This window comes from Agelaius tricolor, unplaced genomic scaffold, assembly GCF_023055355.1.
Source record: "Agelaius tricolor isolate 1412-34295 unplaced genomic scaffold, bAgeTri1.0.p SCAF_37, whole genome shotgun sequence".
Lineage (NCBI taxonomy): Eukaryota > Metazoa > Chordata > Aves > Passeriformes > Icteridae > Agelaius > Agelaius tricolor.
Window position 1 is genome coordinate 782,935 of NW_027269297.1, and position 143,737 is coordinate 926,671.

Below are 143,737 nucleotides of genomic sequence, written 5' to 3' on the forward strand. Positions count from 1 at the left end.
CCAAGAGCCCTCCTCCCCTGAGCTTGGCCACTCCTTCTATCTCTCCCAAACACCTGGTTGTTATTGTCTGTGGGAGAAAACTCCCTGAGAGGAAGAAACAAAAGGAAGAATCCTAAACCCCAACAGAAAGAGAGGGGTTAACTCTGCACAGACATAGCCCTGGGAAGAGGACAGAAGGTAAGTAGGATGCACATCAAAAGCAGTTGTTCTCTGCTTTCTGTGAGCCATAAGGGCTCCTTGGGAAGCAGAGACAAAACTGAATTGCTGCTTATAGACCAGAGGTGAAAAAACATCCCTGGCTGCTCTAGACCAGCAGCAAAGGCACTTCCTGCTGCCTTATGGCCACTGCTATCTTCCAATCTGTCCTCAGCCAGGCACAGAGCACCATGCCATCCACTCTCCTTGGCATGGCATCAGGACACAACTAAGTCCAGGCTTTGGAGGTCTGGAAGGTTCCCATTTCATGGAGAAAAGAAGAAATTATTGGTGCTTAGAGGAGAACAGAGACTTCTATCACCCATCCATTCCCTGGAAACCTCAGCCCCAAAACTCCCCCCACCCCAGGAGCACCTCTGTGACTCCCCCCACCTTAAGCATTCAGGTCCCAGCTCCCTGCCAGAGGAGCCAAAGGACTTTGTGAGCCTGCTGCTAAGGAGATCATTAAAGGAAACACATGAACCTTTCCAGTCAGAAGGATGAGGTGGGGTTTTAATTAAGGTAATTATACTCAGCTGGATGGGCTATTTGCAGAGGCATTTAAAATCTCTAGGAGGGTTTAAAGGTAGCAGTACTGATGGAGCACAGGAAAATCTACTGCTTGTGTGGCCCCCTGGACTGGGGCTGCCAGCAGTGCTGGTGTCCTGCTTGAGAAACCTGAGGCTGCACTCGAGAGTGAGGTGATGCTTTGCCAGTGGCAAAGTCAAGGATGCCCATTCTAGAGAGGACACGGCTCTCTCAGGTCAGGGGAGGGAGTTCTCAGAGCATCAGCATTTTTTCCTCTCAAAAGAGGACAAAAACTCATAACTTCAGAAATGCGAGGGCGGTAATTTGTGGGGAGTGGCTGGTATCTTTGTCAGGTCAGTTGGCATTTGGTGTTTGAAATTGAGTGATTTGGGTTGGGGATTTTTTCCCCTTAAACTCTTTCAGTGCAGTGATTTACAATTTCTATATGAAAAGTCATTACAACTTGAAATTGGGAACTTGGCACTTGGATAGTGTCACAATTCTGACGATTCAAAACTTGTAGAAGAAGGGTCAGAGCTGACCCTGACCCTGTAAGAAGCTGGGATTTTGACAAACCAATGCTTTCCTGCACAGCCTTCCATGTGAATTTTCTAAACAGCCCTGATTGCATCCACTTAATTCTATTTTTCACTCTTTCTGGCTAAAAGTCACACCTGTCACCCCTTGCCAGGAGCCTGTGCTGCTCTTCCTTTGTAGCAGCTTTGGGGAGCTCTGGGGGTCCCCAATGCTCATTCATTTCATTGTTTCCTCCTCCTCAGTGAGACAGAGCAGATCAATGTGACTTCCACTTCACCCCTTCCCATTGGGTGCTGCCTCTCATTTTGTTCTCCTTTTAATACCATCTTTATTGCCAGGCTGTTCTAATGTTGCTGTTTATTTATGGCTATTACTGAGATGATGCTTTAATTGTCGGATCAGCGCCTCCAGTCCATCAGGCAAAGGAGCAGCTCTTTACAAACATCATTTTTTTTTCTTTAGCTCTGCCACATGCACACACCACACACACACACAATTAGGAACAACAATGGTGCTATTCCAAATGAACCCCTGTGCAGCTCTTTGTGATTTTACCCTGTCTCAGAAAGGACAGCCTTTGAGTCTGTTTACTGTTCTTTCTGCACTGAGCATTTTGCTTTGTAGATCTGGAAAAAGGAAATTCAATTAGAGGAGTATTCAGGATGGTTTTTATATATATTTTCTACCAATTAGCATTTCATTAAGGCAGTTAAATTGCATTTGCCAGAGACAGACACAACCCATTGCAGAGCATTATTTTAAGATCCCATTTCTTTTTTTTTTTTTTCCATCTTGCAGGCTGAAAATGAAATCAGGGAATGATTGATTAATTATTAATTCATTACTGGTGATTGGGTTGAAGCTGGTCAGAAGGGGAAAGTGCTAAGACACAATCTTGGTTTATGTCTTCAGATAACTTTATAGGAGTTGCCTGTGGTGGATAGATGTCCTGGGGCCAAGTGGAGGTGCTGGGGTGCCTTGGATGCTTGGTACCATCTGTTTGTGAGGACTGTAAAGATTATCCATATCCAACCCCCCCTGCCATGGGCAGGGAGAAACCTTTCACCAACAGCCTGGTCTAGTGGGAGGGGGGTCAGAATTAGGTGGTCCTTAGGTCCTTTTCAACCCAGTCCATTCTATGATTCTCTGATTTCCCCATCCTGACCTCCCTGCAGGGTGGAGGAGGTTGATAGGGAATAGTGATCTCTCATCAGTATCACTCCAAAAATCTTTTTGGGCAAGGACCATCCTACTCCTGGGTTAATTCCCCTGCTCACTGTGATGCAGCTGACCAGGGGGTTGAGCAATCGCTGCTGATGACAGAGGGCACAAGCCCAGGTATGGCAGAGGCTGCTGGCTCTTCCCAGCTGTCCAGGCTGCACCTTTGCCTGCCCCAGCAGGTTAAGCTCAGCTTTCCTTGTCATTCCTGCCTGCTCCAAAGGCTCCTCTCCATCACTGCCCCTGTTTGCAGGGTGGCTTTGTCTCTTCATTGCTCTCAAGGTCACCATTGATCAGACTGTGTGCACTTTACATCTGCAGCCTTGGACGGGCAGGGGGAGGAATTGATTGCAGTCAATTCAGCTGCAGATTGAACTGTATTGACTTGTCCCCTATTCATGCAGACGAGGAGCTTTGCTACCTTTTAATTACCACACCAGCCCTGCCCTGCATCAATGGGATGGCTGGGGGTGTGAATGGGAGTGTGGGGAGATTGTATGGCCTTGAGACAATCTTTGTGGGGTGGGTGTAGGGGTTTTTTCCTGTCAGGACCACAGGAGGACTAGCTGAGGGAATCCCAGGGACAGTGTCATCCTTCTCTGTCCACATTGGCTCTTCTGGAGGAGTCTGGCACTGGAGGTGATTTATTTTCCAGGGTGGGAGCCAAGCATTGCCAAGAGAGGGGCACTGCTGAGGCAACAACAGCCACAGGTGAGGTGAGGGTGCTGCTGGTGCTGCTGCTTTGAACAAGGCACACTTGGCCAGGCAGGCAGATGCTCAGCTGGCAGAGGCCACACTGGGAGAAACATTTTACCTTCCCTGTACCTGAGTACAAAGAGGGCCTGCCACAAGCTCCCATTAATCTCTGGATGAGCCCCTCTCCTGTTTAGCCAAGTGCTTTGCCCAAATCCTGAGTCCTCTGTGGAGAGGAAGAGCTGTTTTTATGATCCTTGCTCATATCCAGGGATCAGAGCAGGCTGGGGTGTGTTCAGCTGGCCCCTGTGGCAAACAAGCTGGCCGTGATTGATCTCCATGGAGCAGCCCAGGCTGGATTCTGCTCTGCCCGTGGGCTCCAGGCTCTGCCTGCACCAGCTCAGGAACTCCCTGCTATCACACAAAGTGCACTTGGCATTTCTCAAAGGTGTGGGATTGGCATCTTTAGGAGACTGAAATCCTCTGTTCCTCTACTGAATTGATGCCAGTAGTACCAGCACTGGGAGTGAGGGAAGAGAAGCGATTCCAGCAGGGCTGGTGAATAACAGCTTTCTTAGCAAATTGAAAAGTAAAAAAAAAATTAAAAAAGGCAACCAGAACAACAAAATGACTTCTATTTAGGGTCAGGGAAAGTATTGCACTTATTTTTTTACCATTGGAACTATTTTGAGTAAGACAACAAGATCAAAGGAAATGTCAAAAGAATAATTTTCAAACAACAGCTAAAATGAACATTTTAAAGACAATTGGGGGAGAAAAGGGATTTTGTTAATTTTTTTTTTTTACTTCCTGCTTCCCTTTTCTACTGTTTCTACAAAGAGATCAGAAATTCTTTGCAGTGTTCTGATGTGACCAAGTAGTTCATTTACCCTCCTCCCTCAGACTGATGTCCAACACACTTTTTCTGTCTCCAGGATTAAGGCCTAGACATGGCTTTTGTTGTAAGGATGCTGACCTCAGGCTGGGTTTGTGCAACTCCTACCCAGTCATGGGAAACTGCACTAAGACAAGCAATTAATTTTTACATGAACTATGAAAACACCATCAGCTGGTGATCAACACAGGCCATGGCTTCCCTCTGAACCCAGACTGACAAATCTCTAGGACCCTTTCCTGGCCTTCACCGTGAAATGTGGGGTTTTGGGGGTTTTTTTGACTGACTGGGTGGGGAATGGTGAACATTTTGACTTTGTAAGCTCAGATGAAATAGGGAAAGGGGCTCCTCCTTTTCAATTACCTGACAAGAATAATAATACTTTATTTTAACCTTGCAGCAGGCAAAGGTGCTTAGATGAGATATTGAATGTGCATGTGTGTGACTGTGGTTTTAGTCCCTGCTTTCCAAATGGTGTTTATATGGTGTTTACATGTTTTGCCTTAACAAAAATCCCAAATCCTCTGGACAAAACATAAATGTGCTCAGCCTTGCAGCTTCCATGCTGCAGGGATGGGTTTGTCATTGTTTGCAGACCAAGGACATCTCTTGGCTATTGCAATCCAAATTTCAAGCTAACAGAGACACCAGCTCTCAATCATAAAGCCCTTCCTCCTGCCCTTGCATAGACCCTTCCTCTCCTCTTTGCAGCATCCCAAAGGCAAGAAGTGAATTCCAGCAGTTTACAGCTCCCAGGGAGGGAATGTGCTGTGCTAATCTCCCCCACTTTCTCGCTGTTAAAATAAATTCTTCCCATGTTAGTAAGACTCCCCCGAGGCCTCGGCAGAACAGGTGCTCACTTGACCCAAGTGTCACCTGCACCTCATATATCACATCAGCCCCAGGGGTGGAAAATGCAGCCAAGGCTCCCTCCCCACGGCCCAGGGGAGGTCTGGCTCAGCACAAGCACAGATGGAGCCCTGGGTGTGTGCTGGGAGCTGCAGGGAGTGCTCCTCTCCCAGGAGATGGGATTTGCTCATTGTGCCACTTGGCCAGCCTGGGTGTGCCTGCCTCCAGGGATGGATGGAGCATGGATGATCCTGGGGGTGCCCCAAGGGATTGCACACAGCTCCTGGGAGCGCCCCAAGGGATTGCACACAGCTCCTGGGGGCACCCCAAGGGATTGCACACTGCTCCTGGGGGCACCCCAAGGGATTGCACACAGCTCCTGGGGTGCCCCAAGGGATTGCACCCAGCTCCTGGGGTGCCCCAAGGGATTGCACACTGCTCCTGGGGGCACCCCAAGGGATTGCACACAGCTCCTGGGGTGCCCCCAAGGGATTGCACACAGCTCCTGGCTGTCCAGAGGGATGTTTGAGGTGCAGCCTGGGTGTGCCTGCCTCCAGGGATGGATGGAGCATGGATGATCCTGGGAGCGCCCCAAGGGATTGCACACAGCTCCTGGGGGCACCCCAAGGGATTGCACACAGCTCCTGGGGGTGCCCCAAGGGATTGCACACAGCTCCTGGGGGCACCCCAAGGGATTGCACACAGCTCCTGGGGGTGCCCCAAGGGATTGCACACAGCTCCTGGGGCCCCCCAAGGGATTGCACACAGCTCCTGGCTGTCCAGAGGGATGTTTGAGGTGAGGCATCTGTGCCAAATGTCCTCCTACTGGCTGGCTGTGCGCTGATTTTTGGAGAGGACCTCTGGATTCTTATGGCATTAGGCTGCATAACTGCTGCTGCTGGTCTTGGCCATGGAGATGAGCAGCTTCCTCTGGCTTTGGTGAATCAGTGTTTTCTTGTGCAGCTCTCTCAGAAGTGGAGGGAAGTCAAAAATTGAACACTTCTGTCCCAAAAAATGTCCCAGGCCAGGTTGGTCGGGGCCTGGAGTCACCTGGGATAGTGGAAGGTCCTCCTGCCCATGGAAGGGGTGGAATGAGATGAATTTTCAGCTCCCTTCCAACCCAAACCTTTCTGTGATTTTAGGTTTGAAAAATTTTCTTCAGGGAGTGTGTTCCTTCCTGCAAAAAACTCCCTCTGTCTTGTCCCACAGGAGCCACAAGGTGTAAAAGCAGCCTGAATGATGATGCATCTGAAGAAAAGCAACTCAGTGAGGGAAAGGCAGGACCAAGATGTGACTCTGGAGGTGTAAGGGGGAATATTATGATAAAAACTACGGGAACATCCTCTGTCCATGTGGTCCTGGCTGCCCACCACTGGCTGCTGGAGCTGGGCTTAAAGAAAAGCAAATCCTGCCTCTTCCACAGAAGTTCTTGGGGACAGAGATGCCATAAAAAGAAGTTAGGGGAGGTTGTCTCAGTATTAATCAACAGGAGAGGGTAGAAGTGAGAGAGATGTAATTTGATCTGAATAGACACACATTGCATTTTTCCTATTTTTCCCTGCAGTGTTCCCAAAGTCTCCAGCCAGGTTATGCAATGATGGCTGAAAGCTTCGTTGACATTCCAGGCTTGCTCACTACAACCCAAACTCCAGGAGCACATGTACTCTCATTTTTGTCAATACCTAATTATGTGTGCTAATTATTTGGCAGGTTATTAATTATTTTGCTAATTATTCAGACTCTGCATGTGACTGGTCATTCCAAATGATGTACAACATGGGTTGATTTCACACTTCATGCCAGGTTTATCCCAAAGTCAAAAGGGTTTATTTATATTTTTATTCATGATCAGAGCTACAATTGTGCAACACTTGTTCAAGGATCCTGGGAACTTCAGCTGGAATTTCTAAGGAGCCAGCTCTCATTGTGCTCCCTTCCAGGCTATGTGAGGCTGAATGCTCCTGTTTTGCTGAATGTAATGTTGCATGAAAACTTGCATTCACTTTTAATGAGCCCCTAATTGCAAGTGTTTGTGAGCCATCATCTAATATGGAAACAGCTTCAACAGGACCTTATGGTCTAAGTGACCAATCCTGCCTGGTATTGATCAGCTCATGAGCATTCCCGAGCATCTGTGAGGATGGGAGTCTGGATTGCCATACTTGGGGATTTGCACAGCAAAGATGCTTCAGAAAATTAAAATCTATTCATGGAATACTCTGGCAGCAGCAAAAAGAGTTTATATATGGCTTATAAATTCTTCACCAAGCTCTGAGAATAACTGAGTGCTTGCAGGAAAAAGGGTTGGGGATGCTCACATAGGAACGTGAGTGAAGAGGAATTGCTGCATTTATTTGGGGTGAAATGGTGAACATAAGAAGCAGATAAGAAATACACAGGTGCTTTTGAAAGGCTTCAGGATGGTTTTTCTGTGTGGCTGTTGGCAATTTACTTCTCTGCCTCACTTCCCATGTCTTGGCTGATGTGGATACTCAATTCAAGGATGGAAAAAGAGAAGGACAGAAAAGGGAAGTAGCTTTGTATCTACACCTGAGACACAGGAGAAGGGAGGACAGCCAGCTCCAGAGTATGGCTTAAAAAGTTATGGAAAAATGATTTTTCATTATTATTTCACTCCTATCACTAAGCCACAGGAAATACAACCTCCTCTGTTGTGGAGCTAAAAATCTTTGTGTATTTTTTTTTTTTACCTTGGAGCAGCCTTGCAAACTTTTCCTGAGGGCCACCTGTCAGGCAGAGCCTGACTCTCTGCAGCCACTGGAGGCAGGCTCGGTATTGATATTATTTATTTCTCCCATTGCTGTAACCAATTAAACAAAAGCTTACTCAGTCCATAAAGAGCAACAGCCTGGGGAGAGTGGGAGGGAGAGGCATTCCAAACAGGCATTTTATCTCTGACACACACTCCTGGGCAGGGGATTGAAGGTCAATGCATACACATCATCCTGGGCTGATTGCAGTGCTGACAGCCGCTCACTTGGTTTTATGAAATTATCAATTGATCTGTGATTGCAGAATCCAATCGAGGCTTGGGAAATCCGGGCAGGTGGAGGAGCCAGTTGGGCTGGTTTGCTCTCCTGCCTCTGCTTCTGTGGGAGGGGCTCTCCAGGAACCCTGGGACAGGGTTTTTGCTATCAGCTGCCTTGTTTGCAGGTCACCCTGGCCTTTTGTGGTGGGTTTTTATTTTTGCTCACTCACTGCTGGGGTACCTGTTGCCAAGTCCCTGATTTCTGGGACTCGGGCTGGGCCCTCTCAAGGGGCTCCCCTGTCCAGGGAGACCCTCCTGGAGTGGTTTGGTGTCAGGAAAGAGAGATGCGCTGGATTTTTTTGGTCTTCAGGTTCTTGTTTATTGTTATCTTATCTAGAGTTTTGCACACTGTGCACACCAGGCTCAGCACGCTGGAAAAGCACAGCAAAAATGGCCAACAATCTCTTGTTCCAAGGTCTTTTAAAGCTTAACTAGCCAATTCAGAGCTGACACCTGGATTATTTCCCTTTTTAACCCAATAACTGATCCCACAGAGCCTGCAATGGGGACTTTTCCACCCAATTACAAAATGCCACCCAAACCCATGAAGAAGGAGGAAGAAGCATGAAGGAGAAACCCAGGAGGGCACCCTGTGCCTTCCATCTTGCTTCCATCCACAACACACTAAAAATCCCAAAATCTAAATTTCTCACCTGAGTGCTATACCTACACTACTCTCTACAATCTACTTCACACTTTAGTAGATTCTGGTCTATTCTGGAGTTTAGGAAACTTTCTCCATGGATAAAGGTCAAAGTCAGTGCTCCCATGGGGGTCAGGGCACCCCAGAGCAGACAGGGAAATATTTGCAGTGCCCTGGGTTTGCACAAGTCACTTCTGAAATGACAGAAAGTTGTGACCATATTCACGTGATGGAGACGCTCACTGGAGTTTGGCTGAAAGGTTTGGATACCACGAAAGAAGCGTCTGGTGACATTCTGAAGTAATTAATTAAAGATCACTGGATATTGGTAATTCCTATCCCCAAGAAAACAGAGTTTTCTGGAGCCTGGCAAAGGAGTCAGAGAGGAGGAGGGAACATCAGCAAGGGGAAATCTTAAGAATTTGTATTAGCTGAAAAAGGATGAAAAGTGTGAGGTTTATCACAAGTCATCCTTACAAAATATGGAAAGAAGGATTTCATCAGTGATGTGCACGGATATAATTTTAAGTGAGTTATTATAAATCTGATAATATCAATTGCTTTCAGAAAAAGACCCATATCCAGGTGCCATATTATAATTTGGGCCATTCATCTTCCAGCTACCTACTTTAGGAATCAAGTTTTTATGGCAGGAGAAAAAATAGAAAATATCTTTTGCGACCATTCCAAATAATGATCAGAAAATAGGAGTCAAAATATCCTTTTCTAAGTTAATTTTGTATTTTACACAAAATACCTTGCTCAGAATCTAGAGAAAAAAAGCTGCAATTTTTTAGTGTTTTAACTTAGAACTAAACAACATGTGTGGTATGAATTAATGGATTTTTTTTCCCTGGAGCTTCCTCTTCTCAAGGCTGTACAGACCTGCTCTATCACCATCCTCTTTTTAGCAGGATATAGTATTTTCTAGCCATCCATACTATTTTCTAATCTAAATGCACAGAATTTTCCTTTCACCTCCTTTGCTCTACCACTGAAAGTGCAGCAGTCAGGAGTTGGAATCAGCATTGACCAGCCATTAACTAAAAGAATAATGGCAAATATGTTATTGCTACACATTCCTGCATGCCTCAGCCCTCCAAAGCTGGGGAGCTTGACAGGACCCAGTACTCCAGGTGGGGAGATATTGATATTTTTTCCTGCTCTGAATAACCTTCAGAAGGCAGAAAGAATATCCATTAAAGCATTCTCCACTTTTATGTAGCAACCAATGGAATTACTCCATCAGGAAAAAAAAATTACCATTAACTGCAGTAGAAGAGAAATTCAGAATTCTTGCAAAGATCAGGGCTCTGTTGTACCAGAAAATGTTCAGACACATAAGTAAAGACATATTTGGTCTGAGGAGCTTCATGTCTGAAAGGCAAGAAGAGCTTCTAGAATCTAGAATGTCCTAAAATGAAGAGTCTGTTCTTAAAAGCAACATAGTAACAATAATGACTGAAGAGTACAAGACTTTTACAGTCAACAACAAAGGAATTTGGAGCAGTGGAGTGTGCTGTGCTAAATAAGATGTAGATTTATTTTTTTTTTTCCTGCTGGTGTAAGGAGCTATGAATGGACTATTTCTCTCTCTCTTTTTTTTTTTTCCTTTATTTTTTTCTCTCCAAATGAAGGAAGCAAGAAAACAGCTGAATTGTTTAAATCCCACCTCTTCATTTCCAGGACCATGGATCTAGTCAGAAGGCAGCAGAGATGGGAGAGGTTATCCCTGATCTAGCTGAGGTGGCTCCAGCAAGCATTTCCTTTCCATGCACCTTTTAAAATGCTTTAGTGTTTGATAAAACAAAGTCAAACTGCAAGGGAACAAAATGATTTTCATAAACATCGCTGTGGGCACAGGGGCCTTTTGGATAATAGAACTTTTATCTCTGTTTTTGAATCTTCAGGCTGCCCTAAATGCACACAATAACAGTAAGTCATTCCCAGCATGCACATTCTCCCAGAATTACTGTATTAAACAACTGTGTTAAACAGGTGGGGAGGGAAGGTATATCTCCTTTTATTAGCCCTGCACAGAGGAGCTGGCTGGGAGGAGCTGGCCTTGCTGTCAGGGATGGAGAAGGTCCGAGCCCGTGGAGGTCAGCTCGGACACTCATCATTCACACCTGAAGGAACTGTGCTGTGCTCACATAAAAATGCAGCTGCAGGGATGGGAATAAGTGGAGATTCTTGGGGAGATATGGTCAGGGAAAGGGTTTTTTATTTTAAGGGTAGAGATTTATGCTAACAGGCTGCAAGAAAAACTGGGGAGTCGTGGGGATGAGGTTTCACTCTTGCTTAGAAATGCTAAAAGAAATCTTCCATCAGCAGTCTCTGCACAACCTGTGCTGTTGATAACTAAGGTCAGGCTTTGGCTAAAGCTGAGATGGGTTTTTATCATCCCAGGTGAGTCACAGAGCTGGAGAGCACTGGTGAGGATGGGCTGGGACAATCGTCCTCAGAGCCTCTCCTTGTCTGGGCTCAAGCTCCTCCTGTGAGAGGTGCAGGGGAAGGGGCTGGGCTGCAGATCTGGGTGTGCTCCAGGGGTAGAACGTGGACATTCCCTGATGGCAGCCCCTGCTGGGGAGTGTGCAGAGGGCTGGGGCAGAACCACCCTGCAGTGCCAGCCCTGCAGCAAAGAGCCCACAGGGTCACACAGGGACCCAGCTGGAGTCCCAGCCTCTGAATCCTGCGCATCCCAAGGGGCCAGACTGAAAATTTCTGTGTCTTTGTTTTCAGCCTAAGTAGAATCCTGTGATTGAGAAGTGTTATTGAAACAAAAGCCTTTTCCATGTAAAGTTTGGGGGCAAAATATTGATATTTTTAAACAAAATCCCATTCCATTAGGGAGTATACATCCATCTCTGTCCTGTAGAGATGAGTCTGTGTTTAGAAATGCTGCTGAGAAGGAACATCACTTGCTGGAAATATTTCCTGCCACATTGAGAACTCTTTAGTAAAACTTTGGTGGAAAATAATTTTTAATTCTTCCTTTTCCCTTGCAATGTAAAACTTCTGCTAGCAGACCCTAAAAAAAAGAAAAAAAAACCCAAACAAAAAAACAACAACAACAAAAAATCACTGGCAGAGCTGAGGTGAAGCAAATTGAACAAGCAGTTATCTCCAGGGTCTCTTCCAGACTCCCTTTATACAGAAAGCAATGATAGCTAATTCTTCACTTATTTCTGGTGATATGAAGTCAGGGGTTGGAGGTACTATGGACTGAAAGCTTCCATTAGAAGAAGGTTGATCCAAGGGTTAGGAAACAGGGGTGATATTTTGAAAGCAACAGTTAAATTTGCTGTCTGGACACATCTTTTCTATGTTACTTTACAGATAAGTGCCCTCAGTCAGTCAGGTTCTCATCTATAAAAATGATAAGAATATTTCCACCTTATCCTAAATGTGTTAGGAAGTAAATCTAGAAGATTGAGGCTTTCTGTCTGTGTGAGCACATACATCCACCTGCAGTTCCTCCTCCCTTTCACAGAGACTTCATGACTTCATTCCTACAGCAGATTCCCTGATTGCTGGAGGAAAAAGTGCTGGCTTTTCCCTGAACCTCCTTTTTAATTTGCTGTGCAGAATCATCTTCTAAAGATGACAGAAAATTCTGCCACCAGCCATCAAGTTCATGGTGCTCTCTGTGGCTGAGACTCTCTCTGCCTGGGTGAATCTGACTGGGAATGAGATCAAAAGAGGAGTTTGTCTGTCCGTGTTGTCTGGATCACGTGGTGCACGGTGTAACAGTGTGTGTCACACATCCTTTGACTTTATTTATTAGTTATGGTTGTATATAATAGTAATATGCTACATTTAATACATAATTTGATTAAAATGTGAGCATTATCTGTGGACTATTAATTATCAATTATAATTATTATGTGAATCTGAACAATAATGTCTTTTGGCCTAAACATAGGTGCTTTCTTCTTTTATTGTAGAACAAGCTGATATTTATTTCTGCATGGAGAACACAAAGCCTGAGATTGCAGAACTGGGCTGGGAAAGCTAAAATCTATTCCAGTGATCCGTGGGGCAATTCTGATTAATGCTCTGACAGGTTTTGCTTGAGTTTCCCTACCTGCTGAAGTAATTCAGATACAGCATCTCATAAGAGTGCAGCTAAATTTATGTTTAATTGCCTCCAGAACAGAGGTGTTTGGAGGTGCACAAAGAAAACTGTGCATCTCTGCACATTCTGAGAGCCTGGAAGAGGCTGTAATAGGATACTTTGCCCAGTCAGAGGATTTGAAACCCTTTCACCTTCAGCATCAGGGTCAGAACAGCCCCACGTCCTACCTGGTGCCCTTGGACAAGGCTTGGGAACACCTCACCCTGTCACCCAAGGGACCCTCAGGGTGCTGTGGAGATATCAGCAGGCTCAGGCCATGCTTGGAGTTATCTTTTGCACAATGTACCCCTTATCATTTTGGTGGTGAATGCACCAATCAGGAATTTTGTCTGTGATTAGAAACCCACTTGAAATCAATGGGAGTCTTCCAGCGAGCAGAATTTGAGTGCAGGAGTTTGTGAGACTGCTCAGACCTCTCTGGATGAAAGGCACAGCTCTGAAATGCAATTCAAAAAAAAAAAAGTTCATTCTTCCACACATTCCTATTTACAGGAATATACGTGCCTCCACCTCCTTCAGCACACTGAAAGGAATCTGCTGCAAGAATAAAGCTTATCAAAGCCTGAGCACATCACAATCAGCCTTCTGTGTAGATGCAAAACCTTACTGAGCAGCAGCAACATGAATTAAACCCAACAGAGGAAGACAGAGACTCATTAAAAGGCCTTATAAATCAGTTATCAGACATTTAAACTTGTTAGAATAAACCTGTTAAAGAAATCCTCAGCAAAGCTAATTAGGTCAGTGTTGCAGTGGCACAATGGCTCCCTTCTTCCACACAAGACTTAATGGCAGCATAAGCCTGTTAAAGGCATACACTAAATATACAATAAGCCAGCTATTTATAGGATACCTCACTCACTTCATCCTCTAAACCTGACCTACCTACAAATTGCCCCTGGTGAGAGAGCTCTCTTGGGCTCCAAATGCCTATTGAAAAGCCAGGACCATGTGCCTTGTTGTTTGTGAAAGAGACATCCATGGATGTGCCCCTTTTTCCCAAAAAAAAAGGGACTGATGATGGCTGTGGAAGAGTGACATGATTGAGGGGTTTTTGTTTTCCTTTCTCTCTCTGTTGTACTCAAGGCACAGATTAACCAACAGAACCTATTCTCAGAGCTTTAATGACAATATTGATCAAGTATTGGTGAGGCAGCAAGGAAAGAAAGAGAATAAAAATAATTACTTTGCCCCTATAGAGTGGTTTTTGTCAACACATGTAGAGATGGATGATTTGGAGATTAAAGACATTTAACTGAGGTCTGGGGCTGTGTTTTCTCCAAGTTCTGCCTCTGGTTTTGTGTCGAACAGGTTCTTTCTACACCCCTCTCATGACCAACAGCGTCAGTTCTGCTTCCTTTTGTCTTCACCTGTTGCCATACTGAGGTTTGTGAGGCAAACCTTCGAACTTTCCCTCAGGATGATCCACAGAGCCCAGAGAGGCTTTGGCAGAGGGAGTTAAGAATTCCCCTGGAGGTTGAGTCCTGCTGGTGTGGATAACTGCAGGCCATGGTGCTCCCAGTTGTAACATTGCCCATAAATACCTCAATATTTGGCTGCATTTGTGCCTTTATGTCATGTAGGCAAAAAACTGGGTGGGCAACTGCAGTTAGCTCAGTCTGGTTTCCAGGTGGAAGTTACACAAACACAAATAATCCTGGCAAGAGTAGTAGATCTGTAATTTATCTCTTGTATTACACAGATGCGAGAAGTGAGGAGGAGTAATGTGATTCCCTTGGGAATATGTGTCTATCAGCAGCAGCAGAGCTAAAAATAGATCCCAGGTGTCCAGGTTGGTCCTGAACATTTTATACAACAGATCACTCCCTCCAGAGGTGAGCTGGGTGATTTTCCTCAGGAAACATTGGAGGAGTTAAATGCTGACTGGCTGGGAGGGAATTGGTCTATAACAAACAGGGAAAGAAATGTTTATTCCTGGAGAAGGTGTCACAAGCATAAGAAGAGCTTGAAAATAAGAATTGAGCACGACAAAAAGAAACACTTGACAGCCACAGCCCTTTCAGCTGCCTTGAGTGTGCAGAATTCGTTGCTGGCAGAGACTGAGCTCAGGGTATGGATCTACTGGGACACAGGGGAGGACAATGCTCTGAGGGGACATCTGGGCTGGTTCAGAGCTGCCACTGGCAAATCCATACCCAGAGGGGAAAACAGAGGGGGAAAGAACCTCTAGGATTCCCCAGACCTGAATTTCTGCCTGATGTTTAACCCACAGAGAATGGAGTGGTTGGTATGGAAATCTGAAACCTGCTGGTACCAGGGCATGTCTGGGAAGGGAAGGGAAGGGAAGGGAAGGGAAGGGAAGGGAAGGGAAGGGAAGGGAAGGGAAGGGAAGGGAAGGGAAGGGAAGGGAAGGGAAGGGAAGGGAAGGGAAGGGAAGGGAAGGGAAGGGAAGGGAAGGGAAGGGAAGGGAAGGGAAAGGAAGATAGAGGAAGGGAAGGGAAGATAGAGGAAGGGAAGAAGGATTGAGGCAAAGTTCCTTGTGAGGAATATCCCCATTTCCATGGAAAGGCAGCAGCTGGGTTCAGGACTGCTCAGGGAGAGGTGTGCACACACAGAGTATGTGTAGCAGTCTTTGCTTTGGGAAGCATCCAAATAAAATAAACGAACTGGAGTTTTTATGCTCACTCTTTAGCATGCTGCTTGGGGAACAGTGCCATAAAAGCTGCATCTAAACAGCTGTGTTGCACACAAAGATCTTGGTCCTAGGCACCTGGATAGGGCACTCACAGCACGGCTCCTTCTTGGTTTACCTGACCATGTTTCTGTAAATAGATTCCTGAATATTTTGATTTGTCCTTTCCTGCTCTGGCCACTAACCAGACTAGCCTGAGGGGCTGCGTTTATGCAGAGTTTTTTTGTGAAGCACTTTCAACACAGTTCCTGAAAATCGATGGCATCACTTTGTCTTAACCAGATAAAAAGTCCCTATTGTAGGTGAGAAATAATATTGCTCAAGGCATGTGGTTACTGTGAGGTAACAACAGCTCCACTTCTCAGGGTGCTGGAATGCACCAGCCATCAACCTGGTGACTCACTGCATACCTGAGGCAAAATGCACTTATCTCAGAGCAGCAGCATGCTCTCAGACATGGCATTCCTCACTGATTCAGATTTTCTCCCAAATAAATCACAAATAATACTCAGTGGTGAAAAAACAGAAAGTTACTTTTTATTCCACCCCCTATATTCAATGTTTGCTAGGTGTATTGCTCCAAAGATAATAGTGATAGTCCATTCTGACCTGGACTTGTGTTGTTGAAAAAAGTGCATTTAGGTTGCATGAATCTGTTGGAACATGCTGGACTCCCTGTCCTGGAGATTTGGACCTTAGGCTACAGAATTTCCCTGCTGTGTTGTGTGGCAGAGAGCCAGGTGACTTGGCTGTTATTTACAATCCAGGGAGAAAAAGACAAAGCCACCCCTTCCAGAGGCTGAAAACAACAATCCAGGGAGAAAAAGACAAAGCCACCCCTTCCAGGGGCTGAAAACAACGTCCCAGAGAGTTACAATGGATCAGACCAATTGGACAGTCATGAGTGGGATGAGGGTTTGTGGCATGACTTGGATTTCTCCTGGGGGTGGTACCATTATTCCATGCTCACATCCAATGCAGGGCCTTCCCTGCTGGATGGGGAAATCCAGAACAGAAGCATTGACCCTCTCACTCTCATCAGAATTAGCTGGGACTCTGGGTGACAGTGGCTCTTCTGCACCTCTTTTAATCAAGCTAAACCCTCTTTGTCTCTTGCCTGCCTCATAATAAGCACACCTCTTGCTTTGCCAACTCCTTAGCTGTGAATTTTATGGGTGAGATATGAAACAGTTACAAGAACACAGACATTTTGGAGTGAGGAATAAGAGGAAAAAAAAGAAACCCATTGAACATTCTAGTCCCTGCATTTGACTGCACATGGGTTTCATCTGCCAACTTTTATTTATTTTTTTTTTTTTTGAGTGGTCTGAAGTGCTGAGTGATTGCAGATAGAGGCAGAGTGAGGCTTGAAGCCTTCTGTGCAGCTCATGATGGGCTGGGAGTTACAAGTAGTTCCCTTTTGAAAGTCGTTGTCCAAGTTCAGAAGGAAACTAAACTGCAGGTGATGAATACTGATGACTTGTGCTTGGTCCCACACAATGGCAACAATGGGGAATATGAAAGACTGCTAATAAAGAATATGGATTTGTGCCTAAATGGGAAAATCAGCAGATATAAGCTCTAAAGGAAAGTATTCAAATCCTCTGGCTTCATCCTTCTAAAATTTAGGAATTCATCTAAGCACTGATTTGGTTCCCTTTAGAGTCAACAGAGAGAGACAATTTCAGAAGGAAATTCAAGCCATGTCAAAGATACTGTCTAAGATAACAGGAAGATTACACCTGGAGAGTTAAAATTACCACTTTCTGTTAACTGCAGAGAATGTTTAGATGAATACCTGAGACCAAATGTCGGGCCTGTTATAATTCCCCATGAATCCAATGGATCAAATCATTAATTTTTGTGATCTACTCTTGGCCAGGAACTGTCATATCAATGACAGTGGGGAAAGAGTCTTTGGAGCTGGGAAACAACCAATTCCCACTGCTCCTTCTGCCCACTCTATTTTCCTAGATTTGACCTCAGAGTGGTCGCTGCCTTATTTTAAATTTCAATGAAAGACAAATCATTATTACTTCTTTCTCACATGACATCTGCTAAGAAGCAGACCAGCAGGAAAAAATACAAAAAAAGCTAATTAGAAAGCTGAATCTCATGAAACTGAAAATGTGATTCTGAAACCCCAGAAGGTCATGGTGCTCAGAACAAGTGTCCTGAAAGGTGGGTGCCCAGGACAGCTGGAGTTCAATTCTGAAGTTATGGCATTTCTGCCTTTGTTAGTTTGAACCTGGAAAGGGATTTTTCTAAATGGATAAATCTGGAATATGTTAATTTAGGAACAATGCAAAGATGGAGAACCTATTTGGAAAGATGAGTGAGTTCTGAACTTTTAAGGTATCTAAGAACTGCACCAAGAAGGTTTGTTCAGTTTAATGCAAGGGAACTAGAAACTCCTATTAGAAAAACAAGCAAACAAACAAACAAACATTTCCCAACTGCTTCTTCCCACTCTGTTGGGACCTGCCAGCATTTTGTCTTGGCTGGGATTTTCATCATTTCTCCAGCCACTGCAAAGGGCTCAACTTAAACCTTTAATTCTGCATTTGGGGGTGATGGAAACAGGCTCTGCATGGTCCTTGCCTCTTGGCCTCACCCTTGAGCCCACTCACAGCCTTCTTCTGCCATCCATTAGAGCAGCCTGGTGGAGCCCTTTGTGTCACCCATCCTGCTTGGGGAACACTGGGACACCCCTCCAGCTGTTCAGGGATGCCAGCAGCAGATGGATCTGGTTGGTGCACAGGATTTCTCTGCAGCCAGCACAAAGCACAGTCTGGGTAAGATCACTGCTTGCTGTGATATTGTTTGCAGAGGAAAAAGAGGAAATATATTTCACAAGAGACTGGGAGAGCACCAGAATATCAATACAATGCTCACAAAGCAAGTTTAATCCATTTTTAGCCTGTAATAAACAATGAAGTCTGTGAAACCTTGACAAGAATACATTGTGCATCCTCAAGGAGGACAACACAACAGGATATGTGAGGGAGAAAAGTTTGCCTGTAGCATGAGAAGAACACAGAGTGGAGTCTGAATATCTTCAGCAGCTCATGGGACTCTGGAGTGAGCTTTGCTGTAGAATCACAAACAGAGATGAAGAATTCACTGTGTGCAGCTGGCACATACAGCTCCTTTTGCAAGAAATAATAATGGCACTTTGTGCTGGCCTGTTTGGGGTAGAGTGAATGTCCCCCGTAGCAGCTCAAAGGATCCTGTTGTAGATCTGTGACCAGAACATTTGCTGTTAACACACTGATGATTTCAATAATGAACATCTTGCTCAGCAATGAAAAGGGGGAAAAGAGGATTTTGGTTAGATTAGTCATCTTTTGTTTGAGATCTAGCTGGGTATTTGTCTACCTGTGGGACATGATGAGTGCTTGCCTTTGTCTCACTTCTTTGTTTTCTTTTAATCATCTTCTACTGCTTGAATTTTGAAACATTTTCTCTTGATCACCAAGTTTTCTTGTTTTTATTTGCCCTTTCCTCTTCCCCCAGGCCCCTGGATATGGGCTGGAGGGCAGTGAGGGGATGACTGTGCTGTGTTGAGCCGACCACTGGGGTTAACCCACACCCACAGCATACCTGGAACTCACCAAGAAAACCTCTTTGTCCATCATTGTGGCAGCTGTTGAGTGATCAACATGGACACTTCTCTGCTTTCTGGGTCTCTCAGTTCCATGTGATTTATTCAACTTCTAATAAAGAGTCAAAATTACTGTTTCCCAAATTACTGTTTCCCCATCCTCGTCACTACCATAATTTTTTGCTTGCCCAGTGCATGCAAATTGGAGACTCTCTCTTTTAACTCTATGTGTTGTGAAGTTCTGTTCTTCTGATAGACTGGTTTCCATTTTCATAATGGGAACAATATTATAGTTTGAAGAACTCCAAATATTGCTTTTAAAATATCTGAGGAAAGAAGGGTGGAAAAAAGTGAGGATTGGATGTGCTAAAATTGTTAAAAGCTCAAAAAAAAAAAAATCCTTACTGGAAGAAGAAATAGAAATCCTTGTTCAATGGAGCTTTGCTGATTTGGGGTGAAGATCAAGGCTTTGTTCATTGTAGGGAGAAGGTGAGTTGAAATACTCAAGACTAAAAAGAAGAGACCACTGAAAAGAGAAAGCTACCGAAGTGAAATAATTTTGTTTTTAAAAATGGCATCCAGAAACCTTATCTTTGACACATAAGAACAGACACATAGCCAAATATGCTGTAACCTGCTTAGGTTTCCAAAGCAGCAAATTAAACCAGTGGACTATGCAGTGAGTGTCCATTCAGATGAGCAAAGCTCATTGAACACAACAATACTGTAAGAGAACATGTTGAATACTCAATGCACCAAATAATCCTCTTTTGATACAGAGACAGTCACAGCTTTGGGAACGAGGCAGCAGCAGTGTATGTGTGACTGGAGGGGGGCAGACAGGGAAAAGCATAAGCAAAATTACTTTTTTTACATTGTTTCATGTTTTCCTCTACTTCTATTTTTATTATATTGATAGAAAATCTTATTTCCAGGCAGGACATCTGCCCCAGGAATTGGCTGACATGGACTTTGTGGATGGAAGTGTTACTTCCTAGAGAGTTTTTATCACAGAATTACCGAATCATGGAATACCCTGCATTGGAAGGGACCCCCCAGGATCATCCAGTGCAGCTCCTGGCCCTGCACAGTCACCCCATCCATCCCACCCTCTCATTGTGAGCGTTGTCCAAGAACTCCTTCAGCTCTGGCAGCCTCCTCGGGGCTGTGCCCATTCCCTGGGGAGCCCGGGCAGTGCCCAGCACCCTCTGGGACAAGAACCTTTCCCTGATATCCAACCTGACCCTCCCCTGACACAGCCCTTGGGTGTTGAAATGTTCCCTAGGTCTGTGAGGCCTTTGGGTGCCTGAAGAGTATCATGCCATTTGTTTTCTCTCTCTCCCTCTTCACAGGAGTATGAAATGTCATTCTGGGCGGTGCCAAACCCTGCTAGACCAAATCACAGAAGCCTTCTCAGGTGTAGTGAGGAAAGACACCCAGAACTATTGCCTTGGTTGAGTTGGCAAATCCCATGTGGCTGCACTGCAGGTTCATGGAGCCTTTGCTTTTATTTCAAACAGCCTCATGTAGGACACAAGGCTTCTCCTTCCACTTCTGGTAATGCCAAGAGCATCAATGAAAGAATACACTGATGATATCCCCACGTGCCATTTCTTTAAACAAAGGCTTTGGCCTTGTTTGTATGTTCTGTGTAAGACCTAATGCCTGAATTTTCCCTGCTGTGGAGTTTCCTCTGTGGCCTTGCACCAGGGGAATCTGTGGGAATCATTTCAGTCTTTTATTTGAGTCGGTGTGACAGAATCCAAGGTGGCTCACCAGGAAGTGTGCTCTGTGGCTGAGCAGTCCCTTGGAAAAAGGCATAACTCAGGGGATTTGGGCACCCTGCCATTGGCATAAGCTGAGCTTCAGCCCAGTCAGAGCAGCTTGGAGTTAACAAAACAGCTTCTAATTCTGCTTAGGAAAGACTTGCTGAAGATTTGGCTTAAGACAATGTTCTGTAGCCACAAGGGATGGGTGAGAGAAGGACAGAGTGTCCTTGCAGGCCAGAGAAGGGCTTGTCCTTGGAGGAAGGAGGGCATCTCCCATTGCCCTCCTTGGCCCACACACCCTGCATGAGGTGGGTGTTTTTTTCCCACTATCAGCATCACCCAGCCCAGCCCAGCCCAGCCCAGCTCAGCCAAGCCTAACCCAGCCCAGCCCAGCCCAGCCCCACCACTGCCTAGGGGTAGTGTCTGGAAACCTCGGGGTCCCTGTCTGGAAGCCTCACATCACAGTTTTGTTAAGCTCTGCCCCTACACTGGGCTGCCTTTGCTGGTCTGCTGAGGTTTATCTGGGTGGGTCAAGCCCCTGAATCAGCCCCATCTCCATTCCCCATCCCAAGCCAATTCCAAATCCAGTGGAGGGACTTTCACCTGGGGGACACAGCCAGGCCAGGAGTGCAACCGGCTGCATCCATAGTTTGGCCCAGTTCTGGTCCTCTCAGCTCAGCCTGGCTCAGCTCGGCTCAGCTTGGCTCAGCTCAGCTGCTCTCAGCTCGGCTCAGCTTGGCTCAGCTCAGCTCAGCTCAGCTTGGCTCAGCTCGGCTCAGCTCAACTCGTCCCAGCTCAGCTCAGCCTGGCTCGGTTCATCCCGGCTCCGCTCTCCCAGCACGGCCCGGCTCAGCTCGGCTCGGCCTGGCTCTGCCCAGCTCATCTCGGCTGGGCTCATCTCGACCCAGCTCAGCTCGGCCCGGCTCGGCCCCGCTCTCCCGGCACGGCCGGCGCTGTCCGCGGTGCTGAACCGCGCCCGCCCGGCGGGGCTGGGGAGCGGCTCGGCCCCGGCCCCGCTCCCCACGGAGAGCCGGGATCCCCGCAGCGAGGCCGGGAGCATCCTGCTCATCCTGCCCATCCTGCCCATCCTGCCCGTCCTGCCCGTCCTGCCCGTCCTGCCCATCCTGCTCATCCTGCCCATCCTGCCCATCCTGCCCATCCTGCCCGTCCTGCTCATCCTGCCCATCCTGCCCATCCTGCTCATCCTGCTCTCCCACCAGCCGGGAGCTCTCCGGGTCCGGGAGGAGAAAACTGAAGGCGTGGGGGTAGAAAAAAATAGAATTAAAATTAAATAGATGGGGTCTATTTAAATGGGGTCTGCAACCGGCCCCGCTGCTCCCTCCTCCCCAAACCCCCTCGGCGGACAAGTTTCGACCCCTCCCGCATCCCCATCCCGCGGCCCTTCCCGGTCTCACCCTCCCTTCCCACGGCCCAGGCTCCGTCTGGCCGGAGCTTTAGTCCCTCCTTTTTGCCCCCGGCCCCTCCCCTTCTCTAATTATGTACAAAACACTTCTTAGAATAAAATGGCCAGGCTGGGGCTCCGCCTTGCTTTCCTCTTCCCCATTCATCCTCTCTAGCCCGCTCCAAGCCCCTCCCCCGGTGGCAAGCCCAGCCTCTCGCTTCCCTCCTGGAGCTCTTTTCATTTTTATTTCTAACCCCCTCTCCATTCTCCCTGCTGCCTCTGCTCTTTCCCCCGATGGCTACGAACTGAGCAGCAGAAGAGAGGGGGGGCACAGGAAGGGGGGAAAAAAAAGCAAGAAAAAGGAAAAGGAAGAAGGGGAGAAGCGGAATTTTATTTTTTTTTCCTTGCCTCTGCCCTTAATGCCCGCGATCTGGATCAAGGAAGGGGATTTTCTGTCTGAGCATGAAAAGGACTGCTAGAGCCCCAGGATTTTCACGCCTGCAGTCTCAGCCCCGCACCCAGTATGCGAGCTGGACAGAGAAGCTCTCCCACAAGTTCCTACCGAGCCGAATAAAAGCCACGGGCGAGCCGATCTCCGCCACAGAGGGACATTAGCATCAGGTAAGGCGAGCGCTGCTGCGCTGCGGCTGCGGCTCTGCCCGTGCCCGGGGCCGGCTCCCCCGTCCTGCCGCGCGTTGTGTAACGCGGCCCCTCCGCTCCCCCTGCCCGCACCCCCGCCCTGCCTGCCCGGGGGGATGGATGGCCGAGTCCCGCAGCTCCGTTCTGCACGCGTGGTGCCGAGATTCGCGCACTGCGAGCGCTGGTTTTTACTGGGGCAGCCCCCCCCGGAGCATGGCCGGCGATTGGGGTTCAGCCCCGGCGCGGCTGGGCTGGCGGTGGGGGCGGGAGGCAGCCAGGATCCATCTGTATTCCGGAGTATCGATACATCCCGGAGCAGGGGGGGACCGTCCCCAAGGAGATGGTGTCATCTCCACTTAATCCGCTGCTCCGCTTTCGCAAGTGACAAGCAAATCGCGGAGGAAAAGGAAAGTCTGTCGCCTCGAATCCCACACTGGGCTGATTGCCTCTACTTCCAGCGGGGATGGGAGGCAGCGGCAGAGCCGGGGGAGGGAAGGGGTGGCGGGGAGCTGCACCCCGCGGTGCTGGAGATGGGTTTTCCCCACATTCATTCCCCCGTTCCGCGCTGCTTGCGAGGCTGGTGTGGAGCGTAACTTTGCCTTTTTCCAGTCCTTGTGGAATGGCGGGACGGAGGGCATCTCCATGCCATTGCATCACCCCCGGGGTCCAGCACAGGCTGGGTCTAAAGCCCCAGAGACCATCTGGAGAGAGGAGGGGGGTTATAGGTGTGCGTGTTTTGGCTTTGGAGAGTTCCCCCGTGCTGGTACCTGACAGTGGGGAAGGGGAGGAGGTGTCACTTCTTGGATGCAGTCTCCTCTTCATGGAGGGAACCCAGCAGCAGATGAAATGCTGGCAGAATTGGTGTTTGAATTTAGCCGTGTGATTGACATCTGCACTAGGCAGGACAGAAGGGTCCTTCATGCTTTACTCTGGCTGCTCATCTGGCTGCATAATAATAATAATGTGTTCATAGCAGTAAATCTGCTTTCCCAGGAGTTGTAGAGAAGTATTTGGGAAGACAGCGAGAGGAGGAGGGAGCGAGTAAAGAGGAGATGTGGCTTTGGTGTAAGGAACATGAAAGGCTTTTGAAAAAAGATTCCTTATAAAGGAAAAATATCGATCAGCTCTGCTTGCGAGTAGCAGCCAGCCAGCCCTGGACTCTCTCCCTCCCACACACCCCAGACAAGCCACCGTGCTCTCCCTGGAGCATGTACAAGCCAAGCACAGCCAGCACATGCTGTGGAGCTCGCAGCCCACCCCAGGCTCAGACACAGCCCCTCAGGCTCGCTCTGTAAACCCCTCTCCAAGCTCTGCAGCCCCGCAGCTCCCGCACGCTCAGCCACGCAGGTGGGATCCACACACACTGAACGGGCAGAAATAGCTGCACTGATATTCTTATTATGTAAATCAAACCTTCAGAAGTTCACATGAGCACACACATGCTGTCGTCTTTGCAGGGCTCGCAGTAGGGGGTTTGCTCCTCCAGTGTAGCTTTCTTCTCTTGTAGTTGGCTCCAAGCATTGATTTGGGGTTTGTCTGACTCCAAAGCCCTTTGCAACTCAGCAGAAAACCCTCTACATTTGGTGTGTCTACGCTTGTTTTATGGCTCTTTGCAGATTCCCAGGACTCGGGAATGATTTCACTACTGGAAAGGCAGACGAGCAGCAGACAGGGAAGCAGGGAAATGGCTGGGGGAGCGGTGGCATTTCCATACTCATCATGCCTTCCCTGATCAAGAGCTGGAGTCTGGGAGTATGGGAAGAGCTCTGCTGGAGTTACATAGCTTTAAAATGTGTGTGAGTGTGTGTGAGCAGAACCACACACACATCGATGGCTAAAACACACAATGCAAGGCTCCACTCCAGTCTTACCCCGGTTCAGAGAAAAACCCTCCCATACTCAAGGGACAGATACTCCCTTTGCATGCCCCTTTGATCAGAAATGAGAGTGGGCACAGGGGGATGATGTCACTGGTGTTAGAGGTGCTTAACATCCCCCTCTGACCTTCCTCCTCTTCCCCTCTTTCCATAGGGCCTAGTGAGGACACAAGCCTCTAAGAGTAGGAATATAATGAGGCTGACTAAAGTCAGTGTTAAAACTTTGGAGAGGAGGAACATACGGTGAATTGGCTAGTTTTAGGTAAAATGTGTCCCAAAAGAAATGGCATGGGATTTGTCCCTATTCCCTCCTAACCACCACTGTTTACTACATTGGGAGTATGTGTAAGGCGGATGCTAAACACTCCGTGGGAATGGGTCTGCCAGCAGACAATAGTCATTGTTGTCTGTGTGACAGAAATACTTCAAAGCCAAATCCTCCCATCTTTGAGCAGGCAGGAGCCCCTTCACCTTCTCCAGGTGCATTGCTCAGGAGAGCATGGCAGGAACTGACTCCAGAACCAGGGATCCGCACTCAGCTCCCAGGAATGGATGGGGGTTTCTAGACTTTACCCAGGACTTGGTATTTACAGCAGAGATGTTGAGAAAGCAGGAAAAATTTGACTGGGGAGGGCTGGAAAAAAATAACTGGAGAACATAAATGAGGGTGAAGAACCCCCGAGCACTGCGAGACACGGTGCTGGGAGGTGGGAAATCAGGGAGGGATCCCCCAAAAAAGGGAACACACCCCGTGCCCTGCTCAGCCCTGCTCAGCCCTGCTCAGCCCCCTTCAGCCCCTCTCAGCCCGGCTCAACCTGGTTCAGCCCTGCTAGCCCAGCTCAGCCCTGTTTAGCCCCGCTCAGCCCCGCTCAGCGCTGTGTGGCCTCGTTCAGCCCAGCTCAGCCCTGTTCAGCTCCGCTAGCCCAGCTCAGCCTTGTTTAGCCCTGCGCAGCCCCGCTCAGCCCGGCTCAGCCCAGCTCAGCCCTGGTCAGCCCGGCTCAGCCCCGTTCAGCCCCGCTCAGCCCGGTTCAGCCCGGTTCAGCCCCGCTCAGCCCCGTTCAGCCCCGTTCAGCCCCGTTCAGCCCGGTTCAGCCCCGTTCAGCCCCGCTCAGCCCCGCTCAGCCCGGTTCAGCCCGGCTCAGCCCGGCTGCGCCAGCGCGGCGGGCGGGCGGTGCCGCCGGGCCCCAGGAGGGGGCGCTGTGGCTCCACGCAGCTCCGGGCGCGGAGCGGAGCGGGGCTCGCCCGCACCCCTGCCCGCATCAGCATCCAGCCCTGCCCGCATCATCCCTGCCCGCATCAGCATCCAGCCCTGCCCGCATCATCCCTGCCCGCATCACCGTCCATCCCTACCCGCATCACCGTCCATCCCTGCCCGCATCACCCCTGCCCGCATCACCACCCAGCCCTGCCCGCATTCTCCGGCAGCATCCCCTGCCCGTACCCCCGCCCGCACCCCTGCCTCCATTCCCCGGCAGCATCCCCTGCCCGTACCCCTGTCCGAATCCCTGCCCGCATTCTTCAGCATATAGTCATCCTCGTCCGCATCCCTTCCCGCATCCCTTCCCGCATCTCTGCCTGCGTCCCTGCCCTGAGCCCTGCCTGCATCCCTTCCCGCATCCTCGCCCGCATCCCCCGCCCCTATCCCCGGCCGCGGATGAGGCGGAGGGGCCGGGGCTGGGCGCTCGGTGCCGGCGGGGCTCTGCTCCTGGAGCCCCGGTGCGGCTGGACGGGTGCGGGCCGCTCCTCCCGCTCCGGAGCTGCCGGGCGAGCGCAGCCTGCGGGGAGCCGGCCCGGTGCGAGCAGGGATCGTTCACCCGGTGATGAAATGCAGCTACTTCTGGGACAGAGCCCAGCAGCTTTTCCGTGCCAGCAAATACTACAGGGGAAGTGAAAAATCACTTCATGCATTGGAAGTGCAGAGATGAACTTAGTGAGGCAGAATATAAATTACCCAGACCGAGGAAGCTTGTGCCCGGTTGTTTGATTTACACCATCCTGCTTGCAAAAGTATCATGAGATTTTTAACAACTAAAGACCTTGGCCCATTTCCTTCCAGGCCACATAGAGCAGCTTTTCAGCAAGGGAGAATATCCACACACACACACACACAGATCTGGCCTCTAAACAGATCCATGGACTGGGACTGGTCCTGCTGCTCTCCCTCTCCCATGGAAGATGGCTGCCAGAGCAGGATGAGGTAGGGAATGGTGCTGAGCTGAGTCAGGGCAAAATAAACATCTCCTCCCGGCAATGTGTGTGCTCCAGAGTGTTCCTGGATGCCAGGGAAGGTTCTCCCCTGCCTGCTGTGCCTCTGCATGGCCATGTCCAGCTGATGTGCTGGGCCTGGAGCACGTCTGGCCAGGGCTGCAGCGGGCTGGTGGCTGCAGGTGGTGTGGGAAAGGGAAATGTTATCAAGGAGAGAGAGCTGGGGAAGCAAAGTGGATACATCTACCAGGTACTTTTGTCTGGAGAGAGGATGGGCAGAGCAGGACCAGACAAATGAGGTGACATTCCCAGGGTTTGGAGTAGGCACAGGACAGCTGTTGCTGGCTTGATGAGCTAAGCTGTGCAGTGCCAGGGAAGGAAAAGTCCTGACTAGTGGGAGGGAGGAATGGGAGAAAAAGCAGAAATCAGAGGAGCAGCTGATTTAGAGTGAGCTGAAGGCTATGGAAGGATTTAAGTTTATTTCAGGAATGCTGGATCACATCCCAAGTGGAGGTGGCATAAACTGGGTATATGAACATGTCATTTTGGAAAGAAAACAAGAGTCAGGCCCAGGATTCCCCTGAGCCTGGGCTGGGGAGTTTAACACAACATTTACAGCCTCCTGCTTGGGGAGTTATTTTCCTGCAGCCTTGAGGCAGGACTTGCAAGCAGCTTCACAGGAGAAAGATGCTTATTTGTTTTTGCTATTTGTTCTTCTCAAGTCATGTGTTCTCCATCCATTTTATTGTTGCCTGCACGGTGCAGCTGGCAGAGCTCAGCTCTGCACAGAGCTGCTGCTGTGGCTGAGTGGCACCCACGGTGGCACCTGTGGTGGTGGCATTTTTCTGGGTGTTGACATTGCATTCCCCAGTGCTTGAACTATCACACATGTGATTTCTGGCTCCTGTTCCAGAAAAACAACCAGTTGCTCTGCTGATGGATCACCTCTTCCAGTGGCAATAGGAATAGCAGTAAGTCACAGAGGAGTGAATAATCTAGAGAGGGTCACCTGCAGAGGAGCATGGAGTGAATTGTCTTTGCCAGACACATGCTGTTGTTCACTGATGGAAATGCTGGGCAGAGGTAGAAACTGATGTGCCAGAAGCACCAGACCAGCTTTGCAGCCCTAGAACAATTCTCTGTGTGTGTGTGTGTGTGTGTGTATGTTAGCAGTGGGCACTATTTGGTGGAGTATTTCCTTTACAGAGACATCTTCCCTCCCAGACAGTCATGAATTACAGCAAAGTCAGCTCACAGCTGACACACCAAGCTTGCAAACCAAGCTATGGGAGGTTCTCACACAGAAGAGAAGCTCCAGAAAACCAATGAAACCCCAACAATTTGCTCCAGCACTTTTTGTTGGATATCAAAAGGGAATATAGGAGTAGAGGGAGCTCTCCCTCCCATCTGGTCTCCCAATTTCCAGTAGAGTAGCTCTGGATCCTGTAGTCTTTTCATGCCTGGGATCTGTCTCATTGCTGATAGGAAGTACATCCTTTACCCTGGTATTTAGAGAAGATACATCCTGAAGCCTTATGACAGGTCTTCTTACAGCCTGGACTTTAATATCTTTGCATATTACAGCTGGAATATGTTGTACAGCAGGTTCCTGTGAAAAGCTCGCAGCCTCTTGCTGTAAATCACTGCAGCCTGTTGAAGCCAGGGCTGTTAACTGGCTCTGTGGTGAGTTAGGATCTCTTTCTTAGGCTTTGATTTAGAGTGTGATTTAGAACCTGGCCTGTGCTCTGGACTCCACTGTGTCCATCATGGTTTTGGATGCAGTTTTGGCCAGAAGTCCTGAGTCGGCAGGACCGGTCCCCTTTAGCCATTTCTTTACCCTGCCCTGGCTGTGTGTGTGGCTGTCAGATACATTGCTAACACTGGAGACCCCTGTGGTAATTTATCCTCACAGCTGTAGATGCTGACTTGCTAAGCAGGGTGGAAGACAGGGAGGGTGAGCTTTAAAACCATCCCCTCATGCAGGCAGCACATTCCAGGTGACGCTGCGGGAGCAGAAAAAATAACTAAAAGGAATTTGTGGAAAATCACAAAGCAGAATGAACAGAAATGAGCTGTGACCCCAGGGAGGAGGCTGGGGATTCAGAGCAGGCAGGAGGAGCAGGATGAGCAGGTGGGAATCCTTAGCTGGACTTCTGGGCTCGGTGGAGCAGACACCAGCAGGGCAGGATGCGGGTGCTGGAGCAGCCGGGCTGCTCTTGGCGCGTGGCTGCTCTTCAGGCAGGTGCAGATGGTGAGCGGGTGAGCAGAGCCCTCTGACATATGCTGGGGTACATATGTGGCTCTGGGTCCCTCCTGGCTCAGACCACCTCCCTGCCTGGACCAGGAATGTTATTCCAGCCACTTCCCACACTGCCCTGTGCTGAGCGAGGTTTGCAGCCCGAATCAAAGGCGTGTTTTGAGGGAGCAGCGCGAGCTTAGGAGGTACAAGCTGAGACCAAAGAATGCCTAAGGAATGCTGAGAAAGTCAAAGGGAAGAGCTAACAAAGCACAGTGTTTGTGCTAAGATTGTGAACAGAGAGAAGAAAGCAGCAACAAGGATCCCTGTAACATAGCCTTAAGACGAGCAGCTATTTCTAGAATTGCTTATTGTCATGTCATCCAAATTCGGAGTCACTTCTGCAAAACAACTCCAGGCTTTACTGTTTTATGCTGGAGAATGCTGATAATGTGTTCATCTGCCATTTCCACTCTCCTGAAAGAGAACTGTAAAGTATTTGAAAATGATGGACCATGTTTTAGGTCAGTGAATAGATAAATCTGGTCAACCAGGGAAAAGAGACCAATTAGGATTTTCCTGCAATATTTACCTAAAGTAATCAAAGAGCAGAAACTTGAGTTTAGAAATATTTAGATAAAACTAAACTAGTCTTTTTGTGCAATTAGAGATACATGTGCATCAACCCTTTTTGCTTTTTGGCGGAAGAGTTAAGGTGAAAAGATGGATTGGAGCTGGAAGTGTTGCTTGGGGAATTTGCTGGAGGATGAGGGATGAAGGAGGGATCTATTTTGCTGATGAAGCTGGCTTGGGCCTTGTTAAGACTGGAAAAAATTGAGAAGTGTTCTAACCACAACAGTAGGACACTAAAGGGATCAGAAAGACACGGATGAGTGCTGTCACTCCTGGGATAACCTTTCAGCTGTGTGGGGACACACAAAGTCAGTGGTTGTCTGAGGACTGTCATCTGCAGTGCCAGATGGAATATCCTGTGTCTGACTATTTCTTTATTGATTCCTTTCATGCTTGGTGTTTTAATAACATTCTGCAGTAATGAAGTAAGTCACAAGTCATCTATGAAAATATTTTTTTTGGGGGGGTTTAGATCTAGTACCACATAATTTCCTTGGGTGTCTCCCAGCTTTCTATGGGAAAGAGAAGGGGTGAATAACCATATCTCAATTTTCTCCCCTCTTTGTGACTGGATAGATGTCAAAATCACCCCTCTTGTCCCAAAGGCTGTGCTGCTGCAGGATGTGTCACTGAGTGCTCAGATATTGCTCAAAGTTTATCAAACACAGACTTTTTTCACACCTGGGCTCAATTGTCGCCAACCGAGAGCAATCAGAACCACAAAGAGCCCGATCCTGCAATTGGAATCGCACAGATAAATTTTTAATTACAGCCCCATGGACATAATGAAACTGATTTCCAAGACCAAAGCCTAAGCAACAACAACAAATCCATGCACATGCCGAGTGCAGAGTGAATCATGTTTATGGTTCATCAGTATGCAGCTTCTTTGTTCCAAAATGCTGGTCAGGAAGGCAGAAGAAATATTCCCCGGGATATTATAAAGACTAACATATCATCAGAGGGAGAATCAATGGAGATTGATGGCAAATTAGATGGACACTTGAGACATTAAAAGGAAGGATGGAAAATAGAAGTGATATTATAATTGAACCATATTAATACATTTTAAATTGCTTTACAAATATTAACAAGTTAAATAAGGGAAGGCTGGAAATTATAGTTCATCTAGTCTGGGAAATCTGGGAGTGAGGAGGGACATTCAGGTTCCAGTACAAAGGTAAATGAAGGTTAAAATGAAACGTGATCAGAAGTATTTTAACACTTTGATGATAGAAGAACAAGGGGACCACATCAAAATTAAAGGGCACAACTTTTAAAGGAAATTAAAAGGAAATAGTCCTTTCTTCAGTGTATAGTGTAGGCACACAATTCCCTGCTGCAGGATGTGGCTGAGATGAAAGTCCGGATGGATTTGAAGTGTAAAAGGCTACATAACTTTGTAGCAATTAATAGCATTTGCAGCCCTGCAATCTGGGACAATGGTAATCAGGTCTCAGGCTTCAAAGCAAAGGATGACCATCTTCTGGGGTCAGGAAGGACATTTTCTCTCTGCATAAAAAGAACATAATATGGTTGGCCAGGTAATGTGACTGCCCATGGTCGATCCCGCTGGAAGCTAAGTCAGCAAGAGATTAGCAAATTGCTTCTGTGGGTGCTGGATTAAGGTATTATAAAAAGGTTTTCATCAATGCCAGACAGAATATCAATCCAGCAATCTCTTCTTCTGTGTCAACTCCCACAAAAGTAATTTCAGTGATTAGAATAGATATTGAAGTGGGACATGAAGCGGGTGGTTCCAGGCAGCAGCAGTGACCCTGAGCTGCACAGCTCAGTGTCCTCTATCAGCACCAGCATCTGCAGGATGGCACAGAGCTGGGATGAGCCTGGAGTCTCCCAGCCCCAGGTCCTGTAGGGATACAAGCTCCCTGTGCCCAAGGGCCTGCTGCCTGCACAGAGGAGGAGAAACAGGGAATGCTGTCACCTCTGCTCAGCACCAGAGGAAATGCGGCACAAGGCTTGGAGAACTATTCAAATCCTGTCAGTAGAAGCATTTCAGTTTGCAATCTTGCCTTGACAGATTTTGAAAGTAGTTGGTGGCAAAAGGTAGCAGAACGTTATAGAAAACAGGACCTGAAATACTGCCATGGGATATGGGGAACATTTGGAAAATCAGCCTCCAAGGTGTTTGTAAGATGTCACCTTAAAAATCTGCCCAAGCTGATGCAGGGAGGCTGTGACAGAGACAAGTGGGTGCATGAAATCCTGAGACTTAACCAAAGCAGCTTGGTAGGAGTGACAGGGTGGGCAGAGATCAGCTATGGAGCTGTGTCCTCTCCCCATATTTTCCCCACAGTCCCCTCCTCCTGAGGGTCCCAGGGTGACTCTCCCTGTCTGCCTCGTGTTGGGCACAGTCCTGCCTGCTGCCCAGGGTCATCCACCATCACTGTGCTGCTGGGATTGAGGAGGAATGTGCCTTTCTCCATAACTTTCCTCTCCTATCAGCCTTTCTGCTCCTGTTGCTGGAGACAGAGGTTGGGTGAAGAGAATCAAGGCTGTTGAAGTTCAGCTTCAGCAGGTGGCACTTGCTGAGGGCCACTTCTGCCCTGGCCATGAGCACCTCTGTGTGGACAGAGATGCTCTCCCGTGGTCAGGTAATAAAGCAGTGCTCCCTTCAGAAGGATGGGCAGCTGATGGCTGTGAGGAAAGCACATCAATAGGTGGGGTAATGTTCTGACAGGTGTGTGAGTGGGAGGAGGGAGAGGGGAGCTGGTGCTGGGAACACAAAGTTCGCTGCTGGGGCAGGTGTGAACGAGTCCTTTGTTTCCTGGATGGTAAAAAAGAGACAGATGTGAGTGGCAGGTGCAAATCTGCCGGTGAGGTGTTGTGGAAGTGTGATGATTACTGTGCTCATGGCCTGGGCTGGGAAGGATGGATGAAGGAGTTTTTGTTCTGCAAAATTCACCAGAAAGATGCATGCAAAAAAAAAAATATGGCTGTAAGGTAGGACTGCAATTTACCTGCATTATTGGAAGATTGATTTCTGATGAAACGAGCAGAGAAAGGAGGGGAATAAAATTTTATGGATAGCAAGAATGGGGATCAGAGGTCTAAAATGGCAGCTGTTAGTATTCTTGAAGGATTGGTTCAAATGAGACTGCAGAAACCAGTGCAAGCTTCTGATTTCCAACCATCTGCATTTAGGAAAGAGAGAGAGACCAGCAGGCTGGCCTCAGTGCAATTCTGCTGGATTTCCCCTGAGAATCAGAATTGTCCCTGCATTCCAAGTACCTGAAAGCCTTAAAACACTGCCAAGGCTGAAAGGTGAGGCGAGGGTCGGAAGCGAGAAGGGCTGACAGGAATAAGTAGATTGTAGTCTAGGCTGGATAATTCAGGGATCTGTAATAAAACTGCCCAGTGACAGATAGTGAATAAAAGACTACAGGTATATTATGGTTTACAGAGCACAGGACAGATGTGTCTCTAAGGAGGATGAGATAAGGAGAGGAAGGCGGCAGAGGCTGCTTTGGGATGCAGCAGCACTGTGTGAATAAAGCAGCGCTGTCGTGAGATAGTTCAATCATGGTGCTGTCACTGACATCTTATATATGACCTTGGGCAGGTCACTTAGGCTGGGAGCTTTGCAGAAGAGCTTTTTCAATGTGTTTCCATGCACAGGAGCTGAATCCCTTCGGTGGTGCAGCTCTGAGCCTCCAGCTCACGCAGTGGATGGGAACTGCCCAGGGAACTTGGATCCAAGTTTGGCATGAGGAAGAATCTGGAATTTTTAAAGAATTCAGCAACCCCTGTCCTCAGGAAATATAATCCCCCAAAGACTGGTGGTCATCTATGCTGACTCTTTACATTTCCAATGCTGGGTAAAAGCAGTGCTGGTTTTTGCCTCTCTCTCCCCTCCACTCCAATAAAATGGCTCCTTCTTCAGAAATCTGGCCTGAGTTAATCTTTCTTCTCATGGCCTAAGATCACTGGCAGAGCTGGCCTTTTACTGGAATAGATAAGGGAAGAACATGCTAATTGTATTTATTTGCCTCCCTTGCACACAGAAATGAGTATTTTACATCCACAAACCATAAAATGAAGTTTGCAAGTGCACACACAAAGAGACATGTGCATTGTGCTTTAAGAATGCTGAATCAAGGCTGCTGTTTCATATTAATCTTTTTCCCAACTTCAGCATTTGCAGTAAATAGCAATTAATGATAAAGCTGCCTGCATTAAATAGAAGAGCAAAAGAGGCTGATAGGTCCTTCCTACCAGTGGATCCTCCTGCAGTGCTTCTCATTACTTCAAGTTTGAAGGCAGATTTTGTCCATGGCTGCACTTTTTTTTTTCCTCACTGCTGCTCCTCTGAGGCAGCCTTTCTGTAAAGCCTTGACACCAGGGAAGTGCAGTCCCCAAACCCTCGTGTGTCACATCACAGGGACACACATTTGATGTTGGGGCACGACCCTCCCTTGGGTGCTGGGGCAGGGGTGGGTGGAAGGGCTGGGGACAAACTCTGCTGCCCTTGCACAGCTCTGGCCTCCAGACCTCCATCAGCAATGACACACTCTGGATTTTATTTTTAGGTGTAAGTTTAAAATTCCAGGTGTAGCAGACATCTTTTATGGAAAATCCTTTCCTTAGGGTTTTTCCTCCTGAGAAGCTGAGAGGCCTCAGGAACAAAATGTACCCAATGGTTATCTGCTGCTGTGGAATGCAACAGGTGCATCTGGGATTGGGCTCATGTGGTTGTTTCTAATCAATGGCCAATCACAGCCCAGCTGGCTCGGACAGAGAGTCAAGCCACAAACCTTTGTTATCATTCTTTCTTATTCTAATTCTTAGCCAGCCTTCTGATGAAATCCTTTCTTCTATTCTTTTAGTATAGTTTTAATATAATATATATCATAAAATAATAAATCAAACCTTCTGAAACATGGAGTCAGATCCTCATCTCTTCCCTCATCCTCAGACCCCTGTGAACACAGTCACATCCAGGCACTTGGAGGGATATGAGGGCTGATTCCCAGCTCAATAATGCAGTATTTTTGTGTTCAGACACTCAGGGTGCATTTCCATGCCCCACATGCAGAGGGCTGAAGCATGCAGCATGTGCTGGGACAGTGCTGCAGGACTGTGAAGATGGCAATAACCCACCGGAAGGTTTGTGCTTGCTCATATTGTCCAAAACTGATGTTAACAAAGCAAAATGTACCCAGAACTGGGTTACTTCTGAAGGGAAGCTTGTTTCCAACTCCTGGAGAAACTCCAAGAGCAAAATAAAACAGGGAGCTGAGATCTTTGGCAATGTGGAAACATCCAGAGATATTTAGATGCTCGGTTCCTACACACACACCTTTTCTTTAAATCCTCTGCCTGCAGGGAGCTGAGCAGGTGCTGCTTCCCTGAGTAGCTCCAGGGCCAGGACTGCTGTGAGCAGGGTCCTGTGCTGGAGAAAGCAGACACAGAATGGGTGCAGGCACTGCCTGAGGAGGAGCAGGGTCCCTGGAACAGGCTGTGCCTGTGTCTCATTCTGAGTGCTCTTCAGGGGTTTCAGTCAGGGATGGCTGATGCAGGGAGCTCTGATGCTTTTTTTTTTTTTTTTTTTGGCTTAATATCACAGGCACTTGGACATCACATATTCCAGTTTTCTGTAGGGACTTTGTGCCTGTTTGGTTCTGTGGTGATTTAAAAAAAAAAAAAAAAGGGAAATCAGGAGAAGAATTCCGAGAAATAGAGGGTGAAAAGGGATGGTGTCACTGTCTTAAAATCTTAAAATAAACCAGCAGCATGTGGCAATTTCTAATGGAAAAAGTAAATTCACTCTCAGATTATTTCCTGGGAACTTTTCACTCATTTTTGACACAGGGCTTTGCTCATCTATTTTGCTGTAAATCTAATTATTTCATTTTAAGTTCTCTGTTGAATGCAGGTTTAGACTAGAAGACAGCAAAGGACTCTGAAAGTCACCAGCTTAAGGAACTCAGAGAAACTCAGCCTTGCTGAGATCCCTCATGTTGTTATGAAGATCTGACAGACAGTTATTGGAATTCCTGGTAGGAATAGGTGAATAATGATTTCTCTTTTTTTTTTTTTTTATCAGTTTAGCTCTGGAAGAAAAAATGAAGGGAAAAATTACTTTTAGGTATTTAAATGTAATTAGTGTAGCAGGGGAAGAATGAAAAAGATTTTATATTTGAGACTAAAAGGAAAAGGGAGTAGAAAATAATTTCAAAACTTGAATTTTGTATAAATGAATAACCTTTTTTTTCATAACCATATTATTTCACTTTTGGTCGGTTTTGTGGTTTTTTTTTTAACATCTCCTTCTGGATCCACTTTATAGACATCTCATCATGAAGCATTTACATTAAGAAATAATGCAGTCATGTACTTTGATTATTTTAATTTTTTCCCATCCCACTTTTTGACAGTAGCTATCTAATGAATTCAATCTGAATTAATAAACATTGGCAGACAATCCCCAAGCACTTTTCCGAGCCTAATTTTAGGATGTGTTAAAAACAATGTCTCGCATCCTTTAGTGCCTATGATTGCAGTTTCCTTTTTGCTGCACACAGTTAAAGACAATTCCTACCTCAAGTAGCAGATACTCAAAGGGTCCAGAGTGATGGGAGATAAAAGGAGAAAATAAAAAGATCTGTCTGAAGTCAAAGTAAATCAGGAGCGGAGCTATATAGAGATGAGGATGGTCTTGACTTCATTCCCTGCTTTCTCACCAGCCTGGGGATTAATTATAAATCTCTTTCTCACCCATTAGGTTTGTCTCATACTCCTTCTACTCCTGCACTTTCTCATTCACACCTTCAAGTCTTTGCTACTCTTCCTTTAATCCAACTTTCCCGACTCTCCAATTTTTGCAGGCTTTCCTCTCTTCTCCCCTGCTCCTCCTGGAGAGGATTGCTAACGAAGTGGCAAGTGTTAATAACATGTCTTGGCTGTGCCTGCTGTGATGGAGAAAGGAGGAGCAAGGTGGGTGAAGGAAAGCTGCACAGAAGGAGGAACAGGATGATCTGAGCTGATTCCAGGCTCTGGATGAGGTGCAGGAGGGCAGAGACACCTCCTTGCAATGGGAGCAGAGTGTGAGCTGAGTGTCCCAGGAGAACATCAACACATCTGCAAGGTGGGACTTGTCTCCTCAGGGATGCAGGGGCCAAAGCAAGGATTTCCATGGCTGGGGGATGTGCAAGGGAACCAGCAGAGCCCTGCCCTGTGCTGTGACAGGAGCTCAGAGCAGGGCACCCTGCACTTCATTTGCGTGGCTGGGTTTGTGCACAGGGACTTGTGGCACTGCAGGACATCAGCTGTGGATGTGCACACCCAGGGAGACAGGGCTGATGGTGCTGGCTGTGCTCCCTGTGCTGGCAGGGCTCCCACAGCCATCTGCTCTGGGCACAGGGTCCCACCTGAGCCTGGGCTGTCACCACAGCCCTGCCAGCTTCCTGCAGGATCCCCCGTTTGTCACTGCAGCCTCTGGGCAGAACCTGTGGGTTTAGGGGACTGAAGTGTTTAAGGGGGACATAGGAGAGCCCCTGTTTTGGGCTGGCAGCTGCAGCTCCCTGAGGAGCACAGGCTAAGCCCACAGCAGCTGGTGGGGACAAACTCTGTTCCTGTGGGGACAAAGATGTTGTCTTGTCTACAGGAGGAGGGACAAAACAAAAGTATAAATTAGAGGGAAGTTTCCTTGAGCTGCTCTGGTCTGAGAATGTTATACCAGGAATAAAATGTCCAAGAATAGCTGTCTGTCATTGTGAACAGTCACATAAGCCATGATAGATAATTTCAGCCTGTGTCTTCATGAGCACAGCAGACTCTAAATACTCTTCTTTCTTTGGAAACTCCTTCCCAACACCTTTGATTTCACAGGGGTAAGCCAGCTGTATTTCTGTTCTGCATTTAATTTAACACTCATACAAAATTATGTATCTAGCCAACTATTTATTATCTAATTTGATGTCTGTAGTTGAGGAAAGACTATTTATCCTTTCCCACAGCAGTGTCTCTTCCTCTGGCAGCTCTGACTAGCTGCTAGGTGCCCTGGGGAATGTCAAGGCAGAATTAATTAATCATGACCAGCCATGGAGGTGCTTTTCAGATTTGGATTTGGCCAGCTGATTGCACAGGGTCTTTCTGGGAGTCAGGCTGTTGAAGACACAAATGTGATGCTCGCTCTGGATTGCTTTCAAAGTCACTTTGGGAAGCATGCAGGATCCGTCCAGGGTGAGGAGATCCAGCAGGAGAATGTGTGCAGGCTGGTGGAGGGGACTGCTCGCTCCCTTTGGCAGGACACCATGCCAGGGAAGCTTTAAAGTGCCACTCAGCATGCCCTGTCCTTCCCCCAGCCCACAGAGGCGTGAATCTCTCAGCATTCCCGTGGAAGGCCTGCAGGCATTCATTCTGAATGTCTCCCTTGGAGCAGGAGGAGCTGTGATGGCACCTGGCCCTTGCCAAACTGGAAGTCACCCCTGGGCCTGCCCACGAGTGATGGCAACGCCGGCCAACTGCACAGGCTGTGCTGAAGCTGCCCTGTTTGTTTTACAAATAGCTCTCAGTTCTTCCAGGCCTTCTTGCCTCCCTTTGTAGAGCCTGGTTGAGCATGTGCTGCTCTTCCTGGTCAGTGATCTCCTCCTGGCACTGAGGAAAGGTCAAGTGTCCATGCCAGTTCTGTTGGATCTGTCAGCAGCCCTCGGGCGCTGCGGGCTCGCTGTGATTTGCAGAGTCTGGCACGGATGGGCAATATCTCCCTGCAGGAGCATTCCTCCTTTCCAAAGACACTCCACAGTGCAACTTGGGCTAATGAAGCCTCTCCCTCAAGGACTCTTCCAGGGGGTAACTCCATGCTCAGTTGTGCTTTTGCTGTCAGAGGGATGGGGCTCTGATGCTACAGATGTGCTGGTGACAAGAAGGGGTAAGGTCAGCTTTCAAGTGAATTACCCACAGTTTTCAAAATTGATCATCCTCAAACCTCCTTTCCTGCTTTCGACTTGTTCCATTGTTGCCTAACACAGAGACAAATTGAGGCACTTTTCTCCTTCCCCACCCCAGAGATGAGGCCAGGAGCACAGAAACGTCAGCTGGGATGGGATGGAGCCATTTGTGGGGCGTGGAGGTGGAAACATCAGCTTTTAATGGAAGTCTCAGACTCCAGCAGTGCTCACTATTAGCCAAGAGCTGTAATCCATAGTGACAGGCCAGCTGGAGCACAAGGACACTTCCAGGCAGATCTGCATTCAGAGGTGCACTCCCAGCAGCTGCATGGGGGAATTCAGATTTCCAGCCACGGAGCTTGGCACACCAGGCATGTCCCACTCAGAGGAAAAGCAGACTGAAAAGCCCCTCTTCCACTGTAAATGAATCTCCAAATGAATCTCCACAAGTTGGGGATGCTTCTTTTTATTCCCACTGAAATAAAAGGAATGGATGGAGTTGCCTTGTTTCAGGCTCAGCTCCTCACCCTCCCTTTTGCCTCTTGCTTTGCTCTTCTTTTCAACCCACTTTTCCCACCACCTGCACAGACATTCACAGAGTGATTCCCCTCTGCTACGTGCAGGGGAGCAGAAATGTGGTTTCAAATTAAAAAAAAAAAAAATCAGGTAGACTTCCAAGAAGGAGGTGGAATACATCTTTTAAAAGTACGTAAGTGGTTTGGAAGACAGAGGTCCCAGGAGGTCAATGGTATTCAGACTTTTAAATCCCTGATGCTCAGGAAAACATTGCATACAAATTCCACTCTGGGAAAATCTGCATTTTCTTCTTCTTCTATTTTTATTTTTTTCTTTAACAAGTAGAGGAGTTGGTTTTCTGGTGTACAGAAGGGAGAGAAGCTGTACTTTGCTGTCATTGAGCTGACAGAGCTGCTTGGAAAATGGACAATTTCCTTGGGAAATTCTTGCCTTTTGACATGTGGTGGCTTTTTATAAACTTCAGTGTGAAGGAGAACCATGATCCCACAAAGCTCTTATGACCTAAAATTTAAAAGCAATAATAATTTGAGATCATTGATATTTTCTGTTCCTTTGTGCTGAAGCACTTAGATACTGTGGGAAATATTTGGCATTGTATGATAATCCATAAAATAAACAGCTTTATGCATTGTATAATCTACTCTAAACATATATCAATACAATACACAATATGTAGAAATGTCAAAACAAATTAATTGAAACAATACAAAAATAATGTGTTTATTTCCTCAAAATTAAACATTTCAATATGACTGAAATGAAGAGAGAAAATCAAACTGATTTGTTTTGACACTTTAAACGTGAAAAAAGTTTGTCAAAATTGACGTTCCCATGCAACATTTCGATTTTGAGGGAACTGCGTTTTCCTGCGAAAAACTGTTCTGTCAAAATTTTTTGACCAGCTCCACTTAGAGTCTATCCAAACAGACAAGCAGCACAGCCAAGACTCTCAAACGCTCCAGGTGGTCAGGAGATGGATTAGGCACAGAGCAGAACAGTCTCAGAGAAGGAAATAAATAAAGCTCACAGCTAGAGGTGGCCTCAAGTGTGGGTAGCAAAGGGCTGTAATGTTGGAGATGCTCAGACCTGGATGGTGCTGAACTTTAATCCCAGAAAGGACTGAATTGCTCCAGTTTTTAATTTTTTTTTTAGCATATCTGTGTTGCAGAGCTGGTGCACTGATGGGAGAGGGTGCTTGTGATGCCAGTGCAGATCCTCAAGATCCTCTGGGACTTTCTAGTTCTTGGCTTTGGTTGGAGCCTAGCTGGTACCAGCCTTCTGTGCTTGACAGATTAATACTGGCAAGGATGAGATGGCTTTATTTTCCACACATCCTTCTGTCCCAGTGGAAATCCCAGGCTCAGGGCTTGGGGAATAGGTGGGAATGCAGTGCTGCAGGAAGATTGGCTCTGGGATTCAGGGCTGCTGAGAGCAGCTTTGGGTAGGAGTTCTCCCACCTTCGTGATACACAGCTTTTAAATCTTCTCATTATATAAATGCAGTTCCAGGTTAATGTGAGTTTCTAATTTAATACGCTGTTCCAAATTAAGAGTTAATATGGTATTTGATTATCTTTTTGCAATGAGATCCAACCCAAGGCTCATTGACTTCAATAGACTTTGCAGGAGGACCTGCAATGGCAGAGCCTGAGCTCCAGATTTCTGACTTCTGCTGCAGGAGCTGCCCATGAAATGCTGTTATTTGGGGCTAACACTCATTCTAGCTCACTTTCCTAGCCTGAATTGATGTGCAGTGCATCTAAGTTCTCCTCTGTGGGGTGGCTGGGCTGCATGAGGGACTGACCCTGGGCGTTTCCAGCCTCAGAGCAGTGCCCTGCATACCCTGACCAGTGATTTGTGGAACTCACCCCTAAGTCACCCCCGGGGAGTTGCAGGGACATGGAGCCCCCATCAGGGACCTGCTGTGCTCACCCTGGCCCTACCTGCAGCTCTGTTCCCCCACAGCAGCCTGAGCCATCCCTGGGAGGTGCCACCCTGCTTCCAGAGTGCCCAGGCAGGGCTGAGACCACAAAGGAACAGAAAATATCAATGATCTCAAATTATTATTGCTTTTAAATTTTAGGTCATAAGAGCTTTGTGGGATCATGGTTCTCCTTCACACTGAAGTTTATAAGTTTATAAAAAGCCACCACATGTCAAAACGGAAGAATTTCCCAAGGAAATTGTGGCTGCAGGAACCAGGGGGACTAAATGCACACTGAGTTTTATGGCAAATTCCTCATCCACTCGTGGGGATAAGGAAGGTGGAGCTGCCCAAGGCTGGAATTTGCGAGTGGCAACTCAGAGTCCCTTTCCTCTCCCCTCTTCAGCAGCTCCTCTTGGCTCCATCCAGCTGAGTGGTGGTGAAATGTGGTGCCCAGAGGAAGCTCCAGTGGTGCCTTTCATCCTGGCAGGCAGGCTGGCATTATCCAAGCAGCAGGAGCTGCAGCAGGAGAAGGAATGGCCTGTGGATTTTAACCCCTTCTGCTCCTCCACCCTTAGAACACAATAACCCAGCCAAAGGCTAAGCTCCTTTTAGAGGGATGAGACAAATGGGAAGATAAACCATTTGCAAGGATTAGGTAACCTCAGCTTCTTCTACTGAGAGAAGCAGTGGTGATTTGCATTTCCCAAGGCCTATGGAGTGGGATCACACCATGTGAGCTTAGGTGACAAAGTCTTTTCCCAGGAATGAACTTCAGAACAGAAATATTGCACAGAGAGTCAGGTGTGGGATATGAGTTGACTTTCTTGAACTGAATTTTATATTATTGCTCTCCAGAGGAGTTTTGGCACCACTTTTTTTTTCCTTCAGCCTTTCAGCTCACAGGCCCCAGTTGCTGCAATGGAATATGTTAGAAAGACTGGCACCAGGATGGAGCAGTTCTGAAAGCAAAAACCAGGATTTCTGGACTCTGGCACAGGCCTCATGAAACTGAGAATTCAGATCACTCTTTCCTGAGTTTCCAGTAAAAAATGCAGGGAATAGTATGATTTTTGTCCTGTTTATTGTGTCTGGTTTGCAGGTGTTTCTTTTTCCAAATTGTGAGAAAAGTATTAAATGAATTTGGATATTTCCTCTTGTGCATAAATTACGAAATCTATTTCGGCTCAGTCAAAACACACAGCTTAAGAAAACACTTGATTTTGATTTTGAATGTATGTTACTCAACATGTAATGAAAAACAAAACACAATCTTGAACCAATCCCTTCCAAACGGAACACTCAACACATTCTGTTCCAAAGAAAAGCTGACTTTATCAAAACGCCTTTTTTTTTCCCCCCTTAAATCAACAAATTTCTACAAAGTGTTTTGCCTCTGATGAATTGGCATTTTCCTGACATGAAATGAGCAATCCAAAATAATTCTAAGCAGCTCTGTGGCAAGTCCCAGCTAATTCTGGAATAGTAGCATGAAGGTGCGTAGGAAGGGTACTGCAAGGAGATGTAAGAGATTTGGGTTGAATTCCTCAAGCAGTTATAAAATGATCTGGGACAAGCCATTAATCTACCCCATGTCTCAATGCCCATCCTGCTGAATGGGAAAAAGCAGCATTTCTCCATCTCCTAAAGCTGCTGCAAGGACAAAAATCTATTAATGCTTGTAAGATTACTGGACTTTGATATGAGGTGTAAAAATACTGAGGAAGACAGAAGATAGAGCTGCATTTTTGTGTAACTTAAAAAGAAATTATGGGGAAGTGGACTAACTAGGACAATACTTTAATAATAGTAGGAATAATTTCAAGTTCAGGGCAGTGCTTAATAGAAATCACTGCTCAACACCCGCCATATTTTTTTTTTTTTAATAAGCAGCTCAGAAAAGTGCAATTTATCATTACTATTATCATCTATATTCATTCTATCTCTGCCACTTCACAAATGAGAGGAGTTCCTCACAAACATCTACAAAAGCGAGCTCATTATCCAGTCTCCCTATTTTTAACTCTCATTTGTGACAATAGCTATCAAACCCTTGCCAACAGTTGGGCTGCTGGTGTGCTGACACCGCTGCTCCGCGGCCCGCTGAGCGGGATTAGCTCACTGTTCCCTTGCCTTCCCCCATCTGTCCCCGGCCATCTGCTGTCCTTGCTCTCCTAAATGGATTCTGAGCTTTTTGGGGCATGCACCAAAGCCTTGCTGCTTGCTGTCTGTGCAGCACCCACTGTTCCAGACTTGGATTCAGCAGGATTGGCTTCAGAGTCGCAGGGTTTTGAGTGGGAAGGGATCCACAGGGATCTCATCCAGCCCAGCCCCTGTCCCTGCCCAGACACCCCAACAACCCCACCCTGGGCATCCCTGGCAGTGCTGGCCAAAGGCTCCTGGAGCTCTGGCAGCCTCAGGACCATGCCCATTCCCTGGGGAGCCTTTCCCTGATCCCCAGCCTGAGCTGCCCTGGCCCAGCCCCAGCTGTTCCCTCCAATCCCATCACTGGTCACAGAGACATCAGTGCCTCCCCTTCCACCTCCCCTTGTGAGGAACCTGAATCCCTCCAATCCCATCCCTGGTCACAGAGAGATCAGTGCCTCCCCTTCCACCTCCCCTTGTGAGGAGCCTGAATCCCTCCAATCCCAACCCTGGTCACAGACACATCTGTGCCTCCTCTTCCACCTCCCCTTGTGAGGAACCTGAATGCCACAACTTCTCCTGAGTCCCCTCTTCTCCAGTCTGGAGAAACCTCAGCAGCTCCTCCTATGGCTTCTCCTCTAGATCCTTCACCATCTTCACAACCCTGTGACACTTCACCATAAACCTTTTCCTGTGCACCTGTGTGCATGAGCAGAAGTTCATTTCAATTCTTTTCCCAACCTGTGGAAGGATCTCCTTTCCACACAGAGCCCTGACCCCAGTGCCTGTGGAGCCTGGAATTCAGAGCAGTGACTGTGGCACCTTGGCCAGCAGATTTATGGTCACGACTTTTGGGGTTTGACTCCCTCTGTCCAGCACCACCTGATTTTGTGACTTGGTGGAGTCAGCTGCTACTCTTGCTTGGTTTGAAGGCACCTCTCATCCTCCTCATCATCACACCAGGAGTCTACAATTAGCTGAAGTGTGGGGACAAACAAGCTGAGAGCAGGTACAGAGCTGTTATTACCACTACAATCTTTGCCTCCTTACAGGCAAGGAGTAATAGGAGTTTCTGCACAAAACCTGCTCCCTTTAGGCTGCTGGCTGAACTGCATTAATAAAAGAGGGTTTGTGGGGTGGTTTTGGTTCACAGAATATTCTGACAAGTTGTAAGCAAAGTGTTGATAAACTGAAAAGAAGAAAAATCTTTTCTCCTACAAGTCATTTGGGGTAAAAAGTGATATTTTTATCACTGTTCCCTCTGAAGGGCGTGGAAAGACAAATCAAAAGGAGAAGAAAGCTCCAGTAATTTCAAACTGAGATTTGGAAACCCCCTTGGAGCTCTCACAACCCAAACACTGACATCTCCCAATCATTATTTTTTTCAGCATGAGCAATTTGGCAAAAGTGAAGTGAATTTGTGGACTCAGTTGGTATTTTTGGAGAAGTATTTCTCATCGTCTCTCCTTGCCTTTCCTCACCCGAAAATATTTCGGCTGATGAATATCCCGCAGGTCTAACCACTCATGCATATTTAAAACTGGAGTGGTGAAAGAATAATGCAAATTTAGACACTGATCAGAGCAGAATTATTGAGATTTGGGGATGGATTAGCCGATCACTGCCTGAAATAGTGAAATCCCACTTCCCTGGAAAAACAGCTTTACAACCATTTGGGATTTTACAGTGTTGTATGCCACAGTCACCCAGAGAGTCAGAGCCACTGCTGAGCTGCAGCTCCAGCCCTGACTCAGTCAGGTATCAGTGTCTGCAGTCTGAGCTATAAAGACATCTAGGTCAGAAGTGCCCAAATTCTGTTTTTCCAGAGCTCAGGTTTATCCACAGCAGTTCATATGACTTAAACTCTGACAGATTGGCTTCCCTTTCCATCCCCATTGCCTGAATTCCTCTGGCCCTGACAGAGGAGAGGTGTCCCCAGCTGGGCTGGGTTGCTGGGCAGGGTTTCCAAAGGACAGGCAGGGCTGCTCCTGGTGTTGTCTTTCCAATATTTTCACGGGCCATCTCTCAGTTAGGGGCAGGACAGAAATGTTACTGCTCCACAAGTTAAATCCTAAAGGTGTGGGGCAGCAATCAGCTGTCCAGGAATCTGAGTGCACAAACTCAAAGCAGGCATGGCTGAATAAAAGCTAGAGTAGCACATCCTGTACTTAAAATTAAGGGTACACTTAATCTGTTCTCTGAAATGAGGTCAGACATTCGTCACTTCCCAGGGTTGAGCTCTAAACTAACATAAGCTGTTTCATCTCTCCCCTGACACTTCAGTCTCTTACTAATTTATCAGCATCCTAAAGCCGTGTGTGAAGTTGCTGAAGAGCAGAACTGTTTCAGATACAAATAGCAATTGTTAGCCTCTTCCCTCTGGTAAATGGCAGCAGGCAGAAACCTCTCTCAACCTGCCAAGAACCAAATGTGGGACACAAGGAAGAATTATTGGTGCATGAAGCTTAAAGAGATAGGGGACTTATTCCTGTACTGCAAATAATGTGTTCAGTAATTTCTCTTTCCTGAGTCTGCATTTCTGATGGAAATAGTTCACAACAACGAGCATGGGAAAACAGAAGGGATGTGTGTGAGATCAATTTGGATCTAATAGAAGAGATAAATGAAAGGTACAGGGGTTAGGGGAAAGGTAGAAAATCCCAGGAGGCAGAGGAGTGTTCACAGCAAGCATGGAGAGTCAGAGCACCTGCATCCTGTCTGCCTGTTTGTAGCAGGGATCTGGGGCTGCACAGCCTCCCTTGGATGGAACAGACCTTGCAGTATAATTTTGTGCAAAATCTATCACTCTGAGCTCTCCCACTGTATAAAAATTACCTTTTAAGTGGCTAAGTAGACATCCAGCTCTATTCTTTTCTTCTTATTTCAAGAAACAATGGGAGTAACAGCACTTGCCTGCCTTACTAGAGTGCTGAGAGCTTTAATTAATGTCTCTAATTCAATTTGAACTCCTTGGATAAAAGGCACTGCCTTGTGACAGCGAAGGTATTGCTGAAAATAGAATATAATTAACACACAGATATCAATCACAAAGAAATTAAGTGTACATTCAAATACAACTTGCACTTTACAGAAAATACTTGCCTATTTTTCCTCCACGAATCCTGTAGACTCATAAGATAAGGAACATTTAATGTCCCAGGCTGAATTGGTATTAGAAAAAGGGCACCTTAAGCCACCTAACAAACTCCAAGGGGCTTTAAGAGGGATCTCCATGTGCACTGGGGGAAGAGCTTCCATGCTGGATGGGGCTGGAAAATGACTGCACCATGACTCAGAGTCAGCACATCCACCATTCCCTGCTCCCACTGCTTGTTTGCTGTGAACTGGAGCCATGTCCTGGCTCACCCACGGATCATGTTTATTAACAGATGTGATGATTGCATGATGGTGTTTGTTGACACGAGCCAGAAGGACCCAGCTCCCTCCCTGCTGTGCTGTGCTTCTCTTTCCTGTGGGGATGGGCTGCAGAGCTGGGTTTTGTTAACTGCTGCTCTTTGCTGAAATGGTTGGCATTCTCTGTAGGGCAGAAATACCTTGGGAGCCATGTGGGCAGTGGGTTTGTGTTTTGGGAGGTGCTACAGCCCAATTCTGGCCTCCCCAGCAAGTTCTTGGTCTAAAGAGTCGCACAAACCCCATTGTGACTCCGTGCTGACAATTGGAAAGTGAGGCCAAGAGCCCCCATCTAAGGGCACTGCCCAAGGTCATAGGGGGAGTTTGGGGCAGAGTTGAGCCAGACACTGGATTCTTGGATCAAAACCCAGTGTCTGGCTCCCCCAAGCTCACTCTTTAGTCCACAGGTTGCTTCTGTGCCAGATTTAGCTGTTAGTTAGCCTGGGGTCTCCCACCCTGCTTCTTCCCTGGCTCCTTTTGCCAAACCCACAGAACATATTTCACATCAGTGGAGCCCCATAAAGACACCTGAAAAATTCATTTCAGATTCAAGCTTGTTAGGAGGTAGATTGAGTGCACCTCACAATATTGTCTTAGACACAAGATAGTCCCACTTTAGTAAGCTTTATAGCTTCCATGGGGACCAGCCCTGTGGAGTGGATTAATCTTTAATGTGAAACAACATCTCTACAGCAGCTACAGGGGGGAAAAAGATACTACTGAAAAATTAAAGCTGATGGTGTGATAGTTGTGTGGACCCAGTTGTGCTCCACCATCCTCCATTGCCTCAGGCACCACTCCCTGCCCTCAGAACTGATCCAGGCAGCTTCCAGGCTGGAGATGTGATCATTTCTCCAGTGGTCTCAAGGCATGTTCTGCCCATATCTTACCTGCTGGATAAGAACATCACAGCCCCAATCATCCTGGCTGCAGCTGTGCCCCAAAGGAAAGGAAGAGAGGATGAAGAGTTGTGTGTGGAGAATTAGGGACTATCTCCTCTCTTTCACAAGCTGATATTTCCCCAGTGTATGATATTCACATGCAGGAGGACACACTGGGATTTCTCTGAGGCCCATTTTCGTTTGGCTCTTCTCATATTTCATTTCTCACTTGCACTGTGCTGGAAGCTGGAGGGGGGCTGTCCCCCACTTGGGTACATAAGAGCTCCCTTCCTCTCTCTGCAGCAGAAATCCAATAGACAGTGAAATATTTAAGGGAAAACTGATCCAGGCTGGCAGACGAGGGAAATAGCTTTGGGTGAGTTTAATGAGCAGACGACCAAGGAAGCTGGGACAGCATGTACAGAGCAGCTGATTGTTGTCTGCACACCCAGCTCATGACAAACACGCTGAATTTGAGTTGATGGGACAAGAACAGCCAGGCAGGGAAGGAGCCTGGGTGGAGAAGCAGTAAAAATGCACTTCTGGACTGGAATTTGGAGGTGCTGAGGGTGGGATGGAGCTGGGAGCATTCTCCAGAAATCACCTTGGGCTCAGGAGTGGAAGCAGGGGTGTTCTAGGGCCCTCTTGGGTTGTGTTCTGCTGCCCTCAGGGTGGGGCTAGAAACTCCCCTGGTTTGTAAGGAAAAGTAGAACCATTCTGTGTGTGATGTGAGGGATTAAGCACTGAAAACCTCCCTGTTCAGGGATGAAATAGTAGTCAGTGGTGAAGGCTGATGTTCAAAACATGTCTCCAGAAAAGGAACAGGAACTGCAGGTACCACCATGTTTAATAACAGTAATATCCCATCTGCAATTAGAAATAAGTTTATTTGGGACCAACAGAAAAATCAAACATTGGCTGACTTTCCCATACTTAATTTTTCCCCCCCCATTTCTTCCTGTAATGCAACAGCTGAGTGTCATCTTTATGACTTACACACCTCAGATCTGTGGAGTGCTGCCGAGCCTGCTGCAGCTCCTCGAGCACGTGCGGTGCCCATGTGCAGGCTCCCACTCTCTGGCACACACAGAGGGCTCCTGAGCTGCCCAGCACACCCAGGGCTCCAGCCCACCTGCACAGCAGCTCACACACTCATTGCCACGGGATGCAGCCCTGCCATGCTCCAGGGACAGCTCCTGGAGCTGAGGGATGGCCAGGCTGGCCACCAGCACCTCTGCCCTGTGCTCTGCTGCTCCCAGCAGCCAGGGCTCACACACAGTGCTGGGAGTGAGGGTGGCACCTCTAGCACACCCCTCCTACACTCTCAGCAAAATCTCTTCTTTCTGGGAGTTACAGACTTTTAGAGGACTCAGGCTCAAACCCAGAAAGTTTTCTGGAGATGTACAAAGAAGCCTGACATGAACTCTCACTGTGGCAAAGCACTGAGTAACCTCATTTCTCCTTTTTAAAAAGTATCTGCAGTCTCTCTGCACTGCATTTTACAGAAACAGGTGGGTATCACCTGTCCTGAGCACAGCTTGTGCTCCCAGATTTGGGGAGCAGCTTTAAGATCACTGCCAGCTCTCAGTGCTGGCACTCCCTCCACAAAACCCAGAAGGCAGGAGCAGAACCAGCTGTGAACATGGAGAGGACTTTTTCCAAGCAGCTCCCAGGGGCGAGGAGCACAGCCCAAGAGGCTGAGCTGCTGCTGTGGAAGCAGGAGGGGACCATCCTGGGTGGGAGGTGACAGCTGAGCAGGCTCCTCACCTGCCACCTGGGGCATGGTGCCAGCAGTGCCAGGGGGTGACCGTGCTCACTGGGGTTTTGGTTGAGGGAAGAGATGAGGATCTGACTCCATGTTTCAGAAGGCTGAGTTATTATTTTATGATATATATTATATTAAAACTATACTAAAAGAATAGAAGAAAGGATTTCTTCAGAAGGCTGGCTAAGAACAGAATGGAAAGGAATGATAACAAAGGCTCTGTCTCAGACTCTCTGTCTGAGCCAGCTGGGCTGTGATTGGCCATTAATTAGAAACAACCACATGAGACCAATCCCAGATGCACCTGTTGCATTCCACAGCAGCAGATAACCATTGGTTACATTTTGTTCCTGAGGCCTCTCAGCTTCTCAGGAGGAAAATCCTAAGGAAAGGATTTTCCATAAAAGATGTCTGTGACACCAGGATGCCAGCAGTGCCAGGGTGCCAGCAGCCTCACTGGGAGGAGGATGAGCCAAGGGCTGAGATGCTGGCAATGGGAGTCAGGAGAGCAGGGCTCTCTTCCAGCTGTACCCATGGCTTGCTGTGTAACCTTTAGCAGGCCACCTTGCCCCCTGATTGCCTTCCCACTCATCATATGTCTTGTCACATGCCTGGAAGAGGAGCTGGCTCACAAAGGGCTGTCCCCAGCCTTGCTTTGCTGCTCTCCCAGCATGGCAGTGAGAGTGTGCCCTGCTCCAGGTGCTGGGAAGGATCTGCCTGGCTCAATGTGCATGCTCAGCCAGTCACCCTGCAGAGCCTTGATCCTGGGGAGAGCCTCCAGGTCCCACCATAACTGAAATAGCATCAGACCGCATCCCCTGCACCAAACACACCTCCCCAGCAGGAAAGCAGGGTGAGGACATTTTTATCTGTCAGACTTTGGCAGGATTTCATAGTTCTGTGTGTCTGTGTGTGTGTCTGTGTGTCCATGTGTGCCGTCGCCAGACCTGGGTAATTATTTTGTTTTATTTCTTTTTTTGGCAGCACTTGAAAGTAAGAGCTGGGTCTTTATAGATTGCTCAGGTTGCACGGAGTATGGATTACAGATCATCAGAGAGACATGAAAGCAGAAGACACGTTTCTCTGGCACAGCATTAAAGGGACAATAAAGGGGTAATTGTAGCCTAGGGTGCAGCCACCTCCAGTGCCTGGCCTTCACCCGCCTTTGCAGCACTGTGGAGAACTTCACGAGGGAAATGATGGAAAAGCTGGGCTGAGGATGTCTCAGGTCAGGACCTGGTTATTTCAAAGGTGGTAAATGCTCAGGAGGTTAAAGGTACCACTTAAGTACATGAATAAAACACTGCCAAATACTCTAAGGTGTAACACAGGCAAACTGAAGTCTTTTAGTTCTTGATTTTTCACATCTGTTTTCACCCTGAGAGAAGGTTGTCAAAGGATCAGAGCATTTTTAATCTCTCTCTTTCTCTCCCTCCTCCCTCTCCTCCCCTCCATTTCTCTTTCTCTCTCTCCTTCCTCCTATCCCCTCTCTCTTCCAACAGGACTCCACAGAATGGAGCAAGAATGAGAGGAAAAAGGCAGACAGAAAAGCATGAACTGGAGGCTTGTTGAGTTCCTCTACCTCCTGTTTATATGGGACCATATACTCATACAGCCCTCCCACCAGGACCCAGCTGCTACCAACCAACATGTCTCCAAGGAGTTTGATTGGCTTATTTCAGACAGGGGGCCTTTCCACCACTCACGGAGCTACTTATCCTTTGTGGAAAGACATCGTCAAGGATTTACAACCAGATATAAAATATACAGGTATGTCAGCTTCTGTGGCAGTCACATTCTCTGAACCTGAGAGAAGCAGAGAAAAGAATGATCAAAATGATTCTTGTCTCATTCACTGCTCCTGTGTTGTGCCAAAGCAGAATGCAATGTGGAGGTTGTTTGCCCAAGGTGATGGTGTTTTGTTTCCTGGGCCTGTCAGGGCCAAATGTGTGTGCAGGCTGTGGGTCAGCAGACAGTCACAAGATTTTGTTCAGTTGAGTTGAGTTTGGTGCTTGTGCAGATTCAGTTTAGATGTAGTGTAATATAGTATAGAATAATATAGTATAATAAAGTAATTACAGAATTACAGAATCACAGAATAGTGAGGTTGGAAGAGACCTCTAAGGTCATTGTGTCCAACCTGTGCCCTAACACCTCCACAAGACTATAGCACCAAGTGCCATGCCCGGTCTTTTTATAAACACATCCAGAGATGGTGGTTCTACCCCCTCCCTGGGAAGAGCATTCCAGTACTTTATTGTCCTTTTGGTGAAGAACTTTTTCCCAATATCCAACATATATACCTTCCCTGACATAGCTGAGACTGTGTCCTCTGGTTCTGTCAGAGACCGACCCCACCTGTCTGTAACCTCCCTTCAGGGAGCTGTAGAGAGCAATAAGGTCACCTCTAAGCCTCCTCTTCTTCAGGCTGAACAGCCCCAGTTCCTTCAAATGTTCCTTATAGGGCTTGTGTTCCAATTAATGAGCCTTCTGCTATCCATGGAGTCCTCCTTGTCACTGCTCCCTGCCACGGCGGTCACCTTGTGTTTCCAATCTGCTTCCTGTGCCTTGGATGAGTTTTTGGGTGCTGGGAGCTCTGCCAGTTCCCATGGGCTGCAGGCTGGGAGCTGCCCCATTGTCCCCATTCCACCTGGCAATGCTGCTTTGGTTCCCCCTGGCCCCCAGCTGGCAATGCAAATTGCTTCAAAGGCTGGGCTGGAGAGCTCTGATAGTGAGATGAAGGCACTGCAGTGTCATGGCAATGTGCACAGCACAGAGTGAGATGAAAAGGAGCTGAGGGGGTGGGTGTTCTTCATTCGTGGTGACAGACAGTTCACAGGCAGGTTCCCAAGCAGCTTTTTCAAATCAATGGAGCTCTGGACAGCCCAAGCCTCTGTACCAAACTCGTACGTGTGAACTGCCAGTAGCTGCAGGTTCACGTCAAGATGTCACCACGCACGTCAGTGTGACAGCTCTCACACTGCTGTGTAGGAGCCTTGGCTGTGTGCTGCCTGCCACGGATCTTTGAGGATTTATCTCCATGTACAAGTTGGACTTGGCCCAAGAGCTGTGATCTTGATTTAAGAAACTGCAGAGAGTTAAAAAAACCCGCAGAGAATAGGCAGAATTTGGATTTTATTTTGCCTTCTAGGTTTTTAAGCCTTAGTTGTTGCTTGTTTCAAACTCTTCTTGCCAGCTGTGCTATCTAGAACCACCCTTTTTCCTCCTCATTTTAATCTGAAAAGCTGGGGTGCTCACATGAACGCCCTTTTGAAGCAGCAAGCACTTTGGAGTGAAGGGGAATAAGCCAGCAAGTGTCAGGAGATTTGTGCTGAAACCCAAAGAGACTGAAAAACTCTGCCAGCCACGTGTGCATTTACATAATTATATGGTCCTGTTGTGCTTCAGAAAGACTCTTGCAAACACTGCCATGCAAAGTGGTGGGCAGGGAAATGCTGGTGAGCAGCCCATGGCACTGTGCACATGGACATGGGCATGGGGAGGAGGGAATTACAGGGAATTACAGGGAGTTACAGGGAATCACCTGTGTGCAGGGAGTGCTGTCCCATGGGCGTGGAGCCAGAGGCAGAGTAACAGAGACTCGTGAGGCAACAGCTCTGTGTGGGGAAGAAAAATGATTTGTCCTTGTCCTGCAGCCTCCAGGGAGTGCAGAACCCCCTCTCCCTGCAGCAGCAAGGGGAGGTTAAAAATTTTGTCCTGGCTTGTCCTCTCCAAAACAGCTCAGGGGGAAGACAACCCCAAAAGCTAAAAGCTGTGCTGCCTTGCTTCCACTGGTGAGGTCTCAGTGCCTGTGCACAGAGCAGCAGGGAAAATGCCTTTTCCCAAAAATGCCTTTTTCCCTGGCTGTGCTCTGCCCAGCTCCCCTCCTGCCCTGCCTGCCAACACACACAGTGACCCAGCCCACAGATCCCTGCCCTGCTCCTCGCCTCTGGCACTGGCTGTGCCCTTTGCTAAAGAGCTGTGCAGCCCAGGATGCCAGCACAGAGTCTGCAGGGCTGGGGGCAGAGAGCCACACGATGGATGTGTTCAGACATAGCTACAAACTGTCACTGTGGGTCAGGCCACAGATCCATCAAGCCTGGGATCCTGTCTCTGAGCATCACTGAGAAACGGGTCTGGAAGGACCTTGAGAGGTCATTTAATCTGAGCCTTTTCCCCAAGGCAGGCTCAGACATACCTGTGTCACGTCTGACAGAGGTTGGTGGGGAACCTGGAAGGTCTCCTGTGATGGAGGATTCACACCCTGGGCAGGCAGCCTGTGCCCTGGCTGTGCCTCCTCCACTTTTATAAAGGAGCCAAAATCTTGTTTGCATGTGAAGCCTGTGATTTGTTGTTTTATCTGTCAGGGAGTAAGGAACAAATTCCCTTTTGGTTTGTAGGAAACTCATATGAATTTGAAGTCTTAGTTCAGTTCAGGATGAACTTCATGTATAGGAAGTGGAAAGGGATCTGTTTTCTCTGTTTCTGCTAAGTGTTGTTAAACCACTTATGAAAGACATGTGGAGCAGGTGGAGAGCCCAACACCCTGCTCCCAGCATGGGAGAAAACAGCATCAGCATTGTGTGTGCATGGCAGGTGTCTGAGAGGGGTCTTGCAGATAATGACCATGATGGAGAAGTCACCATTCCCAAAAAAACCCCTGGAAATAAGACAAAAATCCCGTGGAAGTAGTTAGGGAGAGAGTTTAGAGAGGACTGCAAGGGTACCCAGGGCATCTCATGGCCAAACACCACACAGTGAGCTGAAGGAGGGAGCTGAGGGCTTGGCAGTGCCACTCATGTGTGGTGCTTGGAGCTGCTGGGAGCTGAGCACCTTGGAAATCCAAGTGTGGGACAAATCTGCTCAGCTGAGGAAGAGGGGAAAGCCCCACGTGCTCCAGCAGAGCAGGTGCAATGAGCAGGTGGGAGTCTGGCTGGATGCTGCAGGGCTGTTTGGTTTTAATACCTGGCCCTGTTGGCAGAACTGGTCACTTAAAAACTGAGCCCATGCATTTTTAAATGGGTATCAGGCTCAGCCTGGCTATGGAGAATTAGTGGAGCCACAGCCAATTCTCACAGTTAAGAGCTAGACTGTGCACACACTCTCCCAGAACATTCCCTTTTACTGAAACCCACAGGGGTAAAATCTCATTTTGTGGCCTCCTTAAATTGACTCCGAGAATCTGTAAAGCTGTTGGGATTTTGTCAACTGTTTAATTCCAACATAGAAGCCTCTTTCCTACCAAAAGATGGCTCTCAATTGCTCTTTGCACTAGACTAGCCCAAGGGAGGCACATATCCTGCATTAAGGATATCAATCCTTTCCTTAGAAAAGCAGCTGATATGGAGCATGGGAATTTTCTGTGCAATCTTCTCCTTCAATGCCCCTTTCCTCCCATACTTTTTTAGGTTGGCTGGTTTTTAGTTTGTTGCTCTGTCAGGCAGTTCCTGGTGATTTTGCTGAGGGAGGTTTTGGCCTGACCCCTGCTCTTCTCCCAAGGCTGATGGCAGCAGATCCCAAACCAGCCACAGTGACCAGGGGTTTGGAGAGAATGTGAAATCAGGCCAGAGGACTTCACCCAACCCTAACTGAAGCACTGTTGGCTGTTTAGTGGTGATTTCCCTGGTGTCCTGCTGTGTGGGAACATGGACATGTCACATCAGGGCTGTGTCATTTACACTGGAAAACCACCAAGGCAAAGCCACTGGTGGTGCTAAGAGCAGCATAAGGCAAAATGCAGAATTTTCTCCTTTTTGCAGGTGATGCTAAAAAGGAAGCAACATAAAATCGTGGAGGAGTCTTCCTTCTATCATGACTGAAGTCCAGAGCTTGTCAGCAGCCAGCACAGAGCCTGTTGCAGTGAGCAGGGCTATTTTATATTCTGCATAAGCAGAACTGCTGTAGAACCTCAGAGCTGATGATATCTTTCATAGGAAGCCTGGATCCAGGTCTAGCATCCTAGAGTGAGCAGACAGTTCACTGTTAAAACCCCTAAAGTCTTGTTACCTCCTTCCATGCATTTCATTTCAGTGGATTTTAGGTCTCTTTCTTGTAAAACGGATCACTGATTTTCCTGGTACCCTCAGTCAAGGCTCACACCTTGCATGTGGCATTAGGAGGAAGGCAGGCAAAGGGGGAGATGTTTCATATTAAATCATGAACAGTAGGAGTGGATACAATTGCATTAGGGAAGCACATTAGTCAGCATTGATTCATACTAATAAGGGTGGTTTAGGGGGGCCTCTGGCAGGAAAATGCTGCTTTGATCATTATCTGTGCACACTGGTGCTAATGCAGATAGGATGGCAGATGCTGAGAGTGGTTTGTGGGATGTCTGAATATTCATTATCACCATCCTTGTTGTTATTCCTAGTCATGAGAGCCTGGGGTACGAGGTACTGCAGGAAGGCTGGAGAACAGATGAAGCTCAGCTTGGCTTTGGGACTGGGGTCCTGCTCAGACCAGAAAACATCCCTGTTACCACTGAACAGTTAACAGCTTCAGCCCACTGCTTTGAAGTATGTTGTCATGTTGTCCTTTTTTTTTTTTTCCTGCTTCTCTCAGAAGTTATTTAGCTATAAGGCAAAGCAAAAAGTGGGCTGAGCACTGGAATGCTCCGTGCAAATTGCCAGGCACAGGCACTGACAGGAATTTCCCTGATGATGCTGCTCAGCTGAAGCAAGTTCTAGAAAAAACAAAAAACAAAACAACAAACAAACCAAACCCAAAACAGCAATAAAAACCCAAACAAAAAACCGAACAAAAAAAATCTTTCCTTAAAAGAAAAATAAAAGGCTTTGTTCAGTGTCAGAGGGGGGAGGCAAAGACAGACAAGGTGAGATGGGCTCATCCAGCTGAGCAGAGGCTGCCACTGCCAATTCTATGGAAAACAGGGACAGGACACAGAGCCTTGGCAAGAGGAGCCCACAGGTAGAGTGGCAGAGAGGTGACACAGGCAGGATCTGTGCTGAGGCTGGGGGTGAGCTCATTTCTGTGTGCCCCAATTCCCTCCCCACCCCCTGAGAAGGGGAGATGAGGAGATGACAGCACTTGCCTGCTCTGCATTGCTGGGCAGACTTAATTAAAAGCTGCAAGATGTTTGGACATAAGGGACAACAGCACTATGGAATGGATGATCACACGGGGCTGCGAGTGGAACGTGCATGTGCGAGGAGAAATGCGTATTTTCCATGCGTGGGAGGTTAATGCCGTTTTCTGAAACCACAGTGGGGACAGGGAAGTCTGGCTGTCTGTGCAAGGGAGCAGGGAAACCCTGGGGTATAAAAAGGAGATCTGCTCACCTTGTAACTTCTCCTGCAGTGGGACCAGTTAGAGGCTGCCTAATTTCATGAAACCTGCAAATAGAGAATCAGTCTGAGAGCTCTGTCAGGTCTGCCTATATTACACCAGCAGCTTCAAAACTTAGTGGGGAAGGTGGCTCCACAGCAGCCAGACCTGCCCATCCCTTCCTCTGCAGAGTGACAGGACAGAGCCAATTGCTCACCAACACTTGGTACAGCAAGGTCCCAGATAATTAAAAAGGAAAAGGAGCTTCTGAGACAGGAAAGGCTGGGAGTAACTGGCTGCACAAGCTGGACAGAAATTAGTTGTGATGCTGCCTGGGGAAAAATGCTGATTTTTTTTTTCCCTCCCAGAATGTTGTTTCCTCAGGAGAACAGTGCAGGTCTAGGACATGTCAGTGGAGAGGTGAGAGGTGTCTCCATCCTTGGTGGCTTTCAAGGCTTGGCTGGACAAGGCCTCAGCTGATGTGCTCAAGAGCTGGTCCTGCTTCAAGTGGGAGGCTGGATTAGGGACCCCCATGGTCTCATCTAACCAACATTTGTGTTATTTCCCTGTTTCTCCAATTCAGAGTGGACACTAAACTGTGTGCTCATAAAGGGATTTGCACTGGTGAATGCATTCATCCACACTAGAGATTTTTATTCAGTCCTAGAAAACCCACAAATCTGAGCAGCTACGTGCTCCCTAAATGTGTCACTCCCTCAGTGAAGAGGAAGAGAAGGATCCTGAAGCCAGCATCTCTGCTGTGCACATAGCACAGGCTACAACAGACTTAGAAATGCATATGCTGTTCTGCTGCTTGAATTTTCCCTTAGAGGGAAAAAAAAAATAAAGGAGGAAAAAAGATTGGTCTCACAAAACTGTCTCACAAAACTTTCAAAGTTTTATGGCACCACAAATTAAAAACAATGAGCCAGATTCTCTGTGACATAAATGTGTGAAACTGTTGACTTCAAGGTAAATTCACCAATTTATTGGCTGGAGAATGTGTTCCAGCACACCCAGCAGTGCCCAGGGCACACACAGCCCCAGGGTTTGTATGACTGCCTGCCCTGGCTGGGAGGACAATGAGCTTTTATAATTTCTGAGCAAAAGCAAAATGTGACTCTGACACCAGGCTCTGGGCTTGGCCAAGCTGGTCAGTGATTGTGAGGGTTTTATGGCTGGTTTTATATCAGAGTCACAGATCACAGAATTGTTTTGGCTGGAAAAGTCTTCCAAGATCGAGTCCAGCCTGTGCCTGATGCCCACCTTGTCCCCAGCCCAGAGCTCTGAGTGCCACCTCCAGGGATGGGGACTCCAAACCTCCCTGGGCAGCCCCTGCCAAGGCCTGAGCACCTTTTCCATAAAAAAAAATTCTTCCTGATGTCCTCCCCTGGCACAGCTTGAGGTCATTTCCTCTTGTCACTTGTCACTCATAGAGTGTAGAGACCAAGAAGGTCCCCCCCAAGCCTCCTTTTCTCCAGGCTAAAGTTGACTCCAACCTACAGAAGTTTGGCCTTTCCTGACTGGAGCTTTCAGGCAGATTTCATGCAAACCTGTGATTTCCAGAGCTGAGGAGCTCACCTGGCAGAAAAACAGTCGGACAGGTGAAAAAAATAATAAAATAAAATAAATAAGAAGTTAATTTTTAACTAGATCACTTTCTGGTCATTCATTCTGTGGTCAGGGGATAGCAGAGGGACAGGATTGTGCAGATGGAGGCAGGAGGGTGACAAAGGGGACAGGTGAGGCTGCTCTTTCCTGCAGCAATGTGCATTAAAGTTCTTTTAAAGTGGTTGTGAAGTTGTTTTGGTTGTGCTAAGTTGTGGCACAGACAGATTCTATAAGAGCTGCTTCCATCATCTTTTCTGGCCCTTCTTCTCCCCATTCCTCATTGGCTGTTTTTGCTGTCCCTTTATTGCATTGAATTTAATCTACTGGTCAGTAGAATAGTACAAAGAATTGATTTTGTGGTTCACTGGTTGTACAGAACAAAAATCATATTTAAAATGGGTTGATATGAAATGGATGTTTGTTCAACTTTTCAGTAAAATGAAAAAATTGAAACATTTCATTTCAGGCTCAGTGAAAGTTTTAAGCCTTGCCGTTTATTTTCCCTTTATTCATCCAGTGATTTTTTTTTTTTCTTTTGCAACTTTTAAGGCACTAAAGTTCATCTCAAGATATGAAGTCAAGTAGTGCCACTTCAAAAATGTCAAAAGAGGAACATTTTGATTTTGAGTGTATTGTGTTTAGCTGGTTGTTCTTCAGTTTGAATTTGCAAGGAGTTTTTATAACCTTGAGTTAGGGAAGGACTGAAAACCAAAAAAAACTGACTGTCCTTTTCGCTCTGTGAATATGAAATCTTGAAATTCCCTGGGGTCCAGCTTTGATTTTCTCTGGGTTCAGCATCTTAGGATAAAGAAAAAACCCAATAATAATTTCCCCAGCACGGCTGGGCTGGAGTGAGAGCCAGGATGAGCAGCAGGAATGCAGCTGTGCCTGGGAAGGCTCCTGGTGCTTCCCAAAACCAGGCTGGGTGCTGTGACAGTGACAAACTGCACTCACAGATCCTCTCTCACACAGCCTGGCAGGTTTTCAGTCCTGTTCCACTTGACTGGATGTCTGAAGCATCCAAGGAAGTACCGTGAACATTCTTCTCAAACAGCATTGAGGTGATGCTTAGCTCAGGTATGAATTGATGGGCACTGTTAGGCCTTTTAATCTTTGCTTAGGGTTTTTTAGTCGTGCTGAAGTTCTGCTGACAAGGTTTTCTTATTAGGGTTTTATGCTATGTGTTTAAAGGGGACATCAGCTTTTTTGTTTTCCAGTCACAGGCAAGGGTTCTTTAGGAGAGACAGCACGGCAATTGAAGGACAGAGGGAGCTGAGATGAAAGGAGGTTCTTTTCTCCATGTGGAATGAGCAATGGAAATCCATCCAGGCAAAAATACAGAAACCCCCTAGTTTATATTATGCCTGTAAACGGGTGATGTACATTGGTTTGTAATCAGTACATGCCGTGTAAATAAATGTGTGTAAACCAAAACCTGAAATCCATTTCCATAGAGCATGTAAACAATGAAGCCTCCTAGTGTTGTCTTTGATGTAAATGCTCATCTAAAAATGACATTACTACACGTTTATGCAACTTTACGAAAGCCACAATTTACATTCCTGTCTCTGCATCTCTAAAAAGCAGTTGGCAAACAGGAACCATTCAGTGATGGGCATGAACCAGACAATTCCATCACACAGCATCTCCTTCAGCCCCAGCCCTCATTCCACATGCAGTGCAGGGACTGCTGCTGCTACATCCCCTGCATAATGCAGCTCCCTGCATATGTGCAGCTTTCCATGGATTTGCATAAGCAGAAGAAAGGCAGGAGCAGGGGCTGGCAGGGAATGGCTGGGGCTGAGCTGTGCACAGTTTTGTCCTGGGCTGCCTGAGCAGGGACAGAGCTTGGCCCTGGCCAGGCTGGAGGAGCAGCTGCTCTGGCTGCCTTTGGATTCGGATGGCGACGGCTTGGGAACATCCCTGGCAGCTGCAAGGCTTGACAGAAGGACACACCTCTCCTTCTCTTTGGTATTCTTGAGAACAGAGGGCAAGAGGGAGGAAAAGTGGCACCAGCCTTTGGTATGCCTGGAGATGCTGAAATATGGGAGCAGAAAATCTGCCCAGGCTCGGGAAGGGCAGCCCTGCATCTGAAGGTGGCACAGGGGCGGTGTGGAGGCAGAGCAGTGGATGAATTCACATTCTGATGAGGCTCCCATGGTCAGGCACCATGGCACCAGCCTTTGATATGCCTGGAGCTGCCAAAATAGGGGAGCAGAAATCTGCCCAGGCTCAGAAGGGCAGCCCTGCATCCGAAGGCAGCAGCGCACACCCAGCCACAGGGACGGTGTGGAGGCAGAGCAGTGGATGAATTCACATTCTGATGAGGCTCCCATGGTCAGGCACCATGGCACCAGCCTTTGGTATCCCTGAAGGTGCTGAAATAGGGGAGCAGAAATCTGCCCAGGCTCGGGAAGGGCAGCCCTGGATCCGAAGGGGGCAGCGCATGCCCAGCCATGGAGGCAGAGCAGTTGATGAGTTCACATTCTGATGAGCACTTGATGAGTTCACATTCTGATGAGGCTCCCGTGGTCAGGACACACCAGTTCCTCTGGAGAAAAGCACTCCAGTGAGCTGTGTGCCTGGAAAGGCAGATCAGTGCCCTGCCTGCTGATCCATGGAAGCTCTTAGCTGGATTGGCCGAGCGCTAGCACAGATCTCCAGAGCTGCATCTTCCAGCAGGAAAATTCCCCTTCTCCATCCATAACAAAACATTTTGATCCTCCTCCCAGTGAATCCCAGAAGCAGCACAGAAATATTTTAGTCACTGAACCTTTCCAAAAGATCTGCATCCTGCTGGGCTTGGACAAGGATGTCCACATCCTGTCCCTTCAGAGACCTCCTGCATGGTGGGGGAGTGCTGCTCTCCACATGTCAAGTGGAGGCTGTGCCCAGCAGGGCTGCTCCCAGCATGCTGTGACAGCAATGACTCTGCACATTCATCTCAGATTCCTCCAGAGCAGCAGACTATGGTCCAGTGGCTTGGGAACATATTTTAAAAGCTAACAAGGCAAAGAGAAGCTTTCACTCTCTTTCTTTTAAAAAAAATATTTTTAGCTGTTTTTTAAAATAATTTTTTAATAATCTTATTAATTCTGTTTTCAAACCAGGCAGATGCTTATTTCAGCAGAGAAGCTGTTACATTAAAATAAAAAAGTCATCCTGTTAGATAGACAGAATAATTTTGTTCTGGCACAAGTAGCACTGGTAGAAGGCATTTTGGGTTTTTTTCTTTTTTATTTCTGGATCCCTCCAGTGTTTCCTTTGGGTTCCAGAAAGGATATTTCTTCCCCTTTCTTTTTTGCTGATTGCTACCCACCAGGCTCTGTAAATGGAACAAGAAGTGTCCACCAGGACAGCTGGAGCCATCCAGGCAGCTTTCCTGGGCTAAGCTGCTAAGAGCAGGTACAGAACCCAAGGACACAAAGAAAGCCTGGAATCAGCTTTGCCTGCAGCAGGGTTTGGGCCAGCCCTTTGTGGCAGGATCTCCTCTGCAGGCAGTGAGATATCAAATATTCCTGTGCAGAGCCAGCACTTCCTTTGTGCCGCTGCCCACGTGTGCCTGGGGAGGAGCTGACACAGCACCCAGGTGTCCTGGCACAGCCCAGCTTCCCTCAGGAGAGCTCTGGGCAGGTGAGACCCGCTCTGCTCCATGGCATGGGGCTGATGGAGGCAGCTTTGGCTGCCAGGAATGTTCACCAGGGCTCTGCTTGCTGGTGGCCAGGCCTGGGAGCTCTTGGGACCAAACCCCTCTCACACCTGCAGCTCTTCACTCTTCCAGCACTGGCATGGTGACCACAAAGTCTTTACAGGAAGCTGCTGGGAGGTTTCCTTCACTGTGGAATTATTTTTTTCCTGGTCAAATCCATGCCATCCAGTGAAAACCATGGAGAGAGGGAGGAGAGGAGATGGGTAGGGATGGTGTTTACACCCACCCAGCTCTGGGCTGAGGCACTGCAGTGCAGGCTGCTGGCAGCTGCTGCCTCCCCCTCCTCCTCCTCCTCCTCCTCTTCCTCCTCCTCCTTCTCCCTCCCTGCCAGACTCCTCACAGCTGCCTGGCTCTGGAGCCACTGTTCCAAGAAGACAGAGGTGCTCCCCATCCCCACGCTCTGTGCCGTGGGAAAGCCTCTGAGCTGCTCCAGCAGCTGCCTGAGAGGGACCCTTGGGCTCTGGCCGTGGCAGCTGGGCCAGGCTGGGGCTTCCAGAGGGGTGGGATCCTCTAAAGGATCTGTGATGCTTCTAAATCAAAGTCCTGCTGACAACACAGAGCACTAAATGCCTGCCTGGGGATCTGCTCCTGCAGTCATGTGACGACATCAGAATTTAAGCTTTAATTAAGAAATGAGTGCAGGCAGGGAGGGAGGAGTCTCTAGTCCTTATGGCTACAAAAGAAAGCTTGGAAACATGACCTGAGTGCAACCAACATCTGCTTTAATGTGCAGATGGCTCCCAGCAGAGGGGTGAGCAGCGGGGAGAGGAAGCCATTCCATCAAATCCTCAATCAGGTCAAGCCAGCTTGTGCTTCTGCTTGCATGAAAGAGCTTTTTTGGAGAGAGATTCCAGAAAGCTGTTCTGTGGCAGAATTAAATAGAATTGTGGAAGCCTAGAAAGGCTTGGGATCATCCAGTCCTGACACCCTGCCATGGGCAGGAATGCCACCCATGAGATTGAGTTGCTCAGGGCTGTCCTGCAGCTTTTCTGGGCCAGGTTTCACACAAGTTTCACAGGAAAAATGTCTGGAGGTGTGAGAATTGCCTGGCTGAACCTGCCAATGGTGCACAGCACTTTTTAGGCAGCAGCAGGGAAATCTCTGCTCTGGGGTTGAGGCAGGAGGTGTTTTGCCTCCTGGAGTTCCTTAGCCCAAATTGAAGGGACACCTTTAATGTCCCCTTGTGTCAACACCTGCTGGCCCCAAACCCTGCACTGTGCTTTCTCCTGCCATCAGTTTCAGCAAGGGTAGGGAACAATCAGGCAGTTTAGAGGCCGGTTGAGGAAAAGCCTCTGGATACTCTCCATCTCCCAGGGACACACAGGGCTTGTTGAAGGAGAGCCCCATTTGATGGCTGTGCTCTCACCAGGGTCTGCAGGCTCCAAAATGCCTGATATTGCAACAAGCTCTGCTTCCCCTGAGTGAGTGTCATGGAAAAGCTGCTGGAAGAGTTCCCCTGTTACTCACAGCTGGGACCAGTTCTGCACTCTGACTCAGTGAAGCATCCTGACACTTGGAGCTTGTCATTCCTGCAATAAAAGTGTCTCTAGGCAAGCTGCAAACACAGGTTTCATGGCTTTCATGGGCTGGTGGTGACTGGCAGCTCTGCTGCAGCATGGGCTGGGTTTCAGCGCTGATTTGAGATCTGAACATCACAGAGCACTGGGGGCATTCAGGCTGGGTGAGGATGCTCTGACCAGTGAGGGACACTTGAACCCCATGGCAACCTGCAGGTGGGAGAAGCTGTGTTATCCCAGGAGGGCAAAGGTGTTTTATTGCTTGTGCATCCCTGCAAAATTGTTTTCATTATCCATGTACCCTTGAACAGTATTTTCACTATCCGTGAACCCCTGAAAGGTATTTTCACTGTCCATGCACCCCTGAAAGGTGTTTTCATTATCCATGCACCCCTGAAAGGTGTTTTCATTATCCATGCATCCCTGAAAGGTGTTTTCATAGCCTATGCACCCCTGAAAGGTATTTTCATAGCCCATGCACCCCTGGAAGGTGTTTTCATTATCCATGCACCCCTGAAAGGTGTTTCCATAGCCCATCCACCCCCACCCAACCTCGCTTTGTTTTCCCTCCCCTTTCTCTCATACTGGTTATTTCCTTTTTAGCAAAGGCAAACCCACCCAGTGGGTATTCAGCATTAAAAATGCCAGTGTTACCTTCCAGCTCTTGAGTGAAAGCCCCAGAAAGAACATTACTTTTACCTCCCCTCAGATGTCTGGGGCTGTCCCTGGGGAGTGCAGGTGCACAGCCAGGGTTAGGCTAATCAGAGAGCTTGGTACACAGGGAAAAGCGTGTGTTGCACGGTTAAGGGCAAGCAGGAAATATCAGAATAAGACAAGAAGTTTTTTTTTTGCTTCATCTCTGATTAAAGCAAAATGAATAGTCCCACACTCCTTGTTCTCCTTGTTTTCCTTCCCCTGTGTTCCTCCCCTTCTCCCCCATTCATGTGCAGACTGTGAAAGTGTCAGATTCCCCCCTCCCACCCATAAAAGACTCCTCTCTGTTCCTTGGGAGTATTTGATATTTGGAGTCTGTGCTGTGCTGTTCAGCAGTGAGTGTTGCCAAGTCACATGATGAACTGTATCTCAAGACTATTTAATGTCTCTTCAAAGCCCACACTTTCAGAGTCCTGTGATTATGTAAATGTCTCAACTCAATTTTTAAAGTAAGTTTACGGCCCTCATAATTGCAGAGGAAAACTTGATAATACGACTCCTACATACTCAGAAAGCAGAAGGCAAAAAAAAAGAAAGAAAAAAACCCCTGAAGTTTATCAGATTTTAAAAGTCTCATGAATTTTAAAAGCAATCTCTTAATTCTTTTTTTGAGCTTGACTCATGATTTTCAAACTGTCACCAGTGTGGCTGTAGGGATTGTAAGGCTGGTTTGTTATCTTATTAGGTAACTTACATAAAATATCTGAGCCCATGGAGGCTCAGAGTTGGAGTATTGCATTTCAGTGCTCATCTGGAGACAATGGTGTCTTCTGTGGAGTTGCTGAGGATCTCCTCTTAATCCAGGTCTCCAGTCACTACTGCAGCATAAATATTTCCCCAAATTATATTAATGTTAATCATCTGAATGAGAATAGCCATAATATTGATCTTCATAATACTTAGGTTATTAAATTTGAGTTTGAAGGTAGTTTTGTGGTGCGATTCATAACAGCAAATCTCCTCAGCATGCATAAGCAGGGAGAACAGGCCACAGAGCAATAGCACTGCAAACCCAGGGAGAAATATATTCCAGAATCTTCTCTCCTACCACAGGATTGCACAGGGAACAGACACTTGTGGCTAAGTTAGCAATGCCACAACTGAAGTTTTGCTTATTGTTGGATGACATCAGACAAACTGGATTGATCTGAAAGGAGAAAAAAGTTGAATATTGAAATGAACTGTGCCAACATTTCTATGGGCATATGCACCACTCGTGGGCTCTTTATTCATTGCAGAATGCTTTGGGTTGGAAGAGATTTTAAAAAAACCAAACAGTTCCAACCCCTGCAGAGGGCAGGGACACCTTCACTGTCCCAGGCTGCTCCAAGCTCCATCCAGCCTGGCCCTGGGAATTTCCAGCCATGTGGCATCCACAGCCATACTCCTGCAGACACAGCAGCAGGGATGCTGGTGTGAGAAGATGGAGAGGGATCTCCCCTTACCTTCCCCACGCAGGTTTGCTCAGGCTGTGTGATTCTGTTGGGGATGCACACACACTGAAGGGTGGGCAGCTGGCAGGGCCAGCAGGGCTCTGTGGTCACTCAGAGATGGCTCTGTGCCCACAGAACCGCTGATGTTTGAGGCACACGCGGCTGCTGAGGTGTCTGCAGCATCGTGCACAGCCCACAGTGGATTAAATGAAATCTGAGAATGCTTCCCTGTGAAATGACTCTGGAATAAGGGGCAGAAATCACCAGCTCTTCCAGCACATAAAAAAAGAGTGTGCAAGAGGCTGAATGCTACTATATAATAAGCTTACAGGATAATTGCCAACTGTACTTGGACTTAATTTTCTCCTGCAGAAGAGTCATAAAAATAAGTTTATTGTTGTCACTCCGGGGAACTGAGATATTTGGATCAGGTCTTTAAAAAAGACAGTATTTTATCTCCCCCTTGAACAGATCAGCTCTGTTGGTGACCATCTCCTGCACAATTGTGAGTGAGCATCCAAAGGAAAAGATTTTCTGTGCACAGTGGCAGCCTGTGAGCTGGCACAGAAGTATCTCAGCTCCCTGTCAAGGTCTCACAAGTGTTTGTAACACTGAAGGAGGATTTTCACTCACAGTCTGAGGGACTGTGCACTGAAAGAGGAGCAGAACTGATGAAATTCCACAAGGGTGGAGGGAAACAAATAACAGAATGGAAAAGTTGTTGTACTTTAGGTGCAATAAAATTGTCTCGGTGAGGCAGAAAAACATTTTTCCCACAGTAAGGTTTTGTCAAAATGCTTTATTTTGTTAGGTGTAGAGTGTTCCAGGCTGATGAATTGGCTTCAACATATTTTTGATATCCTATCTGCCCTGGCCACCAGTGACTATGGTGAGAGCAAGAGATCTAAGGAACGAGCTGTTTTGACAAAATTTTGTCTAGTGAAAACATTACAAGCTGTTCCAGATTCTTCCAACGTGGAACAAAGCCAGATTCTGCAGGCCTGAAAGCAGCTACCAAAAGGAATCCTCTCCTGGGCAGCTCCAGCCGCAGCTAAAGCTGGAGCTCTCCCAAACGTGAGCGATTTAAGCTTTGTCTGGAGACACAGAGCTGGAGCCCTTACCAATTACAGATGAGTTATCCTCAGGTGCCACGGGGAGAGTGCACAGGGACTGAGGAGTAAAGGATTAGCCAGAGCACACAGAAATATTGAGCAACTCACTACTACCTCCTATTGTGCTTGTGCCAGTGGAAATCCTTCTCAGAACGGCATATTTTATTCAATTTTTAAGAGCTCTCGATTTTTCATTGAGGAAGGGAAGCTGGAGCAGCCTCTGATCCGTAATCAATCAGCCCACCCTCACAGGAAAGCTCCGAGGAAGAGCTCTTGCTCTTTGGTCCTTTATCTTCTCTGAGAACTCCCAGAAATTGTATTTCTGAATGGGATTGAGTGAGGAAAAGGGAAAAGCACAGCCAGGGCAATCCTCAGCTAAATCCCACAGACCTCTGTCCTGTAGTAAATATCCTGTAGTAACTAACCCTAGGGACAATATCCCAAACAACATCTCTCCAGTCAGAATATTTCAGACTTAAAAAAGGGTATTGAAGCACATTGTGTGGGTAAATAACTGCCTAAGTGTACCAAATTCCTGTAGATTTTAGGGGGCATTTCAAAAATCGGGAATTTTTAAACAGGATCTGCTGAAATCTGAAATGAGGCTATCCATAACGTCAGCCATGAATTTGTTCTCCCTGGTAATAAATCACTGGAAATGCACAATGATAAAAGGGGCAATAACAGACACGGCTCATCCAGGGATCTCAAGGCTTTTTGCAGCCATTAGAGTTCTTTAGGATGGTGGAGGAAAAGGCTGGGCTTTGTTTGTTTGTTTGGAATGAATAAATTAATCATTAGTAAAATATTATGCAGTTTGTCAGATATATTATTCACTAGCTATTTGTCAAAATAACAGCTCAGTCATATATCATCAGAACTAAACATTTTTAATGTGTGTATATCTAGTCCTGAGGTGATTTATTCAGGCTTTTGGTGTTCTAGTTATTGACCAGTTAAAGCTCCATTCCCTAGGGAGGCAGGGATGTGGAAGGTTGGGAGCTCTTGGTGAACTTGGACCATCTCTTTTTGCTGTGGTTTTGTTCAGGACCTGAAAAAAGCAGAATACTGCATCTGGGTTTCCCTTTGGCACTGCCTCAATAGATGGGCCTTAATTCTGATTATCTCTAGCCAAAGCTAGGTCTACTTCAGGTAGGAAAATCCCCCCTTATTCAAAATCCAACTGTGATCTGACTTCTCTGCATTCTTGCAGGACCAGTGTCTGACCCCAACACCAAGGTCCTCATCCTTTCTGAGTTATCTCAACTGTTCAGTGTCTCCCCAGCTCACAGCTGCTGCACAAGAGGCTTTAGGGCTCCCAGCTCGCTGCTCCATGTGATAAATCACACAATCTCAGAAATACTGGGGGAGAACAGAGCAGTCTTTTACCAGGTCCCTCCCAGCTCCCTCTCCTGTGCCAGCGAGCTGGACTCCTTCCAGAAGTGCCTGAGCAGAGTGAAGCTACGTGACTGACACTCCCCAGCTCCCCTTGTCATTCGTGACCAGCATCCCAGAAGGTTGCAGCTCCTTCCAGGCTTTTATTGGAGTCAAACACTGCAGCCTCTCCCCTGGGTTTTATTAGGGAAGCTGGTGCCAAATCACCCAGCTCCCTCCTACTCGATAAAAAATGTTTATAACCCAGTAAATTCTAACATATCAGCAGCTTGTTATGGAGGGAAAAGGTCACTGGGAGAGAAAGGGGAAAAAAAAAAAAGAAAAAGTTACCCTTCCATTGGAAATGTTGGCTTGGTACAGACGAAGGAGTCAGCACCAGGAAAATATCTTTTGATATGATAAAGTCTCATAATAGAAAATGTTGCTGCAATACAGGCCTCGTTTCTTCAGATAAATATTTAATATAGATCACTAAAGATTAATCGAGTACAGAAAAGTGTCTCTCCTATGGTTGGTGTAAAGAAAACATCTTCTCGTTAATTTATTATAGAGCCTGAAATGAGAAAAATCCTATGGAGAGAAATGCAGGGTACGGTTTCCATAGAGAAGCAGAGCACCACACCAGAATTTATTTAGTGTGTGGGCAGAAGACTTCCCAGAGCCAGCTGCAGCGTGGCGTCCGCGTGATAAAAAATCCCAGTGTAGGAAGGAGCCTCCCAGAGACACTGGCTGTGCCTTGCTGCCCTGAACCCTGCACATCCTGAAAGGGTGAGACCTGAGCAGCTCTGGGCATTCAGAGCCTGGGTGCAGACTGTGCAATGGCAGGTGGAACATCCTTCTCAGGAAAGGGCATTCAGTGCCTCTGCAGTGAGGAGGTGCCCCAGCTCACTGTGAGGAGAGCCTTGTTTTAGCCAGGATTCCTGATAACCATGTCCCTCGATGTCACTGTGGCATTTCACAGTGCTGGGCAGTAAGGAATTCAGGTGCTGCTGTGGGATTCCCATCTCCCACAATGCTGGGAAGAGTTCAGTCAGTTCCTCTGTGATGGGTAAAGGACAGGGTCCCTCTGCTTTCTTCCACTGTCCACAGAAACCATCATCCCAACCACTTTGCAGCATTGAATAGGACAGCAACAGAGAATAAATCATAAATAGCAGCAGACACTTTGGAATGAGGTGGTGCCCCCAGCTCACTGTGAGGAGAGCCCCTCATCCTGGAGGCTCCTTGTTTTAGCCAGGATTCCTGATAACCATGTCCCTGATGGCACTGTGGCATTTCACAGTGCTGGGCAGTAAGGAATTCAGGTGCTGCTGTGGGATTCCCATCTCCCACAATGCTGGGATGTGTTCAGTTACCAATACAGGGCACCTCCAATGTAGGGAAATAATGTGCTCTGACTCCATGATTCAGAAGGCTGAACAATTGCTTTATTAAGCTAGGTTATATTACACTGATTCTATATTAAAACTACACTAAAAAGATACTAAAGATAAACCCATGACTGTTTGAGACAGTCACAACACAGCTTTGGCCCAACTGGCCAACTAATCTAAACAACCCTCAGCAGAGTCCAATTAACAAATCACTTTGGGTAAACAATCTCTATAACACATTCCACATGTGCTAAACAACAAGAGCAGCAAGTGAAGATAGGAACTGTTTTCTCTTCTCTCTCTGTTCAGAGCAAGTGAATACCACATCCAGTCAGTTCCTCTGTGGTGGGTAAAGGACAGGGTCCCTCTGCTTTCTTCCCCCATCCACAGAAACCATCATCCCAACCATTTTGCAGCATTAAATAGGACAGCGACAGAGAATAAATCATAAATAGCAGCAGATATGGTATGAGGGGGAAAATAAGAGTCACAGGCAAGGGAGGAGAGATAAAAGATCCAATTTCAGCTGAGACTGAAATGGAACAAAGAGTCAATGAGATGGAGAGATGCATGAGGGTTGTTCCAGCTGGCCGGTTCCACTGTTGTGGAGCCTCTGGCAGCACCAGCATCTTGTGATGAACTTGTGAACAAGGGAGTACCTCTTGTATTAGCTGAGGTGGGCAGGAAAATCCAGTAGACCTGTTTGTGCTCAGGAAACAGAGGAGCTCCCTCCTGAAACGTGTATTCTAGAGAACAGAAACTACTCTGGAGAGAAGGAGGCTGGAATATTTTTCCACCTCTCCAAGAAGCCCATCACACCATGTCCAGTTGTTTCTCCAGAGGTAAAACTTTCTTTTTCTCCTTGATCTTTCCGTGTGGACACCTTCCTTTCTTAGGGAACGTTTTTGCCAGGCAGCTGGCAAAATGTGAGTCTGCATGAGAGAGGAGAGAGGCAGAGGGGAGGAAGGTTGAATGGCACCAGTCAGACCCTCTGTGCAGGCTGGGAGGTGAGCAGGGGATGGAGCTGGGAGGAACATGGCAAAACCATGGCTGGAAGGGGTGGCTGCCTCCATTTCTGTGCCAAATGCAGCTCCAAGGTGCCTTCTGGCTGGACTCACCGTGAAATCCTAAACCTCAGGGACACTGGGGGTGCTCTCTTTGCAGTCTGCATCTCTCAAGTCTTGACTGCTCCCAGACCCCAAGGAACAACCAAAATCCTAAATAATAATTTTTCTGGTTCCATCACAGGCTGTTGGACTCTATACAGGTGCAAATGAACAGCAGCTCTAAGCTGGGACTATCTAGAAGAAACACCAACACATTTTTAATAGCAGTGGAGACTCTTGCAGTCGTTTAACATGAAACTATTCTGTGTGTGGAACATTTATTTGTGGCATATGGCACGGATCTGGCCAGGAGAATTGCAACAGCTAATTATTAACAGTTTCCCCACCCATCCCACCCCCAGGATAACCCATGGCCAACCAGGGGGCTCCTGTTTTGCCCCCTGCAAGCACCACGACTGCAGTGCAGCTCAGTCCCTGTCACCTTGCTCTCTGACTCTGCCTGTCATTCTCAGCAATCCCGCCGCAGTGAGCCACAGATATAATCTATGGAACACAAATATGATTTTATAATAAGTTTTCTATGCAGCCAGGATAAAATGCCAAACAGAATCAGAAAACAATCAGTCAGTGAAACTCAGCCCTGGTGATGAGTGCGCTGCTGGGCACGGTCCAGTGCCCAGGAAGATTGAGGCTTTAAATACAGGCACCACCTGCCCTTCCAGAGACAGGGAAAAGTGGGGCAAGGAGAGACAGGCAGGGGAGGTGGGACTGCCCAGAGTTGCCTCCTGTTGGGGATAAGTTAAAGCAGGAACAGCATCAGAGCTGCACTAAGACACTTTAGTGTCTCCCCGTAGGTGGAGATGGGATTTGGCAGCAGCTGGGCTTTGGCAGGGGCAGTGGAAGGAGCAGGGACAGATCTTGGTGAGATAAACGTGCACTTGTTGTGGAGGCCTCTGGGTGCTGCTCTTGCACAGAGCGGGATAATTCATTCCTCCCACAGTTTTAGGAGCCTCCCTGCCCTCCATTAGGTTTCCAGGTTGGGAGAAGTTTATATTAGGTTCTTTGGCAGGACAAAGGATGTGGTGTGTAGGACCCTGTGTCTGTCCTGCTCTGCACACTGCTGGGGGGGGAGAAAAATGGAAAGGAAGGCTGGGAATTATCAGGAGGGGAAGGAACTCCACCAAAAAGGAGGAGGAAGGAGAAAGTTGGATGCCTTGGTGTGGAGAGAAGTGCTGAAATGCATCCCACTGGCTGAAGCATCACTCAGCTACTCTGGGGATTTATCCTAGTCCAGAGAGGGCAGAGCTGTGTGCCAAGGTTAATGACCTAGCCCAGGGCAAGGAAGCATCTGTTCTCCTGCCCCCCTTCCTCCTGGCTCTTGCTCAGCCACTGGGGATTGTGAGGTTTCCAGTCAGCAGGAGAAAAGATCAGGACCTGCTCTCTACCAGACTGCAAAGATAGTTGCTTTTTATTTTCTGTTCCTCTGGTATTTGTAAGAGTCGGGGAATTCACATTTGCTTTTTTCCTGTCTCCTTTAAGCACTCCATGCTTGAGTCATATAATTGTATAACTCACAACTTCCATTTAAGAAATAAGAATAGGCTGTCTTTTAGGATTGCGGAGGAAAGCCAGAAAATGCAAGTCTTTAAATCTCAAAACACAGAAGGCAAATAAAAAGCATTGCAGATATTGTTGTTTTGCTCAGTAGATAAATATATACGTATGCATGTGCTTCTAAATTCTGGGGTTCAGTTCATTCTTTGGGAGCAGAGGCTCAGATGTGCAATAGCACATAATGCCTAACTCAGGTGTGTGTGTATCTGGAATTAGAATAGGAACTGATAATTTAACCTTGCCCAATCCTCCCCTCCTGAAACAGCCACGAGGGGAGGTTTTCCATGGAATGCCACAATGGTTTGGGTTGGAAGAGCCCTTAAATATCACCCAGTTCCAATCCTCTGCCACAGGAAGGAACACCCTGGGGTCTCTCCTCAGCTTTTCTGCAGCATCTGATGCCCTCAGACTGAATTTTCATCCTCAGAAGGATCTTGTACTTGAACTCAACACAAACCAAGAAGTCTGCCATGAAAGAGAGCAGCACAGGAGGGAGGGGAAGAACCTCCAGGAGGTCCCACCAAGACTCACCAAAGGATTCCCCCACCACTGCACGGGAGATGACAAGTGCCAGGGGTGTGCATCTGATTCCTCTGACTTTTGGAAGGTCCAATACCCTCCCTGTGGCATGACTCCAGCTCACTCCACTGCTTGCACATGGCTTTCGTGTCCTCTCTAAGGGCTGGGATTTGGGAACCTGTGCAGTGGTGATTTTTAATAGCCATATTTCTGACAGGACGTGAGGAAATGGCCTCAAGTTGCACCAGTGGATGTTTTAGGTAATAGGAATTGTGAAACAGCATTGGAGGGCCTGCTCAGGAAAGTGGTGGAGTTACCATGCCTGGAAGTGTTCAGAAATTGTGGGGATATGGCATTTAAGGCCATGGTTAATGGTGAATGTGGTGCCACCACATTGCTGGGTGATTGTTGGCATGCATGGTCTTTACCAAGTTTAATGATTGAGTGGTTCTGGCCCTGTTTCTGTTCTCTGTAGCTGATGTGGGGCTGTGTTTGCACATCATCAGCACCCCGAGTGAGGTGTGGAGGCAGAGATGAGCTGAGCCCTGGGCAGGCAGAACAGAGCAGCAACTTCAGCCATAACCCCACCATCTACTTTAGTCCTTGCTGGTGAAATACTTTGCCCTGTCTCTACACCTGTGTGGATTTTCTTCATGGTTGGGCTATATTCGGGATCTCTTCCTTGGAAAAGTTGTTCATCTCCTGCTGCTTCAGCTTCTCCATCTACAGTGACACATTTGTTTAAAGGTGCTTTGAGATCCACATATCAAAGTCACAAATAACAGCTAAAGAAAACATGACTCATGATGGGGAAATTGCCAAGCATGTGCCTGAATAACCAAGTGCCTCAGAGCTTCACAAACAGATCCCAGGAAACAAAAGCATTTGCATTCACAAGTCCCTGTTCACTAGCTAGGACAGGACAAAAATAAAGCTTTTTCTTTATGAAGTGTTGCATAAAAAGCATGGTTATCTTTTCATTGCAGGCCACTTTGCAGCATGCAAAGAGATTGCCTTTCTTCATGAGTTTGTGAATTTTTATTTTATTGCAGTCTTTTTATTTCCTCCATCAAAACATGCCTGAGTTTGAAATGGCATGACTAGGAATGAAAATTAAATACATCAAAACTGATTTTTGTAGAAATGAGATTTTGGAGCAACCAGGGAATATTCAAGGCTTTCTCACAGCTTGTGTTCAGTTTTTTTGCTAAAGAGGGATGTAGTCTGAGGAAATGGGTCACCTTTTTCCTAGAGAAAATTTCTTCAGTTTTACTGTAATTCTGAAATGTCATAGGCTTTTGGGGACTTTTTTTTTTCTTTTTTAATCTTGAGCAAAGCACAAATGCCTCTGATTATGTATGACTCGAATTTTGCTGCAGCTATACTCTGCAGCCTAATTTTTTTTAGCCCTTAACCTCTTATGCTATTTGCTAGTAATTTCAAACCCAGCCACCATCTGAATCCTATACTGAGAGGGGACATCCTCTGCATACAGCCACTGTGGATATTCCTGCTTGAATATTGAAAAGCAACCCTTGGCCAGTGGCCTGAGTGGAACAGCACAGCTTGGAAACCAAAGGGATGTGGAAGCCCAGCTCTGAGGGTGAAGGCACAGAACTGAGGGACCATGAGGAGGAACCACTCTTTTCTCCTAAACCAACTCAGAGAAAATAATGTCCCACCCCTACGAAAATTAAGTGGCAAGGATCAAAGTGGGAGGGAAGCATGGATTTGTTTTACTATTTTAACACAGTTTTTGTTCACTTGCTCTCTCTGGAAGGACAGAGCAGTACCAGAAGCTTCCTGCAAGGCCCCTTGCAATGGCTGAGATGATGGAGGGTATGAGGATATGAGATATGAGGGTATGAGGACATGGGGGTATGGGGGTATGAGGACATGGGGGTATGAGGACATGAGGATATGAGGACATGGGGGTATGAGGACATGGGGGTATGGGGATATGAGGATATGAGGATATGAGATATGAGGGTATGAGGGTATGGGGGTATGAGGGTATGAGGATATGAGGATATGAGGATATGAGATATGAGGGTATGAGGACATGGGGGTATGAGGGTATGAGGGTATGAGGATATAAGGATATGGGATAATCCCATCCCCTGTGCCATTCTGAGCCTGGTGGCCATCTGTTGGATCTTTGTGAGCAGGCAGTGCTTAGTCTGCCTGTCCTGATGCAAGTTCTCTTCCCTGCAGATCCCCTTTGTGCAGCCTGGAGCACACCTTTCCATCTGAAGGGTGGCAGGGCAGGGGCTGGGCCCTCCTCACTGCCCTTTATCTGCACAAAACCCCCCTCAGCTGCCCTGCAGCGAAGGATCCCTGGTGGGAACAGGTGACTTTGCCAACTGGTGGCCTTTAGGCATCCCAGCCACCCACCAGCTCCTGCCTGGAGTGCTCAGAGGTGTCTCCATCAGCTGAGGATGACTCAGGGCCCAGGGGTGGGCGACAGGGGACACTTTCCCAGCTCTGCCTGCTCTGCCCACAAGCCTGGCAGCTGTGCCCAGGTGGCTCTGCCAGGAGGGCTCAGCTGGGTAGAGGAGGCAGGAACAGCTCTGTATTTAAACATCATCTTCTGTTCTATTCTTCCCCCCCTCCTAAATCAGTGAATTTGAGCCTTTGCCAAGTGAGCAGCACAACTGACCGGAGGAGGGGTGATAGCTCCATTTTCTAACAACAGCTCGAGTTTTGAAACATAGCTGCATGCTGTGTTGGAGAAAATTTGATGCTTTTTCTTGAGAAAAAGGGCAATCAAGGCTAAATTTCTGATATTACTTTCCCAGTATTGACAAACGCTGTGCTCAAGCTGCAGGCAGTGCAGCAGCCCTGGTACCCTCACCTGCAACGTGAGGAATTAAGGTTCAAGGGGACATTTCTCAGGTTTTTCATCTGAGCAAACTGTGAATTATGATAAGCACAGAGCAAACTTTGGGGCTGTGGTGTCACAGGCTGAGGTTATCAGCTTGCTACAGCTAAAATTAGGAAAAAAGCCTGTGCTCCACACACACCTCTATCTTCAGGAAATTAAGCAAGTGCAATTTAATGAAATTATTTGTTCCAAACTGTGTTCTTGTTGCAGCCTTTGATTGGTGCTGTTGTGCTCCTAGGAGCACTGGCAGGCTCTGAACCCACATTTGGTGAATTTTGGGGCAGGCACCGCTTGCTGGCAGGGTCCATGGGGTCACGAGGACTTCACATGGGCCAGTCACCCCTGGGTGATTTATCTGCTTCATAAATTAAACTCTCCCTGCCTGTCTTCCATTGCAAACTTGGTTACAAAAGATTTAAATATTCTCATGTGCTACTTAGCCACAAGAGGAGGGACTTCATTGAGGGTGTAATCCTTTAATCTACTAGAGTCCCAATAAACACATCAATGTGAAAAGGGCTAGTTTGTCAGGTGGTTTTTGTGGATTTATTGCTTGTTTGGGGGTTTGGGGTTTTTTGGTTATTTGGGTTATTTTTGTGTGTTTTGTTAGTTTTTTTGGCTTTTCTTTGTTTTGTTGGTGTTATTTGTAGTTTTTTCTTGTTTCCCCCCTGCCCCCCCAACCCAATTGGTACAGCACAAGACTGCATGGTTCGGGACATTTTTTCTGTCTGTGCCACATCTTTCTATACAGCTTTATTTGTCTCAGCATCCTGTGTCTTGGCTTCCCTTCCAACCTGTTGTTGGCTGATCTCTGCCCTCATGCCCCTGGATTTGTGTGCAAAGAAGGGAATTGAAAGAAGTGTGGAGAAGAGAACCTACAATCATGCCAGCTATCCCAGCTTTCCTCAATAATACCTCAAATTCCTTGAATGACTCAGATGTTTCCATCCATTGCTTCAAAAGTGCTGTTCTTTGAAAGCTTCTTCTTGACAGCTCCTTGACATTCCAGGATCAGCTTGATTGTGAATTCTGGGTCAAACTTCTAGAGACAGAAATCCAGGAGACCCTGCTATGAAAGATAATATTTGTGTCATTGTTTTGGCAAGCAGAGAACTCAAAATGCCTGATTCACAGGTGAGTTTCTCTAGGCTGTGTCAGGTATTTCAGTGGGAGAGCTGCTCCTGCTGCTTGTCCCGTGATTTTTATTCTAATTCCTGGTGAAGGACTGGGTGTCCCTGTGCTGTCCATCTCGGAGCACAGCACCCTGCAGCCTGTTGGAACAGCTTCCCCAGCAGCTTGATAAACCATGTGTGGTCTGGGTGAGCTTTCAGGGAGCAAACAGCTCCAGAGCAGAACATTTGCTGTTATTAATAACGATTGTTAAGCTGTGGTGGTGAGAACAGTGCTGGGAGCTGTTGGAGAGATGTCACTGCTGCTTCCAGCAGCTCCCATCGAGCCCATGGGAACTGCAGGGGCTCAGAGGGGCTGTCAGCCCAGTGTGGAACAGCTGAGATGGTGTCAGCACTCATGGTGTTAGAGTTCAGGAACACATAATCATGGAATGATTGTATGCAGGTGCCTTTATTGAGAGCTCTGGGTGTCAGGGGACACAAACCCAAATCTGACCCACCATGGTTGAACATGTTTTATATTCTATCCTTATATAATTTACATATTAATTATTAAACTTACATTCTTCTATTGTATACATTGATTTCACCCAAGCATGGATTTCTCGTGATCCCCCTCAAATCTTTAACATAGTTTCTCATGATTCTTCTCATGACTAAACAATAATTACGTCTAATTACTAAATAATTGTCACATCTAACAATCATATCATTTATCATAAACTGATTACACAGGTGCAGTTTCACATGATCTAGCAAACACAAGGCCTAACATCTCCCAAGCCTAACCTTCTTTCTAACTCTCTGAATTTTCTATGATTTTAAATTTTTTTACTATCAATGGGAACCCCCACCAGCACATCTGTGGGGTGGCTGAGGCTGATGGAGGCTGATTTTGGGAAGGGTCTGTGCAGTGCTCGAGGTGTGGGGTTTTTGGAAGGAAACCTGCACAAATAACCACAAATAACAGGGAGAGCTGGGGGATGAATGTCCACGAGCTGCTTGCACTGGAACTGGTGGGTGAGGTGGAAGGCACTGGAACTGGTGGGGTTTGGGAACAGATCCACTGAGCTGTGTTGAAGGAGTGCAGAAGTTACTGTGTGTTAGTGAGGATGCAGAAATCCATGGCCTGGAGGTGATCCCAAGCAGCTGGAAGGGTCCTACTCCACCATGTTTTCATGTGTTTGGATTTGAAGTCAGGATTAAGAATTACAGCCACATCCTGGCCATGATCACATTTAATAATAAACAAATTTAATAATGATCAAATTTAATGACCTATCTTTTAACTTGTTCTTGCCTATGCTGAATCACTCTGCTTTGAGTCTCTAATCATTAATTTATTTCAGTTTTTTTCTAAACAAATCGATCTTTTGGGCACCCAACAATTCCATATTGCTTCCTAAGAGACCCAAATGCAGTCCAATCCTAAGAGCAAGCACAACACTTGGAATCATGTTTGTCTGACTGGATTTTAATTCAGTGCTGGCACAACCTGTTTACCAAGGGGCTTTCAAGGTCACATGAAATTCCTCTGACTTTGAAGTAATTTTATTTCATTTTGATTCTTGCAACTGTCATATTGTTCTGGACCCCATTTTTACCTCCCACATCCCCTCTCTCCAAAAAAAACCCTCAGAGCTTTCAACTCTGTAACAATTTAATATCTTTAAGAAAATGATTAGAGAGATGAAAACAAAACTCTGGAGCAGGCTGAACTGCTTGCCAAAAAAAGGGGGAATATTTGAGGTTTCAGACCCCTCAGCCAACACCAAGCACGTGGCCAAAGGACAGACCAAGGGGAGAAGCAACAGGAAATTCTTCCTTTGTCCTGTGGAGCCAGGTGGAGGAGGAAGCAGTCCCACAGCATTGCTTAATTTCTGCCATAGGAACCTGCTGAATGATTCAAACTCTGATTGCCCTCCCCTTGGTTCAGTCCCACCCAGGTAAAGGCCCTTAGAGCAATAAAGCTGCTGCAGGCAGCACAGCATTTATCAATAGATCAATAGTCAATTTATTTATCTCATTCACCTGCCAGCTGTCATAAGTGAGCCTGTCTACTTGCCTGGTTGTTATGCAAAATGCTGTTGGACTTTCAGCTTAAGTGATTTCTTTTTCATACTTCTCTGGAATTAAATTTTTAGGGGTTTTTTTTTGTTGTTTTTTTTTTCTCTATTTCATGGCAGAGTTTCAGCCTCTGTCTAATTTGGATCTAGTTTAAATCTACAGACTGGAGGTTTTTTAAATAGATTAGGGGGGATGAGTGCCAAACCCTCACAGGAAACTAATTCTTGCAGGTCCTTTGAAAAGCTCAGCTTTGAAGAGTGACTTCTTCATGCTGGCCTAGATAGGGAAGAGGCCAAGCTGCAGAGGGAAGTGCTGAAGGAATTTTGCACTGCTCAGCCTGGGGCTGTCTGGCATTTTGAGGGCACAGACTGAAAATGAAATATCACTGACCCCACCATAATCCCAGATACCCCGCACAGGCTCCTCTAAAGCCTGATCTGGCAGAACAAGATAAGCATTATGGTGCTGTTGTCATGCTCAGCCCTGTCCCTTGGCTTTGTTTGCAGCATCCAGGGCTCACAGGGACCTGGAAGAGCCACCATCCTGAGGACTGGAGATAATCAGGTCTCTGTGCAGCCAGGGGCTGGGACAATTGGGCTGGAAAAAGGAAAGGCAGAGCAAAACAAAAGCCCCAAACCAAGAGCTCTGTTGTAGGAGTATCTGGAAGGGTTCTGGAAGATTTAGAGCTAACACAGCACTTGTTTCTTACCCAGACAAGGCTTAAATCTGTCTGGTTTGGTTCACACTCATTCTGACAGCTACTAATATTTGTCTGCAGCACACACAGACATGTCCAAAAATGTCTCTCTTAATGATGGTGAAGTGCTTGAAAGAAAACAGGGGCAGAGACACCAAAATCCCAGGGAACATCTCTCTGACATCAGGGAGTCCTGGTGACATCACAGTCAATTATGTGGGCAAAATGCCAAGGGGAGGGCATGAAATAATGTTTGTGTCGTGCTGTTAGTGCAGGAAGGCCCGTCACCTTTGGGAGCAGTGGGTGACTTTCAAGATAAATTTTATTAAAAAAGCAAAGAGCCATGGAGCAGAATGGAGCTGGTGCCTTGTCCTTGCCCAGTTCCCAGGGAGGGCTGGGGCTGCTCCTGTTTGAGTGTGCACTTGGTGGGATGCTCTGAAGGATGCACATCCAGCACCTGGAGGGGCTGGGCTCTTCTGCTTAGGTTTGTTCAGTGCCTCTGCTATTTTTTTTTCCTTTTTAAAACTGTCCTGATCATTTAACACATTTAATTCCTTTTTGTTTCAAGCACCAGCCCCCAAGGCCTGTGCTGAATATTTGTTTCCTCACTTACATGCTTTGGTTGTCTTGGCCATGTGGAGCTGGAATTTAATCTGCTCTGATGTCCCCTCTCCCTCAGACTTCCCTCCCTGGGTAGAGATGCTCCTGCCCTTGGATCCTGCTGTCCTTTCTGATGATGGGGGTGCATGATGTACCTATTCCAGCCTCTTGACTTTTCCTCCCTCTTCTGTAGTTTTTTTCCCTGTTTTTCTGTTTCCCTGGAGGGTCATAGTGCTAATGAGCACTGAGACATTCCTAGTGCCTCCTTCTGCCCCCGACATGCTGCCCTTGATGGAAGCTCATTAATGCAGCTTGAAGGGGCAGTGTTTTCTCATCCTCAGCCCTATTCAAATAAAGTGTGTCCCTCAATCTGTGCATGTGCCTCCTTGAGGAGTACTGCACCCCTCATCCCTCTTCCCTCTCAGCCCCCTTCCCCTTTCAGCATCTCCTGCCCCTTTCAGCCCTTACAGAAGCTCCTCTGTGTTTCTCTCGAGGGCCTGGAGGGCATTTCCTGGCACAGCCCAAACTCCCTTGGGCTCTCAGCCCTGTGGAGACAGAGCCCCAACCAGTGCCTCACCCCACTGCGCAGACCTTGGGTCAGAGTTTCTCCTTATCCCATCTCCCTCAGGGATACCCACCCTTCTCCTCCTTGCTGAGAGGTTTCTCCTCTTTCCAAAGCCATTCAAAGCTCCCCTGCTGGCAGAAATTCAGGTCTTTGCTTGGGATTTCCCCTGAGGGTCAGAAGACTCTGTACTGATCCCAGCTATACCAATCCCAGCTGTACCATGGGGTGCCCCCTAATCCCAGTCCAGTCTTTGCAACTTCTTCACCTGGAAAACAAGTGATGCACAGGGCAATATTTCTCTTTTTAAAACGCCTCAGGAGCTGTAGAGGCCTCAGCTCTGTGTCCCAGGTGGTGCCGCTGGTGGCTCAGAGAGGAGTGAAAGGCAGCCCAGGATTCTGTGAGGAAAGGTTCCAGTACCTTTTCCACCCATTATCCACAAATGCAAGGCCTTGGTAAATCCTCCCAAGAGCCACAGGTGGAAGGATCCAGTGGTGACAAGCAGACAAGAGTATTGCTTACCTAACCCAGCACTCAGAATTCATTTTGGTTGATTTTCTGTTTCTGCAGAAAATGCAATTAAATCTAGAGTTGAAAGCTAATAGAAAACCTGTTCTTGGAGGTGTTTCTTCAGAGACTTCAGGAGTTTCAGGCTGGAACATTCCCTAAGGCCAGATCTATGCTGTTCCCTGCAAATATAATTTTTTTTATGACCTCAATAATTCTAAATTATTTCAGTAGCCATATCTATTAATGTTAAGTCTATTTTCCAAAACTGTACCATAATCTTGGCCTCAGGTGCATCTTGCAGCAGAGGCTTCTGTAGGTTGCATGGAAGATTGCTGGAATTAGAAGTTTGCTTGCCATGTAAAATATTGGAATTCAGTGAGCCAAGTTTAAAATGTATTTTTTGGACATTAAAAAGGAAGCTTAACAAGGCCATATCATTTGTTTGACTACTGAAGTTGGAACAGATGACCCTACTGGTGTTCCCTTCCTTTGTTTCCAATCCCAATGAATCAACAGCACACAAAGAAATAAAACAGCCAAATGCTATGTAAAACCTATAAAAAAGAGCTTGAAAAATGTCACTAAGTAAATTCAAATAATGCATAACTTAGAGGGAATTGCAACTGGTTCATGGATATTCTATGAGCAGAAGATAAACATCTAACTTAGTTGCATAAATTATTCATCATAACATATTTGCTCAGCTTTTCTTGTCAGCTGGGAAAGCCACACATCCAAGCACAGGGAGAGCAGAGCAGAACTGGGCTGCTGATGTGCCCTGGGAGCAGGGAGCCCTGGGGAGGGATGGCATCAATAACAGTTGGGTGGAAAAGTCTCCTTCACTGTCATGCTTTAGAGGTGGATTCTGCTCAGGGTTCTTCTACTGCAAGAACGGGGCTGTGATTGTCCCTTGGCAGCAGGAAAGGCTGGAGATGTGACAGTGATTCCCTTTAAACTCCTGCTTTTGCCTCCTGCCAGTGGTGCCAGAGGGTGATGTTGGACCTGATGTAAGAAATGACCCCACTTTTCCTTTGGACACATTGTTTATCCGAATGTCATTCTCCTTTCCTGCCTTCATTGCCCATCGCTCCCCAGTCTGCCCTGAATGGAGGCGCTCCCAGGCTCTGGGTGCTGATGTACCATGGAATCCTGGAGTGCTTTGAGTCAGAAGGGACCTTAAAGCTCATCCCATTCCACCCCCTGCCATGGCAGGGACACCTTCCACTGTCCCAGGCTGCTCCCAGCCCTGTCCATGGACACTTCCAGGGATCCAGGGGCAGCCTCAGCTTCCCTGAAGGAGAACAGGGATCAATACCTGACCAGCTGCACATTTCAACTCTTTGTTGCTAAATTATCTATTGCAAAGCAGCTCTGAACTCTATTGGGAACATGGAACATTCCCTTAGCCCTGTCTGAAAACGTGCTGGCTCTGGGGTGCTCTGGTCCCTCCTGACTTTATGGATACTGCAGGGAGCAGGAATCTGAATGTGTGCTTGAGGTTTACAGGAAGCAATGATTGTCTCTTTGGAGAGGAAGCACAGCTGGCATTCTTCCTGTGCTTGCTAGTTGTGATCTTTCTGATGGAACGCGGGTGTGTCTATTTATTTATTATAAAACTTGCCTGTCTTCGAGCATCCAGCTCTGCCTCTTCCCATCAAGTGCAACTGCTGAAGGGACCATTCATTCCTCAAAGGGGATTTCAAGGTCTGGGATGGGAACTCTAATCTGGGATGATTGGTGGTGTCAGAGAGAAACTTTGTCTTTCCTTTAAAGTTTTATCTATCATTAAAATCAACTTCTACACAATTCTGGGACAGCAGAGAACACCCTCTGCTCCATGAAGGGAATGCATTGGTGATGTATTTGTTATCTGCAGACAACCTGTGAGCAAATGATCTGTTTCATCACTCCTTGTGTTAAGAACTCGTTGTATGAAGGGGGTTTTGCCTTTTGACTGAGGTTTTTCTAGGAAGGATGGATGTTCAGATTGCAAGGTTTGGCACTAATGACTCTTGTAATGTAGTAGGAGGTGTGTTTTGTTTTGGCATTTTCACTTGGCTTGTGAAAGCAAAGAACTACAGAGGGGGCATTAGCTCAGGTGTAAGGAGATATTTTGATGTAAATATCTGGCACTTTGCTATTTTGATTAATGTAACTGCTGTCAGGCAGTGTGGAGTGTTGTGAAGGGGCACAATCAAAATAAATACCTGCATAATTACATTAAGTCAAATAACCCAACACACTGCAGAGTGGACTGAGTATAGAATCAACTTGGGCAGAAAACATCTGGTTTGTGCTCCTGGCCCTGCAGGGGCCTCAGCACTCAGCTGAGTCTCTGACTGTGCCTGTGTGTCAGGGTCTCTGCCAGCCAGGTGGGGCTGGTGTGCTGGGAGGACACTCCCTGATGGGAAGTGCTGCCTCAGGGCCAGGGGTTGTCGTTCCTGCTTTGGACTGGGTGTTGTGGATTACTCCAAACTAGCCACAGTGACAGATTTTAACCCAGGATCCTGCTGGGAGTGCCAAGTCTGCCTGAAGGTTTCCAGTTAGTCTTTGCTGGGTTACAGTGTGAGCTGGCTGCCTGCAGAGGGGACCCTGGCCCAGTTCATGCCTCAGAATCATACCTGTGCCATCTAGTCACCCAATCCTCAAATCCAACCCCAAATCATTAATTCTGACCAGTGGTACCTTAACTTCTTACTGTTTTCACTGGGGCTGGCCTTCTTCTGAAGTGACTTCATTCTCTTGGAAGAGTCTCCTTGGGCCTTATCTTCATTCCACTTGTTTCTGCTGAATTCAGCTCATTCCTTGTTAGCAGCACTAATTTTCTCAAAGTTTACTCTTTGAGTAAACTTCTTTCTGCTTTAGCTGCTACTGCTGAGCCACACTAATGCTAAACAAGATTATTCCCAGAGAACACTGTTATTAAATTTCTTCTGTAACACTGGGATAAAGTTAAATTTTTTTCCATAGAGGTTGGTATGGGGCTGTGCTGTGGATTTTGCTGGGAGCAGTGCTGATAGCACAGGTGTGCTGCTGAGCAGAGTTTGCACAGGTCAGGGCTCTGCTGCCTCTCATCCCACCCCACCAGGGATGAGGTTGGGATGCACAAGGAGCTGTGGGGGGACAAAGCCTGGACAGCTGACCCCAGGGATATCCCACACCACAGGACATCCTGCTCAGCTTGTGGGGCTGAGGAAGGAGGAGGAAAGGGGCATGTGCAGTGTGAGTTAGTTTATCTTCCCCAGCCACTCTGATTGAGCCCTGGAGATGGCTGAACTCCAGACTGGGATGGGCAATGGGGAATGAACTCTTTGATTGGCTTTGATTACCTGTGCAGCTTTTGCTTTATCTGCTGAACTGTTTATCTCAAGTCATGAGTTCTCCCACTTTCACCCTTCTGACTCTCCTTCTCTCTAGGAGGAGTGAGTGGCTCTGTGGGGCTGAGCTGCCAGCTGGGATTAAACCACAACACCTATAATCTAAATAAAATATTTGTCTTAAACCCAAGTTACAGGAATGGGTGGATTAAAAGTGACAGAGAAGCCTGTGAGCTGATGGTCTGGGAGATAGCTGAAGATAGAGCAGGTGCATTGTAGGAGAATGGGTATAAATAACATCCTCTCCTTTAAGGAAGGCTTTGCTCAATATTTTTTGAAAGACATTAATAGGTTTCACATTTTTCAGGTGCTCAGCTGGTGATGTTTCAGAGGCCTGATTTTTAGATTGCAGGTGTGCAAGCTTTTCTCTAGGCATTTCCCTCTGTGTTGTTTTAAAATGGATGCCTGCAATAAAGAACTGCTTTTGCAAACATTAACTTTATTTTTTTTCCCAGTTGCTCTCAGTTTAAAAGCATGGATTTGAGAATCACTTTGGGTTTGTTTTCCTAAAACATGAACAAAACCTCCACTTTCATCCTGGACTCTGCCTATATCTGAATCCATCCTTTTACATTGTTTATCTCAAAAATTGTTTTCCAAAATTCTCTTTTGCCATACTTACGGTGCTGAAAGATGAAGATGTTTGGAGAAAATGTATTTTCTTCAGCTTTGCTTTGCAAAAGTGCGCTAGGAAGGCTTGTGGGCATTAGAGATTTAGCAATGATCAGTTTGGGCTAGATCTGTGGTTGAGACCATTTGCTGACAGACACCAGACTTTGCTGCTTTATGGAGGAGTGAAAGACCCCAAAGTGTGGGAAGGTGAAGGAACCAGCTTGCTTTTATTTTAGGGCAGTCCAGCTCTCTGACAGACACCTCTGATGTCTCCAAGGGCGCCTCCTCACCAGCCTGACCCTTGTAGCATATGGTTATTGTGCAGTAATGTCTCACTTTTCCTCTTCTCCTCCCCATCCCCTCTGTCCAGCCTCGTGACCTCATGTGTGAATCCACATGGGGGGTGTCCAACAGCACTGGCCCCTTCTCCATCCTCCTCTGCTACCCCTGCCGACTCCCCCTGCCCCTCCAGACTGGGAGCCTCACCCCTGTTGTGTTTTCCTGTGTTGTGGCACAGGGAGTTTGCCCGTTGGAAGGTGAGGAACACAGCCATCGAGAGGAGGGACCTGCTCCACAACCCGCTGCCCCTGATGCCCGAGTTCCAGAGGAGCATCCGCCTGCTGGGCAGGAGACCCACCACGCAGCAGTTCATTGACACCATCATCAAAAAGTACGGCACCCACCTCCTCATCTCTGCCACCCTGGGAGGTAGGTGGCACCTGGGCTGGCTCTGGGGGGTGGTACTGGAATATTTACCAATAGAGCTGGATGGGACCTGCCTGAGCTTGTCTGGCCCTTGCTCCTGAACCAAATGGTGGTGTTTCACCCCACAGACACTTTGGGCTGGCTGGGTGTGTGGTGTTTCACCCCACAGACACTTTTGGCTGGCTGGGTGTGTGGTGTTTCACCCCACAGACACTTTTGGCCGGCTGGGTGTGTGGTGTTTTCACCCCACAGACATTTTAGGCTGGCTGGGTGTGTGGTGTTTCACCCCACAGACACTTTTGGCTGCCTGGGTGTGTGGTGTTTCACCCACAGACACTTTTGGCTACCTGGGTGTGTGGTGTTTCACCCACAGACACTTTTGGCTCCCTGGGTGTGTGGTGTTTCACCCACAGACACTTTTGCCTGGCTGGGTGTGTGGTGTTTCACCCCACAGACACTTTTGCCTGCCTGGGTGTGTGGTGTTTCACCCCACAGACACTTTTGGCTCCCTGGGTGTGTGGTGTTTCACCCACAGACACTTTTGGCTGCCTGGGTGCTGCAGCTGGGCACTGCAGACAAGTCCAGGCCTGCAGGAGCTCTGGTGGTGCTGGGATGGAGCTTCCCCCCATAACAGGGGCTGCTCCTCAGGTTTCCCTCTGTGGAGAAGCTTTAAGGCGATGGTGAAGGAAAGGAGTCGGTTCTGATGGAGGTTTTGGATCCAGAGCTTTATTCTGGCCCTCAGGCCTCTGAATGCAGCACCAGCTCCAACAGAACTCCCTGAGCCCGTGGCTGCTGCTCCTTTAACCCCGGGGAGAGGGCAGGGAAGGGGCAGGGAGCCACCAAGCAGGGACAGGAGGGGAGGGACAAAGGGACAAAGGACACCTGGATGGCCCAATGCCCCTCAGGGGTAGAGGGCATCCTTTGAACTCTGCCAATCACTCGAGGCCTTCTGGAATGCCAGGACTGACAGACAGTGCTGGGAGGGGAAAGGAGAGGTGACTGACACACCTGGAAGGGAATCATCAGGGGAGGGACCCGAGGTTCCGGGGTTAACCATGAAATCACAACACAACAGGGTGGTGAAGGCACTGGGCAGTGCTGGAAGTGTGTCCAGTTTGGCAGAGCAGGGGCTGTGGCAGAGGTGAGGGGAGCAGGGCATCTGTTGCTCCAGGACATGAAATAACGTGGACACTGGACTCTCTGAGGTAAAAAAGAGGGAAATTTAATTTCTGACTCCAACATTTACAGATTTCCAAAAGTGACAGTGGGTTGGAGGGTGACAGTGCCACCTCTCCAATGACACTGCACAAACCAACAGTCCATCCAATTTCTCCTCTATAAAAGAATGCAAAACAATGAGTTATTTACAGAAAGTGCTTGAGAAAGTTCATTGCAAGAATGTTCAACATCAGAAGGCTTAGAAAATCTTAAAAAACCCAGGGTGACAGGCTGGTTTTCCCTGTTGTGAGGAAAAGCTGAGGGAGCTGGGCTGTTCAGTCTCCAGAAGAGATGACTGAGCGGACACCTCATTAATAATGATCTAAAGGGGGGTGCCTTGAGCATGGATCAGGATCATCTTGGTGGTGCCAGCCACAAGGACAAAAGGGACAGGCAGAAAGTGATACCCTGGAAGTTCCAGCTGAATGTGAGGAAGAATTTCTTGGGAACATTGGAACAAATTGCCCAGAGAGGGTGTGGAGGCTCCTCACAGAAGAAATTCCAGAACCAGCTGGATGCAGTCCTGTGCCATGTGCTCTGGGATGAGCCTGTAGAGCAGGGAGGCTGAACCAAATACCCCAGCGTGGTCCTTTCCAGTCTGAACCACCCTGTGACTCTGAAAGCAGTGGGGGCACAGGCCGGGCTGCAGCTCCCCCTCCTGTCACAGACATCTTTTATGGAAAATCCTCTCCTTAGGATTTTTCCTCCTGAGAAGCTGAGAGGCCTCAGGAACAAAATGTACCCAATGGTTATCTGCTGCTGTGGAATGCAACAGGTGCATCTGGGATTGGGCTCATGTGGTTGTTTCTAATTAATGGCCAATCACAGTCAGCTGGTTTAGACTCTCTGTCCGAGACAAAAACCTTTGTTATCATTCTTTTTCTTTTCTATTCTTTGCTAGCCTTCTGATGAAATCCTTTCTTCTATTCTTTTAGTATAGTTTCAATGTAATATATATCATAAAATAATAAATCAGCCTTCTGAAACATGGAGTCAGATCCTCATCTCTTCCCTCATCCTCAGACCCCTGTGAATACCATCACACCCTGCCAAAGAGCCTTTGCCAATGAATTCAGAGTGTGAGGTGGGAGCTGCCCCTGTGCTGCTCTGACCATGTGTGTGTCATCCCTCAGCTGGGCCACTGTCCTGGCAGCCCTGCACCACTGCCCTCAGCTTCACAACAGAACCTGCTCATCCCTCTTTTTCACAGGATGAAAACAAATGCAGGGGTGGGGGGAAAACATCCTTTCTTGCTGGAACTGGAGGAATTTTAAAGAGCTCCAGGAAAAGGGAGTTCAAGGAGTTGGGCAGGGAGCGTGAACAGAGGGGAAGAGATGGCCGGAAGGCTGAATGCATTAACATGGAGCAGACTTCTGGAAAAACAGCAGTTCAGTAAAATTCAAAATGTGTATGCAAGGGCTGCAGAGAGGTCTGTGTGTGCACAGAATGTGTCAGGGATGACATCAGAGAGAGCCCTGTAGGGCCATGAACTCCTGAGCAGGCGCTGCTGGTGGTGCTTCAGGAGCATTTGGAGGGGTGAAAATCAGCAGCTCCTATTGATGTTTACTCCTGGTTCTTTTTTCCACTCTGTATTATTTTCATGGCTCTCTTCCCCCTTTGGGGTGTGCCTTTCTTTCATTTAAATGCTTTTCTTCCAAGAACAACTACCTGTGAGAAGGATTCTGCAGTGGTAAAGGCTCAATTTTACTTCAAAATTTGTTGTTGTTGCTTTTTCTAATGTGCCTCACCTCCAGCCTTGCCACATTGCTGTGTTTGTAGTGAACTTTGAGGAATTTCTGGCCATCTGTCTGTTCCCAGAGCATTGTGCAGACACTGGGATGAGATTAGATGTGAGCATATGATTCATGCACAAATTAGGTAGGTAGCTAAATTGGCACAGTTCCCCAGAAGTCCAGTGGCCTCTGGTGTGGTGATGTCCTTCAAAGATCCTTGGGCTGCTCTTCCAGTCCAGGCACCCAAACAAGTCCATTCCATCAGCAAGAGATGTGAGGCAAAGGAGGTTTCCAAGCATTGTAGAGCATAAGTGACTGCTTTCTTCAGGCCTTAATGAAGTCTAGGTAAAGATAAACTGCTTTTTATTGAGGAATTCACTTTTCAAGACCGTGTTTTACAGAGCCCAAGACAGCCAAGTAGAGATTTTTATAGTTTCTTTTTGCTGGTTTACTTTTTTCCCATTGACATTCCTCTTTTTCTTGCCACTCACATCCATGAAAATTCAAAATAAGAAAGACCTTTGATGGTAAAATATATTTTTAATTTTGCCTGGCTGAGGTTGTAAATTATTCACAGGGGCTTGTTTCTTCCCCTGATTTTACAACACAACAACTTTAAATATGCAGAGGCTCATAATGAGAACTGGTGTTGGAGGGGAGCACTAAACACCCCACCAGCCCTGAGCATGGTGGGGAGAAAAAGAGGATTTATCTTGGCAATGGCAGGGAAAATGCAGACGGAGCTGGGCATGCATTATGCACGGAGGACACGTTCCAATCTCAGTCTGGGGGCTAAACAAGAGCTCTGGGACATAAAAGCAGCCATGACCTGGCTCTCCCAGGAGCTGGTGTCTCTCCAGCAGAGCTGCAGGCAGTTCTGCCCTGGGTTATGGCTGCTTGTGGCTCAGCCTGGTGTCTCAGGAGGTGGCAGAGAGTGACAAACACACAGGAACTGGGCTGGCTTTGAAATGCCAGCTGCTGCTCGGGCCCCAGGAGGGTGGGACAGGGAGCAGCACCTGAACGCTGCAGTTTTCACACCTGGACACAGGAGGAACAGCTCTGGTGCCTTTCAAACCTGCAGAGCAGCCAGGGAAAACCCAGCTCTGCTCCAGCCTGCTTGTGACAAAGGCACTGGTGAAGGGTCACTTTGAGGGCATCCATGCTCTGGGATGGAGCACACAGAGCTGAGAGCCAATTTTCAGGAAAATCCCTCAAGGAAAAACAACTTTGAACATATCATTCACTTAATTAAAGGAGAAATTAAGACTTAATAATGCAGGAAAATTCTGTTAACCTCTCTTGATCCAAGAGTTGCTTTCCCATGTGACCCCTCCATGGGGATGCTGTGCTTTTCCAGCTCTGCACAGAGCTGCACAGAATAGGTTTGCAGCAGCAGTGTCCCTGCTCAGCACCCCTCAGTCCTAGGGACAGCACTGCTCCTTCAGGAAAAAACATCATCACTCATGGATTTCTCTATTTTCTTCCTTTGGAGGAAAAAAATGACAACTTTTGTAGGGAAATCACTAATCCTCACTGCTCCAGAGAACAGATTCTTCTCTCTTCTCTTCTCTTCTCTTCTCTTCTCTTCTCTTCTCTTCTCTTCTCTTCTCTTCTCTTCTCTTCTCTTCTCTTCTCTTCTCTTCTCTTCTCCTTCCCCTTCCCCTTCCCCTTCCCCTTCTCCTTCTCCTTCTCCTTCTCCTTCTCTGTGCCTGGTTCATGTTGTGTAGGGACCAAATCCAAGAGGAGATCTGCTGGTGATGTGACAGCAGTGCTGCTGCCTGATGTGATTCCACCCAGGCTTCCTGCCTGCCCCCTGGCCAAGGATTCCAGCCTCAGCATTCCTCTAGTGAAAATGAGCCAGGCTGGAATGAAAAAATCCTGATTTTTGTGCCTTGGCTGTTAATATGAGGCATGATTTTTTTCCCAGGAAAGTTGTTTTTTTCCCCAGTTATTGGTGCAATTGATGAAGAGTTGATGGCTGTGCATCACTGCTAAGGGGACAATTATCCCAGATCTTCCTTCTCCTGCCACAGCCTCACAAAATGGTGGCGAAACAACATTTCTCATTTCTCTCTGCTGCATCTCCTTGCAGTTAAATGCTTTTGTTACATGAGAGATCCAGAACTTCTGGCTCAAAATACACTTTCCCACTGATCCAGCCTCTTCAGTGGCAAACGAGTTGCTTCATAAAAATGACAAAATTCCTTCAAATCCCCCTGAAAAACACAAAGGGACGAAACTCAAAAATGCATTGAGTGGTCAGTGCAGTGACCACTGCTCCTCACATTAATCACAGATATTTTATTTATCCCCTGTGCCTCGCTGGCTGTTTGCTGTGTTCACCTGTTGTGTCTCATCAGATCCAGGGGGTTCAATCCTCTGGAAGATGGATTGACTTTGTTTGTGTGGACAGAGCCTGATGTGGCAGAGCCTTGATCCCTGCCAAGGTCTCCTCACAAGCTCGACACATGAAAATGGTAATGGTGATAAAGGAAATCAAAGCTGGTCATTTTCCAGGGAAAGTGCTTTTGTAAGAGCTATAACAATGCCATCATTGTTGCCACCACAGCTTTGATAGTGGTCGAAGGCTAGTCTGTTATTTTTAACAAAATATTAAAGACAAAGTTTTACATGCCTAACTTCTCCACTTAGGTCCTGCAAAACTAATTAAAAGATTTCAACCGATCAATTATTTTGATGAAAAGCACCTTCTTTCCACAAAAAAAGAAAAAAAAAAGTGAATTTTTCTTCTCAAAGCCAAAGGCTGAATACTCAACACAACTATTGCTTGAAAAACTGAAATCAAATAAAAATATTTTGATTTTCCACCAGAATATTTTTGGTTTGTTTTCAGGCATTTGGCTTTCAGATAAAAGCTGGAAAATTTCCAGGGAAAGTGAGAGGGAGGGCTTACTGGGATTTGGGGTTATTTTTTTCATATATGAAATAAAAGAAATAATTTGGATGAATCAAATTGTTTTAGCTTGTAAGAATTTTAAAGAAAAGTAAGTCCTTGTTCTCGTAAAAAATTATGCAAAGATGATGAAAAGTGAAATATTTTTTGGCCTTGAAAGCAGTGGTACATATTTTTTGGACCATGCTATCACTGCCAGAGGCAGTGTATTCATCAGTGGTTCATCTATCAAATCAGAACAAGCACCATTCTTCTCATTAAGAGAGTTATGTAGAAATGGCACATTCCTCCTGTAGTTGTGTCTTCTCTTCATTTATTAAAATCCATGTTTCACATGTTAAGGATGCAGGATGGCATTCCACCTTTTAAGACTTCTCACAATGCCAGCCTTTTGTTAAGAATGGACTGGATTTTAATGTGTCTCACCCAGCACAAATTGAATTATTAGGTAAATAGTCCTTCTCAGCTGCATGTCCTTTTCAGACCTGCTTTGTTACATTCAGGTCTCTGCTGATGTTTTTCAGTTCTTAACTGCTTCTCTCCCAGATTCTCTGAGTTTACCATTTCAAAATCACCTGCTTTTGTCCCTTACCTTGTATGGTATTTTCACTCTTTACTTATATTCCCTGGATGAGACTCTGGGAGAGGAAAGAAGGCAGCAAGGGTGGTTCGTTCAAATTAACTTATTTGCTTTTCCTCTGATTAATTCTCTTTACTCATCCCCTTTCCTCTCCCCTTTTGCAATGCCACTGGGAGCTGAAGAGGCCCAAGTAACATTTATTTGTCCACTGTACCTACCTGCACACTGTGTTCTGCTTGCAGTCATCATCCATCCCCTCCAGAGGTCGGGTCAGACAGAGACTTGCACAAAGTGAGATCTTCTCCTGTCAGGTGTGCATCATTCCAGAGGCACTGCCTACAGGGAGAACGTGCTTCAGGTGGGACAGATGGGCTGAATCCTTTGTGGCAAAGCTCTTTGGTTAAAAAAATGTCCAAAATGTTGTCTACTCAATTCAGTGGAGCTGCTTTACCTGTCTGGTGGACTCGGCCTTGCTTCTGAATAGAGGAGGAGGTTTCTCTATGTCCTCCTATGATGCTGGTGAGGAAGGGTGGATTCCTCCAAGAGTGCTCTAGGTGTGGGACTTCTCTTTCTTTAGGTGCAGTAGATGACACCATTTTCTCCCTGCTTGCAGCCTGAAATCTCCTTTTCTCTCTGCTGCAGGAGAGGAGGCCTTGACCATGTACATGGACAAAAGCCGCCTCGACAGAAAGTCAGGAAACGCCACCCAGAGCGTTGAAGCTTTGCACCAGCTCGCCTCCTCCTACTTTGTAGATCGTGATGGCACCATGAGGAGACTCCATGAGATCCAGATCTCTACAGGAGCAATCAAGGTACCACATCCTGCCTTAGGAAGAGGGAAAAGATTGTCTGCCTTGTATGGATTCTCTAGGGATTTGGGGCAGGGCTTTGCCAGTCTGGTGTCTTCTTTGAGCACAAGTTGTTTTATTCCCAGGGTTAGGTTGTTGGCTCTTATTCAATTGAAGAATTGATTTCCCCAGGGTCACCAATGTCTGGAAAGAGGTGGGCATTCAGTGTGGTGATTGTGTAGGACAGGAGGCTTTCACTAGATGTGACAGTGACTTCTGGAAGGGAGAGAGGGACAGAGGACCCAGATCAGTGATGGAGGTTGGAAGGGAAAGGCAGGTCTGTGAAATGAACAGCCCTGTGCCACCTAGGAGTGTTTGTCTCCTGGGGGTGTAAGGCTGCAAAACATCTCTCAGCTGAATTTACAAGAAATGGTGAAAAAACTCAGCGTGGCATTACTGAGGCTTCTGGAATGAAACGGACTGAGAGACAGCTTGGGGGTTGCAGCAGGAAGGAAGGGAAGCTGCTCAGAGAATACAAAACAGGGAAAATGGCTCTGCAAAGGCTGCCTTCTCTGAAAGCAATCATCCTACAGTGGGCAGGGATTTTATTGTTGCTGAGTTCACTCCAGGGAAGGTGATGTGGATGGAGTCGTCATTGTTAGCCATTTCTGAAAGGTTTCAGCTCTCGTTATTGTTCTGTGCTGTCTCATGGCTGAGGCTGTTCCCTTCTGGATGGGAAATTGTATTGAGATATTGAAACAGTGACAGCAGATAATCACCCGTGGTGAATTCCAGGAGGGCAGGAAACCAACAGCAACAGCACTGCAGGTCATCTGTGCCTCCATCCATCCTCAGCACAGGGCTGCTGTTCACATCTGTTGTGGGAGCACCAGGCACCACTGTGGGCTGGCAATCCATCTCTGTTTCTTGCTTTCCAATAAGAGAAGCCAGGGAATAATTCCTCTACAGGCTTCTGATGTTCTCCAGTGGAGATCCTCTGTGAGAAACATCAATCTGCAGGATCCCATTGCCAAGCCCAGAATAACCTGAGGTACCCTAAAGAAAGCAGCCACAATTCCTTCTGATTTTTCAGCTTGAGACTGCACCAAACATTAGCAGTGTCTTGCAGGGTGGGGCATTTTTCCCCAATTAGGGAGGATGTGTTTTGGCTTATACCAGCCGGTGACAAGGAGTCCTTGAATTAAAAGATTTAAAAAGCCTGGGGAAGGTGTGGTGCTGCAGTCAAAGGGAACATTCTCTCTTTTCTGCATCCTCTGTAGGTAACAGAAACTCGGACCGGCCCCCTGGGCTGTAACAGCTACGACAATCTGGACTCTGTGAGTTCTGTCCTTCTGCAAAGCACTGAGAGCAAACTCCACCTGCAAGGTAGGGCCCAGGGACCAGGGAGGGGGGTGGAAATGGGACAGGAGTGCCCTTTTTCTGAGCCTTTCCCCCTCTTCTCTTTGCTGTGATTCTGCTGTGTCTGGAAGTTCCCTGCAGCTTCACACGAGGTTCAGCTGAGCAGAGCTAGGGCTGACCCCAATGAAGTGTCTCTCTCTGCTGCTGAATTTTGATGGACTTCTGTGTATGATACACACACCAACATTAAAAAAAAAAAGTGACCTCTTCCATCAGTGTAGAAGGAGAATTCTGCCCACGTCTCTCCATCCCTCCCAAACTGCTGATTTGTGTAAGAGGTTTGCAGATCAGCTTTCGGGGCTCTCTAATGACCATAATCTTTGGGAAAAGTCACAGAGGTTTTATTTGGATGCTAGAAGCCATGGCTTCAGTCCCAGATGGGGAGCTAGTCCAAAAGTCAACAGATAGAGGTCATGGCTGAATTAATAAATAAATACATGCTGGTTAGCAAGAAGTCAACTTCAGTAGAAGGAGGAAATTCACTGGGCATGTAATTCATGAAGGTTATTCCCAAGTTTTTGACAAAATAAGGAAATGTGGGATTTAATTGCTCATTTGCCCAGATGGTTTTATTTCTCAAATCCTTGTACTTGCACAAATTTTAATTTTTCAGATGAATGGGCTACATTACATCTTCTGCTTTGAGTATAATTTGGCAAGTGCTGTTTTAATCTTTGGTTTCACAGAAACTGGGTTTCATTTACCAAGTAATGTTGTGGATATAATATTATTGTTGTTATTATTTGCCTTTAAAAATAATATGCAGGTTGTTTTCACTATGGCAGTGATTATCCAAATCACTGAGTTCTGGTTCTTAGCTAATTAACAATAAGCAGTTTGAGAGGGTTTTACACTGTGATGATAGCTGCTGGTAATGAAAACCCAAGGATGACACATGAGATAAGTGGGGAAGCAGCTAAATCAGCAGGCAGCTCGGGTTATAGGCAGACAAGTGGGTAAATCAATAGACTGCTATTGGTTATCTGATCCTACAAGAGAGGAGATAAACCAAGGGAGGGGGAAGGAGGTGGAGGAAAAGGGAAAAATTAGGAGACAGAGGGGATGAGGCTGTGGTCTCTGATGGGAGCAGACAGAGAACCTTGGGGGCCAACCACACGTGGGTTTCATGGAGCTCCATGGCTGAACCCAGGCAAAGGAGACAGCGAGGGAAGGGAGGAAGGCAGGAGCTCTTCCTAATGGAACAAAGTGACCTTTAAAGCTCCACCTGAGTTTTCTACCTAATCTGGAGTGTGGTTCTTGGGATAATTACCCAGGATCCTTCCTCTGCTCTGAGAGGCCTCATTACAAATTAGTCACAGGGCTGCAGCAGGTAATGGATCGTGACCAAGTCTCCTCTGATCTGATTAGCAGCCGAGCATGAGCTGCTGACAGAAATCCATGTTCCTGCCTTTGTGTCACTCCAGCTCTCAGCCTGGCTCAATAAAAGAGCAGCTTCTTCGTGACAGGGAGAATTTCTCTGTCTGAACTTGCTGCTGCCCAGCCCTGGGACTTGGGCTTTCAAAGCTGTGCCTTTCAGGAGAGAGAGACAGGGTGGAAAGTGGCACTGATTGCCCTGCTCTGGTTGGCAAGGTGGTGATTATCCAAAGGCTGACTCAGTGATCATGGTGGTCTTTTCCAACCTAAATGATTCCATGAACCCATGTAGGGTTTGGGCAGGTTGATTTTGGGGGAGGATAGTGCAGGGTGTCTGGTGCTGCACTTGGGGTTGCTGGGACAAAAAAGAATCACTAATTTATAAACCAGTATCCTTGTGGGCCCAGCATGCATGACATGTTCTGGAGTATCTATATACATATATATACACAGTGTTTGTCACAGAATGTCCCCCTTTTTCCCAGCACTCCCTGGAGCAGGATCCCTGTGGTGATGCAGGGCAGGGTACCAGCAGCTCTACAGCAACCTGTTGGGAAAGGGGCATTTGTGTTCCCTGGCCAGAAATTGGAAAATTTGACTAAGGAAAAAAAAGCAACATTTTGAAGAATTTCAGGAACTCCAAATTTCAGAGGCATGGCTTATTGTATCAATACTGTTACTGACAGTATATGTCAATATTGGAGCATAGCACTATTTCAGTGAGGTACAATCCTTCTATGCTGTTCCAAACTGTGCAACAATAAACAGGAAATGTTGCATATTAGGTCATTTTCTACATCAAATATGGTCATATATTATTATGCTATACATAATGCATGTTGTATGCAATACTTATATAGTATTAAATATATTAAATATATTAAATTTCAATATTTAATACTATATTGTCGTATATGTGTAAATACCCTTATATATTATACATCTATAACTACATAAAGAGATGTATTATATACCTGCATAGCATATATGATAACATAACATTAGAATTTACATTAAAATTACTATTAAAGCTTTTTCCAAGATGGAAAGAACAGTAATGGCAACACAAAACATTTCAACTTTTCACTGCAGTGAAATGAGGGAGTATGAAAAAATACATTTAGAAAGTGAAAAGTGCTTTTGGAGTCAACATGCTCTCACAAAATGCTTCAATGGAACTGCATTTTCAACAGAGAACTCTTCTGTGGAAAATGTTTCAAATAGCTCTAATTTAGAGCTGGGAAAATTTACCTCTTTTAATGCAGGAAGCCTTTTATATACAGTCTAAAGCCAAACATCTATCTCTAATAGTTTTTCTGGGTGAATTAAGGACATGTTCCCTTGTCAGATACTTCATATTCTGCCTGTAGTTATCTAAGATAAACCTATACCAAATCTGTGCTGCCCTTCATTTTTAAAGAGGAACTTCATGCTTTACAAAGTGGCAGAATTCCTCCTCTGATCAATAAATTACCTAAAAATCTAAGATATCCAAGTCAGCAGCAAACTTTCCTTGTGCATCTGTTATCAGCTCCTGAGGCTGCTCTTGGGGATGAGTCCATTCCTTGTGCCCCTTGGCTTGGATTGAGGGATTCTCCCCATGGGGATGGTCCAAAATCCCAATTTTTAAGACCAGATTGCTTCTCTTCTTGGCTGCTGACTTGAGATTGTTTCATCAGTAGACAGCAGTGAAAGATTGAATATATATATATAAATATATATATATATATGTTTTTTTTTAATGTTTGCAATATCCAAATAACTTTCTTAGAGAACAACACAGCATTTGGGATATTTTATTATTTTATTAGGGTTGTGGCTGGCAGCAGGGCTTTCCCTGCTAGCACAAGCTGCTCAGTGGTGCTGTTATATTCCTTGGGATTACAGCTTTCCTGCTTTACAGGTAGCAACAGAAGCACCCAGAGCAGTGGTCTCAAAAGATTGATGCTACTTGTGCTTTCCTGACAACCATAACCCACTGAATTCCAGAAATATTGAGTCCCTGGGCATGGGCTAGAGCTACACATGAAAGAGAGGATGCCAGGATCATCTGGATGAGGTGTTGCTGCTGGCACAGAGCTTGTAAAATCTCTTGTTGATATCCAATCACAGAGATGATCACAATCACTCTGATTTAGTTCAGAGATGCTCAGAACTAAAGCAAAAAAATTCAAATGAATAAATTGATATGTATATAATTGATATGAAAAAAATTGATATGCCCTTGTCTGGGGGTGATGAGGAATCTGTGAATATTTACATGTATATATATAAAATACTTCTGTGGAAATAGGCACAGCTGTATTTCAGCTGTGAAATTTCTGGTTGAGCACCAGAAATTTCAGCTGTTAAGTTTCTGGTTTCTTCTGGAAGAAACCAGAACCAGAAGCACTGGTTTCTTCCACAAGGAAATTGCAGGCTGGAAGATGTGAGTCACCTGCAATCCCAGCAGCCTGTTTAGAGTCAGGGGTTGTGTTTGGAGTGTCACTGGTGCTCCATGAGTGACTGGGTTTGGGTGTCACTTGTGCAAACAGCCCTGAGTGTGGGCTTCTTGTCAAATGCTTCAGGCAACTGGTGGGTTCCAGCAAAACTGCTTTTCTGATGAAATTAAGTATTTATATCAGTGTTCTGTTGAGTTGGTGCTAAGTGTACAGAGGTCTGATTGCCCCTTAAACATTATATTATTTCTTACAATAGGATATTTTCCTGGAAATGTTATTTTTTTTTCAGAAACCATGAGTTTTATGGGCAAAAAGAGAGGATCCATGTGAAACACTGCAGTGTTAAAGCATGTTGTGTTTTGGAGATTACAGGGTATTCACACCTCTGCATCTGCTGGAATGCACAGTGGATCTCCCTTGCAATGGGAGGTGCTTTCCTTGAAACTTCAGTTGCTTTTTTCACCCCTATTCCCTCCAGAAAAAAAAAAAAAATTAAAATCTCCAAAGCCAGGATCATTTGTAGCTGGGACCAAACACCTTGTTGTGCTTTATCCAAGTTCAAATTCAAAGAGAAACTATGGAGAGCTTAAGAGCCTGGGGTAATTTGATCATATTCAAAGAGCCAGAGCAGGTTGCTCCTCCATGAAGCAGAGTGGAAAATGTGTTCATGGGACTTGGACCATGAATGAAGAGTCAGTGCACATCAAGAAGTCCAGCTCTGCTCTCATGTGAGCTTGAAAGCTCAGTGAGTACAGCTGCCTTCAGGCTCTCTGGTCCCTTTTGTGGATCAGCTCTCCAACAGCACTGCGCTTTCATTCCACCCTGAAAGAAAGTTTGGGATCCTGGCAGGTGGGTCACTAATATCAGTGTGAGGGTTTGGCAAGGGACCATCCCTCTGTAGTGGTTGTTTCAGATAAATCATAGAATTCCAGAATGGGATTGGAAGGGACCTTAAAGCTCATCCCATCCCACCCCTGCCATGGGCAGGGACACCTCCCACTGTCCCAGGCTGCTCCAAACCCTGTCCAGCCTGGCCTTGGGCACTGCCAGGGATCCAGGGGCAGCCACAGCTGCTTTGGAAACCTCTACCAGGGCCTGCCCATCCTCACAGGGGAGAATTTCTTCCTAATGTCAAATCTAAACCTACTCTCTTTCAGTTTAAAGTCACTCCCCTTTGTCCTACCATTACAATCCCTGGAAGAGGCTGAGCTTCAGGACTTCCTGAAGACAGCAGGAAGAAATCTGAGCTTCTTGTTGAGACACATCTCAGAAAAGACCAAAGGCACCTCAAAATAATGATCCTCTGCAGGCCAGTTTTGAGGTGTTTGCAGGGATGCTGTCCTGGTCAGCTCTTTGTGTGCTCCTTCCAGTACACAACAGCAATGCAGAAAAGGCAGCAGGATCTATGCAGAAGTGTCCCTGGGCTGGAAATCCTTCCCTGTGCAAGTGTCACAAACACATTCCCAGCTGGAGGGTGCTCCAAGCTCACCCTACCTGGAGGCTGCCAGTGGGGTCAGGCAGAGGGGCAGCTTGGTGCCACCAGGCACAGGGGCAGGGGAACCAGGGCTCCCTGTGCCTTCCACAGCCTCCTGAGCCCCCAAACCTGCTCTTCCAGAGGGACCTCATTAAGGCTGAGGTGCTTCTATGGATCCAAATGCAAAAGGGTAATGGGGGTCCCAGGGTCACCGCCTGCTGTTTTTCTCTTGTCTGAGGTGAGCACAACCCATCAGAGACGGGCCTGCACTCCTGAAAGGGGTCACAACCTTTTTTGCCATTCCTGCACGCTCTCATCCTCTGAATTATTGTCTGATTTTCATTCCACTCCAGTGAGCTGTCAGGCATGGCTCTGGTAATGCAGCGCAGCAGAAGCACAAACAGATGGGGGATTGACCCGCGTGCCTCCATTGCACCGCAGCTCAGCACTGCCACAAACTCCTCACACTGCCACTCCAGACCTGCCTCAGCACTGCCACAAACTCCTCACACTGCCACTCCAGACCTGCCCTCTTCCAAGGGGGTCCCTGTCAGGACCCAGGACATTCCTCTGGCTGCCCTGGGGGATTTGAGACCCTGGCAAGGGGCTCAGAGACCTTGGCACGGAGTCAAAACCACCTGTGCCTTCGATTTTAGTCCATGGAAACAATTACCAACTTCGTGTGAGGAGTTACAAGCCACAAGGGTTTGAGTAGAATGATAGGGAATTTGCCACAGGGTGAAACAGTAGAATTTTGGGGTTTTAGAATGGGGTTCAAGAAGCAAGATGGAGGAATCTGGGCATGTCCTGTCCTTCTTCTTGTCCTCCATCTTCTGCTGTGATGGTGGCACTTTTGGATTGGTTCAGAGTAGAGACAGACTGTCTAACATAGGTGATAGGTATCAGAAAATTATTGTAAATAAAGCACACTTAGTTCTTAGTATAAAAAGTTAACACCAGCCTGAGGGCAGGGACTGTGCCACAACCCGACCTGCTGGACAGATCTCAGCAGGTCAGAGAAAGAACGGGATAGATAAGGAAAAATAAACAACCTTGAAAAGCAGAACCGAGGAATCTCCACTTCTTCTTCGGTCATGGGGCTGGGAAAAAAGAGACTCTTTAATACCTTGGGGTCATCTCAACCACAGAAACCTGAGAGGTCCCTGGAAGGTTTGGGGTTATTGTCCCCTGCCTCGTGCTCCACAGACACTGACAGGGGCTGACAGGCAGCACTGGCCAGGTAGAAGCAAACAGCTGGGAATCCTCAGGGAGATCTGCAGGGAGTCTGGAGGAGGACGGGATGGAAAACCACACACACTGTGCTCAGGGCAAACATTGAAACTGTTATTGCATCTCAGGTACCTGAGCAAAGGGGCACTTACACTGCTGCCTGCACAGATGGATGCATACACAAACACTTGCCATGCAGGAAGGGACAAGGGGATAGATCTCCCTGCTAATGTAAGTCTGCCAAGCAACACTGAAATCATCGGCACTAAATCCATTTGCACTTTTATAGGATTTGGCAAGTAGCCTTCCTAGCAGGGAGCAAGCTGTGAAGGCTCAGGTACTCAACTCCTGTATTTATGCTGTGGGAGCTGGGCACTTAACTCTGCAAGGGACTTTTATAAATCCCCTCTTGTGGTATTTTCCTTTCTTCTGTTTTCTGTTCCTTCTTATTTTCCCTTTCAGTGTGTATTTCCCTTTTTTTCTGTGGAACCAAACCCATTTAGAATCTCTCTAAACAGGTCAGAGCAGCATAATGCTCACTGCTTCTGAACTAGCACTTAGTTTCAGGACACAAAAAACACCACACCTGGGAATAAGGGAGGCTTTGCAATCAGGGCCTTGTACTGTACTGGGATCTGGGAATGGGATGAAAGGGTTTTGGGGAAGGGGAAGTTTCTTGTCACCCTTCTCCTGCCCATAGGAGATGGGCTCTGTTCTCAGCTAAATCACTACTGTTCCTTCCTTATTCATGACAGCTTTCAATTCCTCACCATAACTTTCTCAAACTGTTAAAGAAACATGTTTTGAAAAGAGCAACAAATGCCTGAAATTACTTTTTTATTTACTTTTATTTTCCTTCCATAACCCTGTTGTTCTCTCTCCAGGCCTCCAGATCATCTTCCCTCAGTATTTACAAGAGAAGTTTGTCCAGTCTGCCTTGAGTTACATCATGTGCAATGGGGAGGGCGAGTACATCTGCAGGGACAGCCAGTGTGGCTGCCAGTGCTCCGAGGAGTTCCCGCAGTGCAACTGCCCCATCACTGACATCCAGATCATGGAGTACACCCTGGCAAACATGGCCAAGACCTGGACAGAAGCCTATAAAGATCTGGAGAATTCAGGTAACTGACCAAAACTCGCTTTTTCAATTTGTGGCAGGTTACAATCTGGTAAAAACCTTTTATTCCCTCAGTATAATGCTCTAGTTTGGCTAAAAAATAGAAGATTTGAACCCAAACCCAGGATCTTAGTCTTGAAAGTCCTACCCTTTTTTCCTCTATTAAACACACAGACAGGAACACACACCACACATGGAATTATGTGTACAGGGATATTTTCCATGGAAGTATATGTTTGGTTAAAAATCTGATTTTTCATACTAAACCATCTCCAAATCTCTCTTTTACTAGTTCTACAGAGAAACTTCCACCATATGAATGATGCAGAAATTGCTTTTCAGATTTGAATGAATACTTTCTTTTGCTTTGGTGAAAGCAATTCAGAGGGAGAAGATCACACAGGCCAGATGACACCTCCTTTGAGGCAGGGAGAAGAAGGGAAAATGACTCCTCTGTCCTGCAGGGCAATGTTCCCTGCTGCTGGGAACATTTATCTTTCCCACTTTCTCCCCAGGTGAGGCTGGGGGTGTCAGCACAGTTTGTTCCGCATTGGTGGTGGCAGTGGGAGTAGTTTACCCATAGTAGGTGTGTTGTACTCACAGGATACACACTCCTGAGGGCTTGAGGTAGGAAAGAGCAAGACTTTCAGTGAATTATCTCCTTTAGCAAGTGGCCTGTCTGCCCTGAAACCACACAGGCACCAAGCAGAACTTCATCAGGAGCCTGTCCTTGTGCTGACTCTCATCTTTCAGTCTTCACCAGCCACTTTCAGACACATTTTCTTCAATGATTATTGTCACAACTGCCCAGATCTCCATGTCAGGAAGAAAACTGTGAGGAAAGGACCACCTAGCTCAATTCAAGAGGAATCCTTCATCAGTTTTCTTTCTTTCTTCATGTTGAATGCCACCTTAATCCCTTTAAAGGCTGAAATGCAGTAGCCTGCGTGACCATGTTCACAGGGGTCCAAGGATGAGGGAAGAGACGAGGATCTGACTCCATGTTTCAGAAGGCTGATTTATTATTTTATTATATATATTACATTAAAACTATACTAAAAGAATAGAAGAAAGGATTTCATCAGAAGGTTGGCTAAGAATAGAAAAAAAGGGAATGATAACAAAGGTTTGTGGCTTGGACAGAGAGTCCGAGCCAGCTGGGCTGTGATTGGCCATTAATTAGAAACAACCACATGAGCCCAATCCCAGATGCACCTGTTGCATTCCACAGCAGCAGATAACCATTGGTTACATTTTGCTCCTGAGGCCTCTCAGCTTCTCAGAAGGAAAAATCCTGAGGAAAGGATTTTCCATAAAAGATATCTGTGACAAGCCTGTGACGTTTCCTCAAAGGTCTGTGGAGGATTTGCTTCACACTTCAACACGTGGCCCCTACGGTGTTTGTGCTGCTGCACAGGTCCTTATGTCCCACTCATGCTGTCACCCTGGTGCTCAAGCAGCCTGAGCAGCCAGGGCGGGAGTCAATGGCCCAAGGTTAATGCCCACCTTGACCAGATCCCCCAGGTACCCTGGGGAGCCACAGGGCTGGGCAGTTCCAGGAGCAGGTCACCAGCTAGCGAGGTCAGATGTGTTCTGTGAGTTTCTGTGGGTTCATGGATGGGCTGGGTGTGGTGTTGGGAGGGTCCCCAGGATGAGGTGAGAGATGAGAATTTGACTCCATGTTCCCAGAAGGCTGATTTATCATTTTATGATATTATATTATATTAAAAGAATGCTATACTAAACTATACTAAAGAAAGAGAAAGGACACATCAGAAGGCTTAACAAGAATGAATAATGAAAGCTCGTGACTGACTCCTCAGAGTCCGACACAGCTGGCTGTGATTGGTTATTAATTAAAAACAATTCACATGTTCGGCTAAACAATCTCCAGACCACATTCCAGAGCAGCAAAACAGGGAGAAGCTGAGGCTTCTTATCTTGCCAGGAGAAAAAATCCTGGTGAAGGGATTTTTCAGAAAATATCATGGTAGCAGGATGGATAACCCCAGGGCAAACCAGAAATGTGGATTTCAGGAGCTTTTGCCAGCTCAGTAGCACACAAGTTTACAAGGATTACTGGCAGTGCCTGCCAGCACAGCTCTGCCACTGGTTATGTGTTAGCAGTTGTTAGCTCTGGCACAGCATCTCCACAAAAGGTGCTCAAGAGCCACAGATTGGTCTCACCAAACCCCTTCCCATCCCAGGGGATCCAACCCAGCACTGAGAAGGTGGGAGCCCTGTGGGGAGGGGAGTTCCAGCCCCACATCCTGTCCTTGCTGCATTCAATCCAAGCACAGGCCAGGGCAGATAATTATATCCAGGCTCCCTCCCCTTGAGATTTGAATGGGGGAAGGTGTTTTTCATTTGCCATGTTCAAGTGACATATTGCAGTGCAATTTCTGCCATATTCCACCCAGGGCTGGAGGCTTTTCAGGGCTAGATGGAGTGATTATCTTTATGTCTAAAGCTGCTGCATCTGATTCATCACTTTGATGCATCATGCGTGAACTTATCCTTTGAGATAGAAGTTGCTATCACAAAAGCCTGCAGTATTAGTGTTTTGCTTCTTTGTTTTAATAAATATTCCCAATAACTAGAGGATTTTCTTCATTATGAACAGCAGAGGAGAAATCTCTGATGACACCTGAAGGCTTTTCCAATAAAGTGGACTGAAAGGCACAGGAGTGCTCTGAAAGCAAAATACCATTTTGCACAGGAAGCCACTGAAAGCCCAAAACATTTATATTCTGCTTCTGGTCTGTGTTGGATCCTCTGTTAATTTGAAAAAAATTGTGCAGGGTGAATCAAGAGTTGCTGTGATTTGGAATAGTATCTTCAAAGTCAAGGAGGCTGCAGTGAACTGAAGCTGCTTTGAATCAGCTCAGGAAATTTTTTACCCTGTGCTTCACTGCTTGTGGGTAAATTGAGAAAAATAACTCTGCCTTATTCTTGACATCTTAGAGTGGCTGGTCAAAAACTTCAGTGATTGTGGATTAAAAAAAGCGCCAACTTTTAATTAAGTCATTTGGTGGAGTTAATTTGTTTGTTTATTCGAGACTATTGCTGTCTGATGTAAATGGGATTTATTTATTTTTTTTTAACACTGGCAAAAAGAAAATTTCATCTGTGAAAGAGATGTCTGACCTGCCAATTCCCTGTGGTGCCACTTGTGATGCTGAGTCACTGCCATGGGACTGCCTTAGGGATGGGGTGACTCAGCAGAAAGAGGGGCCAGGCTGCATCACGGGAGGTGTAGTTCCAGCCATCAGCAAGGTCTGCTGTGCAGAGGAATCAAATAACCACAAATGCAAACAGACTTGTTAATTAATTGGAAATTCTCAGGGCTGAGTATGAACTATTCCCAGAAACAGGGAATATCCCCATCCATACCACTGGCTTTCAGGCAGAGTTATAAATAAATATAAATCATGAAGAAACGATGTTGGTTTTAAAGTACTTTTCTTTTTCTTCATCACCTTAATTTTAAACAACCCCATCCAGCTTTTATTTTGCCAGATTTGCTGCTCATTTGTTTTTCCCCCAACGTTGCACTGCGGTAGCAAAATGTGCACACTGCACCGAAATTCCTGCCTCGCCCGTCTCGATGAAAAATGTTCCACATTCATCATCAGAGGGAAAAGAGCCTGGGCTCCTGCACAAAAAGGCTTTTGAGGAAATTGATTTATAAGGGGCGGGAAGCAAATGCAAGGCTTTTACTGCTGAAAGGTACCCGGAGTAATCAGCATGGTCAACAGAAGCAATTACACCTGATGGTGGTTCCAGAGGCCCACGGAAAAGCACAGTCAGGGCTCAGGAGGAGAAGGGCACTTGCAGCAGCATTAAAAACACAGTGAAAACCTGAGAGATTACTAAAAAAAAAAATCTCTTGGTTGTCTTTGGGGGAGAAAGGAGACAAGCAGATGTCCCAGGGATGTTGTTAGTGCAGTGGTGATGATTGTTTGTATGAGGAGGATGTGAACATCCACTTACCATCCATGGCAGGATGGGACTGCCTGATGTACAAATATCCTTTGTTGGGCAGTTAAGCATGAACTGCAAGTAGGAAATTTCCTGCATAGGAAATCTGTTATGCAAATATCTTTAACTTTGTACTATAGGATTTAAATTATCTGATTTTTTTTCCGCTAATTCTATGGATTATTTCTTTTTCTTATTTGAAAAGATGTCAGCCTTTACAAGCTCTCCTTTTCCTTCTGAAAATAGGATGAAGGAATTAAAAAAAAAAAAAGAAGATTGGGAAAGGATCAGAAATAATGTAGATAATGTAGAGGAAATACTTCTTGTTGGCTTGTTTGGGAAGTTTATGGCAGGGTCCTAGTCCAGCTTCCTTCTAGAAGCAGGACCAAAGCCAGCACCAGGTCAGGTCAGCCTTGGTTTTGCCTAGCAGAGTGTAAAATGAGAGATTTTTATACATCTCTGATCGTGTTCCAGCACTGCATTACCTCCAAGTGATGAAGTTTTTCAGTAAATCATTTTAATTTCTCAAGCTGCAAACTGTGTATTGCTCCTTGTTACAGCAAGTGTCTCTCAAAAGAGGAGTTTTGTTCATATCTGTGAGTACCTTTTGCTGTAATTAAATATCCCTTGGCCTCCTCTTTACCAAGTGAGACCAGTGCAGCTCCCCACACCTGACTTTGCAGAGCTCAGGGCACCTCAATGTCCCTCAGCTCTGCCCTCCCAGTCTTGTCCATCCCTTTTAGGTGGGTGCCCCAGGTGTAACACTGCCAAGAAAAGGTGAATATCAGTGTCCCCAAGCAGGATTCAGTCCAGTATGAAGTGTTTTTTTTCCAGTGAGAGCAGGATGTGGACCCACCTCAGCCCCCAGGACCTTCCTCAGCTGATTGTGCCCAAGCCTGTGCTGACACTTGGGGTTTTTCTCTCCTGGTACAAAACATTGCTCTTGTTGTTATTGCATTTGATGGAGTTCTTATTGTCCCACTCATTGCATTTCTCAAGGTCTCACTGTGTCAAATGTGGTTTTCTAGCATCAAAAATTGAGTTATTTTCCCCTGAGAAAGTTGGAACCATCTGGTTTTTCCTCATCTGAGGTTGTCCCAGCCTGGTAATCAGAATCTGAGCAAACCACCCTTCTCAGGTAGGAAGGAGGGGCTGATCAGAAACAGAAACAGCATCAGAATTGATGATTGTGATGAAAAAAACGAAACAACCTCAAACAAACCCTGCAGAACAGTGGGGTTTTTTCATTATCAAGCAAAATAAAATGGAAATAAAGTGATCAAAAAAACAACAAACACAACAAACAGCAATACTGAACAATATATTCTTCGATCAATTGGATTTGTTCCTTTGGCTAAAATTGACACCTTTTGTTCTCACTCGAGCCCTTCAAACTATTTCATTTTATTTTCCTCATTACAAAATGCAACTCATTTAACTTCAAATGGAGTTAAATAAGAGGTAAGAATCAGAATGCTCATTTTAAAAAATGCAAAAGCAGGACATTTTAACAGCATCCAAACCTTTCCTCTGGGGAATTTTTAAATCTTTGTTTCTCCCCTTTTTTTTTAATTACACAGCAAAATGCTTTGCCTTCAACAACAAACAGCATTTCAGGAGCAGCTGAAAAACAACATAAATGAGAACACTTTAACTGAAAATGATTACAACTCCCAGCTTTTTGTTTATAACCCTTACACTATAACCTCATGTTCCAGGGAATTTCTGCTGTTGGTTTTTTTTTTTTCCTCCACCGTGTACATTTTAACTGTGCTGTTACACCTTGATATTCACTATAGGGGTTTTTTTCCTAGATGGGAGCAGCAACAGCCATGGGATTAGTGGCTTAACTCAGAGCAGTGAGTTAATGGGCATCACCTTCCCCTGGCAGAGCTGATGGCCTCATCACCACCGCTCTTTCTCCACCCTGCCAACAAAACCTTTGTCACAGCTCAGAAACCTCCGCATTTCTCCCCATTTCTTGTGTGTGTGTGTGTGTGTGTGTTCCAGATGAGTTCAAATCCTTCATGAAAAGGCTACCTAGCAACCACTTCCTGACCATTGGGAGCATCCACCAGCACTGGGGGAACGACTGGGACCTGCAGAACCGCTACAAGCTGCTGCAGAGCTCGCTGGAAGCCCAGCGCCAGAAGATCCAGCGCACCGCCCGCAAACTCTTTGGCCTCAGCGTCCGGTGTCGGCACAATCCTAACCACCAGCTGCCTAGGGAAAGGTACCTCCATCCTTCCTCGGGCATGGGGGAGCTGGGCTCAGGGCCTGGTGGAGCTGGGCTTGGGTTTGGGATTAATCCCAGCAGGATGTGTTTGGATGTAGGGGGTGTTGGCGTGGATGTTTGGGGAAAACGGTAAAATCTGGAAATTCCTGGAGGTGTAGGTAACTTTTGTCACATTCCTCATTACATTCACGTCTTGGGCTTGGGTTTGGGATTAATCCCAGCAGGATGTGTTTGGATGTAGGGGGTGTTGGCGTGGATGTTTGGGGAAAACGGTAAAATCTGGAAGTTCCTGGAGGTGTAGGTAACTTTTGTCACATTCCTCATTACATTCACATCCCTTCTGTGTGGTTTTAGCTACCCAGGGGAAGGGCATCACTTATTCTTTAAGTTCTGCAAGAATATCTTCAGTCTGTTCTGCTTTTTTTGTGGTTTTCCCCTCAAGATCCACAGCTGAGCTTTCAGCCTCCTCTTGCTGTTCAAAGAGAGATGTGGAGCACAAGGTGCTTCAGTCCATTCTTGGATTGTGCTCCTCAATATCTCCAGAGTGAAAGGAGAAGCTTTAGTTTCACTTGCAATACATCACATTTTTGCTGTGAGATGCAGCGTGAACCTGTAAAACCTCACTGAGCAGAAGCCTGGCAGGGTTATTATAGGTGGAGAGAGCAGATTTTCCATTTATTATATGTGGAGGAGAGCATTTTCCACTGCTACAGCAATTATTGATATCTGATAATCCCCTCCTGCTGGCTCCTTTCAGCCCTAACCTGTAGCTGAGTTGCTTCAATTCCTTTTTTGGAGACTTGCATTTCTGGATTTTCATAAACATCTCTTGCTGTGTCTTTCTACATTGTCTGGACTGAAGCAATATGGAAAATCTTGGGGGAAAACAAATGAGTCTGAGTGCCTTTTCTTGCATGCTTCTCTTGGAAGGGTCAGGTCAAGTTAATATTTGAAGAGAAACTGTTTGTTCACTTCCTTCATTACCTAAATATTCTGTTTCAAGACAAAATTGACAGATTGACTGCTGTCTACAGCTCTCATCCAGCTCCCTGGCTGCTGAACACGCTGACTTTTCATTTCATCACTGTGCAGCTCAGAAAACCCCTTCCAGGGCTTAACACCTCTTTAATTACCAAGAAATCTCATGTTTCTAGACAAAAATTTGATGGACTTACTAGGGATGAGGAGAAATATCTATTAAATGTAAGAGATTATGAAATAAAGTCTTTGGAGAGCTTCCTAAACCTGCCCCATCCCTGCCAAGTGGCTGAGCTGCTCTGACCAGGCTGAGTGCTGGAGGAGCCAAAGGCATGTCCAAGGTGGAATTTTTAGTTGTTTTTGAATTTTTAACAACAACAACAACAACAACAACAACAAGAAAGTGAAGCAGCAGCGAGGAAATCTCCATCCAACCATGTTACTCCAAAAGATTCAGACAAATATGTCTTCAGCATTTATCATCTATTTTAAAAACCCAGCCAAGCAGAAAGGGAGCCTCCAAGTACTACAATGAAATGTGGGGGAAGGAGGGTGGAATGGATGATGGCAGATGGGTTTTTAACTGACTGATGTGCTTGATTTGTTTAAGTCAACATGAGCAGGCATATTATAATTTCTTTTCTTGTTTGTCATTCTGCATCTGCAGCTAGGCAGGGGAGCAGTGTGGTAGGAGCTCTATAGTGGAAGAGGTGCAGCCCATCTTTCTCCTCACAGAGCTGGGAAATACTCTCATTTTCTAATTGCTGCTGTACAGAATGACAGAGGCTCATCAAGCATGCCAGTGGCTTTGAAAGGATGGCTTGGTTCTATTAAGAGCAAGCCTCTCTCTCTCTCTAATACACATAATTGTAAGCCTGCATTATACATTCAAAGGCAATGTTAAAAAAAAAAGATTGCAGTTGATTGTCCTCAGGGAAAGGAATAGGTGGTGCTTCCAAAAGGAAGATAAGAAAAGAAGAGTAGAGATTCTGGCAATTAGGCTGGTTCTCCATGACCCTTTGCAATGGCTAAGGAGATAGAAATCTCTATATCTCTATATCTCTATATCTCTATATCTCTATGTATCTATATATCTATATATCATCTCTATATATCTATGTATCTATATATCTATATATCTATATTTTATCTATGGAAGTATAGATAAATGTATAGATATATCAATATATAAAGATATAGATATAGATATAGATGATATAGATATAGATTAGATATAGATATAGATATAGATATAGATATAGATATAGATATATTTGGTCTGTACTTCTTTTGTCAAAACCCAGGAAAGTTTACAGGTTTAAAACAGAGGCAAATCAGCTGGTTTAAAAAGGAGACCACTCCTCAGTTAATAAAACTTTGATGTCGAATGATCACCTGTAGTTTTATTTTAAAGCACTGGATGTAAAATAGAAATAACGTCCAATGGAGAGAAGGGTTATACATGTTCTGGCCTGCAGCCAAAATACATCTCACAGCTGCTGAGGAAAAAAATAGCATTTTTTACTTCACTCTCCTGTACAGAAAACCCAAAAGTACCCCCAGAGCAGCTAGTGATGGTTGGAAAGCGAAAGGTGAGTTTACAAAGGAAATTATTTAAGTCCCTGCCTTTTTTCCTGCAAATAAAAACCAAAATCTGTCTGGCTGCCTGTTCCCAGCATTGCCAGGGAGCCACATGTCCAGTGAGCAACAGTCAGAGAGCACTGCAAAGTAATTCTCACTCAGAGCTTGGCCTGCAGGTCATGTTTATTTTCACTTTAGAATCATGGAATCATTGAGGTTGGGAAAGACCTCCAAGATTGGTGAGTCCAGCCTGGGCTTGATCCCCGTTTTGTCACCCCAACCAGAGCAGTGAGTGCCACATCCAGGTGCTCCTTGGGCACCTCCAGGTGTGGGGATTCCCAGCACCTCCCTGGGAATATTTTAAATGAGGATCAGGGGCTACTCTGGTACTGGTTTCCAGCTGTTCAGCAGTGGATTTTTCCAGCATTCTCCTGCTGTGACACCTCTTGGGTACAATGCCATGAGCCTGAGCTGTCAGAGGGGTGTGTTTTAAAACGTTACCTCCTGTCAGCTGAAGGGCTTTGGCTGGTCCTGTGTATATTCTTAACCTGTCCCAGTCGCAAGAAAAAATGGGGTAATTTATACCACTTTACTTCTCTCTCACTCTCTCACACTTCCCATTGTTGTGTTTGTAGCTGATGCCCAGCTCTGCCCTGGATTCTGCATTTTTATTTAATTACATCCTTTATTGCTGCCATCAGGAGATGGTGGGTAGTCTCCTGTTTCATTTTCTTCATGGTTTTTTTAGTCTTCCTTGTATCTTTGCTGAAAGCTAACACACACACACACACCACAAACAACCTCCCATCCATCCTCCACAAAGTTCATCTGGGGAACAGGAAATTTACTGGTATCCATTTCAAGATATCAGCTGAGGTTTCTTTCCCATTTTGTTCTGCTGGCTGTTAGTATAAAGAAGAAGATTACTATCCAGTGATTTTTTTGCTAAGACAGAAAATACCCAAAATGGACAGAATGTGGTCATCTGACTCTAATTTATTTCATTCCTATGGCCTGGCAGTCCATGGCCCAGCAACTCAGGGGCATTATCAACACATAAAACCTGTGTAAAGCATCAGTCCAGCACTGCACAAATCCAGGTGCATTTGACTGGGTTTCCAAACAGGAAGCACAAAGATTCAGATGGATGAAAATATATTTGTATTGCTGAAAAGTGAGCAAAATTTCACCTGTGAGCAGAAGACAGCCTCAGTCCCCGGGATGGTTTGGAAATGCTTGTTGCTGTCAGCTTGTGGCTGTGTTTTACAGGCACACTGTGCTGTGCTGTCCCCTCCCCTCGGGGCAGAGCTGTCCCAGGAATTAAGAGGAGCCCTGTGCTCATTTTGAGGGACTAGGGCTGTGATTGTCTCCCTCTACAGCAGATATTTATGGGGGTCACTGCCTTGCTCCCAAGCTCCCCAGCCAGCCTTGTCCTTTCCACCAGCAGAAGAGCTCCTCTTGGCTGGGAATAGGGGGAAGAGACCCTGTCAGCCCTGTACCAGGGGTAGGAGAATATGAAAAATTGTCTGTTTCCATATCCAACACTTCAGAATTTTTCTTCTAATGTCCTTCCTTTTTTCCTTGTCCTTCTTTTTACTCCTTTTCTTCCTGCTTTTCATTCCTGCTTTTTCATTCCTGCTTTTCTTTCAGTGGTTGCTGTTGCAGTTTTTCCCTTTCTCCACCCGTTACCCCTGCCCACTGTGTTTCTCTCTCATTTTTCCTTTTACCTGCACATTTTCCTCTTTTTCTTTCCCAATCTTTCTGTTTCTGCTCCTTGATTATTTCTTTCCTTCCAGTGCTTTCCTCTGTTTTACACTCTCATCCCTCCACTGGCTCCCTCCCCCTAATCATCTTGCTGTTCTTTGCTGCTGTATCATTTAATGCCTTCTTTGATACAGCCCACAGCTTAATGATTATTCGGAGGTCAGGCGATGCAGGTGCCATGAATTTCACTAATCCAGCTCTGAGAGCCTCTGTCCATAATCACTCCTCCTGTTCTACAGGGGCTGAATCCTAATTTGTCATTAGCCAGTCCTCTCACTGCAGCACTACCAAGAACTTTTTGCCCAGAGGAGACAATGAAGTATTCATTAGCCAGGGGGGAGGTGGAGGGGAGGGAGCAGCGGCTGCACACAGGGCTCTGCTGAGGGTTGCTGAGAAAGGAGCCGCTGTACCCAGCTTTCCTGGGGCAGTGGGAAGGGGGAAAAAGGGGGAACAAGGCAACGTGGCAAGTGGGTTGTGCAAAAAAAGTGAACGTGGGCTGCAGTGTCATTTTCTAGGAGTCGTTCCAGGGCTGCAGGATGTGGGGTTGAAAGTGCTGATCCAGCAGCTGTGGGAGTGGTGGGGCTCAGGGGTGGGTGAGCGGGGCTGATTTTAAGGAAGAGACTTCAAGAAGTGATTAATTAGCAGAAGACTTTTGGGGTTTTTTTTTTTAAGGAGGAATAGTTTTAGCAGCTTTGTCTCTATGCATCCTGGCTTCCACCTTCTTTTCTACTGTTCTGAGCTCCTAAGCAGAGGTTGCTGCTTGCTTTGCTTGTCCTGTTATGGGTCTGTGTTTTAGAGGGTGGAGCCAATGACCTGAAGAGCAGTTTCCTCCTGCTAGCCTGGGAGTTCTGCTGCCCTTGGGATGTCCTGATAGCCCCACAGACTCTGGCATGGCTTTATCAGCTCCATTCCCATGTCAGTAGAGCCCTGCTGGGATCCTTGGCAGGACACAGTGCCTGTCTTGGCTCCTGGTGCAGAGTGAAGATAGAGAGCTCAGGTGAGCATTTCCAACTGGTGGCAATTTCTTAGAAGGATTTTGCTCATCACCAGAGGAGTAAACAGCAGATGAAAGATTCAGTCTAGAAATAGACTGGAATAGCTCCCAGATGCCACGGCAGGGTATTGATGTTCCGAGAGCTCTGCCTCAGACATATCCCTGAAAACACTGTAGCTCCAGCAAGATGCCAACACTGATTCCCTGTGAGGCCTTACAGCGCTAATTCTTCCTCCTCCTCACCTGCAGGACGATACAGGAATGGCTTACCCGAGTCCAGTCCCTGCTCTACTGCAACGAGAACGGGTTCTGGGGGACGTTTCTGGAAAGCCAGCGGAGCTGCGTTTGCCACGGTGGCACCAGTCTGTGCCAGCGCCCCATCCCCTGCATCATCGGGGGCAACAACAGCTGTGCCATGTGCAGCCTTGCCAACATCTCCCTCTGCGGCTCGTGCAACAAGGGCTACAAGCTTTACCGAGGCCGCTGCGAGCCCCAGAACGTGGACTCGGAGCGGAGCGAGCAGTTCATCAGCTTTGAGACGGACTTGGACTTCCAGGACCTGGAGCTGAAGTACCTGCTGCAGAAGATGGACTCCCGCCTGTACGTGCACACCACTTTCATCAGCAACGAGATCCGCCTGGACACCTTCTTCGACCCGCGGTGGCGCAAGCGCATGTCCCTCACCTTGAAGAGCAACAAGAACCGGATGGACTTCATCCACATGGTGATCGGGATCTCCATGCGCATCTGCCAGATGCGCAACAGCAGCCTGGACCCCATGTTCTTTGTCTACGTCAACCCGTTCAGCGGGAGCCACTCGGAGGGCTGGAACATGCCCTTCGGGGAGTACGGCTACCCGCGCTGGGAGAAAATCCGCCTCCAAAACAGCCAGTGCTACAACTGGACCCTGCTGCTGGGCAACCGGTGGAAAACCTTTTTTGAGACCGTCCACATCTACCTACGCAGCCGGACTCGGCTGCCCTCCCTCCTGCGCAACGAGACTGGCCAAGGGCCCGTGGACCTTTCCGACCCCACCAAGCGCCAGTTCTACATCAAGATCTCAGACGTGCAGGTCTTCGGCTACAGCCTGCGCTTCAACGCGGACCTCCTGCGCAGCGCGGTGCAGCAGGTCAACCAGTCCTACACGCAGGGCGGGCAGTTCTACTCCTCCTCCTCCGTCATGCTCTTGCTGCTGGATATTCGGGACCGAATCAACCGCCTGGCGCCTCCGGTGGCCCCGGGGAAGCCGCAGCTGGATCTGTTCTCGTGTATGCTCAAGCACCGCCTGAAGCTGACCAACAGCGAGATCATCCGAGTGAACCACGCCCTGGACCTGTACAACACCGAGATCCTCAAACAGTCCGACCAGATGACAGCCAAACTCTGCTAACCCCTGGACTTAGCAATGGACACTTTGGTGATTGATCCTTTTGCTGTATAAAAAAAAAAAAAAAAAAAGAAAAATAAAACAAACGAACGAACAAATGAAAAAAAAACCCACAAAAAAAAAAAGAAAAAAAAAAAGAAAAAAGAGAAAGAGGAAAAAAAAGTAAAAAAGGAAGAAGTAAAAGTGGGGGGAAAGAAAAGGGGAAAAATAAGATTTGTAAAATGTAATTAATATACAAAAGAGGAAAAAAAAAAAAGAGGAAATTCTTCATTTGTTGAAAACTAAACCCGTTCTAGCCGCTGTATAAGACTGTCAGGCATGTTTGTTATTTCTATAATCCGTCATAAAAGGGTAACACCATACTCTCTCTTGACCTTGGGGGTGTTGCTTGTGAGTCCTCAGGGGCAGCAGAGGAAATAAAGGGAGGAGCAGAGAGAGGGGCAAACTTCTGTACTGAACTGTCAAGTTTTCTGCTATGCAGGTGCCAAGACAAAGAGACATACAGAAAAAAAAAAATCAAAGCAAACAAACAAACAAGAGTTATATGTAAATGTAAAAGAGCTACCATTATTCCTATAGTGGGAGTAAATGGTTAAAGATAAAAGATATTTCTTCTGTTGAGATTTATGCCAGCTCTATGTTGAGTTATTCCTGCAGCCTGTGCTGAGCTTTGCTGGAGGACAGGAGGGGATGGCAGCCCTTGGGGACTACAACTGATGAGTTTTCTCACCTCCTTGGTGAGACAACACAGAAAATGTGGAGGGTGGGTGCAGGGCTCAGGTGTCCTCCCTTTGGGATTTCCATCTTGGAAGACATTTCACCAGAGGTAGAGACTCAGCAGATGCTGGAAAATGGGATGTGTTGGGTTTCTTAGCTTGACCTGCAGTTTGTGCCCTGCCCTGGGCTGGTGCTGCCTTCAGAGGTGCCAGAGGAGGAGCAGCACCTGTAAATCTTCCCTCACTCATCTTTCAGACCCTTCTAGATAGTCCCTAAATCAGAGAAAGCCAAAATCATAAAGGCAAAGCTGAGTTTGTCTTTCTGCCTCAGGTGCTGGGTTTTCCAATAGCACGGGGTAACCCTCATCAACACAAAAACTAAAGCACAATGCAAGGGAATACATTTCCAAGGAAACCTGGAGACACTGAAGGGTACATAGGTCATCTCTGTTCACTGGGAAAGGAAAAAAATCCTTTTACTTTCTTATGTTTCTGTGGCTGTGAATAATATCCTTGTCTCACTTACACTTTGTCCACAAAAAAAAAAAATATATATAGCAAATATATGAGAACATTTTATTAAAATATATGCAAAATTAGTAAAAGGGAGGGGTGGGAGGGAAGAGCACAACAACCAAACATATCCTGAGTTTGCAAGGATAAAGCCAAATTAAAAAAATTGAGTTATCAAAAAAATACTAAAATAACCAAAAGGTGGGTAAAATTTTTTTGAATGTGTGGGGACATGTGTTTGGATTTAAACAAAAAGTAGGATGTTGAATGGACTGTGTGAATGAAGGATCATCTGAGCTGGGTGATGAAGTCTGAACACTGTGGGAGGTGAGTAGTGAGGTGTTTCTCTTAATTTCACTGTTTTTTTTAGTTGAGGTTGATTGAGAAGTGCTAGTGAGAGACTGGAATTCCTGCCTGCTCAGAAAGGGAGATAAAAATAAATCTCTGATCCTGATGGCTTCCAGAGCTGGAGGAGCATCCTGGGGAAAACGGGTCTGAGCAAGGGGCACAGTCCTGATCCAAAGACCAAGATTCAGGTCTGGCTCAAGATTTAACGTGTTGGTTCAACAGAGTTCAAAACAGTCTTGTAGGAATTTTGACTTTATTTGAAGACTTTGGCTGAGATTCTGAGAGTAACATCAGTTCATGCATTGCGGTATTGGTCATGTGGTGCCAGGGGCTTGAGCTATTAAGGCTGGTTTCAGATTTAATTTCTATGATTTAGGTTGTTCTCATCCAAATTTCCTGAGAAGAAACTGGATAGCTTAAGGAAAATATACATTCACTGAACTCTCCTGCTGCGCTACCAATTGAGGGCACAAGAAAAGCAATTTGGATAATCAGAAAAACCCCAAAAAGGGGAATTAGTCACCAAAGTCTGACATCAGAAGAACTGGGTGAATTAAACAGCAAGGATGTTTTTAGGGATATTTCCTTTAGTGGGAGCTTTTTTTCCCTACCTTGGATCAAGATCTCTCTCTCACCTGGTCAGTCCACACAAGAGGCCTTGGGCTGCCCATTTTTCCCAGTGTTTGTTTTTCATTTGCTTGGTCTTTGCTTTGTGTAGCAGAAAATCATATTAGACCTCACCATTCCAAGAGTGTTCTTTATAGATGTGACATTTCTGCCTCAGCTTTCTGATAAGAGAACATTTGGCAGCAATCGTATGCATGGAGGTGAGTTTTAAGCAAATAGTAGAGAGTATTCATGGGAAATGAATGTCAAATTTGTAATTATCAGTAGAAATAATGTTCCTGACAGTTACATCCATCTAAGCAGGGAATAGAAATGTACTGTTTAAATTACATGTATGACCCAAAGAGCTGACACTTGAAAGAACTATGGTTATAGCTCTAAAAATACTGACTGCTGCCTGAGCTGCAGCCTGCATGCAATGATGGGATTTGCTCGTGGCTGGGAATAGTGGCTGTGCCAACACAGAGTGAAATTAATTTGATAAATTCTTTCCTTTGAGATAAGAATCCAGGTCTAGTGAGTGGAAGCCAAAGAAGCTGCAATTAAATCTCAGATCTCGTGGGTAACTAGCAGCACATTACCTAAATCTTGCCTGGTGTTTGTGGCACTGGTAGGGATCAAATCAATTGCCCTCATGTATCTTTAATGATGCCTTGGGATGAGCAGCCCCCAGCATTTACTGCCTTCAGCAATGGGGGCAGCTCCATAAACCTTAAGAAAGGTTTTGGGTGCCAAGACAACATTAAATCCTGGCTGGATTTAACAGCAAGTGCGTGCTGAGAGAGGCACGTGAGTTAACATTCCCATCGTGGCTGGGGAGCAGTGCAGGGAGAGGGAAGGAGTTTTGGCACAGCCGTGCTGTCAGCATATGGAACTCACCTTGGGAGTACCTGATGGTGCACCTGGAAATGGTGGCACATCAACACCATAAAGTGGAGCCACGTTCCAACGTGGCTGCATCAAATTTTGTGTAGGAATGCAGCAAAAACGTCAAGAAGAAACTCCTATGTCCTTCAAGGTAGGGAAAGTGAAGTTATTTGGCAGCTCAGCCACCGTTTCGGGCTCAGTGAGAAAATGGAAAATAACCCCAAACAGGCCAATCAAATGTGGATGATTGCTTTTGATGCTAGGAAATAAATTAAACAGGGCACATACTGTGCTTCCACTGCTCAGTCCCAAAACCCTTCCCCAGGCAAGGGGCAGTCTGTGACAGCCAGATCCAGAAACATCCCCTGGGTTTGGTTTGGGGGATTTGTTCTGCAGGCAATGGGAGATGTGGGGGCATCTGACATCTGCTGCAGCAAGAGAAAGCAGTTCAGACCCCCAGAGAGGCCACACCAGTGCTCCAGTGGGGTTAACGGGCTCCTGAGGAAATGATGGCCATAAAAACGTGTTTGACAGGACAATGACTGGAATGGAGGGCAATTAACTGAGCAGAATTAGGTGGGAGCCAGAGAAACCCTTCACCATAAAGCTCAACCCACTAACCTGCATGCTCAGTGGGCATTGCTGCAGAGTTTAATGATTAAAGGGATGTTCAGACTCTCAAGTCAGAGTAACCATCCTCTGACTGTATGAGAACAAAACCCAGCTTCCTTCCTTGGCATGAGAAGGAGTTAGGGAGCAATCCATCAGATTGTCCAGCTCAGCTAATAGAGATGCTCCTACCAATTCAGGACAGATACTTGTCCCTTGATGTCATTAAATTCAGCACTACATGAAAGCTGGAGGTTCCAAATAACCTAGAGAAAAAAAAAAGAAAAGTCAATTCCAGGTGTCCCAAAGCCAAAGCAAGGAAAAAGCAACAGGTAGGGCAGAATCCTGCTTCCCTTCAGATGCAGAAGACTTCTGGGGCCATTTTCCTCCAGTCACATGACAGAAATTCATTGGGAGTGTCCTAAGAAATCTGCTCTTTTCAAATTATTCAAATTTAGACTCACCAGCCGGTGTGGCAGAAAGCAGGAGACGTCAGCAAGTCTTATTAACATGCTGATGCCATGGCTTCAGGAGTGTGCAGAATGTCCATTTGGATCAGGGCTAAGAGCACAGCATGAAGTTGCCATGGAAACGTAGGGAGGCCATTAATTAGCTATCACATGGAATCATCAGGAAGAATCTGGACCTCAGCAGCTTTGGCCTCCTCAGAGGCAAAGGGCACAGCCCCAGACACCCCCCCAGTCAGGCCCAGTGACCACTGCACAGCTGCAGGAACAGCCTCATGCTGGAGCAGAAATCTCCTCTTGAAGGGATGAGAAGCAGGTGGGCAAGAAATGGGAGGGGGCAACAAGCAGAGAAATAGATAAAGGATGGAGATAATTCCCCTTTTTCTTGCCCCTTCCCTTCCCTTCCCTTCCCTTCCCTTCCCTTCCCTTCCCTTCCCTTCCCAGGAAGCCTGGCTGCTCCTGCATAGAAGAACACAAGAGGTCTGCTGCTTTTTGAGCTGACAAGGCTCATGCCAGTGCTCCCTTGAAGACATCAAGAGCAGCCCCAAGGTCCTGGCAAATCCAATTAAGGGAGTTTGCATCCTCTTGGGTGGGCTGCAACCTGGGATGAGGGAACTCCGGTGCTCCCTAAAGCCATCCTGCTCCCTAAAGCCAGCTCAGGCCATGCTAAACCAGGAATCCCTTTCCCCAAAGAGAAGCATGGGCAAGTAAGAGAGACTTCTTGGCCACCTGCCCAGCCTCCCTTCAGAGCCAGAATCCTGTAAGCAAGCTGTGATGGACTTCAGCTGCCATGGATGGGATGTTCTTTTCAGCTCTTTAGCCCACTTGCTAAAACAGGGCTCGGGAGGACATTTGGCAGATGGTGCCTCCTGCACAGGGGTGTAGCAAGGTCCCCAGCCTGGCTGCTCAGTCCCAGTGCTGCAGGAGACACGCTGGGTGCCACTCCCAGCTCTGTGCTCCTAAAACACCCCCCTCGAGGAATTCACCCTCATTGAAGGGAGGAAATGGCACAAGGGGGAGGTGCTGCAAGCCTGAGAACAGAGACACAGGGGGATGATCTGTGGTGTGTGTGTTTCGGGGAGAGGATGAAGGGAGACACAGCAGACAAGGCATAAGGAAGCCATGGGGGAGGCACTTCCAGGTTCTTTCTGCCTTGGAAAATTAGAAATTTTATACTAACAATATACAATTTGGAGCCAGCCAGATTATAGACTTCTTGTCCAAGAATGCACATATCAGTTATCTCACCCTCACAATTTCTTCACCTTAATCTAAATCTTCTCCTAATGTCACCAGAACTATCATTCATCCATGAATTAAATAAATGTGGAAATCAGTGAGGACTTAAATACTATATAAAAGCCTTGTTGGACACTTCAGCCCTTCCTCCTGAATGTTTAACTGGAACAAGATGGGTGCTTTGTACAAATGCATTGTTCAACCAAACCTTCCTTCAGCGTAACAAGGAAAAAAGGCAAATTTTCCAAGTCTCTGCCCCTTGGATATTAAAGGCATCTCCAGGAACAGCCCCAGGTGCTGTTACCCATCTTTGTGTCCCCATCCTGAGCAGTGCAATCTCCAGGTGGCTCCTGTCCACCTCCAGCACTTGCTTGTAAGCCAAGAAGAAAATCTGACCTTGTGTAGAGCCCTTAAACAAACAGGCCATGGGTTCCTCCCCAGGAGAACTACAAAGGGTATAGCTGGAAAAAATCACCACAGCAGCAGAATCTGTGGAGGAGGAGTGAGATCTGGTGAGGTGACCCTGAAGAGATACAGGCAGGCACAAAAGAAATTGGAACACTGACCTCGGTGCTCAGGGAGGGCTCCTTCCACTCCCCCAGCCCATCTTGTCTCTCATCACCTCCTCATTTCAGTTTTGGCTCAGTGATGAACAAAGCCAGCCCATTATATATATATAAAACATACATCATGCAAGCAGAGCTTAAAATAATATTTTAATGCTGAAAAAGTCAAATAAATCAAACTGAAAAAAAGAAAGCAAAATGAAATGGGAAAAGCACAGCAGCTCATTTTGTTTATTAGGGATGTTTTTTGCCAGTGATAAATCTCTGTGAGATATCTTAATTTTTAACTACACAAGAGCTTCCAGTAAAAAAAATGTCCAACTGAATCATTTTGGCTGAAATTTTAGGTAAAGATTTCTTGACTGACAAATGTGGGAGGGGTATTACTTTTTGAGAATCTGAGTTAGCCCTGTGTTTTAATACTGTCAGTCATGTTGTCTAGAACATAGATTTGAACAGGAAAGGGAAGTTCAGCTGGGGTGATTTTCCAAGATGCTCACACATCTTCTCAAACAGGGTGTGCCAAGGGGAGCTGAAGGTCAGGAGTTCTCAAAGCTGCTGCCAGGAACAGAGGATTGGATTTTGGTGCTGCTGAATTCAAGTGAGGGAGCCAGGGGTCTGATTGTGACATCAGAAACACAATTGCACCTTCTGTGTTTCTAGATGCAGGTTTTTGTTAAGTTTTGAGAGGTGTATATTATTGATCTATTAATTGATCTATTAATTTTTCTATTAATCCACACTTTGAGGGCTCTGTGACAATCCAAGTCTCATTTTGCTTATTCCTGGGCATACACTGAATTAATACAAGGTTGCCACAGACATGGTCAGTTTAGGACTGCTCTGACTTTAGAGGTGGGAACAAGTCCAAAAAGGACAGAGAGTGGCTTGCTATGGCAAAGCCTGCACAGAACTGCAGGGAGTCCCTCTGGAGTCTCAGGCCCAAGCCTGGCCTTTGTGTGCAGATGAGCAGAATGTCAGAGTGGGAATGGTTGTTCCAGGTGTGCTTCATTTCCACAGCCAGTCCCTGACTGCCCACTGGCACAGGCAGTGACAGTGACCTTGAGAAAGGTGTACCCTGATGTGCTGCCACAATGTGGGCTTTGCTTCAGACTTCTGGCATCCCAAATGCTCAGGTCCAGCCTGAAAGACAGTCTTCACCCGATTTTGGGTGACAAAATTTTAAAGTGACCTCCATGACAGAAATTTCCTGGAGATGAAGCAATCCTTATTTCAGCCTGTTTTCTGGAGCAGACTCCTTGAGCTCATTCAGCATCTCCCTCTTTGTGGGATTGTGCCACAGTTTAGGACTGAATCTCATTCTGCCATGTGGTGACAGGATCCTATTCTACAAATGTCAGCCATCTAAGTAAGGGCTGAGATCTGGCTCTCAAACTTCCCTGAGACATTTAGACTCAGGGTTCTGTTAAGATTCATTCCAGGGTGAGAAAGAAAAACCTGGATATTGCCTGAGTTGGATTTAGACACTAATTCTGACCTTTTGTGTTTTTACAAGCTACTCAATTAAGGTAGATCACTCCTGCCTCACTCCAAGATACTTGTGAACTATCTCCAGACTTTCATTCCCTCTTGATATGAAAATCTAATCATGTTCATTGCTCAAAATCAAGTCTGGTTGAAGACTAATGCAAAAAGGCTCAGCTTAAGCAAGCAGCCTGTTCAGGAAATGTAGATAAGAAACCCTGGCAGGTTGCTTTGAAAGTCAATAGACTTGGATTTAGGAGGATTAGTGAGGGGCTCAATCCTGCAAGGTGCTGAGCAGGAGTTGCAACACTGAGGGTCTGAATGTGTGTGGCAGATGCACGAAAGTCAAAGGGACTGCTCAAACCCCTCAGAGTTAAGATAATGCCCAGCCATTATTTTGGCTGGAATTCAGAGTTCTCAATAACTGCTAACAGGGAGAATCCCGGATCTCAGGGCTGTAAAGGCCCAGGAGTCCCAAGATCACAAACCCATCTTGCCAGCCTGGATTAGTTTGCCCATCTCAGCAGCTGGTTGGGTGAGCTGAGCCTGGGCAGCTGCGATGGAAGGAAGGAGCACAGAGCCTTCCATCCCCAGCTGAGCCATCACTGTGCACCCAGCAGCCAGAGAGGGGCACAGCACGTGTCCAAATGAGCACTGATTGCATAATTTCTTAATGAGAATTAATATCTCTGATGTAGCACCGAGGCACCTCAGTCGCACACCAAGACCCCAGAGGAACTGGCATTTTACTGAGCTGGAGGAGAAAGGAGCTCTGGTGTCACAAAGTCTCTCAGAAGAGCACTAATTAAGAGGAAGATGCATGTGGCACTATCTGAAGTTCCCAGTGGGTTTTCAAGGGTCAGTCCCATAAAGGTGGACCAGTCCTTCATCTGGTTTTTGCTGCTCCTGGAAATGTTGGACAGGAGCCATTGCTTTTACCATTTCAATACAGTTCCATTCAGAAAGTGTTTTTATACCTCTCTGATATCTTTATAGAGTGAGCAGCATTTCCTTCAGGTCAGCATTACTTGTGCATTTATTACAGGATCCAGTTAATACAAATAAAGGCCAACAAATTCAGAACAAGAAATACCATAAAAGCCAACCAGATGACACAGACAGGACAAACTCATGCTCTAAAAAGGATTTGTTTAAAACAAGAAAGAGGGCAGAAGTAGGTATTGAAAGAGTTGCCCATGGTCACAGGGTTAGGCAGTGACAGAGGGAAAGGAAGGAAAATCTAAAATTGACCTCTTGCAGACAGCTGTGGTTGTACCCATCCCATGTCTGTGATTTTCAAAGCCTGTACCTAAAGGAGCAACAGTTAACTGGGAAATTCAGGCTTTGTTGCCAGGGTGAAGGGAGCTAAGGAACCAAAACCACACCTACTGTGTGACTAGCTGTGGAAGAGCTCACCAGTTGTGGAATACCTCCAATTTATTTGAAATATCAGGCATTGGCCAGAGGCAAGGTATTTCAGACCAGGGTACCCAGCTGTTCTAATGGCCCTGGCATATTCCAGCTCTCTGTGCTCTCCTGTGAAACAATAATGCCATTTCTGCCATCGTTATGCATCACAAATCAATCTGGCTGCTCATGAACAGCTCTGACCTGAATCTGTCACTTTACAGCAACCTCCTGTAGGATTCCAGGTTTACAGCCATATAAGTGCTTTATTAGACATGGAAGGCTGTAATAAGCTGATTAAGAAACCTTTCTTTCCCTTTTTTTTTTTTTTTTCTTTAAAATACTTAACATATACTTTTCTGCCATCAGATCAGTACAAAATAAACCTGAAGCTTCACCCAAAATACATTATGCAAAGAAATCTGTCACTATAAAAAGCCTGAACCACGCAGGACTCCCTGTACCAACTCCTCTCTGCACTGCCTTGGCTGCATAAGAGGGAGTCCTGTTGTGGCAACTGTTAATTCTTTAAAAGCCTTGAGTCAAACCATCCTTGCTGTGATTCAGCTGCTGCAAGGCACATTTTTCTCCCTAGAAATGCAGATTTCTGGAGCAATAGTTTCATTCCAAGAAGGAAAGTTCTGAAGTTAAATGGAAAGCAGTGTTCTCAAAGTTTTGGGTAAAAAGGCAACCTTCCATTTTATTTCATCTCAGGGAGCTCAGGACAGGCTTCTTGAAGGGAAAATCTGGTGAATGATTTAAGAGGCAAGGGCTTCTCTGCTGGGTTTTGATTACTTCACGCCAGATGAGACAGAACCAGCCAAATGCTAAACTGGAAATGAAGTGTTTCAATAATTTCCCATTACAAATGTCAACAAAAATGATATTTTGCTGAATTTGCATTTCTGTAAGAGAAAACTGTTCAGCTGGGGAAAAATGAATTGGTCAGCTCTGTCAGCAGAGAGTGAGTTGACAAGTGAAGTTCATCCCATCTGGGCTAATGGGCTGTGAAAACTTGGCCTTGCTGAGTACATGTAGACCTTTCTTAGTGCTCCTGAGAGGCTTGGGGGGAAGGAGTGATCCTTGATTGCTCTGTCTCCTGTCCACACAGCTGGGATGTGCAGCTCCAGACAGGAACAGGGGGTGAAAAACCCCACGGGGTTGTTTTCTGTATTTCCAGTTCCTGTGACCGTGTTCACAGGGGTTCTTGGAATGAGGGAAGAGACGAGGATCTGACTCCATGTTTCAGAAGGCTGATTTATTATTTTATGATATATATTATATTAAAACTATACTAAAAGAATGGAAGAAAGGATTTCATCAGAAGGCTGGCTAAGAATAGAATAGGAAGGAATCATAACAAAGGCTCTGTGTCAGACTCTCTGTCCGAGCCAGCTGACTGTGATTGGCCATTAATTAGAAACAACCCCATGAGACCAATCCCAGATGCACCTGTTGCATTCCACAGCAGCAGATAACCATTGGTTACATTTTGCTCCTGAGATCTCTCAGCTTCTCAGGAGGAAAAATCCTAAGGAGAGGATTTTCCATAAAAGATGTGTGTGACAAACTCCCACCCTGATCATCAGCAGTCTGCAGAAGCTGCCCTCCATCACACATCTCCATGGCTAATGCTCCAGAGAGGGAATTAGCCATCAGGGTAATACATCACACCTCACCCAAACTGACTCTTGTCACTGCTCTAAAAGATGATTTTATGTGTGTATTTTTCACCTCAGTGGATGTAGCAGGGTTGTGTCCCAGCCCTGCTGGCACAGCACAGAGGACACATCCCAGGGATGGCTGGGTGTGCTGGGAAGGAAGGAGCACAGTCTGTTCTGACAGTGGGGAAAGAACTGTCCTGGATTGAGAGAACCAAACCTGGCAGACATATGGGCATCCAAAATAGACCTAGCAGCAAAATTTCCTGCAAACTCCAGCAGTGTGCAACATGGAAGGAACAAAGTGGCTGCTCCAAAAGGAGCTGGCTACTGTGTGGGATGTGATGGCCCTGGATATAGGACCTGGGAGCAGGATGGTGGCACATATGGCCAAGCAGAACAGTGTTTTTTGCAAAACAGAAGACAGCATTGTGAGGATCATCTACAATATTTTAAAGCCCCACTCGACGAGTTGGAGCCCAACTTGAAAGGTAGAGAAGGTATTTTGAGTGTCACATTAGAGCCATTGATGGTGGCAGGGCTTTGCAGTGTGTGCTCTGCAATCAGGGGACAAAAGCCCCAGATATTTCTGGTAATCAAAGCCCATCTTTTAAATCAGTTATTGAGTTTTTTGCTCTTGTCTCAATCACTGCCCAGCACAAGCTGAATTACAGTGTTCTTTATTAACCAGCACTGCTTGCTTCACCTTAATTAGTGCAGACCACTGGAGTTAAGGTGAATGAGGTGAACATTAGATGCAATTTTATCACTGATGTTGAAAAGACAACCAAACCTCAACTCCTCTCCCTGTGAGTACCTGCCTTGCCTTTGTGAGATGATCAATAGCCCTTCCACGGGAGGGGGTGGGCAAAGCACCTTTCAGAACTGATAATTGTGCAGGATCCAAGTGTTTTCTAATAAAATCTTTCAAAACCTTCACAAAATTTCTACTGAAGGCCAGATTTCCTGGGAAACCTATAATTATTCAGAGCATAAGAGAGAAGAGATGAGAGTTATAGGCCTGTTTCACCTAAAGAGGCCCAATTCAAACAAGGGATCGGAAAGACCAGGACATGGATAATCAAAGGAGAGTGAAAGAAAAGAAATGATAATAATAAATAATAATAAAAGAACAAGGATCAATATCTTGAAGGAAAAAAAAAAAGCATTTAATTTTACACAAACCATAAAGTGTACACACATTCTGTGATTTCCCAGAGGTCTCCTAACTGATTCTATTTTCTTGTAAAACCCACATCTTTACACACCACATCCCCAGCTCCTGTCTTTGCAATACAAATGTACATCCAGACTGCAGGACACCCCAAGAGATTTATTCCCATGATGCTGCTCTTCCTCTTCTCTTTTTTTTCATGTTCCAAAGTCAAATATTTATCTTTTGACACCTTCTATGCTTTACTTTCACCCCTGAAAGAGAGAAAATTCCTTTTCCTTGCCCTCACTCTGGCAAGGCATGAAGGCAGAGGCACCATGGCTCTCAGTGAAGTGGCCAGCAGGATGCAGGAAGAAACCAAATTCACACAGCAGATGGGAAGATGGCTCCAAAAATGATTATTTTCCCCAAACTATGGCAACATGTCAACATATTGACACATTCAAAAGCTTGGCATCCTGGCAGGAAAAATGCTAATTCAGGTTGAGGAAGATGCTGGGACATCTTCCCTTTACCTTTGAAAAGATCTGTTTTCAATTCACAGCTTACACGTTATGGCACAGCGTGGTTTGTGCTGAATTACTTTGAAGGTCTGGCCCTTTCTAGAAGAGAAGAGAGCCAAAAAAAGTGTTTTATACACAGTATATTAGTGCATCCCAGGCCTTTGTCTGCAGCTTTAGAGAGGGATGTCTGTGTGAGGCCTGTCCTAAGTTTATCCTGATCCAAAGCTCCTTTGCTGCACCTACATTTGCCTGCACTGTTGTCCAGACTGTGAAAATGAAGGTATTGATCCCATCTCCTGCTGACAAGGTGTGACATGGATAATTGGTGAAGCTGTATGGCAGAGTGTGCAAAAAGAAAATTAAAAATCCAGCGATGTCCCCCTCTCCCACCACTGGCAAACACACCCAGGCCCCTCAGGGTCTTCTTCTGCCTCTGATGGAGCCACAGCTCCTGCCCCACATGTGACACCCCTGTCTGTGATGTTCCAGCCACGGCTGTGTCCTCCTGGCCCCTCTGGTTTCTTTTCCAACTTGCTGGCCTGGGGAAGCTCAGCTTGTCATCCTTCCACCTCCTGTGTGTGAAGGGGAGAGGAGACCAAAAAAAGAAAAAAAAAAAGAAAAAAAAGAAAAGGATGAAAAGCAAATCAAAGAGGAGGAAAAATATCCATTTAGCAATGCCTGGAGATCTCAAATGTCCATACAAGCACCAGACTTTCTGAGGTGCCTCAGTGAGAGCAGGAAGGACTGGAGACGGGAGAAAAAGGCAAAGAAAAAAGTTCTTACACTGAAAACTCACTTTAAAGAAGCCAGGGAAGGTGGGTCTGAGCCAGGCTGCAGTGCCAGTTTGAGCTGTGCTTATCACTCTGTGTAGTTCAGGGAGCTTTCAGGTGATTGCTCTAAAAATACCTTATCTGCAAAGGTTAAAAATAATTTCTTCCTTTCTATTTATTGACCTCCCTCTTTACTTTTATGACCTCCCATTCCCAAACATCTTCCAAGGATTTAAAAATAACAATCTGTCTTTCTTCCTCCTCACCTAATTTGATTAATGTACACAGCTCTGTTTAATTGGGTGTGTGTGGAAAATGAAGACCTGAAAGAGGAGCATTGCATCACTGGTCTGCCCTCTGGGTACTCCCTGCACACTGTCCCTGAGCAATTCAGTGAATTTTAGGTGATCCAAATATCTGAATAACCCTGCACACTGTCCCTGGGCAATTCAGTGGATTCAGTGAATTTTAGGTGATCCAAGTATCTAAATAACCCTGCACACTGTCCCTGGGCAATTCAGTGAATTCCGTGAGTTTTGGGTGATCCAAATATCTAAATAACTCTGCACACTGTCCCTGGGCAATTCAGTGAGTTTTGGGTGATCCAAATATCTGAATAACCCTGCACACTGTCCCTGGGTAATTCAGTGAATTTTAGATGATCCAAATATCTGAATCACCCTGCACACTGTCCCTGGGTAATTCAGTGGATTCAGTGAGTTTTGGGTGATCCAAGTATCTAAATACCCCTGCACACTGTCCCTGGGTAATTCAGTGGATTCAGTGAGTTTTGGGTGATCCAAGTATCTAAATACCCCTGCACACTGTCCCTGGGTAATTCAGTGAATTCATTGAGTTTTGGGTGACCACCTGTCCTCTGAGCTGCTGCTTGGCTGAGGAAGAGGATGCTGAGGGAAAGGGAGACACTCCAGATGGAGGGCAGAGCAGACAGAGCAGCAAACCACAATCACTGCCTTTGTACATGGATTTGTGGCTGTACTTTATCCCAGGGGCAGCTTTTCCTGGCTGTGCCTTCTCTTGCTCTGTGCACAGCCCAGTGTCTTCAGAGAATGGGCCAGGCTGGAAGGGATCACAGGGATCACCTGGCCCAACCTCCCTGCTCAATCAGGGTCGTCCCAGAGGTCTTCTCAGACCTTGTTTAATTGTTGTCTCTCACACTGTGAAGTGGCATTTGCTTCTTCGTGTTGATCTTCTGGCAGCAACAGGAAGAAATCTTCAGCTCCTCGGAGAGGGTGAATTTCACAATGCTGCCACTTCAGACTGAATCATTTCTTTAAGGCACCAGAGAGCCTCTTTAGGCATGGAGTTACATAAGGGAGAAGGCTGTGCCTGTGGGAGCCCTCAGGTGCAGGCATGGAAGGAAGGGCTGTGCAGGATGTCTGTCCTGGTTGGATTTGGAAGGACAATTCAGAGTTACACTGTTCAGCTAGAGATGGGGTATTATTTAGCAAGAAATAGTATCAAACACAGGGGGAAAAGAGTCCAGCAGAATGGATGCAGATGCACTTCATTTAATTTAGTACCTTGCTGCTCCTCACTCTGTGATTGGGGACACAGAGAGCAGCAGCCACTTCGTGCTGCAAGCACAGCTTTTTATAAGGACTTTGCAGTATCTTCTGCCCTATTAACACTTGCTGTATTCTACTCCCAGGCTTAATTATTCATCTTATACCCAAAAGTGCAGCAATGATTAAACTGAAGAGCAGTTAGGCATTTTCAAATTGAAGGAATGCTGCAGTGGTGGAGAGACGTGTGTTTCAAGGGTATGAGTTTGTCCCTCTCTCCGTGCCCAGATCTCCTCTCCACTGAGCTCTGCCTCTGTGCTCCTCCTCTGCTCAGCCTTTAAAGCACCTCTCTCTGTTCCCCCTTCTCCCCTCATCTCACAATTACGTCTTTTAGCTCTCTCATGCCATTACCTTTCCCCTCTGTTGATTTGCCTCTGCAGCTGAATTTCCTCTATTGCTCTCTCTGCAGGCTTGGATCAAAGCCCATTGAAAACAACTGAAATTTTCCTACTGACTGTTGGGAGATATTGTTGAAAGAAGAAAACATTAAGAATAACAAAACTGATCTGCAGTTTTCTGTCTGTGGATTAGGGATGGGTCAAGTGACTTTCTGTTTCCAACAGCCTTTAATTTCTCTGACTCCATGAAACTTGAGCAAACCGTTTCAGCACCATTTTTGAAGGGCAAAGATGTGCAGATTCCAGGAGAAAGCACAAAACAGTCTTTTGAAGTGCTATTAAGTGAGAAGGAAGCCACCTCACCTCACTCTAATTGTGCAAGTAACTTGAGACAAATGCTGGTGACACTAAGGATGGCTAACTTCTGCCACCACAAAGTCAGGCTTTCAGTTTAACCAGTCATTTAAGCCAGAAAGAGACTGTTACCTTTGGAGAATGACTCATCCCACCCACTTCAGACACTGTACATTACAAGAGGTGACTCATGCTCTGGAGGTTCCTCCTGTTCTCCTCACAGCCTGTACAAGAGGGCTGGATCGCTTGCTTAGACATTTCAACTTTTACAGGGCTAAAACTGGGTAAAATTAATCCTGCCTTGGCTGAAGAAACCCAAATCTTTCTGTGCTTCACAATAAGCACTGGGATGGACAGCAGAGCACTGCTGCTCTGTGACCCTGCACGTGGAGCTGCAGGATGGATCTCTTGTCCTGTCCTAACCAGGTCTGAAGGAATTGATGCCCAACAGGCAGGTTGAAGCTAAGTCCTGCAGGGAGACAGCAGGAATTTCTGTGCTTCCTCCTACAAAGCAGTAAATGGATGCTCAAGTGTCCAGCCTAATTTCAAAAACCTTTCTCCTCTTTTGCTGCCCCACTGGGACACTGTGCCCCTTGGTGCCTTCCTCTCATTGAGCTTCTCATCCTTTGTCACCTCATTCTATGCTGATGGCTCTAACAGGTTTGGCTGAGTGTCCCTGACTAAACCAGGACATCCCAAGATCCTGGGGCAGGTGGGAACAGGGTGCAAGACCTGGTTTTGTTTCCCAAATGTCCCTCCAGCTGGGCTGTGCTCACACTCCGGGTCTCTGAGTGGAAGGACCCAGTCCAGCACTTCACATAAATACTGGAGCACAGCCAGTCCTCTGGTGAAAGAGCACGAGAGCAGTGCCCAGCCTTTTCATTTCCAGAAAACCACATGATGGGAACAAAGTTAGGACTTGCTCCTGCTCTCTCTTGCTCATAGCTTCTCCCGAGCATTTTTGTTGAGGGCTGCATCAGTAAATTCCTTTGTAGAACTGACCTGAAGACAAATGCACACAAGCTTTTCTTGCCTTCCCGCTGCTATCTTGGAGGCAAGGCTCCAGTTTTTAACCATATGACACAGCAAGATAAGCCTTAGAATAAAAAGCAAACAATGCAAGGCCAGCCCTGGGCGCCCAAGCCGCCATCTCCGTTTGTTCAGCATTTTCCCAGGAGGTTGTGGGAGACACCTGTGAGTGAGGCTGAATGCAGAGAGTCAACTTTGCTGAAGCAAAGAGCACAGCATTCTGGGTTATTAAACCATTTGTCTTCCAGCCCTGGGGAAAAGGAGTTTGCCACAGGAAGTCACAAATGGGCTGAGTTTGTGTATCCCAAGGCTGTTTCTCCCCATTCTGCTGCATCCCCCAGTGTGGCTCTGTTGTGGCATGAGCACCAACTTCTGCTGAGAAGGGAGCAGGGACTGATAAAGGCAAAAGAAGGATGTGTCTGGCAGCTTTTGAAACTGTGTCTGGCTTTTGTCTGTCTCATCTCCAGATCTCCCCTCAACAGCGTTTTTCGGTTGTTCATGATAAGTTGAGTTTTTTTTTTTTTTTTTCAACACAGACTTATAAGAAGAGTTAATACTGTCAAAAATTTCACTTTTGGAGTAAACTATATTCTCCATGGCATGATAATACAATATGCTGTTAAATTCTTTCACTCAAGAGGGAATAAAGGATATTTGAGCATAAATGCATTATCCACAATCCACAATAGCACAGCCTATACCCCTGTGGATAATGCTATTAGTGCTACATTTCAAATTAAAAAGCATATGCTCTTCTTTCAAAAACAAGGGAGTGCTGCCCACTGCCTTCACTTGACTAAGAACAAAAGCTTTTAAAGTGATAAAACAGCATTCATTTGATAAAAACAACCATCTGTATCTGATTTAGATAAGTGCTCATATTTAAAGACAAATTTCTGTTTTGGGAAAATTAAATACAAGCGGGAAGGTTGACTTAATATGACCACAAATTGGTCTGCTGTCCCCAGCAGCACTAATCCAAATCCTGACAATAAACTCTGACCTTGAACAGCAAGTCTTGTGCAAGGGCTCTTTAAATCATTTTCTTAAAACCCTTCAAATAAACACGTTCCCAAACTCACCCTCTGCCTTCCCAACTTATTAGTCTGTATTAGTTAAAGTGGGCTGCTTATTAAGGCTTTTTTTATATCTTCAGAATAATTTGGAAAGACACCAAGCTCTTAATGTACCAGATTCTCATAATGCAATGTGATATTAACAAACATCAAACTCCATCAATGATCTGTGCAGCAGGCACCCTTAAAGCATGTAATTAAGATAACAGGAGATAACATCAGCCACGGGGAAAAAAGAGAGCGGAGGAGGGAACACAAATGGGGTTTTTCTGAGGAGGCTGCATTGAGCCCGACCCTTTGAGATCAGGACACAGCAGCAACATGGGAACACTGCAAATGGTGTGGTGACAGTGCACCAAGCTGAGCTGGGCACTGTGAGCATCCTCAGAACCACAGCAAGGAGCCCAGCCAGGGTAGAAAATGAATATTCACATGCACACGTGTCCTCTTGGAAATGGTTGTGCAGGCTCTTGAGGAAAAGACCTCAAGTGTTGTAACCTTTCCTTGATTTTTACATTGGTGATGAGTATAACAAAGACAACAGGAGCCACCTGTTAGTGCTTTTATCAGCAGGCCTCAGGCTGTGCAGAGAGGGTCAGTATCTTGAATTCCACACAAATTCTCTCCACTGCTTTATTTCCTCTGCCACTCTGCTGGCCACTCTCAAAGGTGGATGTGCCCAAGGAAGGGGTTGAGCTGCAGGGCAGGGCAGTGCTGGCAAAACACAGTGAAACCAAATTCAATGCTGTTATCACTTTGTGCTGCCAAGAATCATCCAGAATCCCCCAGCTACTGGGCTATTTCTGCTTGCTCTAGAAGGAGAGAAGTGGGAACAGTACTTTCCTTCCAAAATGTTCCCCTGGGCTTGGAGAACTGTTTGTGGCTGTGCACACCTCCTAATCTCTTTTCTCTGGTAAATGGCTGGATATTTTTGTGCTGGAAAGTGTGGATGTATGTGCTGTTCCTTTCCCTAACATAACATCCATACACAACTGAACATTTATATTTAGCTGTTAAATTTAAAAAAAAAAAAAAAATTAAATCCCAGCATATCATGATAACAAGTTTATTTCCAACCAGAAGCTTCCATCCATTTGAGCAAAACTCACTGCATGTCAAGGCTGTAAGAGACAAGGCCAAATACATATTTTAAATAACATCAGAGAAGAGAGTTTACACAGCATATTTCAGATGCACAAGTCCAGGCTAATAAACCCCCTTTCCCTACACAGAACCCCCAGTGTCAGGCAGGAAAGCAAACCAATTTGTCACTGCTGCTGCCTGGTGCCAGGATAAAAGTGTGTGCTATTCCCATCCCTTTGCCAGAGGTCACTGGATGCAGTGCCTTGAAGCCTGCCTGACGGAAAACAAACGAGTGCAAACGTTCCAAATGGAACAGAAGGAGCTCTGTCGTGACTGGGGGAAAGGCAGGGGGATGAGATCTTTGGGGGGAGCAGGAGGAAAAGAGCTGTGCATGGTTCATGTGGCACAGGAGTGCTGTAATCCCTGCTTCCAAGGACAAATGGATAATATGTGTGCAGCTGGGGCGATGGTGAGATAGCGAGGAGCTCGGAATGCACTGATACAGCAATTAAGGGAACTCCTGTCCTTGGGCAGCTGCTGAGGTTTCTTAAAAGTGCAGTTTTAGACAGCACTTCCAAGGCTTTCCTCAGCAGCAGCACAGAAACTGTGCTCCTGTGTGTGCTGGCAGGAGCAGGACGTCTGTCCAGGGACACCATTCCCTCTCCAGGGATACAGCCAGGGACCACAGAGCCCTGACCTGACACCTTCCCCATTCTAACCTGCCCCTTCACAGGGTTTGATTGGATAATAAGAATAAATTCCTCCCTGTGAGGGTGATGTGGTCCCAGAACAGATTTCCCAGAGAAGCTGTGGCTGCCCCATCCCTAGAAGTGTCCAAGACCAGGTTGGACAGGGCTTGGAGCAACCTGGGCTAGTGGGATGTGTCCCTGCCCATTGTAAGGGCTGGGAATGAGGTGATCTCCAAGGTTTCTTCCAAGCCAAACCATTGTGTGATTCTGGGATTCACAGGGGAAGGTGGAGGGACACCTCAATGCTGATCCCATGTCAGATACAGAGGTGCTTTTCAGTGTTATGGGCAGCAAAACAAACCATGAATGTTTCTGTTGCCTGTAGGATAAATTAATCCACAAAAATGTTCAACTGGGCTTGTTTTCCCATGCAGCTCGGACAAATTTGTTTTATGCTCTTATTGAACTAGATCCTTCTTTTTATATCCCAAAATTGCCAGGGATGAGTCCAGCAGTGCCTGTTTTAACCAGCAGTGCATGCCCAGCAGATCTCTGACAGTCTGCAGAGGAGCAGCAGCACAACAGATGCCATTTTGGCTGACCACAGAAACTGGGAACAGAGCCCCACAAAGCTGGAAGTCCTACAAAGCTTAGCAGCAGGTTCTACAAAGGCAGTGCTGTTCTCTGACCAGAAATGGATGGGCACACATGGGCACAGCTGTGGGCTGGTGAGCTGTGGGCTGGGAGAGCTTTTTTTTATCCAGGCTGATGCATCTCCACTGAGTCACTGTCCATGCTCAGCATCATCCCCAGGGAAGTGACACTGAACCTGGGCACTGCCCTGATTGACTTTTAGCCACAGGTTTGTCATGCTAATTTTGCTTTGTAAATTCTTTCTAATTTACTTGACGTATTTTGCCTTTCTGTGAGTTATCCTCTTTCAAGGGAGCAATTATTTGCGTTTATTTGCCCAACATTTTCTCGTGGAATTATTTTTTTCTGTGCCATAACTTGGTTGAATTGTAAGGTTCTGTGGTTGCCTTTTTTGTTCTGTTTGTAGTCCATCCAGCACTTTGACTGGGGGCACACTGTCCCTCTGGGAGATATATCTATATATATATATAGATACAGATATATAAAATAGGCATTACATTGTCAGTACTCTGCATCCCACCTTCATGTTGTGCTGGTTGGTTCTGACACAACCCAGAGTTCCCATGCTGAGTATCAGCCACCTGATTTCATACACATTTCTCCATCAAAGCAGGTTGTTAGGGCTAAAGCTGAGAAACAAAGTCAAGTTCCTTCTAATTCCCCAGCAGTCATTTCCAAGCACAGGAAAAGGAGGTTCAGCCAGTGAGCAAACAATAGCTGCATTAATTAGGCTGCTATATCTGGAAAGTATTTTGATATATTTTCTCATTGTTATTTTGCTGCCTTTTGTGGAATGCCTGCGCCTCGTGACCCCACCTGACACTCTCACCATCATCCTTGCTCTTTCAAGGTATCTTTTATTGCCAAACAAAGAGAGAAATATCTATTTGAATGTGGCACCAGATAGGCCATTGCTAACATCTCTACAATAGAAAAAGGCCCTGCAGAATAAAGCCATTGTTGGTATTATCAGGGAGCCAGGTGGGGGCTGAGAGGACTGAGGTGTTGTCACACGTGTCAAGGATTAAAGGTTCCCAGCCTTGGCTTTGGCCACACTAGGGCAATTCTCAGCTGGTGTAAACTAAAGTACCTTCCATGAAACAGAAAAATACTGAGCTGTGTCTGTTGTACCCCACGATCTCGTTGGAATTTCAGGGAACATGTGATGGAAAGGGCCCTCAAAGGTCACAGCATCCAGTCCCCGCTATCTTGGGCAACTGTTCCACGCAAACCCACTCAAAAGCTGATCAAGCTTCATCATAAAACCCATCAGGCTGCTGCCTGCCACCCACTCCTCTTGCTGAAGGCTGTCCCAGAGCTTCCCTCCTCTGCTAGCTGCAAACCCTCCAGCTTTCAAACAGAATTTATTACACGGAATCCATCCCGGCTCGCTTTCTGAATGCACAATTTTAATCCAGCTGGGGGAGGAAGCAGAGGATGGTGGGGCTTCTTTGCATTCCTTTTGTTGCACAGATCTGGGAGAACATTCCCCTGGTGTGGGGAGCCCACTGCATGGATGAAAGGTGGGGCTCAGCTTTCAGTTCCTGAATTTCCTCCCCTATTTGCAGGTAACTCACTGCACTGTTGAGCTCTCTGCTACTTCATTGCAGCCTTTCCTTCACAAATCACTCATTTCTTTTGTAGGCAGAGCTATTTCCTCATAGCAAGATTTATCTCAGGACAATTAGCTGCAAGGAGACAATATCTATGCCAGTTTGTCCAAAATCCCAGATTCACCACAGGCAGTTCACTCACCAGGGGGGCACAGGATCACCTGGCCAAACTTGAACATGGTTAAATGCTCTGAGCTCCACATGAGGAAAATGTGGGTTCCTTCTGCCTCATGCCCCCTGAGTGTGTTATGACACTTTAACATGCAGAATAAATCACACTTTATTCATTCAGATTAATTTAACTGTGATGTTTCATATTGGGTGCACCATCATTTTGACCAGCTGGGAACATGGGACAACTTGAACACCATCAGGACCATAAAAGTCCTCTCAGTCTTAGAAGCCTGATCCACCAGGACAGCCTGAGCTCAGCACCTCCTGAGAGCACTGTGCTTATGTTTAATCAAGAAGACTTCAAAGCTCGGACACACATTGCTTTTCTCTCTGCATAGAAATAAACCATTTTTGACCAGCATTTTCACCTTGCTGAGTGTTGAAACTATCAAAGAAAATGTGCTTTATAGATGTAAAAAAATCAGCTCATCAAGAAAGATTTCTCCAGAGGGATGTGATCCAAAGGGGAAATTCACTGCTGGACTTCCATTTGTCTGCAGAAATTATACCTTTGTTTTTGCTAGGTTTTTTAGGACTAAAATGACAGTGATTAAGAGATTCATTTAGTAAGCTTATGCTTCTTCCTTTCAGGCACACTCTCCCTGGAGGAGTTAAATTGGAAATCCAAGGAGGCTTCTGAGGGTGGGGAGCTCAGAGGAGGTGTGGAGAAGATATTTCAGCAGCTCCTGAGGTGGCAGGTAGTGATTTCAAGCGAGGAAGCAGGAGAAGGTTGGAGTCTCTGATCAACCCTGGCTGGTTTCCAGCTCTTGGGGCCCAGGAATGGATGTGACCACAGACCCAGCTCTGCTAAAATAAGAAATTCCTCCCTGGGAGGGTGGGCAGGCCCTGGCACAGGGTGCCCAGAGCAGCTGGGGCTGCCCCTGGTTCCCTGCAAGTGTCCAAGGCTGGGTTGGAAGAGGCTTGGAGCAGCCTGGGACAGTGGGAGGTGAACAAGAAAAGCCTCTAAATCACAGCCCCAGAATGTTAAATCACCAACTGGACCCAGCAGCTGTAGGAGGAAGAAGTACAAACTCTTTTTCGATATTTTTTCTCATTTCTTTGTCTTAGACTAATTCTTCATTTACTTACTTCTTTTTGCCTTCTTTCTTTTCTCCTTCCCATAAACATTTCTTCTTCCAACTCTATCTCCCGCAGCACAATTTTATATTAACACCATCTTATCCTCCTGTTCTGCTGCCTCACCTTTTTCTGTCATGGTCTGACGTGACAAATCCCATTCTCCATCTTTCACTCTTTATTCTTAAGCCAGTTGCAGTTCTTACTCCTCCTGCTTTACCTCTCACAGCTTTTCTCTGCCTGGCTTCAAGGCTGTCCCACCCCTGGGCTCCAGGGACAGGGGATGCAGCAGCTGACACCAGGAGTTTGAGCCTGGACTCAGGTGATGCTGCCTTGGGAGCCCTGCAAAGTGGGGCCACTTAACCAGGACAGAAGAGCACACCTGCCCCTAACAGGCTTTGAAAATTGACTGCAGATGCGTGAAATGGGTCAAGAAAAACAAGAAATGAAACTGATGCCAGAGGTTGCCTTTATTTGACAATAAATTGCTTCCATGGCTCTTGGCCTGCAGCAGAGAGAAATGAGTGGACAGAACAGGGGACAAGAGCCAACAGGGCCACCAGCTGCCTCTACCTTCCAGGTGACCCTGCCCAAGGTCTCCATCATTAAGCCAGTCAAAGATGTAATAATATACTTGTATTTAATTATTTCATTACTGCATGGCAGTATTTCAGCTTATAAAATAATATCAGAGCAGGGGGTGTACATAATAACTCACAATAAAAAGCAACACTGCTGGAAGATTTCACCTTATAGGTTTATTTTGTCAAGTATTGTTCCACATTTACATTTTTCCCTCTCAAACTAAGAAATAGATCCTCCCTCTGCATTGTGAGCAGCACCTTTTGAAGACAAGAAAAAAGAGTGGGAATAAAATAGCAAAACATGAAATAAACCCTGTTAGCCCATGCCTCTGCTGCCATGTAGGAGGGGGTTTCAAAGGGAAGCATTTGTGATTTAGATTTCTGGGCAGCAATGAAGTGCAGCCCCACCACTGGTTCCTTCCTGCTGGAGATGCTGAGGCTGTTCCTGATGCTGATGCTGACAAGATTTGGGAATAAGCCCGAGAACAGCAACCCAAACCCTTCAGCTACTGAGTCACAGGAATTCTGCAAGTCACTGCATGACTCAGATCAGGGCTGTCTCAGCCTGGCTCCCCTCCACATCCCTCCACATCCCTGGAGGTGCCAAATCCTGCTTCACTGAGGAGACTGCCTCAAGCTGCCACTGTCACTGCCAAGAAGGACCTGTAGCTGTGGCAGACAGCTGGATGTTGTTGATGCTTTTCCTACAGTGTAGGGGTGTCAGGGGTAGGACAGTGGGGATGGATGGACACAAGAGATCTCTGGAGCCAGGGCTGGAACTTGGGGTTCATTGCAAAGGGCCTGGGGGCAGGGCCCTGCTGGGAGCTGCCAGGCACAGCTCAGAGCAGGCCTGAGAGAAGAGAGGGGAGAGAGGATGAGAGGGTGAGAGAGTAAAAGGGTAAGAGAGCGAGGTTCCCATTACAATACAATAAATCTTCTTCTGTGTTGAATATTCTAATTCTCACTAACCAATCTAGTACAAGATACAAATCCTACAGCATTTCCATACAGCCTATAAGAATCATTACAATTACCATCCTGTGTTACATTTTAAACCCTACAAACTCCTCTTTGGGCCCCTTCTGCCAAGCTGGCAGGGTCTGCTCTGACCCTTGGGCCTGTCTGCAGGCAGAGGGTGTTGTTCCATCAAAAGGGGATCACCTTCAGCTGGCCACACCATTGTTTTCCAGTTGTTCAGTAACTGAGGGATCTCAAAGCTTGCTTTCATTTCAATCTCACTTATAGTTTCCATATTCTCAAAATCTTTTGCCAGACAATCATATTTATAAGGCTTTCCTGTTTCATCTTCCCCAGCACTACAGCACACTGCAGAGGGGCCCAGCAGGGCCTGGGGGGACACCTGGAGCAGCCCCAGGGCCCCCAGGATGGGTTTTTTCAGGAGAAAAGGGATGTGACCTGGGCACTGTACCCTTGCAGGTGGCATGGCACTGGGGTTTTGCTCTGCTGCAGCCTCCTGCAGCTGCAGATGGCACTTGCTGTGTCACTGCCCTGCTAGGCCTGGTCTGAAGGAGTTTCTGTTTCTTCCAAGCTTGATTGTGGACTTCAGTGGGGGAATTAGGGCAAGCTTTAATTTTGCCATAGTTCAGTGGTCCTTTATCTTCTCAGATAGTGTCACAGTGAATTTCCATCTCCCAGCTTTGTCACTGCCAAGGACCACTGGCCTTACTCTACTCTGTGAAAAGCACTCTGTCAGCACAGCAAGGTGAGCCCAGTTTAATTTGGATGAGAAGTTAATTGCAATAAGATCCCTATCACCACAAGCAACCCCCTACAGCTCAGAGATATTTGAGTGAGAGAGGTACTGAACAAGGGCAAAATATAATAACAGGGGCCTGGCTGGATGCTCTCCACCAGCTCACCCAAAAATTGTTTATTAAAGGTGAATCCCTGAGGGTGTTTGGAATCCACCTCTGACTCCCAGAGAAAATAACATTGAAAGCTTTGATGAGAGCGGCCTGAGCTTCCAAATTTCTGAATCTGTGTGAGTTTTTGAACTCCTGAGGAGTTAATATATCCAGGTGAGAGAGGGGACAACTTAGCTATGTACATCAACCACCCACTCCAGCACAGCTGGAGCTTCAGGAGATGATGAGGATCACAGGGATCATAGTGGATCACAAGGCACCCCTTGCACCATCCCTGGGCTCCTTCAAGCCCTTCTGCAGCTCCACCTTCAAGGTGGAAACAGCAGCAGCAGCAGATGTGGGTGTGCCCTGGGATGGATGTGCCCTCCACCATCTCCTCCTGCCTTTGGGGGAGCAGGGCTGCTGCCTCTCACCCTGCCCTTGTGCAGCACAGTGCCCAGCACTCAGTGTTCTGGAAAATGGTTGATTAATGCCAGGGCAGGGATTTGGCCCACACCATCAGTGCCAAGATTAAAGACACATCATTGGAAACTGGGCACCCTTGAAAGTGGCTTTGTCCACAAAAGGACCCTCCTGTGGCTGCTTCATTCTCAACCAGTGAATCATCCTAATCCAAGTCTCTTTTAATGCAGGATATCAGCATTTCCATGTTTCCTGGACTTTTGCAGTCCTATTTCTGCTCCCTTTGCTTGAACTCCTGGTTGGCAGGACCTGTCCTAACTCGTGAAGGTGTGTGCTGTCACAAGGTTTGTCATTTTTCCTTGTGCACCTTTGCTCTTATACAATGAGATCCAGGCTGTATTTGAAGTCTTCACCAAACTTTATATAAATATCAAAAAACCCAGGGAGTTATATCTGAAATAATCTGTGTAAACATCTTCTGAAAATGTGCTCTCCAGTCACAAATATAGCACAGCCTAACAAATATGATCTCCCTTGGGTTTGAGGAAGTGACAAAAGTTCTGTATCTTAAATTTCAGAAGCTTTTTCCATTCTGACTCAAGTAATTTCAAAAGTGTAAAGGGTAAAAGTCTTCACCTACGGACAATGGATGAAGGTTTGGAGCACAGGGATCAGAAATTAACAGGCTGAAGAACACAAGGGTCCTGAAAACATCCAAGCTGAAGAGATGCTTCCCCCCCTCTCCATTATTTTGTCATCCTTTATGGTCTGAGATGAAAAGAAATTGCAGAATTGTTTCACGGTTTAATTTAAAATTGAGAAGTTACATAACTAGAGCCATTATGAGAGCAGTGCCTGGACACACAAGGACAGGAACCTCCTGGGTCTGACATGCTGGGAACACGAGCAGGCCAGCTCATGCAGAAGCAGGACAGAGGGAGGGACCTCAGCAGCTGTTCCCCACACAAACCTTGTGTGCTTAACAGGTGCTGGAAATGAAGCAAAGCCAACATGACAGTCACAGCTGCACTGGCTTCCTTGCTGAGCTGTCTTCTGACCAAGAGCACACATCAGCATCCCTCCCTCCCCTTGCTGGGGCATCACTGAAAGCCCCTCAGCAGCCCAGCTCAAGCCTGGCCTCTTTTTGCTTTCCAGCCTCTTGCAAAACCCCCAGCTCTGCCCATTTGGGGGGACCTTTGCTGGGCCACGCTGGCAGCAGCAGCCAACAGCTTCTGCTGATCCTGGGACATGGATTCTCCTTCCCAATCCTGTTCTTGTTCTCTGCTGATGCACAGCTCCCTCAATGTCAAGCAGGAAATAATGGATCAGGTGGAAATGCAGGGAAATGAACTCACAGGTTATTAAGATGGAAATAGTTTAATTTCATTCAACTTTATCATTGAGCCTCTTTCAGAATCTGTGGTGTCCAGGGCTCCTCCTCACAGATTGCTGCTAACTCTGCACATCCCTTGGCTCTGGGTGGTGCAGGGAGCTTCTCACTCATCTCTCAGTTGCCTGGTTACCAGGTTAAGGCTGGTGCCAAATGCTGGGTGACAGTTTGCTTAACACTGCTTCCTCCATGACCTGGGATCCAGCCCTCTCCCTTCCCAGCCTCCTGTGGTGTCAAGCCTTCAGATGCTCTTCTTCACACTCTCTTTTTGGTGACTAAACTCCTGCATCCTCTGTTCAGTCTGGTCTGTCCTGTAATCTCCAATGTCCTGAAACTGAATTATCTCCTCCCAGACCAATGTCCCCAGGATCTCACAAAAATTTCTGATTTAATGCCTCCATTCTCAAGTAGGCTGTTGCAGGAAAGATCAATATTTTTTCTCTCTTCCTGTATTAGAAAGGAGATAAATCCATATATCATTGATCCCTTACCTCATAAACCCCCAGCCTTGAGATGTCTATCTTGACACGTTCACTTGTGACCTCACAAAACAGGATAAACCTCACTGTTGCAACTGTGTGATAAAGGAATAATGTCAATAACAATGCACAGAACCACCAGCATCTCCTCCCATCACTCATATGCAGATGATGCCCTTTAAAACAAGGCCACCTCTCCTTCCTTTATTTATGGATTTGGGTACAACGTGGATCTCACATGTTTCTGTAACACAAATAGGATATGGAGGAGTGACAGGACAAGGAGGGATGCCATTAAACTGACAGGGACGAAGTTTAAATTCAATATTAGAAAGAAATTCTTCCCTGTGAGGGTGCTGAGGCCCTGGCACAGGTGCCCAGAGAAGCTGTGGCTGCCCCTGGCTCCCTGGAAGTGTCCAAGGCCAGATTGGATGGACTTGGAGCAGCCTGGGACAGTGGAAGGTGTCCCTGCCCAAGATCCCTTTCAACCAAAATTGTGCCAGGATTCTATGAAATACAAGATGTCTTCTAACCCAGATTTCCTTTATCTCTAAAATTTGAAAGGGTTTTCATATTCCTTAATTTCTTTCTGTGTTTTTGGCTTTTGTAACACCATTGGAGAAGCTGAGTGAATGCACCTGCTTTTCCAACTCCAGAACTCCTCAGAGAAGACAACTGCAACCATTAAATTCTCCCCTCTCCTGGCCCAGTGAAATCCTGCCTCCAACACTTCAGAGAATCTTCCTCCTCTAAAATGGGACATCCATCACCTCAGAGCCAAAACCACTCTACAAATGAGTGGGCTGTTGCAGACAGGTGTCTCAGGCACTGTGAAAGAGGAATTTGTCCAGCTGCAAGCAGAGTGACCAAAACACATTCTATTCTTCCCCTGCTGAAGCCCAGAGCTTTTGGATGAATCTGAGCTTAACTATTTATAATTGACCTTTGCACAAAAGAACATGAAATTTTTATAGCCTAAATCCTCATTTATTAACTTTACTGGAGTGTAAAATATTGCTGTTTGCTATAAATTTGTACCAGGACAAACAATATATATGCTAATTAGTGGCTGTGCAGCCTTTTGGGGGCGTCTGTGCTCACCAGTCCTTTCCACCAAGCAACAGAGAAGAATGGAGCAGACAAACCCCAATTGAGAGGTTTGATGCTGTCTGTTCAAACAGTGGAGTCTGAAGAGGTGAATTAATGGTGTTCATTATAATGAGTCCATTTCCTTTTCATTTCCTTTATAAATTAGCCCAGGTGCCACGCTGTGTCCCTGAGAGAGCCCATCAGAGGCAACCTGCTGAGCTGCACCTGCAAGCCCATCACT

At 46.5% G+C, this 143,737-nt stretch overlaps 1 protein-coding gene across 1 annotated transcript; it reads left to right on the plus strand.

The window, feature by feature from the left end:
* The first annotated feature begins 22,386 nt into the window (after positions 1-22,386).
* BRINP1 (BMP/retinoic acid inducible neural specific 1) lies at positions 22,387-115,668 on the plus strand. The gene is made up of 8 exons (XM_071453829.1): positions 22,387-22,794; positions 50,840-51,107; positions 85,645-85,835; positions 92,920-93,089; positions 94,346-94,451; positions 101,888-102,124; positions 108,112-108,334; positions 113,904-115,668. Exons 2-8 carry the CDS (start codon positions 50,890-50,892, stop codon positions 115,042-115,044), a joined length of 2,286 nt encoding a protein of 761 aa, XP_071309930.1. The 5' UTR covers positions 22,387-22,794; positions 50,840-50,889; the 3' UTR covers positions 115,045-115,668.
* Positions 115,669-143,737: the final 28,069 nt, after the last annotated feature.

Coding starts and splice junctions, on each gene's coding strand:
- BRINP1 (XM_071453829.1), top strand. CDS start 50,890: ATGAACTGGAGGCTTGTTGAGTTCCTCTACCTCCTGTTTATATGGGAC. Junction 94,452..101,887: donor GAGCAAACTCCACCTGCAAG/GTAGGGCCCAGG, acceptor TTCTCTCTCCAG/GCCTCCAGATCATCTTCCCT. Junction 102,125..108,111: donor TAAAGATCTGGAGAATTCAG/GTAACTGACCAA, acceptor TGTGTGTTCCAG/ATGAGTTCAAATCCTTCATG.